This window comes from Gopherus evgoodei, chromosome 7, assembly GCF_007399415.2.
Source record: "Gopherus evgoodei ecotype Sinaloan lineage chromosome 7, rGopEvg1_v1.p, whole genome shotgun sequence".
Lineage (NCBI taxonomy): Eukaryota > Metazoa > Chordata > Testudines > Testudinidae > Gopherus > Gopherus evgoodei.
The window spans coordinates 1,202,882-1,339,340 of record NC_044328.1 but is presented as its reverse complement, the minus strand read 5'-3'; the positions used below and the strand labels follow the sequence as shown (position 1 = coordinate 1,339,340).

The 136,459-nt window shown below is 61.7% G+C and overlaps 4 protein-coding genes across 10 annotated transcripts; 2 read left to right on the top strand and 2 right to left on the bottom strand.

The window, feature by feature from the left end:
• The first annotated feature begins 8,589 nt into the window (after positions 1 to 8,589).
• Positions 8,590 to 29,191, top strand: ZFYVE27 (zinc finger FYVE-type containing 27). Of its 7 annotated transcripts, XM_030569814.1 has the most exons (14): positions 8,590 to 8,690; positions 10,202 to 10,399; positions 10,477 to 10,547; positions 11,748 to 11,934; positions 12,201 to 12,296; positions 12,751 to 12,863; positions 14,155 to 14,300; positions 14,457 to 14,528; positions 14,885 to 14,911; positions 15,122 to 15,266; positions 15,965 to 16,011; positions 17,087 to 17,168; positions 18,274 to 18,334; positions 28,999 to 29,189. In XM_030569814.1, the coding sequence occupies exons 2-14, from the start codon at positions 10,203 to 10,205 to the stop codon at positions 29,006 to 29,008; spliced, it is 1,254 nt and encodes a 417-aa protein (XP_030425674.1). In that variant the 5' UTR covers positions 8,590 to 8,690; position 10,202; the 3' UTR covers positions 29,009 to 29,189. The 7 variants fall into 7 exon arrangements, with proteins under 7 accessions (XP_030425674.1, XP_030425678.1, XP_030425680.1 ...); XM_030569818.1 differs by lacking the exon at positions 12,201 to 12,296 and having other exon boundaries at positions 28,999 to 29,191; XM_030569820.1 differs by lacking the exon at positions 15,122 to 15,266 and having other exon boundaries at positions 28,999 to 29,190.
• Positions 29,192 to 33,233: 4,042 nt separating this feature from the next.
• On the bottom strand, positions 33,234 to 37,884 carry SFRP5 (secreted frizzled related protein 5). Its single transcript, XM_030568819.1, is given in 7 exon segments — positions 33,234 to 33,497; positions 33,499 to 33,617; positions 35,382 to 35,537; positions 37,401 to 37,490; positions 37,493 to 37,519; positions 37,522 to 37,575; positions 37,578 to 37,884. Coding segments are annotated over 7 exon segments (1,017 nt in total).
• A 36,737-nt stretch (positions 37,885 to 74,621) lies between these two features.
• Positions 74,622 to 90,248, top strand: GOLGA7B (golgin A7 family member B). Its single transcript, XM_030570857.1, has 5 exons — positions 74,622 to 74,701; positions 78,064 to 78,189; positions 81,022 to 81,174; positions 89,734 to 89,835; positions 90,136 to 90,248. Exons 1-5 carry the CDS (start codon positions 74,690 to 74,692, stop codon positions 90,220 to 90,222), a joined length of 480 nt encoding a protein of 159 aa, XP_030426717.1. The 5' UTR covers positions 74,622 to 74,689; the 3' UTR covers positions 90,223 to 90,248.
• Positions 90,249 to 94,462: 4,214 nt separating this feature from the next.
• On the bottom strand, positions 94,463 to 134,723 carry CRTAC1 (cartilage acidic protein 1). The gene is made up of 15 exons (XM_030570855.1): positions 134,693 to 134,723; positions 123,771 to 123,970; positions 118,434 to 118,630; positions 114,091 to 114,221; positions 110,080 to 110,236; positions 107,746 to 107,880; positions 106,555 to 106,700; positions 104,353 to 104,489; positions 101,822 to 101,904; positions 100,799 to 100,899; positions 97,136 to 97,304; positions 96,280 to 96,425; positions 95,702 to 95,744; positions 95,133 to 95,276; positions 94,463 to 94,869 (listed from the first exon to the last, which is right to left on the bottom strand). The coding sequence occupies exons 2-15, from the start codon at positions 123,959 to 123,961 to the stop codon at positions 94,751 to 94,753; spliced, it is 1,899 nt and encodes a 632-aa protein (XP_030426715.1). The 5' UTR covers positions 123,962 to 123,970; positions 134,693 to 134,723; the 3' UTR covers positions 94,463 to 94,750.
• Between the last annotated feature and the right edge of the window lie 1,736 nt (positions 134,724 to 136,459).

The window sequence follows — 136,459 nt, the reverse complement described above, 5'->3', positions numbered from 1 at the left end:
GGAGGGGGGGAAGCTGGCCAAAGTCAGTGGCTGGAGTGCAAGGTCCCAGGGCCCACCATGTGCATGCATGTGTGTGTTCACACGTGTGTGTGTGGGGGGGTGATGCCTGCCAGGAGGTTGTTACAGGGGCAGCAATTTGCCCAGCCCCCCATCTGTTCTGGGGGTCAGGGTGATGGCAGTGCCCACCTAGAGCTGGGATTGCAGAGAAGTCCAGGTCCCGGGCAGGGACTGACCCGTGTGGCCTGGATGGTCGCCTGTCCTCTCACTGCAGAACCAGCTGCCTGTCACTCAAATCTCTCTGTGCCCAGACAAAACTACACAGGATCTTTTCAGGGGGCAAGACAAAGATGCCACATTTATTATGATAATTTGATTTATGACCAATAACTAATATCTTAATCCTTATACACATACATTATACCTAATACCTACACACACATTCACACACACATCCATCAGATGTTCTGCAGCTGCTGCATAGTTACCAGTCCTGGACATAGCTTGAGTTTGTGGCTTGAGTTTGCAGCTTGGGTTCGTAGCTTGTGGCGGTAACTGGCCAGGAAAGCTGGGCACAAGGACCAGCTGGGCTCTGTTGGGCCTGCCCCGATGCCCTTCCATGTTGGCAGCAGAATGTTACCCTCCAAAGTCTCCCATCTCACCCATCCTTTTTGTAGGTTTTAGTTTGAATCCAGAGTCTACAGGTCTTGCTGTGTCACGCTGCCTCTGAGTTTGGTGAGTCATCACCCGTCAATTGCAGGCCTGACTTTCAGCCTCTGTCCTAGCTTTGATCTTCCTTCTATTGTTCCTTTTCTGTTTAGGGTGGACTCTGCTTACTTTGTTAGGGTTCTTGTCTGCATCTTCAGCCGGTGGGGTTTGAAGTTTATTTCATCAGGACAGGCTGGGGCTGGAGGTTGATTCCATCATACATACATACCTCAGTCACACAGCTAAACTGAACTAATAAGAGTACAGCAGGGTTTGCAAAAATGAAGGTTGGAGGAAGCTTTTACAAAATGGAGTGAGTGTTTTAAAATGGGGTTTGGATTATAATATGGCAAAGAGTGAACAGAAGTTACAATATAGACAAGTGTAGTGGATGGCAACCAGTGAACAGATGTTACAATGTAGGCAAGTGTAGTGAATGGTGAACAGAAGTTACATGAATAAAGTGAACAATTAAAAACAATTTCATTTATCAGTTCTACACATGTCCTGGGGGTGCCTCCAGGGCCCCTGGGTGACGATCCTGCACTAGCTGTCTGAATGCCCATGTGCACAGAGGGAGCTGGGTGCAGGGTGGAGCATCCCCTGGCCACTGGGCTTCCCCTTCAGCTTGGCAGCTCCCTGCCCAGCACAGGGGCCTGCTCGAACAGCTTCCCTCCTGCAGTGGGGCTGGCAGGAGCCCAGCTCAGAGGCTCTCTTAGGAATCTGTTCTCGCTGGGGGTGGAGGAGTGATTAGAGCTGTAGACACACAAAGCCTTCCTGGGAAGAGGACTGGCCATGTGTGGCACAGTGCTGCTCACCCAGGGGGGAGGGCAGCTGGGCCTGGGCACAGGGCCTGGCTCTCCCCCAGCACCTCATGGAGCTGTTTCAGCTGTTCATGGTGGCTGTGAAATGCTCCCCCCAGGTGCTTAAGAGCCTTTGGTGAGGAACCTTATCAAAGGCTTTCTGAAAGTCCAAGTACACAATATCCACTGGGTCATCCTTCACATGCTTGTTGATCCCCTCAAAGAATTCTAGTAGACTGGTGAGGCATGATTTCCATTTACAAAAAACATGTTGACTCTAGGGCTGTCGATTAATCATAGTTAACTCAAAAAAATTAATTGTGATTAAAAAAATAATCACTATTAATCACACTGTTAAACAATAGAATACAAATTGAAATTTATTATATATTTTTGGATGTTTTTCTACATTTTCAAATATATTGATTTCTATTACAACACAGAATACAAAGTGTACAGTGCTCACACTATTATTTTTTATTAATATTTTCATGGTAAAAATTATAAACAAAAGAAATAGTATTTTTCAATTTACCTCATACAAGTACTGTAGTGCAATGTCTTTATGGTGAAAGTGTAACTTACAAATATAGATTTTTTTTACATAACTGATCTCAAAACCAAAACAATGTAAAACTTTAGGGCCTACAAGTCCACTCAGTCCTACTTCTTGTTCAGCCAATTGCTAAGATAAACAACTTTGTTCACATTCACAGGAAATAATGCTGCCTGCTTCTAATTTACCATGTCACCTGAAAGTGAGAACAGGCGTTCGCACAGCACTTTTGTAGCCTGCGTTGCAAGGTATTTATGTGCCAGATGTGCTAAACATTCATATGCCTCTTCATGCTTTGGCCACCATTGCAGAGGATACGCTTCCATGCTGATCACGCTCGTTAAAAACAATGTGTTAATGAAATTTATGACTGAATTCCTTGGAGGAGAATTGTATGTCTCCTGCTCTGTTTTACCTGCATTCTGCCATATATTTCATGTTATAGCAGTCTCGGATGATGACCCACTACATGTTCATTTTAAGAACAATTTCACTGCAGGTTTGACAAAACGCAAATAAGGTATCAATGTGAGATTTTGAAAGATAGCTATAGCACTTGATCCAAGATTTAAGAATCTGAAGTGCTGTCCAAAATCTGAGAGGGACGAGGTGTGGGGCACGCTTTCAGAAGTCTTAAAAGACCAGTACTCTGATATGGAAACTACAGAACCTGAACCACTAAAAAAAAAATTAAAAAAAAAATCAACCTTCTGCTGGTGGCATCTGACTCAGATGATGAAAATGAATATGTGTCGGTCCACCTGGCTTTGGATTGTTATCGAGCAGAACCCGTCATCAGCATGGACGCATGTTCCCTGGAATGGTGGTTGAAACATGAAGGGACATATGAATCTTCAGCCCATCTGGAGCCATGTGAATGCCTGTTCTCACTTTCAGGTGACAATGTAAAGAAGAAGCAGGTCCCATTATCTCCTGCCAATTGTAACCACACTTGTTTGTCTGAGTGACTGGCTGAAGCAGGACTGAGTGGACTCGTTGGCTCTAAAGTTTTACATTGTTTTATTTTTGAATTCACTTATTTGTTTGTGCATAATTTGACATTTGCAAGTTAAAGTTTCACGATAAAGAGATTGCACTAAAGTACTTGTATGAGGTGAATTGAAAAATACTATTTCTATTGTATTTTACAGTGCAAATATTTGTATTAAAAATAAATATAAAGTGAGCACATCCAAAAATATTTAAATAAGTGGTATTTATTATTAACAGTGCGATTAATCGCGATTAATTTTTTTAATCGCTTGACAGCCCTAGTTTCAGCCAGTTTGCCTGGTACTGAAGTCAGGCTCACTGGCCTGTAACTGCTGGGATCACCTCTGGAGACTTTCTGAAAAATTGGCATCACGTTAGCTATCTGCCAGGCACCTGGTACAGAGGCTGATTTAAGCAATAGGTTACAAACCAGTTAATAGTTCTGCAATTTCACATCTGAGTTGCTTCAGATCTCTTGGGTGATACCATCTGGTCCTGGTGGCTTATTACTGTTTAGTTTATCAATTTGTTCCAACTTCCAAAATCTCCTCTAATGAAACCTCAGTCTGGGACAGTTCCTCATGTCACCTAAACAGAATGGCTCAGGTGTGGGAATCTCCCTCACATCCTCCGCCGTGAAGACCAAAGGAAAGAATTCATTTAGTTTCTCCACAATGGCCTTGTCTTCCTAGAGTGCTCCTTTAGCATCTCGATCGTCCAGTGGTTCTTTGTCAGGCTTCTGGCTTCTGAAGTACTTAATGTTTTTTTGAGTCTTTTGCTAGTTGCTCTTCAAACTCTGTCGCCTGCCATATTCTACTTTTAAAACTATCATTAGATGTCTGGAACACCGCTAGAAAGTCCTTGCTTAGCACAGAACCCAGAAAGTTACAGCATTAATGGCCCATTCTGGTGTCTACCCTTGGCTCCTGCTCAGTCACTCTGTGTTCAAATTCCTGGCCTGTCCTATCTGGCCCCTCCTCAGCCCTTTGTCCAGCTGGTCACACCTGGCTGGCTTCCTGCAGGGGGGGCGCTCCATGGTCCATAGCTGCTAGGTACCAAATGTTCCCCAGTGATTGGATTTGCCATTGTTTTCATCAGGGGTCGGCAAACTTTCAGAAGTGCTGTGCCAAGTCTCCATTTATTCACTCTAATTTAAGGTTTCGCGTGTTGGTAATACATCGTAATGTTTTTAGAAGGTCTCTCTCTACAAGTCTATATATTATATAACTAAACTAGTGTTGTATTGTAAAATAAACAAGGTTTCAAAATGTTTAAGAAGCTTCATTTAAAATTAAATTAAAATGTTGATCTTACGCTGCTGGCCCGCTCAGCCTGCTGCTGGTCTGGGGTTCTGTTCACCTAGGCCGGCAGCGGGCTGAGTGGGGCCTGTGGCCAGGACCCTGGCTGGCAAGGCTCTGGCAGCCAGAACCCAAGAACGGCAGCGGGTTGTGCTGGGCTGGCGGCTGGGACCCCAGACCGGCAGTGGGCTGAGCAGCTGAGCCTACTGCCGCTCAGGGGTTCCATCCGCCAGCTCCTGCCAGCCGGGATCCCGGCTGCCAGATCAGCTCACCCCACTCTTGGTCTGGGGTCCTGGCCCTGTGTCATAGAGTCCCCGGGCGATGCTCTGGAACTGCTCCTCACAAAGCCAGACAGGACTCTGGGGAGCCTCCTCTCCCTTGGAGCAGACTGTCTGCAGGGCAAGAAGCTCACACGGCTTCACCTCCTGGGTCTCTCCTTGGAGCATTCAGCATCCTCTGCCCCTCCATGCGCTTCCCACAGCAAGGCCGCCCCGGCGGGGTCCTGGGGAAGCCACAGGGTCCTGCACCCCCACTTTGCAGTCAGACGTGACTCTCAGCCAGCCAGTAACACAGAGGTTTAGTTAGATGACAGGAACATGGTCCAAAACAGGTCTTGCCGGTACAGACAATGGGACCTTTTTAGTTAGGTCCATCTGGGGCCCCAGGGAGGCCACTGCCCCACTGGCAGGCCTGAGCCTTCTCAGGGCTCCCCTCCATTTTCCAGCTGGGTCCCAAAACTACCAAGCCCCCTTCAGCCCCTCCTCTCTGAGCTGTGTCTCTTTCCCAGGCCAGGAGGTCACCTGATCTCTCTGTCTCCAACACCTTCAGCATCCCCTTGCAGGAGGGAAGGGCCTGCCCATTAGCTGCCAGGCGACAGAGGGTCAGCCAGAAACTGAGGCCCCCCACAGTATTCAGAGGGACCATTAAAACCAGTCCCGCTTTGTCACACCCTGCCCACAGACAGTGGGTACCTAGCTTCTCCCTGGTTCTGGCCATTTTCCTCTTCTCTCCGCACTGAGCCAGGGCTGGGGGTGACGGGTCTGCCCAGGAGCTAGAATGCGGGAGGGGGCTCAGGGTTGGGGCAGGAGGTTTGGGTGTGGGGCACTTACCTGGGCAGCTCCCATTTGATGCGAGAGGTGCAGGTGGGAATGTGAGGAGGGGTGCAGGAGCTCCCGTTTGGTGCTGGGGGGGGATGTGGCGGTGCATGGGGTGTGGGGTGGGTGGGCATGTCAGGGGGTGCAAGAGTCAGGGCAGAGGGCTGGGGGCATGTGAGCGGGGTGCAGCTGTCAGGGCGGGGGAGGCTGGATATGTGTGGGGGTGCCAAAGTCAGGGCTAGGGTTGTGGGGGTGTGTGTGAAGTAGTCAAGCAGAGGGCAGGGTGTGTATGAGGGAGGTACACGGCTCAGGGCAGGGGCCTGGAGGGGGTGCAGGGAGGGGGGTCAGGGCTCAGGGCAGAGGGCTGGGTGACTGCCCTCCTAAGAATTGCCAACTCCCTCACTCCTTGTCCCCTGATTACCCCTTCCTGGGACTCCTGCCCCCCAGGACTCCACCTCCTATCTAAGCCTCCCTGCTCCTTGTCCCCTGACTGGACCCTACCCCTACCTGTCCCCTGACTGCCTCGATCCTTATCCACAACCCTGACCCCAGACAGACCCCCGAGACTCCATGCCTATCCAACCACTCCCCGCCCCGACAGGACCCCCAGAACTCCCAACGCATTCAACCCCCCCAGCTCCTTGTCCCCTGACCACCCCCTCTGGAGACCCCCACCCTAACTGCCTCCCCAGGACCCTCCTTGCTCCCTGTCCTCTATCCACCCCCCGCCCCCTGACATACTCCAGGACTCCCATGCCCCATCCAACCCCCCCGCTCTCTGACTGCCCCCTCCAAAGCCTCCCCACCACTAATCACCACCACCCTGGGATCTCAGCCCCCCATCCAACCCACCCTGCCCTCTGTCCCCTGACTGCCCGACCCCTTATCCAACCCCCCCAGCCTCGGACCCCTTACCATGAGGCTCCAAGCAGAGCCAGATACGCTGCCGGGTGGGAGCGTGCAGCCCCACCCCCCAGAGCGCTGTGTGTGCAGTGGCAGGCCTCTAGGGGAGGGGGCCGGCAGCTTGCTGAGGTCAGCTGGGTGCTCCAGCCTGGGAGTGCGGATCCCGCGGCTTGCTGCGCCGGGACAGTGGGGCCATTTGCCCACCCCATGCGTATGGCTATGCTTCTGCTCCCTGCCCCCGTGGGGGGAGCGGAGGGCAGAGGAGACTGGGCCAGGATGGATTTTTAATGGCACACTGGAGTCCTGGCAGGCAGCAGCGTGTCATTAAAAATGGGCTCTCATGCCGTCTTTGGCACGCGTGCCATAGATTGCCAACCCCTGGTCTTCATGGATCCTCCATTGACCTGGGCCCCCAAACCAGAGACAGCCAGGTGGCATTCCCACCTCTGTTGTAGCCTGCCTGGCAGCCTGAGACTAAATTGCCTCTTTCCACCACCTAGTGATCCATGCAGCAACTAGGGGAAACTGAGGCACACCCAATTTTCCTACAGAATAATACAGAAAATTTCCGCTCCATCACAACAACATAATAATTTGCTATTATATAATAATTAAATAATTATAATAAATAATTTGTCACCACTTAGTTATCTGCCTGCATGTGAGGTAATTGAACAGGACTCTTTCTACCTTGACTTTATCAACTTACATCCTCTCTTCACTGGGATATAGAGAATCCCCATGATTAGATCTCTCCTAAGGGATGTCTCTTTCCGGACTGTGCGCTCCTCCATGCCTGTTGGCTTTCCCCAGGCCTTAGTTTAAAAACTGCTCTATGACCTTTTCATTTTTACATGCCAGCAATCTGACTGTTTTGGTTTTGGTGGAGCCCGTTCTTCCTGCATAGGGTCGTCTTTTCCCAAAAGGTTTCCCTATTCCTAATAAACCTAAATCCCTCCTCCCCAAACCATCATCTGATCCCCCCACTGAGACCCTGCAGCTCTGCCTGGCTGGCTCGCCCTACATGTGGAACTGGACAAAGGGAAAATGAGAGATCTCTGGGCCTGCCTGAGGGCCCCTCCCTTTGGGGGGCCAGCCCTAGCCCCCTTCCCCACAGGCACCTGGAACGGTGGACCAGCCTGAGGACCCCCCATCACTCAGGGCTGGGCTGAGCCCCCTTCCAACTGCCCACAATCCCACTCCCCACTGTGGCCTCCTCCCCCGCCTGGTGGTTCGAGCCCCAACTCTGCCTGCCCACTCATGGAGCTGCCTGAGGCGGCCCCCGCAACGCTGGGCTGCCATTGTCACTCATGTCCCCTGCATGTTCCTCTGCGCCCCGCTCGGGGTCCCAACCCACTTTTTTAGCAAAACTGGGCATTTGTCCCATTTGTTCTTGCCAACCGATCATCAGTTGGCAAGAACAAATGGGACAAATGCCCAGTTTGTCAAAAGAGTCGGGATGGCTGGGACAGGGCCTAAAAGAGGGATTGTCCCGGCCAAAACGGGACGTGTGGTCACCCTAAGCATTCAGAGAATGGTGCCATGGGTATCCTGGCCTTTCGCCTCCCTTCAAAGGCTCCAGGATCCAAGGGCGTAATGGCCCCAGCCCCTGAGCTCCCCTCGAGGTGGGGAGCTGCAGAGGCGCCAGTCGCTGGGCTGTAACTGGCATGAATGGCCTGTGCAGCTCCTGGCGCAGCTGCTGACGGGCAGCGCCATGGGTAAGGGCAGCAGAGGGCTCAGCAAGGGGTCCCATGTCCTGCCCCCAAGCCAGCGTCAGGGGCTCCCAGCGATGACCTCACACGTCTGCGGAGCAGCCCCATCTCCCGCAGACACGGCCTGGGCATCCCGCCGGATGCTGCTTGGTCCCTGGGAGCAGCACGGAGCCAGGGCCCGTCTACCACCCTGCCAGGGCCTCATGCCCTCCCAGCATCCTGACCCTGAGCTGTGGGTGCCCCCAAGCCGGCCCCACAACCCAGCTGGGTGTGGGGGGCTGGGGGCGGGGCCTGACTGGGCAGTGGGCGGGGCCTGGCCGCTCGGGGGGGGGGGGGCCGGGCTGGGACCGGACGGTGGGGGCGGGGCCGGATAGGGGGCGGGGCCAGTTAATAGAGGCGGGGCCTGGCTGGGCATTTGGGGGCGGGGCCGGGCGCTAGGGTCCGGCCGGGGCCTTCAGCGCCGCAGCCATGGGCGGGGCCTCCTGCCAAGACCCGCCCCCGCACTCCCGATTGGCTGTCGCGGGAAATGGGCCAGTCCTGGGATCACGTGCGGAGGAAGCGGCGCAGCCAGTGCGGGCCCCGGCCCGGAAGCGGACGCTGTGGGCCCGGCAGGGGGGCTGAGCCAGGTGGGAGCCCCCCCCCCCGCGTCCGGGAGCCCAGGGCCGGGCTGGGGGGGCTGCGGGTCGGGAGTGAGGGGCACCGGCAGGGCTGGGCTGGCGGGGGCTGCGGGGCGGGAGTGAGGGGCACCGGCAGAGCGGGCGGGGGCCCAGGGCCGGGCTGGCAGGGGCTGCGGGTCGGGAGTGAGGGGCACCGGCAGGGCTGGGGGGGGCAGGGGCTGCGGGTCGGGAGTGAGGGGCACCGGCAGAGCGGGGGGGGCAGGGGGGGCTGCGGGTCGGGAGTGAGGGGCACTGGCAGGGCGGGGGGGGCAGGGGCTGCGGGTCGGGAGTGAGGGGCACCGGCAGGGCGGGGGGGCTGCGGGGCGGGAGTGAGGGGCACCGGCAGGGCGGGGGGGGGCAGGGGCTGCGGGGCGGGAGTGAGGGGCACCGGCAGGGCGGGGGGGGGGGCAGGGGCTGCGGGGCGGGAGTGAGGGGCACCGGCAGGGCGGGGGGCTGCGGGGCGGGAGTGAGGGGCACCGGCAGGGCTGGGGGGGGGCGGGGGCTGCGGGTCGGGAGTGAGGGGCACCGGCAGGGCTGGGGGGGCCGGGTCGGGCTGGCGGGGGCTGCGGGTCGGGAGTGAGGGGCACCGGCAGAGCGGGGGGGGCCGGGCCGGGCCGGCGGGGGCTGCGGGTCGGGAGTGAGGGGCACCGGCAGAGCGGGGGGGGCCGGACCGGGCCGGCGGGGGCTGCGGGTCGGGAGTGAGGGGCACCGGCAGAGCGGGGGGGGCCGGACCGGGCCGGCGGGGGCTGCGGGTCGGGAGTGAGGGGCACCGGCAGAGCGGGGGGGCAGGGGGGGCTGCGGGTCGGGAGTGAGGGGCACCGGCAGAGCGGGGGGGGCAGGGGGGGGCTGCGGGTCGGGAGTGAGGGGCACCGGCAGGGCTCTGGCATGTTGGGTGCCGGGGGGTTGTCCCATGGCGGGGGTGACGCGATGTGGGACCCTGGGCCCCCGAGGCGCGGAGGGCGCCGGCACCTGCTCTCGTCTCCAGCCCGCGGAGCAGCGCCCGCTCGGGCGCGGGGCTCGGCCATGGCGGGGGGGCTCACGGGAAGGGGCTGCCAGGAGCCCGGGCCCCTCTGCCCCTCAGCCCGGTGGGGCGAGCTGGCTGCCACGGCCTCCTCTGGAGGGGGCTCCTCCCGTGGGGGGCCGGTGGGGGACCCGTCCTGCCCCAGAGCCCCCCGACCCCTGAGCGGTGCCCCCCCCCGCCCCGCAGGGCAGCGTCTCCCCCGCCCCGGCCCCTGAGCGCCCCCCACCCGCAGGGCAGCGCCTCGGCCCCTGAGCGCCCCCGCCACCCCACAGGGCAGCGCCTCGGCCCCTGAGCGCCCCCCCCCCGCCCCGCAGGGCAGCGCCTCCCCCTGGCCCCTGAGCGCCCCCCCCACCCCACAGGGCAGCGGTGCCCCCCCTCGGCCCCTGAGCGCCCCCCCCCGCAGGGCAGCGGTGCCCCCCGGCCGTGGGGCCGGCAGGAAGGGTCTGACTCCTGTGTGCAGCATGCAGGTGACGGAGCGAGAGGCTGCGGGGCAGGGACTGGAGGGGGGCCCGAGCCTGCCGGACGCCCAGATGGAATCACCTGCCCCCCCCAAGCCCCCGGCCTTCGACCTCTTCAGTCTGGTCCTGTCCTCCAAGCGGCTGGAGCTGTACCTGGAGCCGCTGCAGGATGCCTGGGAGGGGATCCGCTTCCTGCTAAGGTAGGTGCCAGGCTCGCCCGCGGGGGTGGGGGGACCCAGCAGGGTTCACAGCCACTAACCTGAGCTCTGCCCTGCAGGTGGGAGATGCCCCTGTGCTCGCTGCTCACCTGCCTGGGCCTCAACTTCCTTCTGCTCACCCTGACTGAAGGTGAGGGGCTGCTGGGGACTGGGGGGGCAGGGGCCCAGAGCCCGAGGTGACTGGCGGATGGGGGATGGCGAGCAGGCAGGTGGGGGGGATGTGGTGGCAGGCTGGCAGGATGGGGGATGTGGTGGCAGGCTGGCAGGATGGGGGATGGGGAGCGGGTGGGGGATGGGGAGCAGGCAGGTGGGGTGGGGGGACGTGGCAGGCGGGGGGACGTGGTGGCAGGCTGGTGGGATGGGGGATGGAGAGCGGGTGGGGGATGGGGAGCAGGCAGGTGGGGCGGGGGGACGTGGCAGGCGGGGGGACGTGGTGGCAGGCTGGTGGGATGGGGGATGGAGAGCGGGTGGGGGATGGGGAGCAGGCAGGTGGGGCGGGGGGACGTGGCAGGTGGGGGGACGTGGTGGCAGGCTGGCGGGACGGGGGATGGAGAGCGGGTGGGGGATGGGGAGCAGGCTGGCGGGATGGGGAGTGGGCAGATAGGGCGGGGGACATGGTGGCAGGCTGGCGAGATGGGGTATGGGGAGAGGGTGGGGGATGGGGAGCAGGCAGGCAGGGGGGATATGGTGGCAGGCTGGCGGGATGGGGTATGGGGAGCGGCTGGGGGATGGGGAGCAGGCAGGTGGGGCCGGGGACATGGTGGCAGGCAGGGGGGATGTGATGGCAGGCTGGCGGGACGGGGGATGGGGAGTGGGTGGGGGATGGGGAGCAGGCAGGTGGGGCGGGGGACATGGTGGCAGGCAGGGGGGATGTGATGGCAGGCTGGCGGGACAGGGTATGGGGAGTGGGTGGGGGATGGGGAGCAGGCAGGTGGGGCGGGGGACATGGTGGCAGGCAGGGGGGATGTGATGGCAGGCTGGCGGGATGGGGGATGGGGAGTGGGTGGGGGATGGGGAGCAGGCAGGTGGGGCGGGGGATATGGTGGCAGGCGGGGGGGATGTGGTGGCAGGCTGGCGGGACGGGGGATGGGGAGTGGGTGGGGGTTGGGGAGCAGGCTGGCGGGATGGGGATTGGGGAGCTGGTGGGGGATGGGGAGCAGGCTGGCGGGATGGGGGATGGAGAGCGGTTGGGCAGCTGGGGCAGATGGGCGTGGCAGAGGCAAGGGCCCGCTAGCGCGGAGCTGGAACTGGCCCATACCCCTGAGCATGGCCAGGGGTGGCGCTGGTTTTGCTCCGGGCTGGGTGACCTGACGTGACCTGGTTCTTCCAGCTGCCTGGTTCTCGCTATTTGCCCTGCTGGTCCTGCTGCCTGCCCTGCTGGGCTACCTGCAGGAGACATGCCGGACCCACCGGCTGGCACCGGAACTGGTGCGCCAGAGGTACCACAGCGTGCGGCGCGAGGACGTGCAACAGGTGCGGCTGGCGCGGCACGAAGCCGTCGCTGAGGTGAAGAGATTGTAAGTGCTGGGACCCGTCCAGCTGCCAAGGCCCTAGGGGACGGGGCGCGACCGGGCTGGGCTCTTGGGGGCTCCCTCCCGGACATGGGGACTCCAGCTTGGGGGTGAGACCCCCTCCCTGCCAGGGCTCAGGCCTGTGGAGTGTGGGCAGGGACGGGCTATTCCATAACTGCCCACTAGGGACTGGGGTCCCCGCCAGACAGGCCCTGGGGGGCTGGGTACATGCCTGGGGTGGGCACCCCCTGACGGTCCCATTTCTTCCCCAGCCTGATCCAGCTGGAGGGCTTCCTGAGCTGGCTGTGCTGTGCCTGCGAGGGGGCGTACCGCGTGCTGCGCTGGGAGTCCCCGGCCCTGTCATCCCAGTGAGTCTGCCCCTTCCCCCCGGGCATGCCAGCTCCCCGTCCCTGCCCCCATGGGCCCAGGGGCTTTCTCCTCTGGCCCTCTCTGCTGCAGGGCCTGGCTGGGGACCCCCGGTGAGCTTGCAAACCCAGCCAGTGAGCTGGGCACCTGGTGCCCTGTGCCTGGGAGGAAGGGAGATGCCGAGCTTGGCACTGTGTTTCAGTGGGGGCGGGGTGTGGACTCTGGGCGTGCAGCTGTAGGGGGATGGGTGTGACAGCCTGTACGAGGGGGGGTACATGGCCTGGGGACACCGAGGGGGTGGCATGGGGGAGGCACATACACTTAGGGCGTGGCACGGTGGGGTAGGTGCTGAGGGGCTGTGTACATGTGGCGGGAGGTGCAGGATGGGGGCTGCGTATGCTGGGTGCGTGGCCAAGGCACTCCTGCTATTCTGAGCCCTGCACCCTCCTTGCCCAGGTTCTATGGGGCGCTGCTGGGCTCTTTCTGTGTCCTGTACCTGCTGCCCCTCTGCTGGGTCCTCGCCCTGCTTAACAGCACCCTCTTCCTGGGGAACGCCGAGTTCTACCGAGGTGAGCCCCCCCACGGGCACCCACGGGCTCTGGGGGCAGCAGTGGGTCTGACTAGCTGTCAGGGGACGAATGCCAGCTGGAGCCCCCCCAGCTGCTCCCCTCCCAGCTGGGCCCATGCAGGTTTGCCCTGGTCTGCCTCTCCCCGTAGCTAGAGCTGCCAGGTTCATCCCTGCTTCCTGTCCCCCGTCCCTCTGCTCTGGGGTCCCCTGTGCCCTCTGCTGTGCCAGACTGTCCCCTGCTGCCCCCTGGTCCAAGGATCCTGGCTCTGGCAGTAGCTGCTGCTCCTTCAGGGGGTGACGCGTCAGCCTGGCACCCAACTAGGCCGGTGAGAGGGCAGTGGCTGGCCCTGGGTTCAGACCGCCAGCTCTTGAGTTGCCGTCCTGTCCCCTCTGCGGAGCTAGGGACTCACTTGGCCCCTCACCGCAGAATCAGCCCCTGGGCTGCCCCGATACCGGCTGGATCCGTGGCCCAGAGAGACCGAGCACCTCCCTGGGTCACCTGCCCTGAGTCGGGGAGCTGGGGGCGGGAGGGAGTGCTAGCCATGACTCTGGGCGGGGAGGGCTGCCTGCATGCGGAACGGCAGGTCGGGAGGGGACTCTGCTGTCCCAGCCAGCTGCTGTGCAGTGCAAGGGTGTCACGGAGCGAGGGGATGTCCAGGCTCTGCACCCCAAATTCCTGCGATTCACCAGGACTCTCAGCCAGCCCGTAACACAGAAGGTTTATTAGACGACAGGACACAGGCCCAAGCAGGGCTTGTAGGTACAACCAGGACCCCTCAGCCAGGTCCCTCTCGGGGGCAGGGAGCTTAGACCCCAGACTTGGGGGCTCCCTGCTCTTCCCCAGCCAGCGCAAAACTGAAACCCCCTCCAGCCATCTCACCCAGCCTCCGCCCGCCCAGCCTTTTTCCAGTTTCCCAGCAAAGGTGTCACCTGGCCTCACCCCCCCTTCCTGGCTCAGGTACCGTCCCTCACCTAAATTCACCCCCTGCTCTCCCATCCCCCATGCAGACAGTGCCTGTAAAACCAGACGACATTCCCCATCAGTCCACCCTGCTCCCTACTGCGTCTCAGAGGGGCAGTGGCCCCTGCCCTGTGTTGCAGGTGCTGGGTACGTGGCTGCCCCATGGCACCATGGGAACTGCAGCTAGTGCCTGGGCCATGGCTGGGCAGGGCCCTATGGGGGGTAGTGATGGGGGCTGCCCATGGGGTGGGAGCTCTGGGCCCCGGGGGCGTGGGGGGGGGGAGGCTGCTGTGCTCAAGGTGTGTCCGCCACACAACCCCTCTCTCCCCAGTGCTGCTGGAGCTCAAGGCTACGGTAGAGCAGCGCCTTGGCCCCAAGCCTGTCGCCAGTGCCCCGGAGCCAGCGGAACTCTATGCAGCAGGAGAGGAGGGTGGTGGCACCCTGGTGGATCTGACTCCCACGCCCCCCAGCACCGAGGTGAGCCGGCTGGGCTGGAGGCTGCTGACTCGTGTGGCAGCTCGTGCTTCCCGGCCCCCAACCAGAGCCTGGTCCCTGCCCGTGGCCCTGGCTGCCCTGTGTCGCTCTGTGCCTGCGCGGGCGGGGCCGTAGTGACCAGGGCCTGTATCCTGGCAGGACCTCACACCCGGCAGCGTGGAGGAGGCAGAGGAGGCGGAGCCCGACGAGGAGTTTAAAGATGCTATCGAGGTGCGTACCCACTGGGAGGCGGGATGGGGGGCTCCCCACACACCTGGCTGGATGTGGGTATCTCGTCGAGCTGTCTACTCTCTTGGCGGTTGCTGGAGGGCACTGGTGTGCGGGAGCTGGACAGGGAATCCCACTTCCCCCTTAGAATGAGAGGGGCTCTGTGGGGGACCTGCCTCCGGCCCTTCCCCATGCCCTGGCGTGTGCTGCCCATGTGCCAGGCAGGCAGAGCCTCGTGCTGCCGTCTCTGCCTCGGGGAGAAGCTGGGGGACCAGGGCTGCCCCGGGGGGACACGGTGAGGGCCCTGCTGCCGTCTGTTCCATCGCTACTGCCTCTCCTCTCTTTTCTCCTCGCTGCAGGAGAAGGAGACCCAGGCGCTGGCCATGGTGAGTACCAGGTGGGGCTGGCGCAGTGGCGGGGCTGGGGGAGGCACAGGCCCTGGGCAGAGCTGGGCCCTTGTCCTTAGAGTGGCACCAGGCCGAGCGCCCCCCACCAGCTCCTGCCGCTTGGCCCCCGGGTGGCTCGGCCAGAGCAGAGCTCTGTGCCCAGTCGGGTCCCCAGGGAGCAGCCCCTGGCTGAGCTGGGCTCTCCGACAGGAGGATGATGACGTCTCCCAGTGCTCCGCGGAGTTTGACATCGGCCTCCCGGACAGCAGCATCATGAGCAAGAACGAGGTGATCCGCAACAAGGTGTCGCGGCTGACGGAGCGCCTGCGCAGGCACTACCCCAGCAACAACTTTGGTAGGGCTCGGGGGGCCAGGCTGCTGAACGCCAGCCTGCTGGGGCACCCCCTCCTCTGCCTGTGTCCATCCAGTGCTGGGCTGGGGGTGGCCCGGCTGCTGAACGCTTGGGGCGGGGGGGGAGGCAGGCTGCTGAACCCCAGCCTGCTGGGGCACCCCCCCACCCCGCCTGTCCATCCGGTGCTGGGCTGGGGGGGGGGCCGGGCTGCCGCTGCCTGGTGGAGCTGGGGACGGGCTGTCCGGGTTCCAGGTTGGTCCAGCCCTGAGCCATGCTGTGGGCAGTGCGGGGCTCCCCCATGGGTAACGGGGGCTCACAGCCCAGCCTGCCGGGGGATGCTTGGTGCCCGCTGCACAGCCTTGCTGGCTGGAGCCCCCGGAAATCCCCTGAGCCAGGGCTCCCGCTGGGCTGGACCCGGGGCTCCGAGCTGGGTCCCTGCTCTCCCGGGCAGCAGCGACAGGCACGTGGCCTTGGGAGCTCAGGACGCGAGCAGCTGCTGCTCACAGAGCTGGGGCAGTCCCAGGAGCGCCAAGCAGCCCCGGGGGAGAGAAGCTGGTCTCTGCGCTGAGGCTGCCTGGCCTCGTGCCAGGCAGGGGTATCGCCACGGTCCCTGGGGTGTAGGGATGGGAGCCAGGCTGAGCCTGCATGTCCCTGCCTGCTGCAGGCAGTGCCCAGCTGACCCCTCACTCCGTCTCCTCTAGGGAGCTGCACCGGCTGTGCAGCCACCTTCTCCGTGCTCAAGAAGAGGGTGAGTTCTGCCTGTTTCCCACCCGCTCCCATCTTGCCAGCTCTGCTGGGCCGGTAGCAGCGGGTCTCTGGGCCCTGGCCTGGCTGGCTCAGCTGGGGCGTAGTGGGGCTGGCTGGGGCCCCACGTGTCCTGTGCCATGGTCAGTGTCCCCTGGCTGCTGCGTGGTGCCTCCTGGGCTGATCCTGCATGGGGCGGGTCCTTGAACCTACCAGCGCTGGTCGCAGGCCTCACTCTCTGGACAGTCAGCAACAGGCACCCACCACCCCTTGAGTGTCCCGCTGCAGGACCCAGCCGCCATTCCCTGCCTGACTGCCCCTTGCCTGACCCCGCATGGTCTGGGCTGAGGCACATTTCGTGTCAGAGGGGAGATCCCAGCCATACCCTGGCACCAAAACCCCCCATGAGCTGCAGAGCCTGCACTTGGCTAGCCAGCCATTCCCTCAGCCCCGTCCAGCTGGCTGAGAGCCCCGCTCCAGCTGCTTGTCCTCACACACCCGGGGTTCAGCTGCACCCCAGACAGCGCAAAGGACAGGTCTACGCTGGGGAATTAGACGGCCCCAGCTGCATGTGAAATTCACCCCCCTACTGACCTAGACCCTGGTGTAGACAGTGTCTGGCTGCCACTTGGGACAGGGGGTTAACCTCCATGCTGGACTGTGTGTCTCTGCTGCGCCGCTGGCTCTGTCCCTGGCTCAGTCCTCATTGGGACGCCCCCCCGTCTCCCCTGCAGCCTGCCCCGCACTGTGCCAGACTGTGCCCGCTGGGCCAGCCCAGAGTGCACTTGCCAAGGGGAGCATCGCCCTGCCTGCCGCGGCTCTGCCCTAGGGTCAGCGGTTAGCGGGCAGGCAGCTCAGCCCTGTGGGAACTTGGTTGGCACTCGAAGTGCGTGCCAGAGCCAGGCGATCTCCGTAGCCCTTCTCCCCTCTGCTGGGTGCTGTCAGCAAGTCCTGGGGTCACAGTTCCCCCAGGGGACAATCTCCAGCAAACCCTGCCCTGCCCTCACCAGGCAATCCCCTGCCTTCCCCTGGGGCCGGGCTCTGCTGTTGCACACTCTGACCTGCGCGTCTCTCCCCAGCGGAGCTGCAGTAACTGCGGCAACAGCTTCTGCTCCCGCTGCTGCTCCTACAAAGTCCCCAAATCCTCCATGGGAGCTACAGGTGAGTGGGTGCATGTGGGGTGACCTCTCTCGCTCCTGGCCTCGCCCAGCAGGGGGCGCTGTGGGGGGCTTTCGGCGACGCCGGCCCTGGCCTCGCCCAGCAGGGGGCGCTGTGGGGGGCTTTCGGCTGCGCCGGCCCTGGCCTCGCCCAGCAGGGGGCGCTGTGGGGGGGCTTTCGGCTACGCCAGCCCTGGCCTCGCCCAGCAGGGGGCGCTGTGGGGGGCTTTCAGCTACGCTGGACCTGGCCTCGCCCAGCAGGGGGCGCTATGGGGGGCTTTCGGCTGCGCCAGCCCTGGCCTCGCCCAGCAGGGGGCAGCAGCAGGGCTACCAATTTCCTAACTGCACAAAGCTGAGCACCCTGGCCCCACCCCTGCCCTGCCCCTTCCACGTGGCCCCGCCCCACTCCAGGCCCCTTCCCACCCTCACTCACTTTCACCGGGCTGGAGCTGCAGGCTCTGGGGTGGGGCTGGGGATGAGAGGTTTGGGGTGCAGGAGGGGGCTCCGGGCTGGGGCAGGGGGTTGAGGTGGGGCAGGGGCTGCAGGCTTCGGCTCTGGCCAAGGGGTTTGGAGTGCAGGATGGGTTTCCAACCTGGGGCAGGGGGTCTGGGGTGCAGCTCCCAGTCAGCGACAAGCCGGCCGCTTCCGGGAGCTGTGCGGAGCCGGGGCCGGCAGGGAGCCTCCCTTAGCCCTGCTGTGCCGCTGACCAGACTTTTAATGGCCCGGTCGGCTGCCACGGGCCCTTTTCGACAAAACCGGACACCTGGCAACTCTAGCACTCGGGAGCGAGCAGCGGCCATTGCCAGCTCTCCTCCCTTTGTGTGGTGGGCGGGGGGCTCTGCTGGGGGCCATGATGCAGCCGATCGCTGGCAGGTCTCTGCCAGCTGGGAATGATGGGGAGGGTCTTGGGGTGGTGATGGGGATGGTCTTGGGGTGGTGGGGGAGTGATGGGGGGCAGGTTTCCTGGAGGGGTTGGATGGTGATGAGGTGGGTCTCTAGGGGGTGGTGATGAGGGGTCTCATTGAGGGGCACGGTGTGGAGGATAGTGGTTGGGGGGCTGGTTTCTGGGGAGCAATGGGGTGGATCTCTGACAGCTCCTTTCCTTCCAGCCCCGGACGCCCAGAGGGAGACTGTGTTCGTCTGTGCGTCGTGTAACCAGGCTCTCGTGAAGTGAGTGGAGCCCCTGCCGGGCGCGTCGCTGGCTGCCTGTCCCGGCCGCACGGGACAGGAGAGCACCAGGATCGTGTGTCTACGAGTCCCCCGCCTGCCCTGGCGCTGGGTGGCTGCAGGGGCCCCTCTGCTCTGTTCCCTGGAGCTCTGCTGTGGGCTCCTGGCCGGCCTGGGGCAGGGGGCTGGGGGGGAGATGTTAACTCCTGGCTGCCTGGAGTGGGGCTGGCAAGGGCCTGAGGCTGGCCACCCCTCCTCTCTGCTGGGGGGCTGGGAGGTGTGGCAGGCTATGGGCCCAACTCCCATGTGCCAGGCACAGCTGAAGCCAGATGAGAGCTGGTGGGGGGGCAGAGGGGCTAGGCTGGGGCAGCTGCTGCTGCTGTTTTGTCCTAGCCCAAGTGGGGGTGGCCGTGCCAGCGGGGGTTGTGTGTCCCCCCTGTCTGCCCTGAGCTGCTCAGGAAGGCTCTCAGGGGCAGGGTGTCCATGGCTGGGTCCCACGGGGCATGGGGCGGGAAAGCTGTCAGTGTCTCTCTATAGCTTCTGCCTATTCCCCCTACCCCTGTCCTTAAGGACTCATGGGGGTCGGGGGATATAGTCCAGCCTTCCCCCCCCCCCCCGCTTTGTGCACCGCTTAGGCCCGGTGTCTAACTCTCCAGTTTGGGTTTATTACCGTCTGGTTTTAGCTGGTACCAGGGTGAGTTCTGGGGGGTGGTGAACGTGGCTCCTCTGGTGCCCGACTGCAGCTTTCCCCTCTGCTTTGCTTGCGCCGGCTGGTAAAGGATGTGACCCACTTGCCCTGGCTGAGGTGGCCCCAGTGAGAAACCCCCTGTCCCAGCATGTGGGGCAAGTCCCTGCTCAGTGCCGCCGGCCCCCCCTCCAGCGTGGCTAATGCTGCTGCTCTGGGCAAAACGGGGAGCTCTGCTGAGAATGTGCTGGTAGTACCAGGGGTCCTAGTTTTCTGTGACGAACTCCCCCCAATAAAGGTGACTCTGCATTTCTTTGCCGTTACACTGGCCTGCTGTGTGTGTGTCCCTGGCCCTGCGTGTGGCGCAGCCAGAGCCGGCCGGCTCGCATACAGGGGGTGCTGCACTGTTTTTATGCTCACAAAAGGTGAAAATGCCACATTCTCTGCACCCCCATGTCTGTGTTTTCTGGGCCCCAGGGGTTGCTTGGACCCCTGGTTTTTAGTTGAGGCTGGGCTGGCGTCTCCTCGCACAGCATGGGGGCTTGTGCAGAGCTGAGTGGCACTGGTCCCTGCCTGCCTCGGCCTGGAAGCGACCAGCACCCGGGTGCCATCGGGGTGGCTCTTCCCCTGGCACCCATGGCTGTGGCTGCAGGGCGAGAGCTGGGTGCTGGGATGGGGGAGGGGGCTGTGCAAGGTCTGCAGGAGAGGTGCTCCTGCCAACCTGAATCCTGCGGTCCCTGCCCTGCCCTGCTCCCCCACCCCCATCCCAGCAGCAGCACCAGGCCGCTGCCCTGCCCCATGGCTCCCGTGCAGCCCTGGCTCCCCACACGAGCCCTCGCCTGAGCCAAAGAGGGGGCAGCTCTCAGGGCGGCTGGAAGGATCCCAGACAGGGCAGGAGCTGGGTTTGAATGTGTTGTCCCAGCTCCTGGGCTCAGGGCAGGGTAGCTCCTTGGGCCCTAGGTCCCTGCTCCAGGCTGATGGGCCTGTCATGAGCTCAAGGTAGAGTGGCCCCCCTGCCAGTGACATGCCCAGGCCCCAGACACCCCAGGTCAGTCACACCTGGCTCTCTGCAAAGAGCAAACAGTCTGTCCCCACACCTAGATACCCATGCAGCATGTAGGGTAAACTGAGGCGCACACTATTCCTGCAAAACATAAAAAAAATTCCCACCCTGTCACCCTCCCAAATGGGGGCACTAATTAGCCTTGTTCTGTGCCCTGCTGCCGCCCATCCTGGCCTGCCCTTGGCCCTGGCTCATGTGCTTGGCTCTAGCTCCAGCACAGGCCAATCTCGGGCCCAGCCAGTGTCCCTCCCACCTCGCCAGCCCCCACCTTGCTGCTTCCTGTGATCTGCGGGAGCCACGCTCCCTCCCCGGGGCAGCTGGCATGCAGCAAAGCACCCAGCTCCGCGCAGAACGTAACCCCTGGAGCTGGGGTTGGGGAAGGCTGCTCCTGCCGGGTGCCTGGAGAATGTGCTGCTGGAGTCCTGCCCAGAGCGGCTGATGCTGTGGGACAAAGGGGGCAGCTCAGGCTGTGGGGCCTTGGCCCGGTCCCTGGTAGGGGTGTCTGTGCCATGGGGACCTGTGAAGGCCCTGGCATAGGCTAGCAGATGCCGATGGTGCCAGCATCTCAGGGGGCACGTAGCCCTAGCGCCAAGCAGTAGCGGAGTTCTAGGCTGGGCCTGCAGCCCCCACCTGCCTTGTTCCTTGGAGCCAACGGCATGTGTGATGGAGCCAGGGCTTGGCTGGGTGGATCAGCTCCTGCCACAGTCCCCCTGAGCCTGTAGCCCCTGCACTGGGGCTTGGGCCTTGTCCGGCAGCATCTCCTCCCCGTGGTGGCATCCCTGGACTCAGCCAGTGTTTCCTGGCCTGGTGTGAGGCATCTGCCCCTTCCCCCCACTATGCCTGCCTGGGATGCTAGGCCTGGCTGCGTGCTAGCCGGTCAGCTTTGGCCCCGTGTGCTGGGGCAGCCGGGCTGCACTATGGCCAGACCACAGTTGCTGTGTGATGCTGGGTGTTGGCAGGATCCTTGGGTGCGCCCGGCCTGGGCCTTGCTGGAGAGCACAGAGATGTGCCCCCACCCTGCCAGCAGCCAGGTCCCTAGTGGAGGAGCTGCTGTGCCAACAGCCTCTGCCCATGTCCCTTGTGCTCTGGCCTGTGGCATCTCTCCACTGGAGGGGGGCAGGGCCATTGGTCAGCAGATGGCCACACAGCAGGGAGCTGAGTGGGGGGCCCAGGGGTGAGGGGGCCCTGTGCTTGGAGTGGCTCGCTGCCGCTCTGGCTGCCCAGGCCTTGTGCCCTTCCATAGCCATGGGGCCTTGCTGGGGAATGGGGCCAACTCTGTGGGTGCTCAGGGGCTCAGCACCCATGAAGAAGAAATAAGGGGAGCTCAGCACCCATGGGGCTGGCTGGGACTGTTGCTCCGGTGGCCCTGGGGCTGGCCGCCAATCAGCTGCTGAGTGGGAGGGGGCAGACAGGAGCAGGGGGTGGGGGTGGGAGTGTAATACAATATCTGATTGGAAGGTGACAGGCCAGAAGGAGTTAATGAGCTCGTCCCAGACTGCCCTGCCCCATACAGAATGGGAAGAGACTGTCTAGGAAGGAGTATGGCAGAAAGAGATCTAGGGGTCATAGTGGACCACAAGCTTAATATGAGTCAATAGTGTGATACTGTTTCAAAAAAAGCAAACGTGATTCTGGGATGCATTAACAGGTGTGTTTTAAACAAGACACGAGAAGTCATTCTGCTGCTTTACTCTGCGCTGGTTAGGCCTCAACTTGAGTATTGTGTCCAGTTCTGGGCACCGCATTTCAAGAAAGATGTGGAGAAATTGGAGAGGGTCCAGAGAAGAGCAACAAGAATGATTAAAGGTCTTGAGAACATGACCTATGAAGGAAGGCTGAAGGAATTGGGTTTGTTTAGTTTGGAAAAGAGAAGACTGAGAGGGGACATGATAGCAGTTTTAAAGTATCTAAAAGGGTGTCATCAGGAGGAGGGAGAAAACTTGTTCACCTTAGCCTCCAAGGATAGAACAAGAAGCAATGGGCTTAAACTGCAGCAAGGGAGATTTAGGTTGGACATTAGGAAAAAGTTCCTAACTGTCATGGTAGTTAAACACTGGAATAGATTGCCTAGGGAAGTTGTGGAATCTCCATCTCTGGAGATATTTAAGAGTAGGTTAGATAAATGTCTATTAGGGATGGTCTAGACAGTAACTGGTCCTGCCATGAGGGCAGGGGACTGGACTCGATGACCTCTCGAGGTCCCTTCCTGTCCTAGAGTCTATGAGTCTATGGCAAACCAGAGCCTGGCTGGGAGATCTGTACAGGAGCCGGGGGTCACGACTAAAACTAACCACTCATTTCCCCTCCTGTTCCTCCACCTTGTCAACTGTCGGAAATGAGCCACCCTCATTCCCACGGCAAAAGTGATTCTTCCCCCTGTTGAGAATAGCCCAGGTTCCTTAGCACTGACCCCCCGACCACCTGAGCAACTCCCAGCTTTTCACATGGTGTGGACTGATACCTGCGTCTGTATGTTCCACTCCACGCATCCCATGAAGTGGGCTGTAGCCCATGGAAGCTTATGCCCAAATAAACATGTTAGTCTCTAAGGTGCCACAAGGACTAACAGGGCTGCCACTTTGAAACCTGTAAATGAACAGAGCTTTGAAATGCAGTTGGCATTATTAGAGGTAGAAGGGGAAGTGTTTGCTCAGGGCTAGGGATGTCAGCAAACAAGTCTTGTCTATTGCTAGAGCTTTGATTCAAGATCAAAAAAGGAATATTAACATTTAGGAAGATACTTGAGTGAAATAGTATTATTCTTTGAGTGATTGCTCACATCCATTCCAGTTAGGTGTGTGCGCCACGCGTGCACATTTGCCGGAAACTTTTTACCCTAGCAACTCCAGTGGGCCGGCAGGTCGCCCCCTAGAGTGGCGCCGCCATGGCACCCGATATATACCCCTGCCGGCCCGCCCGCTCCTCAGTTCCTTCTTACCGCCGTGTCGGTCGTTGGAACTGTGGAGTGCAGCTTGCTGTCCTCCACGTTCCTAGCTCTCCGTCGTTACTGTCAATAGTTGTAGTTGTAAATAGTTTAATAATGCAGTTAGAGTTGTAGAGTAATTAGTAGTTTAGTTTATAGAACTTATTCGCGGGTTGGGCCGTTGCCCTTCCTGGCGCCCGGCACCGGGCCCATGCCTGGTTCGCCGGGCTTCAAGCAGTGCTTGGCCTGCAAGAGGCCGATGCCAACTAGCGATCCCCATGACGCGTGCCTGAAGTGCCTCGGGGAATCGCATATCGCCGAGAAGTGTCGCATCTGCAAGGCCTTTAAGCTTCGAACAAAGAAAGAGAGAGATCAAAGACTGCGGACTCTCTTTATGGAAGCCGCACTGAATCCGGTACCGTCAATGCAGCCGGCCACCTCTACACCGGCACCGGACCGCGCCGGCACCAGAAAGACGCCCCGGCACCGGGATCTGATCAAAGACCCTCGACGTCTGCGACATCGTCTCAGCAGGCTCGAGTGGAGCGCCCGGTACCTATCTCTGCCGCGGCACCGTCTGCAGGGTTGCCGTCGACTCCGGGCCCGGAAGGTCCGTCGAGTCCGGCCCCTCCAGGCTCCCCCTTAAGATCTGGGGTCGATCCATTAGTCCCGTCCACGCCGGAGACCTTCGCTTCGGCGCGGGACTTGATAGCTCTGACTGAGCCATCCCAGCCTCAACCCCCGGTACTCCCGGTGCGGGTCATTTCCAGAGGCAAGCCGACATTGAGAGCGCCGTCTCCGGAATCCAGGCATTGATCGCCTTCGAGGCCCCGACGACGTGGACGCTCGCGCTCTCAGCGCCGCTCGCAGTCCCAGCACCGCTCTCCTAGGTGGTACCGGTCGCACTCGCGGCGCAAGGCGACATCGGTATGGTCCCGGTCTGGCTCTTCTCCATACCGGCACCGGGACTCTAGGAGCCATTCACGTCGGCGATCAACTCCTCGGTCGACCTCCCGGCACCGAGCCGGTGGCAGGTCCCGATCCCGGTCGACCTCCCGGCACCGCGTTGGTGGTAGGTCCCGGTCCCCAGCGCCATCCCGGCACCGCATCAGACATAGATCGCGGTCCGGATCCCGGCACCGAGCTGGAGGCAGGTCCCGGTCCGGATCCCGGCACCGAGTACCAGACCGGTCCCGGCACCGATATGGCTCCCGGTACCGATCCTCAGCACCGAGAGGATCGTCGGTGTCGGGACTGAGGGAGGCCTATCAGCCGAGTTCGGCACCTCCATGGCCTTCGAGACAGCCATCGGTCTCCTCTCAGGTGGACAGCGTTTATACGCTGGGCCCGGACAGACACGCGGCCCTTTTCCAGGACCTCCGCCTCAAGACCAAGGGCCACAGCAGTGGGGGTTTTGGACTCCCTGGGCGTACCATCAAGCCCAGGGTCCGCAACATACTTCTCCCCGGCCTGCGGCGGACCGAAGACCACCAGAGTCGACGCTGTCTCGCCCCCCTCCCTCTCCGGAAGGCAACGACAGGTCCAGCCACCAGGATCCAGAGCTCCCTCCGCAGCCAGAGGGCCGGGTCCAGACGGAACCCCCCGTGGATGCTCTGCTGCCAGGGTTCTCCTTGTCGTCTTCCCTTGGCGAGGCAGTGGCAGGCACCTCGTCCTCCAGCCCTCCCCCTCTTGACCTCAGGGCACATCAGGACCTCCTCAGGCGCATGGCGCAAAACTTAAATTTACAAGTGGAGGAGGTCGCTGAGATCGAGGATCTGGTGGTCAGCATCCTCTCTGCGGATGCTCCCACCAGGGTTTCCCTGCCTTTCATTAGGACCATTCAGGCCAACGCCACCACTATCTGGCAGTCACCGGCCTCCATCCCTCCTACTGCACGAGGCGTGGAGAGAAAGTACATGGCCCCCTCTAAGGGCTATGAATTCCTGCACGTCCACCCGACACCGTGCTCCCTCGTGGTGCAGTCGGTGAACGAGAGGGAGCGCCATGGACAAGAGGCCCCAGTGCCCAAATCTAAGGAGGTGAGGCGGATGGACCTCCTAGGCCGTAAAGTCTATTCGGTGGGGGCGCTACAGCTCAGGGTCTCCAATCAACAGGCCCTCCTTAGCCGCTACTCGTTTAACTCCTGGGTAGCGGTGGACAAGTTTAAAGAGCTGTTGCCGCAGGAGGCATGTCAAGAATTTGCGATGATTCTTGACGAGGGCAAGAAGGTCGCAAGGACTTTGCTGCAGGCCTCACTGGACGCTGCAGACTCGGCCGCTCGGACCCTTGCCTCAGGGCTTACGATGCGCCGCATATCCTGGCTTCAGGTCTCTGGCCTTCCACTGGAGCTCCAGTATACCATCCAGGACCTCCCCTTCGAAGGCCAGGGCCAGTTTTCAGACAAGACAGACCCCAGGCTAAAGAGCCTTAAAGACAATCGCGTCATCATGCGCTCTTTGGGGATGCATGCGCCTGTGACGCAGCGCAGACCCTTCCGGCCGCAGAACCAGCAGCAACAACGCCGACCGTATCCCCAGTTCCGCCCACGGCAGGACCTTAATAGGCGCCGGTGCAGGAACAGTAGGCGCAGACAGTCAGGTGGCCAAGGGGGGCAGAATCAAGGCTTCTCCAAGGCCCCACCCGGACCCAAGCCTTCACTTTGAAGGTGCGCCTGAGGGCGCAGTACCAGTTTCCCCTTCGGATCCTTCTCCACAGTTTTCCAACCGTCTTTCGTTTTTCCTCCAGGCGTGGACCCGAATAACATCAGACCGCTGGGTCTTACGCACTGTACAGGCCGGTTACCGCCTGCAGTTTTCATCGCTCCCCCCCCCCAACGCCCCACCCTCGTCTCTCTTCAGGGACCCCTCTCGCGAGCAATTCCTCCGTCAGGAGGTACAGACGCTCCTCGACAAGGGAGCCATAGAGGAGGTTCCAGAGAGCGAGAAGGGCAAGGGGTTTTATTCCTAATACTTTCTGATCCCCAAGGCCAAGGGAGGCCTCAGGCCTATCCTCGACCTGTGAGAGCTTCAACAAGCATATGGTGAAGTTGAAGTTCCGCGTGGTATCCCTGGGGACCATCATCCCATCGCTGGATCTTGGAGACTGGTAGGCCGCCCTCGACATGCAGGACGCTTACTTTCATATCGCCATATTTCCACAGCACAGGCGTTTCCTTCGCTTCATGGTCGACCGCCAGCATTATCAATTTGTGGTCCTCCCATTTGGCCTTTCTACGGCCCTGAGGATATTCACGAAATGCATGGCAGTCGTCGTCGCACATCTTCAACCTACCTCGATGACTGGTTGGTCTGAGGCATATCAGAGCTGCAGGTCCGCGACCACGTCCGCAGGATCAGCAACCTCTTTGCTGCCCTAGGCCTCATTGTCAACGTGGACAAGTCCACTCTGCTTCCCACGCAGAGGATAGAGTTCATAGGGGCTGTTCTGGATTACACCTTGGCCAGGGCCTTGCTACCACTGCCCAGGTTCCAGTCGCTATCGGCCATCATTCTGCGCTTGCAGGCGGCCCCCCTGACCTCCATAATAACATGTCTGACCCTCCTGGGCCATATGGCGGCCTGTACGTTCGTGACAGCGTATGCTCGACTCCGCATGAGGCCTCTTCAATCTTGGCTCATCGCGCAGTACCGGCCGGCCAGACATTCGTTAGACACAGTTGTCACCATCCCCCAGGGGGTACTGGACTCCCTCCGGTGGTGGCTAGACCAGTCCATTGTGTGTGCAGGGCTCCCGTTCCATCCGCCCCAACCCTCGGCATCCCTGACGACGGACGCCTCAGATCTGGACTAGGGGGCGCACAGTGGAACCCTGAGGACTCAGGGCCTGTGGTCCCCCCAGGAACTGGACCTCCACATCAACATACGGGAGTTGAGAGCAGTCCGTCTTGCTTGTCAAGCGTTCGTCCATCACCTTCAAGGTCACTGTGTTGTGGTGTTCACTGACAACACGACAACCATGTACTATATCAACAAGCAGGGCGGCACCAGATCCTCTCCCCTATGTCAGGAGGCGACGCGGCTCTGGGAATTTTATATAGCCCGTGCCATTCACCTCACGGCCTCCTACCTACCTGGAATACGAAACACACTGGCGGATTGCATGAGCAGATCCTTCCGCTCACACGAGTGGTCCCTTCGCCTGGACGTCGCCCTCTCACTCTTCCAGAGGTGGGGTCGTCCCCGGATGGACCTCTTCGCGTCCAGGGAGAACAGGAAATGCCAGGCATTCTGCTCCTTTCAGGGTTGGGAGCCCAGGTCATTAGCGGACGCCTTCCTTATCCCATGGGCGACCCATTTGTTTTATGCATTCCCTCCGTTTCCGCTGGTCCACAAGGTCCTCCTCAAGGTGTGCAGGGACAGGGCTTGCGTGATTCTGATAGCCCTGGTGTGGGCCAGGCAACATTGGTACCCCATGTTGCTGGACCTCTCAATAACCAACCCAGTTCCCCTGCCCCTTCACCTGGATCTGATCACCCAGGACCACGGCTGGCTCTGTCACCCGGACCTTCGGTCTCTGCATCTCACGGCATAGCTCCTGCGTGGCTGACCAGCTCTGAGTTACGCTGCTCTACCCCGGTTCGGGAGGTTCTCCTGGGCAGTAGGAAGCCTTCCACTAGAGCTATGTATTCAGCCCCGTGGAAGCGTTTTTCCTGCTGGTGCTCGGAGAAGGGTTTTCTCCCTATGGAGGTTTCCATCGCCAATATTCTGAACTACATCTGGTCCCTCAAGGTCCAGGGTCTGGCGATATCGTCCCTTCGGGTTCACCTAGCGGCCATCTCCACCTTTCATCCGGGAGGAGATGGCCGTTCTGTCTTCTCCCACCCTATGGTGGCAAGATTCCTGAAGGGGCTGGAACGTCTCTACCCACAAGTCCGTCCCCCTGCCCCTTCATGGGATCTCAACCTCGTTCTGGCTTGGCTCATGGGCCCTCCATTTGAGCCGTTAGCGACTTGCTCCCTGCTCTACCTCTCCTGGAAGACCGCCTTTCTAGTGGCCATCACCTCAGCTAGACAGGTGTTGGAACTCCGGGCTCTCATGGTAGACCCCCGTATACGGTCTTCCATAAGGACAAAGTGCAGCTGAGACCGCACCCTGCCTTTCTCCCTAAGGTGGTCTCAGCCTTTCACATTAACCAGGAGCTCTTCCTTCCCGTCTTTTTCCCGAAGCCCCATTCGTCCCGAAGGGAGCAACAACTCCACTCGCTGGATGTCCGTCGGGCACTAGCGTTTTATGTGGAGAGGACCAAACCGTTCCGCAAGTCCCCCCAACTCTTCGTGGCGATAGGGGACCGTGTCAAGGGCCTTCCTGTTTCCTCGCAGAGGTTATCCTCGTGGGTAACGTCTGTATCAGGACCTGTTATGACTTGGCCCACGTCCCTACGGGCCGTGTGACTGCACACTCTACCAGGGCGCAGGCGTCATCGCTGGCTTTCCTTGCCCGAGTGCCGATCCAAGAGATGTGTCGGGCAGCGACCTGGTCATCGGTCCACACCTTCGCTTCCCACTACGCCCTGGTCCAGGAGTCCAGAGAGGATGCGGCCTTTGGCTCGGCAGTGCTCCATGCCGCGACTTCTCACTCCGACCCCACCGCCTAGGTAAGGCTTGGGATTCACCTAACTGGAATGGATCTGAGCAAGCACTCGAAGAAGAAAAGATGGTTACTCACCTTTGTAACTGTTGTTCTTCGAGATGTGTTGCTCATATCCATTCCAAACCCGCCCTCCTTCCCCTCTGTCGGAGTAGCCGGCAAGAAGGAACTGAGGGGCGGATGGGCCGGCAGGGGTATATATCCGGTGCCATGGCGGTGCCACTCCAGGGGGCGACCTGCCGGCCCACCGAGTGTTGCTAGGGTAAAGATTTCCGATGAACGTGCACACGGCGCGCGCAAACCTACCTGGAATGGATATGAGCAACACATCTCGAAGAACAACAGTTACAAAGGTGAGTAACCGTCTTTTGTCTATGTGTCTCTTTGAAGGTTGTGGTAACCTGTATCTGAACTGGTTAATGGGTAAATTACCCTCTGCTAACTGCCAGGATGTTTGGGAGACAGCAGAGTAAGAACAGTACTTGTGAAGATTAAGCTGATTCTCTCAGGCCAAGAGGCTGCTGGAAATGTATAAAAACCCTGGGACACGATCCTGCTTCATCTCAGATCTGCTTTGGGTTTCAAGAGGGGGAAACCTTAAAGCTATAAGGATTGAGATCCCCAGTTGCTGAATGGAGCCACCCTGAATATGGACATTGGACTGTAACCTCTGGACTATTTCTAAAAGGACTTTTGGCAACTACAAGCTCATCTCTGCTGTGTACCTGAACCTCAAGAATTGAATTCAGGTCTGTCTGTGTATTGATCTTTTAACCAACTCTCTCTCTCTTTTCTTTTTTAATAAATTTTAGCTTAGTTAATAAGAATTGGCTAATAGTGTGTATTGGGGGAAGATCTAAGTTGTAATTGGACCTGGGTGTGTGGCTGATCCTTTGGGGGTGGAAGAACCTTTTCTTTTGTATGATGAGAGAAGATTTTCAGTGACCATCATCATGTCTGACAGGTGTGTCTGGTCGGAGGCCTGAGGCTGGGCACGTGAACGGAACTGCTTTGTTTGGATTCTGAGTAACCAGTGAGCTGTTCTGTGCTGGTTGGTAAATCTCAGCACTGGAAGATCCGCCAGCTTCTGGGGTTTGTCTGCCCCGTTCTGTTTGCAGTTCACCCTGACTGAGTGACCTCAGCTGGCTCCCACGGGCAGCATCTTCACAGGGCGGGAGCCTGAATTCCCCACTCCTCCCTAGAGATCCCCCTGGCCCCGCCACTGAGCAGGAGGGACCTGGCACCTGGGTTAACCTGCCTGACACACTGTAACTCACAGGCTGGAGAATGGGCTGGGACGGGGGCTGCCTGCCTGGGGTTTGCCACCCGCTGGGCACAGCACAAACGTGTAGTGCCCCTCAGTGCTGCCTGGCCCCACAGAGCAGAGGGCAGGGAGATGGGGGGGTGGGGTCTCCAGCAGGGAGGTGGGAGTTCTGGCGGTCCCAGGGGTGCTCAGCAGAGGCGGTTCCTGGGGTGCCTAGCGGAGGGGTTATGGGGGTGCCTGGCAGGCGGGGGGCAGGAGTCCCAGGGGTGCCTCAAAGAGGGGTTATGGGGGAGCCCGGCAGGCGGGGGGCAGGAGTCTCGGGGTGCCTAGCAGAGGGGCTATGGGGGTGCCCAGCAGGCGGGGGCAGGAGTCACAGGGGTGCCTAGCAGAGGGGTTATGGGGGTGCCCGGCCGGCGGGGGGCAGGAGTCCCAGGGGTGCCTAGCAGAGGGGTTATGGGGGAGCCCGGCAGGCGGGGGGCAGGAGTCTCAGGGGTGCCTAGCAGAGGGGCTATGGGGGTGCCCAGCAGGCGGGGGCAGGAGTCCCAGGGGTGCCTAGCAGAGGGGTTATGGGGGTGCCCGGCCAGCAGGGGGCAGGAGTCCCAGGGGTGCCTAGCAGAGGGGTTATGGGGGTGCCCGGCCAGCGGGGGGCAGGAGTCCCAGGGGTGCCTAGCAGAGGGGTTATGGGGGTGCCCGGTAGGTGGGGGGCAGGAGTCCCAGGGGTGCCTAGAAGAAGGATTATGGGGGTGCCCGGCAGGTGGGGGGCAGGAGTCCCAGGGGTGCCTAGAAGAAGGGTTATGGAGGTGCCTGGCAGGCGGAGGGAGGAGTCCCATGGGTGCCTAGCAGAGGGGTTATGGGGGTGCCCGGCAGGCGGGGGGCAGGAGTCCCACGGGTGCCTAGAAGAGGGGTTATGGGGGTGCCCGGCAGGCGGGGGGAGGAGTCCCAGGGGTGCCTAGCAGAGGGGATATGGGGGTGCCCGGCAGGCAGGGGGCAGGAGTCCCAGGGGTGCCTAGAAGTGGGGCTATGGGGGCACTCAGCAGGCGGGGGGATGAGTCCCAGGGATGCCCAGCAGGCGGGGGGCAGGAGTCCCAAGGGTGCCTAGCAGAGGGGTTATAGGGATGCCCGGTAGGCGGGGGGCAGGAGTCCCAGGGGTGCTTAGCAGAGCGGTTATGGGGGTGCCCGGCAGACTGGTGGCAGGGGCCCCAGGAGTGCCTAGCAGAGGGGTTATGGGGGTGCCCTGCAGGCAGGGGCAGGGGTCCCAGAGATGCCTAGCAGAGAGGTTATGGGGGTGCCCGGCAGGCGGGGGCAGTAGTCCCAGGGGTGCCTAGCAGAGTGGTTCCAGGGGGTGCCTAGCAGGTGGGGGGGCAGGAGTCCCAGAAGTGCCTAGCAGAGGAGTTATTGGGGGTGCCCGGCAGGTGGGGGGCAAAAGTCCCAAGTGTGCCTAGGAGGGGGTTTATGGGGGTGCCCGGCAGGCGGGGGACGGAGTTCCAGGGGTGCCTTGCAGGGGGGCTATGAGGGTGCCCTGCAGGCAGGGGCAGGAGTCCCAGAAGTGCCTAGCAGAGGAGTTATTGGGGGTGCCCGGCAGGCGGGGGCAGTAGTCCCAGGGGTGCCTAGCAGGGTGGTTCCTGGGAGTGCCTGGCAGGTGGGGGGCAAAAGTCCCAGAGGTGCCTAGCCGAGGGTTTATGGGGGTGTCCGGCAGGCAGGGGGCAAAAGTCCCAAGTGGCCTAGGAGGGGGTTTATGGGGGTGCCCGGAAGGCGGGGGACGGAGTTCCAGGGGTGCCTTGCAGGGGGGCTATGGGGGTGCCCGGCAGGCAGGCAGGGGGCAGGAGTCCCAGGGGTGCCTAGCAGAGGGGTTAGGGGGGTGCCCAGCAGGTGGGGGGGAGGAGTCCCAGGGGTGCCTAGCAGAGGGGTTATGGGGGTGCCCGGCAGGCGGGGGGCAGGAGTCCCAAGGGTGCCTAGCAGAGGGGTTATGGGGGTACCCGGGAGGTGGGGGGGCAGGAGTCCCAGGGGTGCCTAGCAGAGAGGTTATGGGGATACCCGGCAGGCTGGGGGAGGAGTCCCAGGGGTGCCTAGCAGAGGGGTTATGGGGGTGCCCGGCAGGCGGGGGGGAGGAGTCCCGGGGTACCTAGTGGGGAAGGGTAGGAGGGTGCCCAGTAGGTGAGGGGAGGAGCGGGGGGAGTCCCAGGGGTGCCTAGCAGGGTGGTTCCTGGGGGTGCCCGGCAGGCGGGGGCAGGAGTCCCAAGGGTGCCTAGCAGAGTGGTTATAGGGGTGCCCGGCAGGTGGGGGCAGGAGTCCCAAGGGTGCCTAGCAGAGGGGTTATGGGGTGCCCGGCAGCCGGGGTGGCGGAGTCCCAGAGGTGCATCGCAGAGGGGTTATGGTGGTGCCTGGCAGGTGGGGGGCAGGAGTCCCAGGGGTGCCTAGCAGAGGGGTTATGGGGGTGCCCGGCAGGCAGGGGAGAAGAGTCCCAGGGGTGTCTAGCAGAGGGGTTATGGGGGTGCTCGGCAGGCAGGCGGAGGAGTCCTGGGGGTGCCCGGCAGGCAGGAGTCCCAGGGGTGCCTAGCAGAGGGGTTATGGGGCTGCCCGGTAGTTGGCAGGCAGGTGTCCCAAGGATGCCTAGCAGAGGGGTTATGGGGGTGCCGGGCAGGCGGGGGGCAGGAGTCCCAGGGGTGCCTAGAAGAAGGGTTATGGGGGTGCCCGGCAGGCTGGGGTAGGAGTCCCAGGGGTGCCTAGCAGAGGGGTTATGGGGGTGCCTGACAGGCAGGGGGCAGGAGTCCCAGGGGTGCCTAGCAGGGGGTTTATGGGGATGCCTGGCAGGCGGGGGGCAGGAGTCCCAGGGGTGCCTAGCAGAGGGGTTATGGGGATGCCTGGCAGGCGGGGGGCAGGAGTCCCAGGGGGGCCTAGCAGAGGGGTTATGGGGGTGCCCTGCAGGCTGGGGTAGGAGTCCCAGGGGTGCCTAGCAGAGGGGTTATGGGGGTGCCTGACAGGCAGGGGGCAGGAGTCCCAGGGGTGCCTAGCAGGGGGTTTATGGGGATGCCTGGCAGGCGGGGGGCAGGAGTCCCAAGGGTGCCTCGCAGGGGAGTTATGGGGGTGCCCGGCAGGCGGGGGTAGGAGTCCCAGAAGTGCCTAGCAGATGGGTTATGGGGGTGCCCGACAGGCGGGGCGCAGGAGTCCCAGGGGTGCCTAGCAGGGGGTTTATGGGGATGCCTGGCAGGCGGGGGGCAGGAGTCCCAAGGGTGCCTCGCAGGGGAGTTATGGGGGTGCCAGGCAGGCGGGGGTAGGAGTCCCAGAGGTGCCTAGCAGGGTGGTTCCTGGGGGTACCCAGCAGGTGGGGGGGCAGGAGTCCCAAGGGTGCCTAGCAGGGGGTTTATGGGGGTGCCCGGCAGGCAGGGGAAGGAGTCCCAGGGGTGCCTAGCAGAGTGGTTATGGGGGTGCCCGGCAGGCGGGGGTAGGAGTCCCAGAGGTGCCTAGCCGGGGGGTTCCTGGGGGTGCCCGGCAGGCGGGGGCCCCTAGGGCTGCTCGGCCCCGGGGAGCGGGGCATAGCGCAGGGGCAGGGGTAGGAGAACATGAACTTGAGGGCGAAGCGCGTCTCCCAGTTGCCCCGCTCCCGGCGGTACAGAGCCCCCCGCAGCCGCCCGCCCGCCCGCCTTGCGGCCCAGCACCAGGCAGAGGCGGCGCAGCTCGGCCAGCTGCGGGCAGGGGCAGGGGGCCTCCTTCCGCATGTGCAGCACCAGGCGCCGGGTGTCGGGCGCTGCAGGGGACCCCGCTTCAGCGGCTTTTTCTTCGGCACTCGCTGCCCTCCGCCTGCAGCTCCGAGAGCCGTGTCTTCAGCACCGCGGGGGGAGCGCGGCCGGCTGGGGAGCTGCCTTGGGACTGCACGGGGCCTCCCCTGGCCGCTGCCCCCAGCCACTGCCCAGCCCCGCTCCCCCCAGCCATTGCCCAGCCCCTCGAGTCCTCCCCAGAATTACTGCCCAGACCCCCCCAAGGTCTGACCCACACCCCAGCCCAGCTCCCTCTTATCCACTCCCCAATCCCCCCAGCCCGCTCCCCTCAGCCACTGCCCAGCCCCCCCCCCAGAATCACTGCCCAGACCCCCCCAAGGCCTGACCCACTCCTCAGCCCAGCTCCCTCTTATCCACTCCCTAATCCCCACCAGCCCGCTCCCCCACCCCACTGCCCAGACCCCTCCGGCCCCGCTCCCACGACCCACTCCCCAATCCCCCCCAGCCTGCTCCCCTGACCCACTGCCCAGCTCCCCCCTGGCCCCGCTCCCCCAACCCACTGCCTAGCACCCCCCAGTGCTCCCCAGAATCACTGCCCAGCCCCCCCCAAGGCCTGACCCACTGCCCAGCCCCCCTACTCACTCCCCAGTCCCCCCCTGGTCCGGCTCCCCCCAACCCACTGCCCAGTCCCCTCCAAAGCTTGACTCACTCCCCAGTCCCCCCGGACCAGCCCCCCCCCAGTATCCCCGACCCACTCCCAGGTTCCCCCCAGTCCTCCCCAGAATCACTGCCCAGACCACCCCAAGGCCTGACCCACTCCCCAGTCCAGCTCCCTGCGATCCACTCCCCAGCCCCCCTACCCACTCCCCAGTCCCCCCCGGTCCTGCTCCCCCCAACCCACTGCCCAGTCCCCTCCAAAGCTTGACTCACTCCCCAGCCCCCCAGACCAGTGCTCCCCAGTATCACCGACTCACTCCCCAGTCCTCCCCAGAATCACTGCCCAGACCACCCCAAGGCCTGACCCACTCCCCCGCCCAGCTCCTGCTGATCCACTCCCCAACTCCCCAGGCCCCCCCGGTCCTGCTCCCCCCAACCCACTGCCCAGTCCCCTCTAAAGCTTGACTCACTCCCCAGCCCCCCCAGACTCTAGCGCTCCCCAGTATCACAGACTCACTCCCCAGTCCGCCCGGACCAGCCCCCCCCCCCAGTACCCCCGACCCACTCCCAGGCCCCCCCCAGTCCTCCCCAGAATCACTGCCCAGACCACCCCAAGGCCTGACCCACTCCCCAGCCCAGCTCCCTGCGATCCACTCCCCAGCCCCCCTACGCACTCCCCAGTCCCCCCCGGTCCTGCTCCCCCCAACCCACTGCCCAGTCCCCTCCAAAGCTTGACTCACTCCCCAGCCCCCCAGACCAGCGCTCCCCAGTATCACCGACTCACTCCCCAGTCCCCCCGGACCAGCCCCCCCAGTATCCCCGACCCACTCCCAGGCCCCCCCCAGTCCTCCCCAGAATCACTGCCCAGACCACCCCAAGGCCTGACCCACTCCCCAGCCCAGCTCCCTGCGATCCACTCCCCAATCCTCCCCAGCCCGCTCCCCAGTCCCCCCCGGTCCTGCTCCCCCCAACCCACTGCCCAGTCCCCTCCAAAGCTTGACTCATTCCGCAGCCCCCCCAGACCAGCGCTCCCCAGTATCACCGACTCACTCCCAGCCCCCCCGGACCAGCCCCCCCAGTATCACCGACTCACTCCCAGCCCCCCCGGACCAGCCCCCCCAGTATCACCGACTCACTCCCAGGCCCCCCCGGACAAGGCCAGCCCAGGCCGATCTGGAGGGAGGGGACGCTCCGGGAACCCCCCTTCTCCCCACCCCACTCACTAGCACACATCTGCTCCATCCTGCCCTCTGCCTTCTGCTCCGTCTCGCACCGTGGGCAGATCCTGGAGGCTGTGGGGAGTGGGGGAGGTGAGAGGCTGCCTGGCACAGGCCCCCCACCCCCGTTCCCCGGCGGCAGGGTGCTCTGTCCCCCCCGTTCCCTGGCAGCGGGGTGACCTGCTCCCCTGTTACCTGGTGGCGGGAGGGTGTCACGGAGTGTGGGGGAGTCCGGGTCCTGCACCCCACTTCCTGCAATTCACCGGGACTCTCAGCCAGCCCGTAACACAGAAGGTTTATTAGACGACAGGACACAGTCCCAAGCAGGGCTTGTAGGAACAGCCAGGACCCCTCAGCCAGGTCTCTCTGGGGGGGCAGGGAGCTTAGACCCCAGACTTGGGGTTCCTGCCTCTTCCCAGCCAGCCTCAAACTGACACCAAAACCATCCAGCAGGCTCTCCCCCTCCTTCTCTCCCCCTCCTCCTTTGTCCAGTTTCCCAGCAAAGGTGTCACCTTCCCACCCCCCTTCCTGGCTCAGGTTACAGGCTCAGGTACCGTCCCTCACCTAAAGTGACCCCCTGCTCTCCCCTCCCCCATGCAGACAGTGCCTGTAAAACCAGACGACATTCCCCGTCAGTCCACCCCCCTCCCCACTGCGTCACACGGGGTGACCTGTCCCCTCCGCCATTCCCTGGCAGCAGGGAGACCTGCCTCCGTTACCTGGCGGCGGGGTGGCCTGATCCACACCCCCGTTACCTGGGGCAGGGTGGTCTGTCCCCCCCGTTACCTGGTGGTGGGGTGGCCTGATCCACACCCCCGTTACCTGGGGCAGGGTGGTCTGTCCCCCCCGTTACCTGGTGGTGGGGTGGCCTGATCCACACCCCCGTTACCTGGGGCAGGGTGGTCTGTCCCCCCGTTACCTGGTGGTGGGGTGGCCTGATCCACACCCCCGTTACCTGGCGGCGGGGTGGTCTGTCCCCCGTTACCTGGTGGTGGGGTGGCCTGATCCACACCCCTGTTACCTGGGGCAGGGTGGTCTGTCCCCCCCTCCCCGTTACCTGGCGGCAGGGTGGTCTGGCCCCCCCGTTACCTGGTGGTGGGGTGGCCTGATCCACACCCCCATTACCTGGCGGCGAGGTGGTTTGTCCCCCCGTTACCTGGTGGTGGGGTGGCCTGATCCACACCCCCGTTACCTGGCGGCAGGGTGGTCTGGCCCCCCCGTTACCTGGCGGGGTGGTCTGTCCCCCCCGTTACCTGGTGGCGGGGTGGCCTGATCCACACCCCCGTTACCTGGCAGCGAGGTGACCTGCCCCCCCGTTACCTGGCGGGGTGGTCTGGCCCCCCTGTTACCTGGGGCAGGGTGGTCTGGCCCCCCCCGTTACCTGGCAGCGGGGTGGTTTGTCCCCCCCATTACCTGGTGGTGGGGTGGCCTGATCCACACCCCCGTTCCCTGGCAGCAAGGTGACCTGCCCCCCCATTACCTGGCGGGGTGGTCTGGCCCCCCTGTTACCTGGCGGGGTGGTCTGGCCCCCCTGTTACCTGGGGCAGGGTGGTCTGTCCCCCCCCGTTACCTGGCAGCAGGGTGGTCTGTCCCCTCCGTTACCTGGCGGGGTGGTCTGGCCCCCCTGTTACCTGGGACAGGGTGGTCTGTCCCCCCCTCCCCGTTACCTGGCGGCGGGGTGGCCTGCCCCCCTGTTACCTGGCGGGGTGGTCTGGCCCCCCTGTTACCTGGGACAGGGTGGTCTGTCCCCCCCCATTACCTGGCAGCAGGGTGGTCTGTCCCCCCCGTTACCTGGCGGGGTGGTCTGGCCCCCCTGTTACCTGGGACAGGGTGGTCTGTCCCCCCCTCCCCGTTACCTGGCGGCGGGGTGGTCTGTCCCCCCCTCCCCGTTACCTGGCGGCGGGGTGGTCTGTCCCCCCCTCCCCGTTACCTGGCGGCGGGGTGGCCTGGCTGCTCCAAACTGCACGGCGATGCCGAGCGGGTTGTCGGGGGGGAAGCGGGTGCAGCGCAGCATGTGGGGCCAGGGAAGCCGAAGGCCTCCATGAGGGGGGCGCAGGAGCCCGCACCACCTGGCAGAGCGAGCGGCAGGGGTAGATAGGCTGGTCCAGGCAGACGGTGCAAAGAGCGAGCAGAGGAGGAGCTGGGTGTCGCCGTGGCACCGCTTGGCGAGCAGGGGCACCCAGGCGCCCGCCTGCTGCTTCACCTGGGCCAGGGAGTCGTGCTCCAGCAGCTTGGGCAGCCATATGCGCTTGTAGCCCACGTCGTGGCAGAGCGGCAGGTCGGGCGGGATGTCCACGCACTGTGGCTGCTTGCCATAGCCACGCCCGCTCGGGGGCTGCTCCGGCCGCCAGCTGGGGGAGTCATAGTCCTGCCCCACGGCCAGCAGTGCTGCCAGGGCCAGCAGCACGGTGCCCCCCGGCATGGCATGGCTTCCCACGGGCACTCGCTGCTCCAGGGCTCGGCCTCTGGGGGGGGGGCAGCGGAGCCGAGCAGCCCAGGAGCCTGCGTGGCCCTGGGTGTGTGTGTATGTCCAGCACCAGGCAGGGAGCGGGACTGGAGTCAGTGACGGTCTCTGCGCCCTGCCCTGCCCACTCCAGCCCTTAGCACCTCCCTCTCCACAGGCTGCACAGCTGCCAACCTGTGCTGGGCAGGCCAGGCGAGGTGGGAGCCAGGGCCAGCCACCAGGCCACCCCCGCAGCTCAGCCCCAGCCCCAGCCCCAGGGCAGGGAGCTGCCTTCCAACCCTGCTTTGGCACTCAGATTCCCTGGAGCTCTGCTCCTGGCCATCCCTACACAACTGTGGGCTGGGATCAGCGCGGGGCCCATGGGCTCCCTGAACACAGCCGTAGGTGACTCCCAATGGCAGGGCCTCGTGCCCTAGAACCACCTGTATCTCCCACCCACTGCATCTCCCCACTCCTCACCCCCCATTTCCCTACCCCCATACTGCCCACTTCCCTTCTCCTCACCTCCATACACCCCACTCCTCCTTTCCCCTTCACCCTCATACATCCCCCAATCCCCCATGTCCCCCCACTTCCCTACTCCTCACCCCCATAAACCCCCACTCCTCCTTTCCCCTTCACCCCATACACCACCAATCCCCACCCCCATACCCCCACTTCCCTACTCCTCACCCCCATACACCCCACTCCTCCTTTCCCCTTCACCCTCATACATCCCCCAATCCCCCATGTCCCTCCACTTCCCTACTCCTCACCCCCATAAACCCCCACTCCTCCTTTCCCCTTCACCCCATACACCACCAATCCCCACCCCCATACACCCACTTCCCTTCTCCTCACCTCCATACACCCCACTCCTCCTTTCCCCTTCACCCTCATACATCCTCCAATCCCCCATGTCCCCCCACTTCCCTACTCCTCATCCCCATAACCCCCCACTCCTCCTTTCCCCTTCACCCCATACACCCCCAGTCCCCACCCCCATACCCCCACTTCCCTACTCCTCACCCCATACACCCACACTCCTCCTTTCCCCTTCACCCCCATACACCCCCAGTCCCCACCCCATACCCCCACTTCCCTACTCCTCACCCTATACACCTCCACTCCTCCTTTCCCCTTCACCCCCATATACCCCTAATCCCCCACCCCAGAGAGTGCAGACGCCGGCCCAGGGGCCCATTGAGCCAGTGTGCTAGGCGCTGCACAGATAGAACAGGGAGCTGGCCCCGATGCGGGGAGCTGGCAATCGAGTCTGAGGCCCGGCCGCGGCTGGAGGGGGGCATCCAAGGGCCAGCAAATTGTGGCTGCAGCACAGCGCGTTCGGCCAGGGGAGTTCTAGGGGGATCAGAAGGAGGCCAAGGCAGAGGCTTCGTGGGGAGCGCCGCCCTGGGGGGGTCCTGGGAGGAAGGAGGAAGAGGAGTGTTGACAATGCCACGTGTGGACTATGGAGGCTGGCTTGGGATGAGCGGGGGGCGACTTTCCAGCAGCAGGGGAGCGGGCGGAGGCCATGGGTGCAGACAGGCTGACGGGTGCTGATGGGCTACACGAGGGGCCAGCACAGAGCTGGGTGACGTGGTCAAAGTGCCAAGCTAGGAGTAAGGCCGGGCATGGGGCCAGGCTGCATTCGCTGAAGCCAGAGGGACCCAGACGAGAGTCACTGAGTGGGGCTGAGATCCCAGGAAAGTAGGGCGGGGGCTGCATGGGTTGAATGGACGAGGCTATGGAAGCTGGAGGGCTGCGTGTGTTGTACAGACAAAACTACACAGGATCTTTTCAGGGGGCAAGACAAAGATGCCACATTTATTATGATAACAATTTGATTTATGACCAATAATTAATATCTTAATCCTTATACACACACATTTTACCTAATATCTACACACACATTCACACACCCCATCAGATATTCTGCAGCTGCTGCATAGTTACCAGTCCTGGACATAGCTTGAGTTCGTGGCTTGAGTTTGCAGCTTGGGTTCGTAGCTTGTGGCGGTAACTGGCCAGGAAAGCCGGGCACAAGGACCAGCTGGGCTCTGTTGGGCCTGCCCTGATGCCCTTCCATGTTGGCAGCAGAATGTTACCCTCCAAAGTCTCCCATCTCACCCATCCTTTTTATAGGCTTTAGTTTGAATCCAGAGTCTATAGGTCTTGCTGTGTCACGCTGCCTCTGGGTTTGGTGAGTCATCACCCGTCAATTGCACGAGCCTTGGACCTGGCTTTGATCTTCCTTCTGTTGCACCTTTTCTGTTTAGGGTGGACTCTTCTTACTTTGTTAGGGCTCTTGTCTACATCTTCAGCCGGTGGGGTTTGAACTTTATTTCATCAGGACAGGCTGGGGCTGGAGGTTGATTCCATCATCTATGCATACCTCAGTCACACATCTAACCTAAACTAATAAGATTACAGCAGGGTTTGCAAAAATGAAGGTTGGAGGAAGCTTTTACAAAATGGAGTGAGTGTTTTAAAATGGGGTTTGGATTATAATATGGCAAAGAGTGAACAGAAGTTACAATATAGACAAGTGTAGTGGATGGCAACCAGTGAACAGATGTTACAATGTAGGCAAGTGTAGTGGATGGTGAACAGAAGTTACATGAATAAAGTGAACAATTAAAAACAATTTCATTTATCAGTTCTATACATGAGGCAGTGGGGCGGGGCTGCATGGGGTAGAGGGGCAGGGCTGCGTGTTCGGATGGAGGAGCCTATGGAGCTGGGTGGGGGCTTGCCATAAACAGATAGATAAGGGTTAATGTCTCTTTTACCTGTAAAGGGTTAAGAAGCTCAGTAAACCTGGCTGACACCTGACCAGAGGACCAATTGGGGGACAAGATACTTTCAGAGCTTGGTGGAGGGAAGTCTTTGTTTGTGCTCTTTGTTTTGGGAGTTGTTCTCTCCTGGGACTGAGAGGGACGGGACATCAATCCAGGCTCTCCAAATCTTTCTGAATCAGTCTCTCATGTTTCAAACTTGTAAGTAATTAGCCAGGCAAGGCGTGTTAGTCTTATGTTTGTTTCCTCAACTTGTAAATGTTTCTTTTTGCTGGAAGGATTTTACCTCTGTTTGCTGTAACTTTGAACCTAAAGCTAGGGGGGCCCTCTTCCATCCTGATTTTACAGAGATAATTTTTACCTTTTCTTTCTTTAATTAAAAGCTTTCTTTTTAAGAACCTGATTGACTTTTCCTTGTTTTAAGATCCAAGGGGTTTGGATCTGTGTTCACCAGGGAATTGGTGAAGTCTCTCAAGGCAACCCAGGGAGGGGACGAAGTTTTGGGAGGACAGAAAGTGCCCCAGACATTGAAATTCTGGGTGGTGGCAGTGTTACAAGATCTAAGCTAGTAATTAGGCTTAGAAGTGTCCATGCAGGTCCCCACATTTGTACCCATAAGTTCAGAGTGGGGAAAGAAACCTTGACAGGGCTGCATGGGTCGGATGGACGAGGCTGCATGGGTCAGATGGACGAGGCTATGGAGCTGGGTGAGGGCTGGGTGGGGCAGTGGGTCAGGGCTGCATGGTCAGATTGACGAGGCTATGGAGCTGAGTGAGGGCTATGTGGGGCAGAGGGGCAGGGCTGGTGGTGCAGAGGGGCTGGGCTATGGAGCTGGGTGAGGGCTATGTGGGGCAGAGGGGCGGGGCTGCATGTTCGGACGGATGAGGCTTTGGAGCTGGGTGAGGGCTGAGTGGGGCGAGGCTGCGTGGTCAGATGGATGAGGCTATGGAGCTGGGTGAGGGCTATGTGGGGCAGAGGGGCGGGGCTGGGTGGGGCTGCATGGGGCAGAGGGGCAAGGCTGCATGTTCGGATGGATGAGGCTGTGGGGCAGAGGGGCAGGACTGAGGAGCTGCCTAAGCGTTGTGCTGCTGCGCACTGGCCCAGTCTCCCCTTGTGGCTTTGTGCAGATGCTGACGGGTGTAGAGAGGGCTGGGGGTGGGGGTCCCTGGGGCAGGGATCCCCAGATATAGGTGCTGGAGCTGGAGGAGCCAGTGCCCAGCACACGTGTCGGGAGTCAGGCTCCCTGGGTCACAGCAGAGCATACTGAGCTCCCTGGAGCACGGTCCTGGTTTCACACCAGCCTGTGAGTGACATGGGCTGCACAGCCGGGCGTGCTCTGCCCCTGGTGCCACCCTCCATCCCCAGAGCCAGCAGCCCAGCAAGTCCCTCCCCGTGGGGCCAGAGAACCAAGCAGCAGGTCAGGAGTATCCCAATCTGCCACTGCCGAAGTCCCCACAGCATCCTGCCCGGGACACAGGGCTCAGGTCCTTCTGTTTGGCGCCGCAAGCCTGGGAGGGAGCGAAGCAGAGCGGGGCGGTGTGCTCAGGAGAGGAGGTGTGGCAGGGGTGAGCTTGGGTGGGGAGCGGTTCCCCTGCATGCTGCCCCCCCAGTTGCTGCAGGCAGCCCTCCCCGTGCCCCCCTGCCCCAGCTCCCTTTGCCTAAATGCCGCCGTCGACTGGGGTGGCTGAAGATCCGGCCACCGCGGTCGCCGCTGAAGGACCCGAAATGCCGCCCCCCAAATGCCAGCGCCGCAGGGCCATGGGAGGGAGCTCTCTGCTGCCTTCTAGTGGTGATGCAGGAGAAGAGACCAAGTGAGCCAGGCCTCGGTTTGTACGTTTCTTGTTCCAGTGTGACTGTGACCAGTCTGGGTGTTTGGGTTAAAATCCATCTGCGTTGTGGCTGCAGGGAGACTGGAAAGGTGCCAGTTGTGCAGGATGACCAGCAGGCCTGGAGCGGGGCTGAGCGTGCCCAGAGAGAGGGGTCACCCTGACCACCACTCGCTCTGCTGGGTGGTGGAGCAGGAGGTGGCTGGTTCCTGGGACTGGGGTTTATATACTAGAAAATTGTGTTTGCTGAAGGGTTCGTGTCCAGGGGCATTGCTGAAGCTGTGCAGAGCATCCACCAGAGCCAGCTGAGAGCTTTTCTGCCCAGCCCTGGCAAAGCTGAAGTCCCTAGAGCCAGCTTGGTGGTGGGGTCTGAGACCTGGACCAGCAAGCGCTTCCTTGAGGGCTGCAGATGGACTGGACCTGTGCGAATGCTCTCCTGGGACTTTGCTAGCCACTGATGCCAACCTGTAAGTGGGGTACAGCAGAGTGGGAAGTGACCACTGTCCGCTGCCTGAGATCCCCTGAGGGCAGGGGATTACGTATCCCTATCTCATTGATTTATTGGTGCTGTTTCCCAAGTTGATGCAGTGTCTCCTGTTCCCTCACTAAGGTCTTTCTTGTCTCAGACAGTGACTCAGTGCTCGGCGGAGGGGAAGGGTTGCCTGTCCTCCGGGGAGGGGTGTAATTCTTCCTAGGTTTCTGAAAGGGTGCTCACGCAGGTGTGTTTCTAATTTTTAAGAGGACCCCTGGATATTGAACCTGGCCATTGTTTCTGATGATGACACCTGGCAGTAGTGTCACCTTGTCATCTCATCAAAAGACACAAAGTTAGTTTGGCAGGATTTATTTTCCATAAATCTATCTAAGACTAATTGAAAGTCAACATTAAAGGTCCAGTGAGCTCCTCAGCCAAATCTTTTAAAAATTCTTGGATGCAAGTTATCTGGATCTCCTCGTTTTAAGAAGTCGAACATTAGTAGCGGCTGCTGAACTTCTTAGTTACTGTTGGAATGGGAAATCTTTTATCATCAGAGGAGAATATCTTCTGTCTTTTCCCCAAATACAGAACAGCCATATTTACTGTACCATTCTCCCTTTGCTGAATTGTTGTTGATAATTCTACCATGGACCAATGGCATTGTTCGGATTCCATTTGTTCCTGATATACTTTTGTGAGTAGATCCCTGGAGTGCAACCTGGGACTGTGGGACCGCTGTGCTCCCTTAACTCGCTAATCTGGGTTGTTGCCTTACTGGTGACAAGCAGCAAACCTCTCCAGGTGCTGTGATCACTCAGCCATCAGCATGTGGAGCCCCACACCCAGCTGGATTGCAAGAATGCTCCCTGAGTCACTCATGAATCATACAGAAAAAGGCACCAGCCAAATCTCCCCTCAGCTCCTAGCCTTGTCCCTCAGGAACACACCATCTTGCACTGCTCACGACCCTTTCACGAGCAATGCAAGTTTATGAATTGGTTCGCCACTTCATCAATGGAAAGTGGATTTACACCAGCCTTTGGAACCTGAGCAGATTTACCAAGAACTTCAGGCAAACTCACTGATAAAGATAAACACTAGAATAAGTTTATTGATTAGAAAAGATGGATTTTAAGTGATTATAAGTGACAGGCATAAGTCAGAGTAGTTACCAAAAGAAAAGAGAAGCTCGCAGTCTGAATTCTCAACCTTCTTAGGCTGGGCAATCTCTGGTCCAAGCAGTTTTTCTCCCTGCAGTGGATACTGCAACTTGGTTACAGTCTTTCATATGCAGCTGTAACCCACAGACCTCCTGGGTGCAGTGCTCTGTCCCCTCCCGTGGCACCAAGACCGCTTCGAGATTCATGAGTCTGCTATCATCTCAGCTAAGGGCCACCTGGCTTTTAGCTCATGCAGTAGAGGCTCGTGCAGTAAGCTACAGAGGTCCCAGGTTCAATCCTGCCCACCAGCAATCAGGATCTGTCAGTGTTACACAGATTCTTCCTGATAGCAGGGGACCAGCCCCTCAGCTCCAGGGTCCTTACTGCCTTCAGCGTAGGTGGGGGCAGAGAAAGGACAAACATGGGGCCTCTGTCCACTATTTTATACCCTCATCCGTGTGCTTGGAGAACACAAGTCCAGGCATATCTGGGGGGCATTGCTGAGTCTCCAGGCAAGGCTGAGCAATTCCCCTGTTATGGTCTTGTGCAAGTGAGTCATTGAATTCTAACTCCCTTGCTGGACAATGGCTGTTGATGGTTATTTGACACCTGCCTGGGGTTGGCTACTTTCCTTGTGTTGTCTGTGGGGAGCTAATACCCGGGCTATTCCCCAACTCACAGCAGGTTTCAGTGACAAGCACACAACACAATCTCATAACTTCATATCACTAGTGATCTATGTACACAGATAGAACACAGCAAATCGTGACCTTTCGCGTGATACCTTACATGTCATGCTTTATATGAAACACCACAATTATATACAACACACAACACAATCTCATAACTTCATATCACTAGTGATATATGTACACAGATAGAACACAGCAAATCGTGACCTTTCGCGTGATACCGTACATGTCATGCTTTATATGAAACACCACAATTATATACAAATGATGAATATGGGGATTACAGGGTGTGACGAAGTGGGGGATTTTCTTGGTTTTTCTGTGTTGTCCAGTGGGTTGCATGCAGAGGGGGTGGGACTCAGTGTCCCCGGGTGTTACTGGTTTAACGAGGTGAAGTGAGACGGGGGTTGTTGGCACACAGGACCGGAGAGGGAACTCAGGACCCCGTCCGATGGCCTGGAGGATGGAGACCCCAGCGCCCGGTGACCTGGAGACCCAGCTCAGGAGTTGCTGCCGGTTCTGGCCAGTGGGAGGACAATGGGCTGTGGGGAGAGGACCCTGGTGACCTGACCAGCCGGTTCCAGCCAGAGGGGCCAGAGGAAGGCTGAGAGGAGAGGGGACCAGGCCATCCTCTTAACAACCCTGTTTCCCGGGAGAGAAGATGATGGACAGAGGAGGCTTGGGGCCAGGGATATTGGAGGCCCAGCTGGGAAGCAGGGGGGCTCTAGACTGGAGAGGGGAAGCAGGCAGAGCCCACCTGGCTGCAGGGAGATTGGGATGTGCTGGGTTCAATGCTCAATAAACCCTCCTGTGTTACGCTGGCAGAGAGTCACTTCGGGCTAGAGAACAGGGCAGGTTGGGGGGTCGAGGCCGGGGAGCTCCAGAGCGAGGGGACTCCCTGAGGGGGCCCATGGCAGACAGATGTGCTAAGACTCAGAGAGGTGTGGCTCCAGGAAGTGGAGGGGCCTGACCCTGGGAGAGAGTGGACCCCCAAGAGGGGCTGTTGCACTGAAAGGGGCACCCCCCCGGACCACACAGGGCCACGAGTGGGCGCGTTCTGTGAGTCCGTGACACACGATGCTCCTCCAAGGTATTTAGTGTCACAGCTTTAAAAATCCCTCCTTCCGACCCTCTGAGCCAGGTTGTTTTTTAAAGCTGTGCGACCTTTCTTGATTGTGGATTTTTGGACATCTAGCAAAATGGTCTTAAACTGTTCCCAACTGTCATTTAGATTTTCCTGTTTAAATTCTTTCTCCCAGATGATTTAGTTCAGAATTGTTTTCAGCTTTGTTAAATTGGCCCCTTTAAAGTACCAAGTCCACATACTGCTGATTGGGGCTTTACTCTGTTCATGCGTCAGAAAGGTAATCAAATCTGGCACTTAACCCACCACTGACTTTCAGTCCCTGGGATCAGTTCCCAGCTGAGCTCTCATACAACCTTCCCCGGTGTTGTCTGGCTGCAGCGCCTCCTGTGTCAGGAAGTGGCCGTCTGCAACTCTTCAAAGTGTCCAAGACACTAGTATTGCTGGGGAGGGGCAAGGGCAGGGGGTAGTTTCTTCCCACTCTGGAGACAGCGAGCCCAGGGACTGGATGCGCCCTGGGGCATTGGGGTCAGCCCAGACTGCAGGGAGAGCGCCCCCTACTGAGCCCCCATCCCAGCCCCTGCAGCACAGGCCCCCCAGCGCCACACTGGGGCATTGGGGTCAGCCCAGACTGCAGGGAGAGCGCCCCCTACTGAGCCCCCATCCCAGCCCCTGCAGCACAGGCCCCCCAGCGCCACACTGGGGCATTGGGGTCAGCCCAGACTGCAGGGAGAGCGCCCCCTACTGAGCCCCCCTCCCAGCCCCTGCAGCACAGGCCCCCCAGCGCCACACTGGGGCATGGGGGTCAGCCCAGACTGCAGGGAGCGCGCCCCCTACTGAGCCCCCATCCCAGCCCCTGCAGCACAGGCCTCCCAGCGCCACACTGGGGCATTGGGGTCAGCCCAGACTGCAGGGAGAGCGCCCCCTACTGAGCCCCCATCCCAGCCCCTGCAGCACAGGCCCCCCCGCGCCACACTGGGGCATTGGGGTCAGCCCAGACTGCAGGGAGAGCGCCCCCTACTGAGCCCCCATCCCAGCCCCTGCAGCACAGGCCCCCCAGCGCCACACTGGGGCATTGGGGTCAGCCCAGACTGCAGGGAGAGCGCCCCCTACTGAGCCCCCATCCCACCCCCTGCAACACAGGCCTGTTCTTTTACCTGTAAAGGGTTAACACAGGGAACCAAACACCTGACCAGAGGACCAATCAGGAAACAAGACTTTTTCAAATCTGGGTGGAGGGAAGTTTTGGGTGTGAGTTCTTTGTTCTTTGTCTTGGTTTGGTGACCCTCTCGGCTCTGAGAGTGATTTTTCTATCTCCAGGCTTTCTAATCTTCTGTTTCCAAGTTGTAAGTACAAGGATAGTAAGACAATAGGTTTATATTGTTTTTTTTTTTTGTATTTACATGTGTGTAGTTGCTGGAATGTGTTAAATTATATTCTTTTTGGATAAGGCTGTTTATTCATTTTTTCCTTTAAGCAATTGACCCTGTATATTGTTACCTTGATACAGAGACCATTTTATGTCCTTTTTCTTTCTTTTTATATAAAGCTTTCTTTTTAAGACCTGTTTGAGTGTTTTTCACTGGTTAAGGCTAAGAAACGAAGGGAGGGGAAAAATCTCTTTGTGTTAGATTTACTAAGCCTGACTTTGCATACCCTCTGGGTGAGTGGGGAGAGAGAGATTAAATCTCTCCGTACTTGTGTTTCAAGGACTTGAAGCAGGGAATCTCCCAGAGTACCCAGGGCGGGGAAATCTGGGAGGAGGTAAAGAGGGTGGAATCCCTTTGTTTGGATTCACGAACCTTGAATCTGTATATCTCTCCAGGAACCCAGGGAGGGAACACCTGGAGGGGAAGAGGGAGAAGGGAAGTGAGTTATTTCCCTTTGTGGTGAGACTTAGGGCACTGAGTCTTGGGGGTTCCCCAGGGAAGGTTTTGGGGAGACCAGAGTGAGCCAGACACTGGAATTTTGGCTGGTGGCAGCGATATCAGATCCAAGTTGGTAATTAAGTTTGGAGGTTTCATGCTGTCTTCTCATGTTCTGAACTCTAAGGTTCAGATCTGAGTAGGAGTTATGACAGCCCCCTACTGAGCCCCTATCCCACCCCCTGCAACACAGGCCCCCCGCGCTGCGCTGGGGCATTGGGATCAGCCCAGACTGCAGGGGGAGAGCGCCCCCTACTGAGCCCCTATCCCACCCCCTGCAACACAGGCCCCCCGCGCTGCGCTGGGGCATTGGGATCAGCCCAGACTGCAGGGGGAGAGTGCCCCCTACTGAGCCCCTATCCCACCCCCTGCAGCACAGGCCCCCTGCGCTGCGCTGGGGCATTGGGATCAGCCCAGACTGCAGGGGGAGAGCGCCCCCTACTGAGCCCCTATCCCACCCCCTGCAACACAGGCCCCCCGCGCTGCGCTGGGGCATTGGGATCAGCCCAGACTGCAGGGGGAGAGTGCCCCCTACTGAGCCCCTATCCCACCCCCTGCAGCACAGGCCCCCCGCGCTGCGCTGGGGCATTGGGATCAGCCCAGACTGCAGGGGGAGAGCGCCCCCTACTGAGCCCCTATCCCACCGCTTGCAGCACAGGCCCCCCGCGCTGCGCTGGGGCATTGGGGTCAGCCCAGACTGCAGGGGGAGAGCGCCCCCTACTGAGCCCCTATCCCACCCCCTGCAACACAGGCCCCCCAGCGCCATGCTGGGGCATTGGGGTCAGCCCAGACTGCAGGGGGAGAGCGCCCCCTACTGAGCCCCTATCCCACCCCCTGCAGCACAGGCCCCCCAGCGCCATGCTGGGGCACTGGAGTCAGCCCAGACTGCAGGGGGAGAGCGCCCCCTACTGAGCCCCTGTCCCACCCCCTGCAGCACAGGCCCCGCAGCGCCGTGCTGGGGCATGTTGGTCACACTGACCCCTGGGGAGAGCGCCCCCTGCTGAGTTAACCGTAGCAGTGGGTTTCCATGGTAGTGCACCGGGCAGCTCCGTGCGCTGTGCTGGGACCACAGCCCGAGGCACAGATCTGGCTACTCGGTTAGGGATGGTCCGGTCTGAACTAGGGGGGCGGGAGCAGGGGGTGTTGTCCAGGGAGCTCTGGGATGGGCTCCTGGCCAAGGTGCGAGTGGGATTCCACCCCCCTGCAGGGCCAAGGGGTCCCCAACCCCCCGTGCGCCCCTCCCCGCCCCAAGCCCCGGACAGGAGATGAAAGGCTCTGTGAGCGGAGGACTCCCTGCCAGCTGGCCTGTGCCTCCCATCTGTCATCACTCCTCCATTACAGCCACTGAGTCACCGCCTGGCAGGGGCGGCTGGCGGCTGGGGGGCAGGGCACAGCCAGCATCCCGCACCCGGCAGGGCTGCCCCCTGGGTCCCCTAGCTGCCCCCACTCCACACACAGCCCTGCACTCGGAGCTAGGGTGACCAGACAGCAAGTGTGAGAATCGGGCCGGGGCGGGGGTAATAGGAGCCTAGATAAGAAAAAGACCCAATAATCAGGACTGTCCCTATAAAATTGGGGCATCTGGTCACCCTAGCCCCATGGGGGGGGGGGTGCTGCTGTCCCTGGCCCAGGAGGCAGGTGGGCTGGAAGGGACAGGAGGGCAAGAGAGCCGGCGGGGGGGGGAGGGGATATCCTCAGCAGTCCCCCCCATCCTGGGACAGGAGTGCACCTGTGCCTGTCACTCGGCTGCGTGAGGCCGGCCAGCCCATGGAGACAGGAGTGGGGCCTGCCCCCGAGCGGGGGCGCTGGCGATGGGGGCTGCCACTTCTGCTGCTGGTGCCACAGGACCCTCACCAGGTACTGCCGGCTCCCCTCCCCCTCAGGCACGTCCCAACACGCGGCACGGCCCAGTCCCCCGCCTGGCACAGCGTTCTGGTACCCAGCCCCGGCTCAGCTCCTCGCCCCTGCCCTGAATATCGCAGCCCCTGCCCTGCTGCCAACCCCCCCGGCATAACCTGCAGCCCAGCTGGGAGGATGGGCTCCAGCTCTGGCTGGGTTGGGGGGAGGGGAATGCACTCTCCTGGGGGTAGGGTCACCAGACAGCAAATACGAAAAATTGGGATGGGGGGGGGAATAGGAGCCTGGATAAGAAAAAGACCCGAAAATCGGGACTGTTCCTATAAAATCGGGACGTCTGGTCACGCTGTGTGCGGGCTGTGTTGGAATCGGGGGGTTTGCACACTCTGGCCCCGGCCATGTCGAGAGGGGCGTGCTCTGCCTGTGTTGGGGTGGGGGGGGCGGTGAAGCTGTGTCAGGGGGATGGGACGTGCTCTGCCTGTGTTGAGGTGGGGGGGACGCACTCTCATGTGGACAGTGTTGGAGTGGGGGGGGGGGTTGCCCACAGTGGCCCTGGCTGCGTTGGGAGGGACGTGCTCTGGCTGTGTTGTGGGGGGGACGGTGAAGCTGTGTCGGGGGGACGTGCTCTGGCTGTGTTGTGGGGGGGGACGGTGAAGGTGTGTTGGGGGGACGTGCTCTGGCTGTGTTGTGAGGGGGGGACGGTGAAGCTGTGTCGGGGGGGACATGCTCTGGCTGTATTGTGCGGGGGACGGTGAAGCTGTGTCGGGGATGGGACGTGCTCTGGCTGTGTCGGGGGGGACGTGCTCTGGCTGTCTTGTGGGGGGGACGGTGAAGCTGTGTCAGGGGGATGGGACGTGCTCTGGCTGTGTCGGGGGGGACGTGCTCTGGCTGTCTTGTGGGGGGGACGGTGAAGCTGTGTCAGGGGGATGGGACGTGCTCTGGCTGTGTTGTGGGGGGGGACGGTGAAGCTGTGTTGGGGGGACGTGCTCTGGCTGTGTTGTGGGGGGGACGGTGAAGCTGTGTCGGGGGGGACGTGCTCTGGCTGTGTCGGGGGGGGACGGTGAAGCTGTGTTGGGGGGGGGACATGCTCTGGCTGTGTTGTGGGGGGGGACGGTGAAGCTGTGTCAGGGGGATGGGACGTGCTCTGGCTGTGTCGGGGGGGACGGTGAAGCTGTGTTGGGGGGGACATGCTCTGGCTGTGTCGGGGGGGTGGTGAAGCTGTGTCAGGGGGATGGGATGTGCTCTGGCTGTGTCGGGGGGGACGGTGAAGCTGTGTTGGGGGGGACATGCTCTGGCTGTGTCGGGGGGTGGTGGAGCTGTGTCAAGGGGATGGGACGTGCTCTGGCTGTGTCGGGGGGGTGGTGAAGCTGTGTCAGGGGGATGGGACGTGCTCTGGCTGTGTCGGGGGGGACGGTGAAGCTGTGTTGGGGGGGACATGCTCTGGCTGTGTCGGGGGGGGGTGAAGCTGTGTCAAGGGGATGGGACGTGCTCTGGCTGTGTCGGGGGGGACGTGCTCTGGCTGTGTTGTGTGTTGGGGACGGTGAAGCTGTGTTGGGGGGACGTGCTCTGGCTGTGTTGTGGGGGGGACGGTGAAGCTGTGTTGGGGGGACGTGCTCTGGCTGTGTTGTGGGGGCGGACGGTGAAGCTGTGTCAGGGGGATGGGACGTGCTCTGGCTGTGTCGGGGGGGACGTGCTCTGGCTGTGTTGTGAGGGGGGGACGGTGAAGCTGTGTTGGGGAGACATGCTCTGGCTGTGTCGGGGGGGTGGTGAAGATGTGTTGGGGGACGTGCTCTGGCTGTGTTGTGGGGGGGGACGTGCTCTGGCTGTGTCGGGGGGGACGTGCTCTGGCTGTGTTGTGGGGGGGGACATGCTCTGGCTGTGTTGTGGGGGGGACGGTGAAGCTGTGTCGGGGATGGGACTTGCTCTGGCTGTGTTGTGGGGGGGGACGGTGAAGCTGTGTCGGGGATGGGACTTGCTCTGGCTGTCTTGTGGGGGGGACGGTGAAGCTGTGTCAGGGGGATGGGACGTGCTCTGGCTGTGTCGGGGGGGACGGTGAAGCTGTGTCAGGGGGATGGGACGTGCTCTGGCTGTGTCGGGGGGGACGTGCTCTGGCTGTGTTGTGAGGGGGGACGGTGAAGCTGTGTTGGGGGGACATGCTCCGGCTGTGTCGGGGGGGTGGTGAAGCTGTGTTGGGGGACGTGCTCTGGCTGTGTTGTGGGGGGGGACGGTGAAGCTGTGTCAGGGGGATGGGACGTTCTCTGGCTGTGTTGTGGGGGGGACGGTGAAGCTGTGTCAGGGGGATGGGATGTGCTCTGGCTGTGTTGTGAGGGGGGGACGGTGAAGCTGTGTTGGGGGGGACATGCTCTGGCTGTATCGGGGGGGGGTGAAGCTGTGTCGGGGGCATGGGGCGAGCCCCACGCTGCTCTGGGACAGGGTTCCCTGGAGCCGCTCCCTCAGTGCACTGTGCTCATTGCCAACCCCTGGGGTGGCACGTCCGGGTTGGGGGCCTCCTGCCCCACTCGCTAGCTGGGTTCCCTCGCTGTGTCTTGCCCCTTTACCCGCGCCCGCTGGGGGTGGGGAGCTGGCCCCAGAACTGGCCCCTCCTGGCTGTGCCGGCCGCAGCCCTCGCCAGGGGAGAGGGGGCGGCTCCATCCCAGCTCTGGTGCCTGGGCTGGGCTCTCCGCCCAGACATGCTGCTTGTGTGACCCCGGCAAAGCGCGTGTGCTGGGCTGGGGGGAAGGGCTGCTACGGCTGCCCCCTCTCGGGCTTCCTCCCTGGGCTGATGGGCACTGTCCTGGCCGCAGCGAGGGTGCTGTTCCTGGCAAGACTTGCTCCCCTGTGGTGCAGAGGGGTTAGGCTGCGTCTGGGGCAGAGCCGCAGACTCGAACTGTGGGGTCATGTAGCTGCCCGGGGGAGGGAGTGCCAGGGTCATTAACCGGGGCTGGAACCGACCCTGGAAGGAAGGATCCAGGAAGACAGTGGGAGAGCCAAGCTCTGAGCAATTGACACCCAGCCTGGCTCTGCAGGCTGAGAGGTGATCCCAGGGGCTCTGGGGGAGACTCAGCTGCTCTCACCTGGGGCTGACAGAGGGAGGGGGCCAGAAATGGCTCCAGGGCAGCTTGGCCAGGGTGGGCTATGCCGTAACCTTTGCTTCCCTGTGCTAACCCAAAGACTTCCCGCTGCTGTGTCCCGGTGACCAATAGACTCCGCTCTGCTTGGATGAGGCTGCCGGGAATTACCCCAAGCCCTGGCGGGTGCCTGGGTCCCCGCCGAGCAGACGTGCCTCTCCTGAGGGTCTGTCTTGGCTGGACTTGCAGCAGGGCAGAGCTCACAGGGTGAAGCTGGAGGCTGGGGCCCAGAGGGTCCGTTGGAGGCAGGGAGGCCGGGGTCTGCCCTAAAGGAAGCGTGGGACCCCTGGGGGGCTGCCCGCTGACGGGCTCCTCCAGGGGACTGTTTAAAAGCTGGGGGTAGCCCCGACCCTGTGGATCTGTGACAGCTGGGTGGGTCCACACCCTGCCAATGGCCTATGCGGGTTGTTCCCCAGATAATAGCATCTGGCTGTCAGGCTCTGGCCTTCTGTGACGATGCGCTTCTGGTGGGACCCAACTGAGAGTGCCAATTCAAGACCAATTGCTCAAACAGGGCAGTCACAGCCCGAGGCTGGGGTTTTTCCACCTCTAAGGCAAACCAAACCAGCCAGACAAAAAGGACTTCGGTTTCACCCCACTGGCTAACCACAAATCACACAAGCAATTTCCTTAGACACTCCAGTCTCCCAGTATCACCACCAGTGCCACCCGTCCAGGGGATGAATGGTTATGAAAACCAACACCCCAGTAAAAGAAAAAGGTTCTCTCGATCCCAAAGGACCAAGCTCCAGACCCAGGTCAATATACGCATCAGATCTTACCCACAAATCACGCTGTTGCCAATCCTCTAGAATCTAAAATCTAAAGGTTTATTTATAAAGGGAAAAAGATAGAGATGAGAGCTAGAATTGGTTAAATGGAATCAATTACATACAGTGATGGCAAAGTTCTTAGTTCAGGCTTGTAGCAGTGATGGAATAAACTGCAGGTTCGAATCAAGTCTCTGGAGAACATCCCCCGCTGGGATGGATCATCAGTCCCTTGTGTAGAGCTTCAGTTTGTAGCAAAGTCCCTCCAGAGGTAAGAAGCAGGATTGAAGACAAGATGGAGATGAGGCATCAGCCTTATATAGGCACTTCCAGGTGTAAGAACACTTCTTTGTTCTTACTGTGGAAAATTACAGCAAAATGGAGTTTGGAGTCACATGGGCCAGTCCCTGCACACCCTGCTGAGTCACAAGGCGTATCTGCCTCCTCTCAATGGGTCAGTTGTGTAGCTGATGGTCCTTAATGGGCCATCAAGCAGGCTAAGCAGAGCTAACACCAACTTGTCTGGGATCTTTCCCAGTAATACAGCACAAGTTTGAAATACAGACAGTATAGAGCCAATACTTATAACTTCAACTACATAATGATGCAGACATACAGACAGCATAATCATAACCAGCAACCCATAACCTGGTCTTAGACACCTTATATGACCCCCTTTACCTAGGATTTGGTGCCACTACAGGACCTTGGTTGCAAACCACGTTCTATATGGTCCCACTTTATATCAATAACGTCACACTTTCCTCTGGGAGCCCTGTGCCCACGTGGGGGCTCATAGCCAGCACTGCAAGGTGAGGCAGGGCCCAGCTCCCCGTGGGGACCAGGTGTGGGGCCAGGTAACATGCTGGGAACTCTGACTTTCCAAGGTGTCTTCTCTGCACGAAGCCAGCGATAGAACCAGGCCCCCCTGCCCTGCACCTGGCATCTCCTGCCTGGGACAGGTGAGCTGCTTTATCTGCACGTCCCTTCCAAATGTCACTGCGTCACCCAGCCCGGGAAAGCGCCTCGCTCCCCGCCCCCTTCATTAGCCATGGCCCCCCACCCCCAGCCGCCTCCCTATTCCTGCCTTTGAAGAGGAATCTACTCAGGGAGCTGATGACAGCCCAGCCCCACCTGCTCCAGTGAGTCATGGCAGCAGCTGTGGGGAGGGCGAGGGGGTGGGGGGTCTTTGTGCATCTGCCTCCTCCTCCCTGGGCAGAAGCCGGGCCAGGGCCCACCCTTCGAGTGCCACAGCCTGGAGGGACCGGCCCAGGGGTAGGGCTGAGCCTCGCTGCCAGGCAGGGCGGCAGAGGGGGCAGGGAAGAGCCAGGAGAATGGTAAATGCCATATGGGGGGCCCAGGGAGCTCAGGCCGGGGGGCGTCACCCAGCCTGTGAGGAGCGACATGGGGAATGGGCATTTCCTGGTGGCTACTGCCGTCTAGCCAAGGAAGGTCTAACGCAAGCCAGGGGTTGGAAGCTGACGCGAGACAGGGTCAGGCTGGAAATGAGGCATTCGGGATGGGGGGGTTTAACCCCCAGAGCTGTGTCTCGGGGCGGGTGGAGCCCCCGGCACTGACCATGTGACATGAAGATGGGGCGTTTTTCTCAGCTAGGAACTATCTACGGGCAGGTGTCTGGCCTGCTCGGACGGGAGTCAGCCGAGTGGATCACAATGGGCCTTTCTGGCCGAGGGGTCTCTGACTCTGTGGTCACAAGGACAAGCCGTGTTTGACTCAGACACCGAGGGAAGGGAGGATCCCATGGGTGGGACTCGCCTGCCTGGGCTGTTTGGCAGCTTTGGGCCACTCCCCTTGCCAGTCCTGCCCAGAGCAGCCTGGGGGCCCAGGTGGCTGGGAGTAACTGGGGTGTGGGGACACCCTGCCCCTCCCCTCTCCTCCCTGCACCAGGGCTCCCCTGGGGGTGGATGTGGGGCCGGGGGCAGGTTGTACAGATGGGAGGGTCTCTTTGTAGGGGAATTGTGCGGGTGCCGCTCTTACCAGCTCTGGGACATTTTGCACCAGCCATGGGGGAACTGGAAACCTCCTTGCTGGGGTATCAGGGCAGAGCCTGGCATGCCCGGTCACTGATGGCTGGACCCTCACTCCTGGAGCAGGGCGGGATTATCACCACGTGACAGGGGAATTGCACCACTGTCCCGGGGTCGGACAGGGAGGCAGTGCCAGGGAAGGGATTGGCTCCTCACTCCTGGGTCCCAGCCCAGTGCACTAACCCACCCTGCCTAGCCACAGTGGGCCCCAGGAGCTCCGCTGCCCAGGCCTCGGTGCCAGGGGACTCAAACACACCCAACCTGCTGTGATCTGAGGTGCAGTATCTGAGCCCACAGAGGCTGGGGGTGGTGCTGAGTACCCCCTGGGGAGCACTGGTGGGCCAGCTCCCAAGCCCCACACTTGGCCTGTGGGAAGCAGGGGGTGCTGCCCAGCCAGGCAGCGCTGGGGCCTGCTGGAGCTCCCTGGCCCCTGGGGGAAGGGCTCAGGTTGTGTCCCATGACTGGAGCACTGGTTCTGGGGGGCTGGAGGGAGCCCAGGGCTGCTTGCCCTGCTGGAGGGGCCTTTTCCTCCAGCCCAGGGGTCCGGGACTGCTGGCTCAGTGGGCCCCACTGCAGCCTCTGATGGTCAAAAGCCATAACTGCAGGTAAATGCCCTGCTGCCTTCCTGCAGCCCATTGGGCCAGGGCCAGGCCAGCTGGGCTACGGGCACGTGTGGCTCTCAGCCTGGGCAGCCCTGCTCCTCTGGGGCTCGCTCAGTAGCAGTCTGGGCTTGTAACAAGCGGGACTGTTCTTAATGTTTCCTCTGAATACTGTGTGGGACACTCTGTCTCCTGGCAACAAATGGCTGGGGCCCTTCCCCCTGCAAGGGAATAGCTAAAGGTGAACAAAGAGATCAGGTGACCCTCTGGCCCGGGGAAGAGACACAGCCCAGAAAGGAGGGGCTGGAGGGGGTTTCAGTGGGGAGCTGGCTGGGGACGGGAAGTGAGGGCAGACGTGGGGGTCTGGCTCACTGCCCCCCAGAATGGACCTGGCCGAGGGGTCCGGTTCGCTGTATCTACAAGCTCTGTTTTAGACCCTGTTCCTGTCATCGAATAAACCTCTGTGTTACTGGCTGGCTGAGAGTCACGTCTGACTGCAAAGTGGGGGTGCAGGACCCTCTGGCTTCCCCAGGACCGCGACTGGGCAGACTCGCTGTGGGAAGCGCACGGAGGGGCAGAGGATGCTGAATGCTCCAAGGAGAGACCCAGGAGGTGAAGCCGTGTGAGCTTCTTGCCCTGGAGACACTCTGCTCCAAGGGAGAGGAGGCTCCCCAAAGTCCTGCCTAGCTTTGTGGGGAGCAGGCCCAGAGCATCGCCCAGGGACTCCATGACAGGGCTGCATTGCTGTCTGGTGTGTGACTGTGCCGAGGGTGGTGACAGGCATCTGGTTCTTGCCCGTGGATGCTGGAGTTGATACTTGCAGAGTTCCCATAAGACCTGCAGCTGCTAAGTTAATTTCACAGCTTGGGCAGCAGCCTTTGGCTGAGCAGAACCGTGTGGGCAGCACGGCTGTGAGCACATGGCAGGCACAGGTAAGGAGTGGAGAGGTGAGACAGCCTCACAGTACCTAACAGGGCTGCTGCTGGTGATGCTAAAGCAGGTTCTCAGCTGTCTGAGTGGCCGGAACGGATCATTACAAAGGACTGGCCAAGGCTGGCTCAGCTGGATGGAAAATCCAAGAAGACAATGAAAAGCTCCAGTCGCCAGGACACCTAGCAGCCAACTGGAGGGAGGAGGGAGCTGAGCAGACCCCAGGGAACAAAAGATGGTGAGGTTGGGGGTTGGGTGAGAGAAGGCGCCTGGCCTCTCACCTGGGAACTGCCTAAGTATCAGCCCGAGAGTCACTGAGCCAGATGTGGGCTGCCTTCACCTAGCTACCAAAGGGTTCCCGTGCTGTCCCAGCCGGAGACTAATAACCCGCCTGCTCTGAAAGCGCTGCTGAGTCGCTGCACATCCTGGGAGAGGGGCCTCGCTCCCTGCAGACTGGGCAAGTCTCTGCGGGAGCCTCCCGGGGCTAAGCAGTTTGCTAGTCTGTAAATGGCTGCTACAAAGAGGAAGGTGAGACATTGCTCTCCTGAGGCCAGGACGAGAAGCAATGGGCTTAAACTGCAGCAAGGGAGATTTAGGTCGGACTTTAGGAAAAACATCCTGTCAGGGTGTTAAGCACTGGGATAAATTGCCCAGGGAGGCTGTGGAATCTCCGTCATTGGGGATATTTAAGAGCAGGTTGGGCACACACCTGCTAGGCCCAGGGCTGGCCTAGGTAATACTGAGTCCTGCTCCTGCCTTGGTGCAGGGGCTGGAGTAGCCGACCTCACGAGGTCCCTTCCAGCCCCAGGCGTCTGTGATTCCTGAAGGGTCAATCTCAGGAAGGGGTGGGTTGTGTGGTCCACGCTGGAGGAAGAGTGAGGTCCCTGGGCATCTGGCCCACTGAAGGGTCTTCCGGAGGCTGGTGCAAAGCCAGGGCCCAGCTCCACTCCTGTGGGTCTGTGACACAGCCCTGAGAATCCTGTGTGAAGAGCCAGTTTATAAATTGGCTACTGGGGAGTCCCTCACCTGCTGTGAAGGAGGCTGGCAGGCTGGGGAGAGCTGGGGCTCCAATTAGAGTCATAAATGTGGGAGCAGAAATTGGAGTTTCCTTAAAGGGATCAGCTGTTAATTCCCAGCCAGGGGTGACGGATTCTTCCTAAAAGTGTGGGGGGGGGGCAGGAGGCCCTGTCTCTTCCCCCAAAGCCCCTCCTCTGGCCAAGCCAGGAGCTGGGCTGGGGAGTCCGAGCCCCTCCATCTGCCCGGGGTGTCCCCACCCTCTGGTGTCCCGCCCAGGGCAGGTGGAGGGTTCGTGGCCATGGACCCCAGGGGAGGGGGGTGGACAAAGGCCAGGGGCTGGTCTTGGGTCTCCCCACCCCCTCAGCTGCCTGGGCTCCGTGGGCCGCTCTTACTCAGGCCAGGCCTCGGGGGCAAGAGGAGGGGTTGGGAGCCAGGGCCCGTGGTGAAAAGGGGGAGGGCCACGGCCCTTGGCTCCCAGTTCCAGCACCCCTGTTCCCAGCCCCAGGGCAACTCCTTCATACCCGAGGCAGCACTTCAAGGAACGATTGCTAATGAAGTGGCTAAAAAATTGGAGGAGGCCCAAATGCCAGCTATTCTGCTGCATCCCGTGGGTCAGATGAGAGGGGCTGTTCCCGAGTGGGTCCCAGCCCAGCTGACTTTTGCAGGTTGTCATGGAGTCCCCGGTCAATGCTCTGTAACTGCTCCCCACAAAGCCAGGCAGGATTTGGGGAGCCTCCTCTCCCTCAGAGCAGACTGTCTCCAGGGCAAGAAGTTCTCACGGCTTCACCTCCTGGGTCTCTCCTTGGAGCATTCAGCATCCTCTGTCCCTCCATGCGCTTCCCACAGCGAGCCCTCCCCAGCGGGGTCCTGGGGGGGCCAGAGGGTCCTGCACGCCCACTTCGCAGTCAGACGTGACTCTTAGCCAGCCAGTAAAGCAGAAGGTTTATTTAGACGACAGGAACACAGTCCAAAACAGGTCTTGCTGGTGCAGACAAGAGGACCCCATTTAGTTAGGTCCATCTGGGGCCCCAGGGAGGCCTCAGCCCTTTGGGAAGCCCAAGCCCCATTGGGGCCCCTCTCCATTTCCCAGCCAGTTTCCAAAACTGAAACTCCCTCCAGCCTCTCACTCAGCCTCCCCTGGGCTCCTCCTCCAGCCTGTGTGTCCTTTGTTCAGTGTCCTGGGCAGAGGTGTCACCTGGCCTCCAACCCCCTCCTGGGTTCTCGGGTTACATGCTCAGGTCTCCTCCCTTCCCCAAGGCAGCCAGTCCCAGCACAACTCCCCTGCAACTTTCCCAGGTCAATGCTCCCCACTCAGCATTCACAGAACACGGCCAGAACATTCCCACTTTGTCACACAGGTAATGTGGAGGCAAAGGCCACTGGAGATAGAATTGGCCAAGCAGAGGGAAGCCGTGCCAGGGAAACTAGAAGCTGTTGATTCAGTAGGGCCAACCATCAGCAACTATCAGACCGGCCCATGTGAAGAGCTGCTGAGCATAGAGTCATAGAATATCATAGCTGGAAGATAGGGCCAGCTCTAGCCATATTGCCGCCCCAAGCATGGCGGCACGCTGTGGGGGGCGCTCTGCTGCTCGCTAGTTCTGCGGCTCTGGTGGACCTCCCGCAGGCGTGCTTGCGAATCCTCCACCGGAGCAGCGGGACCGGCGGACCCTCCGCAGGGACGCCTGCGGGAGGTCCACTGGAGCCACCTGCCGCCCTCACGGCAACCGGCAGAGCGCCCCCTGCGGCACGCCGCCCCCAAGCACGCGCTTGGCGCGCTCAGGCCTGGAGCCGGCCCTGTTGGAAGAGACCTCAGGAGGTGTCTAGTCCAACCCCCTGCTCAAAGCAGGACCAATTCCCAACTAAATCATCCCCGCCAGGGCTTTGTCAAGCTGGGCCTTAAAAACCTCTAAGGAAGGAGATTCCACCACGTCCCTAGGGAACCCATTCCAGTGCTTCACTATCCTTCTAGTGAAATATTGTGATGAAGTGGGAATGCTCTTAGTGTTTTCTCTGAATTCTGTGTGCGTGCCTCAGTCTCCCCTATGCAGTTCTTAGGTATCTAGGTGGAGGGATCAGGGTGTGTGATTGTTGCAGAGTCCAAGAGGGCGCCTGTGATACTGTCTGCACAGAGAATGGCCGACACTCTGTCTCCTGGCAACTAATGACCTGGGCCTCTCCTCTGCAAAGGTGCCAACTGAAGGTGTTGGAGAACAAAGAGATCAGGTGACCTCCTAGCCCAGGAAAGGGACAAAGGCAGAGGAGGGGCTGGAGAGTTTCAGTCTGGAGCTGGCTGGGGAAATGGAGGGGGCCAGATGTGCTCTAGTCTCCCTGCCTCCCCAAGATGGACCTGACTGAGGGGTCCTGGTCTCTGTACCTACAAGCTCTGTTTTAAACCATGTTCCTGTCATCTAATAAACCTTCTGTGTTACTGGCTGGCTGAGAGTCATGTCTGACTGTGAAGTTGGGGGGCAGGACCCTCTGGCTTCCCCAGGACCCTGCCTGTGCGGACGCGCTGCGGGAAGTGCACGGTATGAGAAGCGGATGCTGAATACTCTGAGGCCAGACCCAGGAAGCCCGAAGCTGTGGAAGCTTCTTGCCTGGAGACAGCAGCTCTCAGAGAGGAGGCTCCCCCAGAGTCCCGTCTGGCTTCATAGGGAGCAGTTCCAGAGCATCGCCGGGGACTCCATGACAAATACTTTTTCTTAATAGCCAACCTCGACCTCCCCCACTGCAACTTGAGACCATTGCTCCTTGTTCTGTCATCTGCTACCACTGAGACCAGCCGAGCTCCATCCTCTTTAGAACCCCCTTTCAGGTAGTTGAAAGCAGCTATCAAATCCCCCCTCATCCTTCTCTTCTGCAGAATAGACAAGCCCAGTTCCCTCAGCCTCTCCTCATACGTCATGGAGTCAGTCTTGGTGCTCTGGAACTGCTCTGAACAGGGGTGGCCGCTGCGGCAGGGGAAGCTTCCCCTTGGGGAGGCTAGCCCCCTGCCCCATCTTCCCACCAAGGCCACGGCCCCACTCGCTGCTGTCAGCCCCTCCCCTGTAGCCATGGCGAGGGAGAGAGGGGTTATTTAAATACACTGCAAGTGAGAGAAAGACAAAGGAAAGTCTAGGTCCTCTACTCAGTGGGAAAGGAGAGTTAATGCTGTTGAGACAGAACATGTGTTTAATGCCCCTTGAGCTTCAGTCTTCATTTCAAATGTTACTGGTGACTCACCACAATTAACATTAACAACCCGGGGAAGGAACACAAGCCAAAATAGGGGACCTTGGAGCATTGCTAAAGAATATTTCAGTGTATTCGAGGTCATGCCAAACCTACCTGATTTCCTTAGCTGACAAGATTGCTGTCCTGCTGCAAAGGGGGAAGCGGCAGACGTGGTAAACCTTGATTTTAGTCGGGCTTTTGACGAATTCCCACGTGACACTCACACAAGCAAACTAGGGAAGTGGGGTCTAATGAAATGACTATAAAGTACCCTGTGTGAAAGCCTGTACTCAGAGTAGTTATCAGTGGTTCACTGTCAAGCTGGGGGGGGACATATCTGATGGGGTCAGGCAGGGTCAGTCCTGGGTCTGATACTGTGCAATATTTTCATCAATGACTTGGATAATGGAGAGGAGCGGATGCTTCTAAAATTTGCGGATGACACCGAGCTGGGAGGGGTCACAGGCACTTTGGAGGACAGGATTAGAATTCAAAATGGCCTTGACAAATTGGAGAGTTGACCTCAAGTCAACAAGGTGACATTCCATAAAGACAAGTGCAAAGTGCTTCACGTGGGAAGTTAAAATCAGATCCCATGTACACACTGGAGAATAGCTGGCTGCGTAGCCACAGTGCTGACGAGCTGGGGTCAGAGTGAATCACAAACTGAACATGAGTCAACAATGTGACGCAGTTGCAAAAAAGTCTAATCTCATCGTGGGCTGTGTTAACCAGTGTTGTATGTGAGACACGGGAGGTGATTATCCCTTTCTGCTCAGCACTGGAGAGGCCTCAGGGGGTCCGGTTCTGGGTCCCACATGTTAGGGAAGACGTGGACAAATGGGGGAGACTCCAGAGGAGAACTACAGCAATGCTCCAAGGTTTAGAAATGCTGCTCTGTGAAAAGGCTAAAACCTGGGGCCTGATTAGTCTTGAGAAAAGACGGCAGAGGGGGACATGTGAAGAGTCTGCCCTGCGTGTGAGGGGAGCACAGGGCTGGTACTGCAGCCCCCTGCACGGCCCAGAGCTGCCTCCTTTGTGGGCAGTACGTGCTGGGTGTGAGTGTCTGTGGGCCGATGGGCCGGGCAGGGGCTCATGGGGGGTGGGGGTGTCTGTTGGCTGAGCAGGTTTGGTCCCAGCTCACTGCTGAGGGAAGGGACCCAGCTGGGAGAGTAATTAGAGCTCCTGCCGGCGCGCTGGGAAACGTGCCGCCTCCGCTTCCAGGCAGGTTAAAAATAGCAGCTCTCGGCTGCTGCAGTTGGAGCGGAAGGACCCAAGCCCCTAGCGCGGTGGCACCTTGCCGCCCATACCAAGGAGCTGTAGCAAAGCGAGATGCCAGCCTGGGCTCTGAGTGCCATGTCAGAGCATCAGTGACGTCAATGGCAGAGCTTTGGGGGTTTCAGTGAGCGTGCTCCTGCCTGCCCCGCAGCCCAGCATGCTGCCCACCTGGCGCAGTGTGGGGCAGACCCAGGGGTTTTATGGGGGCTCTGGGTGCTGGGGTGGGGTGGACCCAGGGGTTCTATGGGGGCTCTGGGTGCTGGACTGGGGCAGACTCAGGGGTTCTATAGGGGGCTCTGGGCCCTGGGGTGGGGCAGACCTGGGGGTCTGCACCGTGGTTGCCTTTGCAGACTCAGTCCCTGGTTTGCTTCGCACTTCTCAGGTGGGGACTCTAGCATGGTGCCAGAGGTGAAGGTTTTCTCACCCCCTGGCGTTCCTACCCAGGCACCAGCCATTCGCTGTGCCACAGCTCCAAGCTTTGTGTGCGTAGCAGAGGGGGCAGCTCGCCCACAGCCAGCCTGAGACGGGACTTCGTGTTGGAAGCGGCCGCAGGTGGGAGAGAGGAAATCGACGTGTCACCCGTGAATGTACCAGTCTCGCTCCCAGCCCTGGGCCCCGGGCTGATGTTCCTCCCTGGCACCCGCCCAGCCTGGTGTGATTGCGAGGCGCACTCTGCAGTGCCCAGCGGCTGTGCGGCTGTTTGAGGGGGTCTGTGCTGGCTCTGGCTGGGGGACGCCCGGCTGCGCTGCCTCAGCCCTTGTCCATTAATGCGGCATGGCTGGCTGCGGGCTCAGCCGTGCCCACGGGGCACATGCCTGGTTCTGGGGATGCTGCAGCTTGTGTGGGTGCTGCCAGGCAGGCGGGGTGCCCTTCCGCAGGGTGCAGCCCACGCTCCCAGGCCTGCGGGTTGGGGTGCCGTCCCCCGGCCGGTTTGAGGTGGTGCTAAGCTCAAGCAGCGGGGGAGGGGTGGGTTCTTTGTGCCAGGGCTGAACCTGGCCACAAACCAGGCACCCCTCCCCCCATCCCCAAACACTTCAGGGCCCTGTGGGAGGCTGCCAGGGCCTAGGGGCCACACTGGGCTGCCCTGGACAGGCAGCGCCCGCAGCCCCAGGCTGCTGCTTTTCCCAGCCTAGTAACAAGCCACCTCCCCTGCCCCGGGGGGCCGAGCCCTGGGGGGCTGGAGGCAGCTGAGCTCCCTGGCTCCCACAAAGGGGGGGTGGGCTTTATTCATACAGTCAAAGGCAGCATCGCTATGGCAACACATCCCGTCCTACCAGGCGGGGGAGGCTGCTGCCGTGGCGATGACAGGATGAGTGGCAGGAGCTGGGGCTGAGGGGTGCTGGGTCTGTCAGTCCCCTGGGCTGCTGGGGCATGAGTGTGGGGTCTGGGGGCTCCTCCCCCACTGCAAGCCCCTTCTGGGACTCGGGGCCCAGTGCTCCCGGGGCGCCCATCTGGGCACTGGGAGTTGGGTCCGGCCCTGGCTCCGGGCGAGTGGCAGCACGGTGCACAGAGAGCGTGGGGTGGCTGCAGGGCCGGCCTTAGGATTTATGGTGCCCTAGGCGAGATTATTAAACTGGTGCCCCTGTGCCTGATCTGCTCTTAGCAACACAAACATAAGCTTACAGTATTGGAAAACTTGCCACATTCACGTTATTAAAACCAGTTTAACTTAATTAAGCACACTGTAATGCTGATGGACTAGCACTAAAGAAGCAGCACTATAGAAAAAATTCTGATGACAGAATGATGCAATTTTTTTTTTAATTTATCAAAATTTTATTGGAAATTTATATGAAGAGGTATTGAAACAAAGATTTGTTTTTAATTAAAAGCAATCTTTCTGGCTTTTTTGGCTGCAAAATCAGTAATAATGTCTTCGTATGACAAAGACAAAGTCGTGTCTTGTTCGATCGCAAGAATAGCAAGACCAGTTAAGCGTTCCTGACTCATTGTAGAGCGGAGATAGTTTTTAATGAGCTTTAGTTCTGAGAAACTCCGTTCTCCTGATGCTACTGTTACAGGAATTGTCAGTAGAATACGAGTGGCAATGTACACGTTGGGATATATGTCAACAAGTTTGCGGGTATGAATAAACTGTACAATGCCCATCACCGATTTTGCATGTGGCAACATTGATGACAGTGTACTCAATTCTTCGTACAGTTCAAGTCCATTTAAATCAAAACTATCACCGTGCTTCACGAGGCTCTCTAGGTTCTTGCACTTTGTCATTAGTTGCTCTTGTTTTCCTATTTCGTTGAATTTAGTTATGTCATACAAAAATCCAAACTGTTCATGGTGTACTTGCAAGGTATTAAACCTTTCATCTGTCCGTTACAGCTATTCCCCTATTCCATTTTGTTTCCCCAGACTCCATTTTGTTTTCTGTTCTCCTGTGGCCGCCCTTCCCTGGCTGTTAAGTTGTTTACCAGGGCCACTGCCCTTCTCAAAGGGAGGGCCCCTTAAGTTGTTTAACAAGAGCCATTGCCCTTCTCAAAGGGATGGCCACTTGTGCTGCATGCTAAATGGGACCACTGCCCTTTTCAAAGGGTTAGTCCTGTTATCACCTCGTTGAACCTGGGCTTGGTGTAGGGTAGGCAATGTCCAGAGCTGCAAGGCCTATTGTGGTTTTAAGATCCTGGGCATGAGTCATAGTCTCATGTGCTCTTGAGTCACCTATTGCACAGTACTATGTCCAGGCATGTCTCTGGGCTTACCTTCAGTTTTTCCCCTGTGCCCCCTCCCCTGTGACAGAGGGAGCCTATCAGGATTACTGGTGGGAAACTGCCCAAGTTTGCCTTTAAAACCAGACATTTTTGAAACACACCTCAGAAAGGTTCCTGCATTGCTGCCTGGTCTGATCAGCCAGGGGTTCTGGGGGGTCCTTTCTCCGCTCTCGTTTTATTTTTGAGCGTACCCTCGTTTTTGAAACCCCCCCCCCACGAAGAACGAATTGCTACCTGAGAGATCTCCTGATTATTGAGACTGTACCGAACCCTCCTTGCCTCTTCTGATGTTGCTGCTGCTTCTGCCTTTGCTGCTGCCTTGGGGACTGGTAAGAATCCCTCTGTAAAACTTTCTATACTTTTATTTTATTATTTTAGCTGCTGGCTCTGTTTCCCCAGCACACAGACTCAAGCTAAACCTTGGTCTGTGTCTTAAAACCTCTCTTAAACTACAGGGCTCTTTGCCACTGCTAAGCTCTGCTACTGTGGGCTTTGCCTTGGGGCTCTCTGCTTTCAGCTGTATCCACCGCTGTAGCCACCATCCCTTGGCTTCCTTGGGAGCTGGGTCCTGGATACATACCACTCTGCCCTCTGTAACCTCCCCATAGCATAAGGTGCACCATAGGTCTTGTTTTTTTTAATAAGTTATAGTTTGTTAAGATTGTAGAGCTTGTAAGTTTCTGTGAGATTTGTTGTGTTGCCTAATTGTTGGTTAAGATAAGTTTAGAAAATCATTGCCTGGTTGTATTCTGTAGCTGCTTGTCATTTTATATAAGTTTGATTAAGTTAGGGGATAGATAAGGTTTTTACTATTTGAATTTGTCTTCCCACTGCCCCAATCCCCCCCCCCCCAAGCTCCCCAGTCACTCATTGCAGTCTCTCTGCTGTTTAAACTTGCAGCCTGTCTGCTCTCTGTGTCTCCCTGAGTTTAAATCTCCCTCTGTAGCGCCTCTATCTTTGGTTTCTGCTCCACCACGTGCTCCCCTTCCCCCATCCCCTTCCCCCATCCCCTAACCTCATTCCTCTACCACTGCCTTTCTCTCTCTCTCTCTCTCTCTTTTAATCCCTTCCCCCACGTGTTCACCCTGCTCCTACTGCTGCCAAACCTCAATTGTATTACTGAAGTCTAGCATAAAACCCCATTGGTTACCCTTTTTCTCTCTCACACACCTCACATTTTATATTTACACCACTGTGACACATTTTTACCTAGAGTTGTTGGTTATTTAACACATTTTACCCATAACTGTTAGTTGGTTATATGCTGCTGTGACACACCCTTTACCTAGAAATTGTTAGCTACCTGTTACATTTATACTTCAGTGTTAGTTGGTTACCAACTGTATTGTACCCCACTGTATTGTACCCCACTATTGAAACCCCCTATACTATACTAAAAGAACTCCCTCCCCAATTGCCTACCTTAACAAACCCCATACCCCTCACTATTAAATTTTCCCTGTTTTTGCATTTTCTTAATAAAGTTTATTTTGCACCCCACCTGTGTGGTAATTGCTCCCCAAGATCCCATATACCTGCAGGCAGGGACATCATCAGCAGCAGATACTGCTTCATCCATCACAACATTAAAAAATTCAACCTCAAATTTCTTTTCTGGATCATCTATGGGCATGATTTGCTGTACAGATTCTTCACAAAGAAGTGTCCCTGGCCTTTTTTAACTCATATTAACTATGTATTTACTTTATGAAAGTTGGAGAAAACATTGTGAAAACGTAAAACATTGGCTGCCCAACTTCTGGGCTGGCAAAAGTTATACTGACTCACAGGGAAAAAAAAAAGCAGGAGAATCTTAGTACAACATATGGTCACTCTATACCAGGGGTCGGCAACCTTTCAGAAGTGGTGTGCCAAGTTCACTGTAATTTAAGGTTTCTCGTGCCAGTAATACATTTTAATGTTTGTAGAAGGTTTCTCTCTATGTCTATATTATATAAATAAACTATTGTTATTATCTGAGGTCTTGGCCACCGGTCCTGCTCAGGCCACTGCCAGCTGAGTAAATGAAACCCCAAACCGGCAGCGAGCTGGTGGCTGGAACCCTAGACAAGGATCCCAGGCCCTGCTCAGTCCGCTGCTGGTCTGGGGTTCTGACCACCAACTCCTGCCAGCCAGGATCCCAGCCGCCAACCCCCCCTCAGCCCGCTACCAGCCTGGGATTCTGCTCACCCAGGCTAGCAGGAGGCAGAGTGGGGCTGGCGGCTGAGCTCCTGACTGGCAAGGGACTGGCAGCCGGAAGTAGCTGGAGTAGCAGTAGGCTGAGTGCTGCTGGCTGCTGGCACCCCAGACTGGCAGCAGACTGAGCCACTCAAACCCCCACCGGCCCTGCTCAGCCCACCACCAGCCCACTCAGCCCGCTGCCGGCTGAGTGAATGGAACCCCAGGCTGACAGCAGGTTGAGTGGTTCAGCTGGCCTGCTCAGCCCACTGCCAGCCTGGGGTTCCTTGGGGGTCCCCAGGCCAGCAGCAGGTGCTGAGCGGGGACGATGGCTGGTATCCCAGCTGGCAATAGGGCAGCAGCCGGAACCCCAGAGCAGTGGCTGGCTGAGCCGCTCAGCCTGCTGCTGCATACCATCAAAAATCAGCTCACCTGCCACCTTTGACACGTGTGCCGTAGGTTGCCGACCCCTGCTTTATACACTAGTAAGGAGATGAGCATATTACAGTTGTTGGAGGGCTCTTATCAGGAGTAACAGGCTATAGGAAAGTCAGTCAACATTTTTTGTTTCTCTGATGAAAACTGGCCCACTCCCTGCCTCAAACCAAACCTGTCACTAATAATTGTCAACAACTTAATTTTCTGTTTTTGGCTAAGACATTGATTTTTTTTTAAATAATATTGAAATTGGATTCAGGATTGTTAGCAAGAATTTTTGGCAAACAAAGTTGTTAAATGACAATCTAAATGGCAACACAGTACTGCTTTCATGCTTGGCTCACCCCCTAACCTGCTGGTCCAACAGCTGCAGTAGAGGAGGAGATAGGTGGAAAACTGCAGGACCCCAAAATCCACCTCTTGGGGTGCAGAGTGGTAACAGCAGCAGCAAACGCTCAGGTCCAATCACACGCCAATGGGCACCACCACCAGCCTTATGGACCATGGTGAAGTTAGCACAGCATCTGATCTCAGGGACAGGGCACCCATGGAGCCACAGCAGCTCATCCTGCCCTGTGCAGCTCCCCCCGGATGAGATGGATCGCTGGCAGCTGCCAGCCCAGGGGAGAGGCACTCCCCAGCTAGGGTGGCCAGATCCAGATGTCCTGATTTTATAGGGCCAGTCCCGATATTTGGGGCTTTGTCTTATATAGGCACCAATTACCCCCACCTAGAGTGACCAGACAGAAAGTGTGTAAAATCAGGACAGGGATGGGGGAGGGGGGTAAAAGGAGCTTATATAAGAAAAAGACCCCAAAATTGGGACTGTCCCTATAAAATAGGGATATCTGCTCACCCTACCCCAATCCCGATTTGCCACACATCTGGCTAACCCCAGCCAAACCCTGTGTGACATTCCAATTCTGGCTGCCTGCCCAGGAAGTGAGTTACTTTCACTTTCATTCCTCAGCCAGCAGCCAGCCAGCCTCTCCTCCCCCCACCTACCCCCAGCACCTCACCCAGCCCTGACGGAGGGGAGGGAGGGGAGAGAGAGAGGTGCTCCTGGGGAGGAGGGAGAAAGGGAGGGGGCTCCGTGGGGCAGGGGGGAGAAGAATGGATGTTATGGGGGGGAACAAAGGATACTGGTTCCAGAGCCACAGAGCCTGCCTCACCTGACCTCAGCCGGGGGAAAGAGTCACACTCACAGGTGAGCTCCTTTCCCAACCCCCACCCCCTCCCCTTCCCAGGGACCCCAGCAGCCAGTCCCGTCCCTCAGCCTGTGCTGCATTGGGCTCTCTCTGGGACCCAGCAGCCCTGCTTCTCCACTGCCTGGGCTGCCTGCAGCGTGGTGCCCCCAGGCAGGGTGAGGCCCTACGCGGCTGCCTATTCTGCCTGTGCCTAAGGACGGCCCTGGGGGCTGAAACCTGGCTGCAGCACCTTGATATGGACAGGAACCGGACCCCTGCCCGCACAAACTGCCCGCCTGCAGCGATGGCCAAGGCACAGCGCCATGGGGGCGTTCACAGAGAGCCTTGACCCCACCCAGGGCGGGCAGCTTGTGTGGCCTTGTGTGCAGGCCGGTGGGCTGGGGACTCCGCTGGGCTCCCTGGGTGACACGAGGGGAACCCTGTCAGGTGCTCTGACACCGTAGGGCTGTGTGTGTCTATGGGGGTAGGTTGGAGAGCTCTGTGCTGGGGGGCCCTGTGAGCCCCTGTCTCTCCCAGCAGCTGCCCCTCCCTGATGTTACCTCAGTGTCTTTGGGTGGGAGGGGCTAATGCTCCCCAGGGGGTTGTTCCCCCACCGAGCCTTTGGGGGGCCACCCGTGAAGGGCTGCTGCCCTGCCAGACCTCCCGCTCCTCCGCTTGCTGGGTTCTAGTCATGCACCAGGCTTGGGCCTGCCCAGGCCCGTCTGAAAGCTGCAGCCTCGGGGGTTGGCAGCCCCTGTTGCAAAGCCGGGACAGCCTCCCCCCCGCTGGGGGGGGGGGATGCTCTGTCCATGCTGGTCGCCCTGGCTTGCTCTATCTGCGGGGAGCTCAGCTGAGTGGTCTCGGCCCTCGCTTGTTCTGAGGGCACCAACTGGTGTCACTCGCTCGTAGCAGGAGACCTGAGCGGGGCTAGGCCAGCGTTACCCCATTGACTGCACGGAGCTGCTTTGGATTGATCAGACCCAGGCCATGAACGCCATGAAAGCCCCGTGACACGCAGCTCTGTGCCAGCCCGGGGCAGAGCACACCCTCCATGGGGGGAGCAGACAACCGCCTGGAGCCAGTGGGACAGGTCTGCTCCTGCCACCGTGGACAGAGCAGGGGCTCTGCCTCCTCACCCCACAGACCTAAGGATCTGTAGGGTCCTGGCTTTGCAGCCCTGGCAGAGGGGGCGGCCAGGGCAGCGATGTGGTACCCTTGGTGAGTGGTGGGAGGAGGCGTGGGCCAGGCCCTGGCATGGGTTTTGCTCAGCTCTGCGGCAGCCCCTGGCACTTCGAGGAGCCTCAGGCCTGCAGCGCACTGGAGCCCTCGGGCAGCCAGCAGCCGTGAGCCTGCAGTGACCGATGGGCTGGCGAGCCCATTTGGGGCCGCAGTGAGGGCCGAGGCTCCTGCTGACCTGGAGTGCTGCTGTCAGCTCTAGCATGTCCACAGGTCCCGGTGCAGCTCACAGCCTCAAGGGGACGCCTGTCACTGGAGCTAAGCCTGTTTGTGAGCTCTGGGGCTGGGTTGGTCAGTGTCCACAGCTGGGGGAGCTTTGCTGGGCACGTCTCAAAGCCTGGCTGCAGAATTAGGTGCCGGACGGGGACCCGGCTCCCTTGCAGTGCTGGGCGTGGTTCCTGTGGCTCCCAGGCTGGTCAATGAGGAGATGTGGAGCAGGTGACACTGACCCGGGGTTCAGGTTCCCAGCCCAGGGGGCCCAGCTGCTGAACAATAGCAGGACAAGAAGCATGAGGCTGGTGCCTTCTCTCCAGGGTCCCTCTGAGGTTGGAGCCGAGGGCAGGGTTCTCCCAGCTCATCCAGTCACAGACTAGCATGGATGAGAGCTGGAGCTGTGAACCACCAGCTATGGGTGCCAGGAACCTGCTGCAGCCATAGGCACTGGGCTCCTGTGACGAAGCGGGACTGGTTTTAATGTTTCCTCCGAATACTGTGTGGGAGCCTCAGTTATGGCCGACCCTCTGTCTCCGTGGCAACTAATGGCCCTTCCCCTGCAAGGGGATGCTAAAGGTGTTGGAGACAAAGAGGTCAGGTGACCTCCTGGCCCCGGGGCTGGGGGAGACACAGCCCAGAGGAGGAGGGGCTGAAGGGGGTTTCAGTTTGGGGCTGGTTGGGGAGGAGGAGTGAGGGCAGATGTGGGGGTCTGGCTCACTGCCCCCCAGAATGGACCCGGCTGAAGGGTCCGGTTCTCTGTACCTACAAGCTCTGTTTTAGACCCTGTTCCTGTCATCGAATAAACCTCTGTGTTACTGGCTGGCTGAGAGTCACATCTGACCGCAAGGTGGGGGTGCAGGACCCTCTGGCTTCCCCAGGACCCTGCTGGGTGGGCTCGCTGTGGGAAGCGCACGGAGGGGCAGAGGATGCTGAATGCTCCAAGGAGAGACATAGGAGGTGAAGCCGTGTGAGCTTCTTGCCCTGGAGACAGTCTGCTCCAAGGGAGAGGAGGCTCCCCAAAGTCCTGCCTGGCTTTGTGAGGAGCAGTTCAAAAGCATCGCCCGGGGACTCCATGACAGCTTCCACAGCAGCTGCTGTATCCATTGGCACCAGGAGCCCTCATAGCCATAGGTGCCAGGAGCCGTCGGCTGTGGTGCCCATGGCAGCAGAGCACACTCTGACGTGCTTTGTCAAAGTTGGTGAGACTAGGCGGGTGAGGAACATCTGTTTTTGGCCAACCCCTGGTGCTGAGTGAGAGGGTTTCGCGCTTACCCAGAGCTCTTCTCTGGGTCTGTGCTGGGCGAGTAAAAGCTGGTAGCTCCCGTCACGGAGTCCCCAGGCGATGCTCTGGAACTGCTCCCTACGCAGCCAGTCAGGACTCTGGGGAGCCTCCTCTCCCTTGGAGCAGACTTGTTCAGGGCAAGAAGCTCACAGGGCTTCACCTCCTGGGTCTCTCCTTGGAGCATTCAGCATCCTCTGCCCCTCCGTGCGCTTCCCACAGCAAGGCCGCCCCGGCGGGGTCCTGGGGAAGCCACAGGGTCCTGCACCCCCATTTCGCAGCCTGACTTGATTGTCAGCCAGCTGGTAAAACAGGTTTATTCATTGACAGGACACAACGTAGGACAGAACTTGTTAATACAGAAATTAGTGACTTTCAGCCAAGTCCATCTTGGGGAGAGGGGAGCCCAGAGCCAGGGCTCTGCCCTACCCCTGCATCCCAAGCCAGCCAGACTGACTCGCTTCCAGCTGCCTGGCCCCTGCCCTGCCTGTTGCTCCTCTTCCAGCCTTTGTCCCACTTCCCGGGCCAAGAGTCACCTGGTCGCATCCCCCTCCGGGGTCTCAGGTTATGAAGGGAAGGGGCAGCCATAGCAGCTGTGCAGGCAGCTGGAGCAGCCCCAGTAAAAGTCAGACACCCTTAGTCCCACCATGTAGACACTGGTGCAATACACAGAGAAACTGAGGCACACCAGCATTCATGTAGAACAGTAAGGCTCGCATACAACATAACAAGGGAAAATCCCCACTACGTCACACTCCCGCACCGGGTCGTGTCAATAGCCTGGGCCGAACCCGACAGTGGCCACGTGCTCTGACGCAGAGATCACAGTACAGCCCGACAGCAGAGCGACACTAGGTAATTCCCTGGCATCTCGGCCCAGCTCCAGAGCCAAGTAGCCGTTCCCAGGCGAGATGATGGGACTGATGGGGATTTCGAGTGAGTGTTGGACAGGACCGGCGCTAGGGGTTTTAGTGCCTTAGGTGCACGACAATTTTGCCGCCCCGCGCCCTGGTCCCGCAGCTCCGGTGGAGCTACCGCAGTCGTGCCTGCGGGAGGTCCACCGGAGCCGCAGGAGCAGCCGACTGTCCGCAGGCACGACTGCGGCAGCTCCACCTGAGCTGCCTGCTGCCCCCTCCGGCAAAATGCCGCCCACCAATAATCCTGGCGCCCTAGGCGATTGCCTAGGCCCCCTAAATGGAAGCGCCGGCCCTGGTGCTGGAGAGGCCTGCGGGTGGCTTGAGGAAGGTGTATTTGGGCCAGGAAGAGAGGGGCTATTCTGGAGTCCAGGCCAGGGGCCTGGGGCAGAGGGGCCCACGGCAGGAGCTGGAGAGTGTGTGGAACCCGGTGAATACAAGGCCTATCAGCCACTGGTGGTGCGGGAGGCAGCACAGGCTTGGGCCCATGTTACTGGCTGGTCCATCTGCAGCAAAGCCACACAGGCCAGGCTCCCAGGGCCTCTGGTCAAACAGCAGCGGCTGTAAACAGCTCCTGGCACCAGGCAAGAGATGCCAGTGCCCATTCACGCCCAGGCACGCCAGTCCAGACCAAGACGTGGGCACCACACACTAGCCGAAGGACACAGCACCATGTGGAATGGTGCCAACCTGAGCTGGGGGCAGGCATGAGGGGGTGGGAGGGGGACACTGAGACATGCCAGTGATGGGGGCCATGCATGTACCTGGAGGGACAGATGGACAGGCAGGTGGGCACTGCACCTCTGCCATAGGTACCTGGGTGAGCAGCAGGCCCCAGCACAGGGAGCCCTCACAGACACCAGCTGTGACAAAGTGGGCATTGTTTGTTATATCTGGATGAAGCCTGTGCATGACTCAGTTTCCCCTATGCAGGGCTCCCTGGTGGGTAGAAAGGGGGTGTTCTCTGCAGCGGCTCAGAGCCACAGGGGTGACTGGCGCCCAGCTGTCTGGCCCTCAGGTCCCACACAGGGAACCTCTGAGAGGACAGTGGCCCCCACGCCAGCACCCGCCAGCCAGGCCATGCCAGAGGTTGTGTCCGGCTTGAGGGGAAGGCCGGTGATGGGCTCTGGGCACCACCACACCCCACCCCAGGGCCTGCAAGTCGGACCCTGGGCTAGGGCTGGGGGGCCAGAGTGCGAGGTGCTTCTTCCCCCCCGTGGGGTCTGTGCCCTTGGGGGGCAAGGCCCGGGCAGACACTGGGCTCTCCCTCCCCCTCAGGAGGCGCTTTCCCAGGGGCAGGGGGCTGCAGGGGCCCTGCCAGGGCGGGGCTTCCACCCCACCGCGCCAGCCGTGCACCAGGTGGACCGGGCGGCAGCTGGCGGGGGGGGGACGGCCCCCCCACGCAGCCACAGTCACTGAGCCGGGACCTGCGACGCTGGGCCCGGGAGTCCTGCGCCCCCCCCAGCATCGGGCTCCGAGCGCCCCCAGAGCCGCCCCCCCCCGCGCCGGGCTCCGAGCGCCCCCAGAGCCGCCCCCCCCGCGCCGTGATCCCCCCCGCGCCGGGCTCCGCCCCCCCCAGCATCGGGCTCCGAGCGCCCCGAGAGCCGCCCCCCCCGCGCCGTGATCCCCCCCGCGCCGGGCTCCGAGCGCCCCCTCTGCCCCCCCCCCGCGCCGGGCTCCGCCCGCCCAGTTCCCAGCATCCCGGCCGCGCAGCGCAGGCTCGGCCCCGGTTCTGCGCCTGGCTCCGGGCTCCGGGCTCCGGGCAGCGGCTTCAGCACCAGGGACAGAGCCCGCCGGAGCCGCGCCCGCCATGGCCAGCGAGGTGAGCGGGGCCGGGGGCGCAGCCGGGCGGGGACCCGGGGGGCGGACACGGGGCACCCGGCGGCTCCGAGGCACCGTCCGGCCCGTCCCCGAGCAAAGCGGCACCTGCGGGCGGGGAGCGGAGCTAGTCGAGAGGGGACGGTGCGGGGCCCCGCAGCTGGGGGGGGGGGTCCCAGGGTTGCCCGGAGCTGGGGGGTGTGTTTCGGAGGCTACCCCAAGCTGTGGGGGTCCCAGGGCTGCCTGGAGGTGGGGGGGTGGTCCCAGGGCTGCCCCAAGCTGGGGGGGGGGTTCCAGGGGCTTCCCGGAGCTGGGGGGGGGGTCCCAGAGGCTGCCAGGTGCTGGAGGGGGGGTCCTAGAGGCTGCCCAAGATGGGGTGACATGGAGTCAGCACAGCCCCCCCATGGGCTGCTCTCTTTGGCCCCACTTGCTCCCTGCCCAGTTCTAGCTGTTGTCCTGCGCCCATCCCCAGGGCGTCCTGCCTTCCACAGAGAATCCACAGCAAGAGCCAAATCCCAGTGGGCTCCCTGCCTCTCTGGGTCACAGCTCAGCTGGGGGGTGGGGGGGTGGTCAGTGGAGGCAGTGTCTGGGCTGGGGCAGTGTTGGGGTAGGGGGCCTGAGGCAAGGCCGGGGCAGTGAGGGGAAGCGGGGAGCAGGGTTCAGAGGGATAAATGCACCTCACGCAGCAGCTGCAGTGACGCTCGCCCAGCGCTGTGAGAACGGGCGGGTTGACCCCAGAGCACGGAGAGCAGCGTCTGGTGCAGCCAGCCCAGTCCCCCAGCTGAGCCGGGTGAGCTCCAGTCCCAGATGCTGTCTGCCGGCCTTCAGCAGGCCCAGCAGAGAACCCTGCCTCTCCCAGAGCCCCCCCCCCCCGTTATTCCCTGCTGCCCCCCTCCGGGCAGGGCCACCTGAGGGTGCAGGCTCCTCGCTCCGGGCTCTGGGCTGGGGGGTGGCGGCGTTCTGCCCATTGGCGTTTCCAAGGTCCCCTCACATTTTCCACTCATGGATCGGCCACAACCAGGCCATTCAGTGACCCACTGTCTGGGCACACCAACTGCTATCGACTGCCCTGGGAGGGAACGGAACCCATTCCCCCATGGGAGCCATGCACAGCGTGGAGGGAAACTGAGGCACATAGGCTATTAAATAGTACAGAAAAGGCCCACTTTGTCGCAGATGGGCTGTCCTTGCTCTGGCTCGCAGAGCGAGTGTTTCCCCCTTGCTGGTCCCAGGCCTGGCCATGCAGCTGGGAGGTCTCCTTCAGGAGTAGGTGCAGCCTCCAGGCTTCCTCCCCGTGATGCTGACCCCTTAGCCAGGAGACAGGAGCACCCCAAAGACACCCTGCAAGGTCCTTCCCCTCCCCAAGCTGGGGCTAGGGCCAATGCAGGGCGGTGGCTGCAAGAGGCAGCAGAGGATGGAGGGGAGCTGGAACTGGGGGGGCACCGAGCCCCTGAGTGCTGCTCGCTCCCTGTACGGTGGAGGTTGGAGGTCCGGCTGGGAGGGGAGGAGTGGTCTCTGCTCACTCTGGGCTGGAGGAAAGGCCTGTGCACTGGAATTGGGGAAGGAGCCCCTGAGCCCCTCCCCGAGTGCCGTGCTGAGGCCGGCCTGTGAGCCATGGTGGGGCACAGGGGCAGCACATTGATCACAGAGCCACAGGACTGGTGCTACAGCCCCAGCTTTGGAACAGTCTCTGGGAACCCATCAGTGGGCCAGGCCTCGGGGTCCCACTCTTCCTTCCCCGAGGGTGGGCCCCTCGGCTTCCCTGTCTACTTGGCTGGACACTGGGCCTTCAGGCCCCTGCTGCACCCCGTGAGCGCCAGGCAGCGTGTTCAGCTGGGACAGACCCCAAGGGAGACGTGCGGAGGCTTAGGGAGCCAGCGGCTGCAGGGACACTCAGCCGGCGCGGCCTACGGCCGGGTTTATTAGTTGACTGGACACGGCACAGGAAGTCCTTGATTAGCCCAGAGAAAAGGAAGTGACAGCCTAGTCCAACCTGCTCAGCACAGAGCCCAACCCCCATCCCTCTGACCTCTCTTTGTCCCAGTTCAGGTGCCCCGACTGCTTTCCATAGTCACCACTTAACTCCCACCTCACCCCAGGCCTTTGTTCCCCAGCCGGGGGGATGCAGCTCAGCCCCCCTTGGAGAGGCAGGACGTCCGTGTCTCTAGGGGGTCCGTGTCTAGGTGATTGGATTTGTCATTGTCTTCTCCAGGGCTCCTGATCTTTACCTAAAGCCCCGAGAGCTGACACTAGCCACACCCGTGTCTCTGAGCCTCTGCAGAGTGCAAACAACCCTCTCTACCCCGGGTAACCCTGCAGCATGCAGGGAAACTGAGGCATACATTGCCATCAGAAAACATTCCCATTTTGTCACCAGGAGGTATAGGGTGGGGGGAATTCGTGGGGGGCCAGCGGGGGAGGGGGATTGACAGCACCCACAGATTCACTGTCTACACATCAGTGTAATAAATTTGTTAGTCTTTAAGGTGCCACAAGTATGCCTGTTCTTTTTGTACAAAATGTGCCTTGTGAGGGGTCATTTTAAAATGAATAACTCGCTAGCAGCCTGGGGAAAGGTGCATACACCATTACCTGGCCTGTCAGGAATCCCCCGGAGTATATTGCTAGCACACGTTCAGACCTGGCCAGCCAACACGTCTGTCCTCAGCACAGGACTGTGGGTTACCTCCGGTTACATGGCAGCAGTACCCGGGGCCAGCAGGACAGGAGATGGCAGAAAAGCTGCAGTCCCTCCTCCCTGTTGGGCTACACGTAGCTTTGTGGAGTAACCGTCAGTGTCAAAGGCTCCCTGGCCTCTAAAAGCGACGGACAGAGAATGCCAAGTTCCCGCTTTCACTAAGGAGACAAAGGCCTGGCACCTTTGGGCTGCAGGGCACAGTCCTGCCCCAGGAGCGGGTCACTACCCCCACCTGGCCGTAGCTGTTTAGCTGTGAGTTTTCAGTGTTATCGGCTGGTCACCATCGCGCCAGTACTTTCACTGTTAATCTAACCCCGCAGTGCTGGGTTCCACCGGCCCTGTGCGGGGACGCCCATTAATACAGCACACTGGGTACCAGTGACTCTGTACAGGAGCAGGGACCCTTGAGCACTGAACTGGCCAGGGGCAGGCTGCAGTGTGTGTGTGGAGGGGGTACAGGGAGTGGGGGTGGAACGGGGTGTGCCGAGGGGGTACCGGAGGTGGGGGATGGGAATGTATGTGTCACCCAGTCTTTGCCCCCCAGGCCAGGGCTGCAGTCCTGAGCTCTGCTCAGTGTCAGGATCCTCCTTCCCTTCCCTTGAGTCCTGCGGCAGCCCCCTCACCCTGCCCGTGCCCCTGGGTAACCTGCTGCGCCCCTGTCTCCCCAGGCCCATGACCTGCAGGAGCTGCGGCGAAGCGCCTCGCTGGCCACCAAGGTCTTTGTGCAGCGGGACTACAGCGATGGGACCCTCTGCCAGTTCCAGACCAAGTTCCCCCTGGAGCTGGACAGCCGGGTAGGAAACACGGTGCCCTGCTGCGCTGGCAGGTGACCGGGGCTGGGAGGGGCAGAGCAAGGCCAGGCAGAGCCCCTGGAGTCCCGGGGGCACCAGGCTTAGGTTGCTCAATTAGGGCAAACTGCACAGGACGGGGCAGACAATCCCCGAACTGATGGTTATTCTACTACTTGGATTCACCAAGCCAGCAACTAAACAGCCTCTGTAACACCTCACTGATTACCTGGAAACCACCACCAAGCTCCCTTAGCAGCCCAGCCTTGGGCTCCCACCCGACACCCAACCAAATGCAATGCGTGTTACTGGAAATCTTCTTCATCACATAAAAAGTTCTACCAATCCCAGAGGATCGGACACATCACCCACCAGGTTAACGAACAGCTTAATGAACAGGTTAACCAAATACAGGCTGTCACAGAGTGGGGGGGAGACAGGGTCCTGCACCCCCGGCTTCCTGCGATTCACCGTGACTCTCAGCCAGCCCGGAAGACAGACGGTTTATTTAGAGGACAGGAACACAGTCCAAGACAGGTCTTGCTGCTACAGACAACAGGACCCCCTCGGTTAGGTCCATCTGGGGGGTGGGGGTGGGCAGGGAGGCCAGAGCCCCATCTGGGCTCCACTCCATTTCCCCAGGCAGCTCAAAACTGACTCACTCTCCAGCCCCTCCTTTCTGGCCTTTGTCCCTTTCCCGGGCCAGGAGGTCACCTTGCAGAGGGGAAGGGCCTCGGCCATTAATTGCCAGGAAACAGAGTGTCGGCCATTTATGTGCACTGGCCGTTTGCTCTGCAAGAATTACACCCCCTTATCGCAACACCTAGAGACAGGAAATGCATAGGGGAAACTGAGGCACCCACAGACTATTCAGAGGAAACATTAAGAACAGTCCCACTTTGTCACGCAGGCTGACAGCCAATGCTTATTAACGAGACTGAAATGTATTAAAGAAGAAAAGCGCGAGAGTGCTGGTTAAAGGCTCAGTAAACACCCAGCCATGTCCAAGCTTAGGGGGATCCAGAATGGAACTGAGGACCTCAGGCTTCCCCTGAAGATAACAAGACCAGGCCCCAGGAGTTCTCACTCAAGGTCTCTGGCAGGCTAAGACACCTCCTGGCAGCAGGTGTCCCTGGGGTGTCAAGTAGTGGCTCTGAAGTAGAATGACCTATTTCCTAGTGCACACAGGTAATTAGTTGCATTGATTAGCAGAAGGCGATCAACCATTCCAGCAGTTCAGAGGCAGTTTACCTAAGAGAACTAGAGACAGTAACATTATTGCATTCAGGTTTGAGCGAAATGTTCATACCCCCCTTTGATCTCTGGATCGATAGCTCTAGGGAGAGCCAGGAACCATGTGTTGACATGGGGCCACCTAGCAAGCTAGACAAACACACACAATTCCTAGCCTGGTAATTCCAACAATGGATTTGCATTTCCAGGCTCGGGGCTATTTACCAGGCTTTGTTAGCTGGTTATGGGGAAAGGCCCCTTAGTACCCTTGGGTCCTTCTCTAACTCACCTTTAAAGGTTGAATTTGGGTCATTTAGTCTACCAGTTGCTTAACCCTTTCTGGCCCTGTGTCACAGCTCCCCCTCTCGCCCCCGTTAGTCCTGGTGTCGGCCTGGGGCCCTGAGGCTCTGTGGACTTGTGATCCTGGGCACGTCCTGCCAGTGGCTACCTGGGAAGCCCCTCTCCCCAGCTGGCACAGATGCCATCACAGCCCTCAGATGGCGCCAGTCATGGACCCCTATCGTCAGTACTCAGCAACAGCCCCAGGGAGGCCCCCTTCAGGGAGCCAGACCCCCCCAGGGCTCGCTCTGTTGCTGGGGAAGTCCCTCAGCTTCACCCTCTTCTTGGACCAAGCCTTCAGCACCCCTGGCTCAGGCCGTGAGCTCCCTTCAGCGAGTCCGCCTGAGAGAGACTTGGGGGTCCAATGCACCCCCTCCCCCAGCACCTGCCGGGACACAGCCAGCACGGTTACAGCAGGGGGTTAGGAGGGTCTGGAACACAGCCAGGCAGGCCTTGGGGAGCACCCAGAGCAGGACCTTACAGCTTGGCCCATTCGGGTTCCCCAGAGCCCCAGCCAAGCAGTGTCCATCCTTGGCTCCCACTCTGTGTTCAAATTCCAGGCCAGCCCCAGCTGGCCTCTCCTCAGCCCTTTGTCTGGCTGGTCATACCTGGCTGGCTTCCTGGTGGTGGTGGGGCCCAGGGGATGGGTTGGCCATTGTCTTCATGGGCCCCCGAGTGACCTGGGCCCCAAACCTGAGCCAGCCAGGAGCCATTCCCATCTTTCCCCACCAGCTAGCTATCCATGCAGCACATAGGGGAAACTGAGGCACACACAGCATTCATACAAAATAGTTCAGAAAATTCCCACTCTGGCACCTTCCCCCACCAAGAGCTGCACCCACAGCCATGGGGTCTGGGCTGGTGGCAGCTGGGCCTGGCTGGGAGGCTCACACTGGTCCAGGTCCTGTATGTGCCCATACGTCTGTGTGCACAGTCCATGGCTCTGTGTGTGTGAGCAAACTCGCGGGGTGGGGAGGGTGCTTACCCAGGTGTCTGTCTGTGTGCATGTGTATGGGGGGCTCTCTATGGGGCACTGTGCTGGCTGTTCCGTGGGTTCTGCAGAGTGCCGGGGCATCCCTCATTCCTCCCAGCTGAGCTGGTCTGTCTGTGTTCGGGGGCCCTTCAGGCTCAGCTCATTGGGATGCTCACAATGCCCCGGCCCCTGCTGCAGGGTTTGGGCTGAGTGCGGCCCGGGCAGGGTTCCCAGTGCCGGCCGGCGGGGCCCTGTATGACCCCCACTGCCCTCACTCGGGTTTTCTGCCCCAGCTCGAGCGGCAGCTCTTTGAGGAGACAGTGAAGACCCTCAATGGCTTCTACGCCGAGGCTGAGAAGATCGGGGGCAGCTCCTACCTGGAGGGGTGCCTGGCGTGTGCCACGGCCTACTTCATCTTCCTCTGCATGGAGACCCACTACGAGAAGGTAGGGCCAGGCCGGCAGCTGGTGCTCAGCCAGGGCCTCCCTCTGCCACGGAGTCGGCCCGGCCGAAATGCAGGGACAAGTGAAGGCTGCAGCCCCCCCCCCGCCTGGGCTCCTCTGGGTCCCGCCACCTGCTCCACAGGGGGCAACAGCCGTATTCTCTGCGGTGACCCCCTCACTCCTACCTTCCTGGCAGGGTCCCCAGGCGGCTCGGAAGGGAAATTCTTCCCGGGTATCCCCTGTCACGAAGTGTGGGGGAGTCCAGGCCCTGCATCCCACTTCCTGCGATTCACCACGACTCTCAGCCAGCCAGTAACACAGAAGGTTTATGGACAACAGGAACGCAGGGTACACCAGAGATTTTAGGTACAACCAGGACCCCTCAGTCAAGACCTTCTGGGGGACAGGGAGCTTAGACCCCAGCCTGGGGGCTCCCTGCGTTCCACCACCCAGCACACAACAGAAACCAAAACCCCTCCAGCTGCTCTCTCCCCCCAGGGCCGGCACTTCCATTAGGCAACCCTAGGTGGTCGCCTAGGGCGCTAGGATTTGGGGGGGGGCGGCATTTTGTGCACTCCCCATGGGGTGCACGGGAGCTTCCAGTTCCGCTCCCGTTGCACCGACAAAGAAGGACCTTCTGCCGATGCACCGCGGAAAACAGCAGCAGGCAGTTGAGCAGCTCAATGACTCCCGCTGTCGCCTGCGGCATTTCGGCGGAGGGTCCTTCGGCAGTGCGACGGGAGCGGAACCGGAAGTGGGGCGCACAAAATGCCACCTCCCTGAATTCTACCTAGGGCGCCAGAAACTCTGGCGGTGCTCCTGCTCTCTCCTCCCCCTGCTCCTCCTCTCCTTTGTCCAGTCTCCCGGGAAGAAGGTGTCACTTCTCCCAACCCCCCTCCTGGCTCTGGCTCTCTGGGAGCCGGGACCCTGGGCACGGGGGGGTGGGAGCCGGGACCCTGGGCACGGGGGGCTGGGAGCTGGGACCCCGGGCGAGGGGCTGGCAGCTGGGACCCTAGATGAGGGGCTGGCAGCCAGGACCCCAGGTGAGGGGCTGGGAGCCGGGACCCCAGATGAGGGGCTGGGAACCAGGACTCCGGGCAGGGGGCTGGCAGCCGGGACCTCAGGCGAGGGGCTGGCAGCCAGGACCCCAGATGAGGGGCTGGCAGCTGGGACCTCAGGCGAGGGGCTGGGAGCCGGGACCCCAGATGAGGGGCTGGCAGCCGGGACCTCAAGCGAGGGGCTGGCAGCCGGGACCTCAGGCGAGGGGCTGGGAGCCGGGACCTCAGGCGAGGGGCTGGCAGCTGGGACCCCAGATGAGGGGCTGGCAGCCGGGACCTCAGGCGAGGGGCTGGGAGCCGGGACCTCAGGCGAGGGGCTGGCAGCCGGGACCCCAGATGAGTGGCTGGCAGCCGGGACCCCAGATGAGGGGCTGGGAGCCGGGACCTCAGGCGAGGGGCTGGGAGCCGGGACCCCAGATGAGGGACTGGCAGCTGGGACCCCAGATGAGGGGCTGGCAGCTGGGACCTCAGGCGAGGGGCTGGCAGCCGGGACCCCAGATGAGGGGCTGGGAGCCGGGACCCCAGATGAGGGATTGGCAGCCGGGACCCCAGATGAGGGGCTGGGAGCCGGGACCCCAGATGAGGGGCTGGCAGCCGGGACCTCAGGTGAGGGGCTGGCAGCCAGCCGGGACCCCAGATGAGGGGCTGGGAGCCAGGACCCTGCATACAGGGCCAGGAGTGGGGCCCTGCATAAAACTTGGGACGGCTGCACAATGTTCCCTCTGTTTCCATCCACGTGCGGAATGAATTCTGTTGTGTGCAGCCCCAATGTGGGGGTGATGCCGAGGTCTGGGGGCCTGTGTGACTCCATCGGGTTACGTGGGAAATCAGGGGAAAGCTGCCAGCTAAGCACAGATTAGTACAGTTAGTGCCGTGGTAAGAAAGGATCTGTCAGACTTGCACAAACTAATGAATGGGACAGAGGAGGTGAACCGGGGGCTCCTCTTCCCGTCTCAGTACAAGCGCAAGGTGACAGTCAATCAAAATGAAAAGCAACACGCCTGAAACTGGGAGGAGCCATTTTTAGCATCAGGAATCAGTGACTTGTGGAACTCACTCCCAGTAGCAACACCTGTGACGTGTGACAGTGACGTGTTCATATGACTAATACCCCGTCTCCTGAGCAAGCAATGCTCCGTGGAGAGACTCTGCTGCTGCCAGCTACGGCAGGTGGGAGACAAATAGTAACGATTCCTTCCCTTTCTGCAGCTCCCTCTGCCCGTCCCAGGACTCTTGTGCCCTCTCCTCCCTCGCCCGCCCTGCCCACTGCAGCTCCCTTCCCTTTGCCCCCATCTCCAGCCCAGCACAACCCACGGTGAGTGGCTGATTGCAGCTCAGCTCACTGCCGGGTCTGAGCCTGACACTAAGCACAGGAAACAGTGCAGAGCCGAGCCCTGAGCCGAACGCGCCAGCTCAGGGCCTCGCTCCTCAAGGAGAAAAGAAAAGGACCTTTGGACACCAGCCCCGTCTCTCAAATACTCTCTTCCCCCAGCATCAGAAAGACAGCCCAGCCCAGGGAGTGGGAGTAGGTGCCTTTCATAGGCCTGAGGGACAGTGTGTGTGAATGGATGTGTTGGTATGCAGGGAAGTGAGTGTGAGTGGATCTGTGAGTGTGTGGGGAAGTGAATGTGAGCAGATCTGTGGGTGTGCAGGGAAGTGCGTGTGAGCGGGATTGATGGGTGTGCAGGGAAGTGAGTGTGAGCAGATCTGTGGGTGTGTGGGGGTGAGTGTGAGCAGATCCGTGGGTGTGTAGAGGAGTGAATGTGAGCGGATCTATGGGTGTGCGGAGAAGTAAATGTGAGAGGATCTGTGAGTGTGCAGGGAAGCAAATATGAGTGGATCTGTGGGTGTGCAGGGAAGTGAGTGTGAGTAGATCTGTGGGTGTGCGGGGAGTGAATGTGAGCGGATGTGTGGATGTGCAGGGGAGTGAATATGAGCAGCTCTGTGGGGAAGTGAGTGTGAGCGGATTGATGGGTGTGCAGAGAAGTGACTGTGAGCAGCTCTGTGAGTGTGAGTGGATCTGTGGGTGTGCAGGGGAGTGAGTGTGAGCGGATTGATGGGTGTGCGGGGGAGTGAGTGTGAGCGGATCTGTGGGTATGCAGGGAAGCAAATATGAGTGGATCTGTGGGTGTGAAGGGAAGTGAGTGTGAGTAGATCTGTGGGTGTGCGGGGAGTGAATGTGAGCGGATGTGTGGATGTGCAGGGGAGTGAATGTGAGCAGATCTGTGGGGAAGTGAGTGTGAGCGGATTGATGGGTGTGCAGAGAAGTGACTGTGAGCAGCTCTGTGAGTGTGAGCAGATCTGTGGGTATGCAGGGGAGTGAATGTGAGCGGATCTGTGAGTATGCAGGGAAGTGAATGTGAGCGGATGTGTGGATGTGCAGGGGAGTAAATGTGAGCGGATCTATGGGTGTGCAGGGGAGTGAGTGTGAGCGGATCGATGGGTGTGCGGGGGAGTGAATGTGAGCGGATGTGTGGATGTGCAGGGGAGTGAATGTGAGCGGATCTATGGGTGTGCAGGGGAGTGAGTGTGAGCGGATCGATGGGTGTGTGGGGGAGTGAGTGTGAGCGGATCGATGGGTGTGCAGGGGAGTGAAGAGTGGATCTGTGGGTGTGTGGGGAAGTGAATGTGAGCGGATCGATGGGTGTGCAGGGGAGTGAGTGTGAGTGGATCTGTGGGTGTGCAGGGGGTGTGTGTGAGCGGATCGATGGAGGTGCGGGGGAGTGAGTGTGAGCGGATCTGTGAGTATGCGGGGGAGTGAATGTGAGCGGATCGATGGGTGAGCGGGGGGGTGACTGTGAGCGGATCGATATGTGTGCGGGGGAGTGAATGTGAGCGGATCTGTGGGTATATGGGGGAATGAATGTAAGCGGATCGATGGGTGTGCGGGGGTGTGTGAGCATATCTGTGGGTGTGCGGAGGAGTGAGTGTGAGCGGATCTATGGGTGTGCGGGCGTGAGTGTGAGCGGATCGATGGGTGTGCAGGGGAGTGAGTGTGAGTGGATCTGTGGCTGTGTGTGGGAGTGTGTGTGAGCGGATTGACGGGTGTGCTGGGGAGTGTATGTGAGCGGATCGATGGGTGTGCAGGGGAGTGAGTGTGAGTGGATCTGTGGGTGTGCGGGGGAGTGAGTGTGAGCAGATCGATGGGTGTGCGGGGGAGTGAGTGTGAGTGGATCTGTGAGTGTGCGGGGGAGTGAGTGTGAGCAGATCTGTGGGTGTGTGTGGGAATGAATGTGAGCGGATCGATGGGTGTGCCAGGGAGTGAGTTTGAGTGGATCTGTGGGTGTGCGGGGGAGTGAGTGTGAGCAGAACGATGGATGTGCGGGGAGTGAGTGTGAGTGGATCTGTGGGCGTGCAGGGGGAGTGAGTGTGAGCAGATCTGTGGGTGTACAGGGGAGTGAGTGTGAGCGGATCGATGGGTGTGCAGGGAAGTGAGTGTGAGCGGATCTGTGGGTGTGCAGGGGAGTGAGTGTGAGTGGATCAATGGGTGTGCAGGGAAGAGAGTGTGAGCGGATCGATGGGTGTGTGGGGGAGTTAGTGTGAGCGGATCGATGGATGTGCAGGGAAGTGAGTGTGAGTGTATCTGTGGGTGTGTGGGGGAGTGAGTGTGAGCGGATCGATGGAAGTGCAGGGAAGTGAGTATGAGTGTATCTGTGGGTGTGTGGGGGAGTGAGTGTGAGCGGATCGATGGATGTGCAGGGAAGTGAGTATGAGTGGATCTGTGGGTGTGCGGGGAGTGTGTGAGTGGATTGATGGGTGTGTAGGGGACTGAGTGTGAGTGGATCTGTGGGTGTGCAGGGGAGTGAGTGTGAGCGGATTGATGGATGTGCAGGGAAGTGAGTGTGAGTGGATCTGTGGGTGTGCGGGGGAGTGAGTGAATGGATCTGCGGGTGTGCAGGGGAGTGAGTGTGAGCGGATCGATGGGTGTGCAGGGGAGTGAGTGTGAGTGGATCTGTGGGTGTGCGGGGGAGTGAGTGTGAGCGGATTGATAGGTGTGCAGGGGGAGTGAGTGTGCATGGATCTGTGGGTGTGCAGGGGATTGAGTGTGAGCGGATCTGTCGGTGTGTGGGGAGTGAGTGTGAGCGGATCAATGGGTGTGCAGGGGAGTGAGTGTGAGTGGATCTGTGGGTGTGTGGGGAGTGAGTGTGAGCGGATTGATGAGTGTGCAGTGGAGTGAGTGTGAGTGGATCTGTGGGTGTGCAGGTGATTGAGTGTGAGTGGATCTGTGGGTGTGCAGGGGATTGAGTGTGAGTGGATCTGTGAGTATGCAGGGGAGTGAGTGTGAGCGGATCGATGCGTGTTCAGGGAAGTGAGTGTGAGTGTATCTGTGGGTGTGCAGGGGAGTGAGTGTGAGCGGATCGATGCGTGTGCAGGGAAGTGAGTGTGAGTGGATCTGTGGGTGTGCAGGGGAGTGAGTGTGAGCGGAGCGATGCGTGTTCAGGGAAGTGAGTGTGAGTGTATCTGTGGGTGTGCAGGGGAGTGAGTGTGAGCGGATCGATGCGTGTGCAGGGAAGTGAGTGTGAGTGTATCTGTGGGTGTGCAGGGAAGTGAGTGTGAGTGTATCTGTGGGTGTGCAGGGGAGTGAGTGTGAGCGGATCGATGCGTGTGCAGGGAAGTGAGTGAGTGTATCTGTGGGTGTGCAGGGGAGTGAGTGTGAGTGGATCTGTGGGTGTGCAGGGGAGTGAGTGTGAGCGGATCGCTGGGTTTGCACAAAGCAGGCATAACCTCAGCCCTTTGTCCAGCCGGCGGAGCTGCCCTAAGCTCCCGTCTCTCCCAGCGGTGTATGACGAAGGAGGCTGGTTCCCCAGTGACGGGCAGCGCCCAGAAGGGCGCACTGTGTTTCACGCAGCGTGTTGGTGATTTTCCATTTCCACTCAACTGTGGAGAGTCGGAAAGATCGAGGCCGGTTGTGGGGGCAGCAGCAGGTTTCCAAGCTGCTCACTGATGCCAGCACCACGTTGCCGTGAATGGCAATGGTGAATCTAGCGTGTGCAGGGAGCCCTCTCTCTGCACTGCAGCCCCAGGGCTGGCCAAGCTCCCGCAGCCCCCCCCTCACTGCCCCCCCACTCCCCCCACCCTACACATCCTCCTGGTGTGCAGCCCTTGACGGCCTCCTGGGGGGCCGTGCAGCTGTGCCCGTTGGCAGGACCCAGGTGCTGGGGCAGCGCCGTGCCTGCGTCCCCAGGAATCTGTCCCGGGGTGCTGACCGCCAGGGCCGGCTTTAGGAAGTGCGGGCCCAATTCGAACATTTTCGGTGGGGCCCTGGCAGGGATGACTAAAAAAAAAAAAAGCCTTTCATTTCTTCCATGTATTATTTACTTTCCATAACTATATAAATAATACAATTCTATATTATGTACATTGCATCATATATGCTGTTGATTGGTTATAAATGACCGCTGTTTCACATGTGTGGGTCCCTGCCACTCCCTGGGGGTGTGCACATGTGTGGGTCCCAGCTGCTTCCTGCCCCCCTCATTGAAGCAGGTGTGCAGGGTTTCTGCCCTGGGAACTGCAGGGCAGCAGTGGACATGGGGCTGGCTGGAGGCAGGGCAGGGGCTGATTGGAGGTAGGGTCTGGCTGCAGGCAGGGCCAGGGGTGTGGGGCTGGTTGGAGACGGGGGTGTGGGGCGGGCTGGCTTCAGGCAGGGGGGTGCAGCAGGGGTTGGCAGGGCTGGAGACAGGAGTATGGGACTGGCTGGCTTCAGGCAGGGGGGTGCAGCAGGGATTGGCTGGAGACAGGGCAGGGGTGCGGGGCTGGGTGGGCGCAGGGCGGGCAGGGGGTATGGGGCTGGGTGTGGGCAGGGCTGTGTGTGGGGCTGGCTGGCTTTGAGCAGGGCCACAGGGGTGTGTGGCAGGGGTTGGCTGGAGACAGGGCAGGGGGTTTGGCAGGGGCTGGCTGTGGGCACGGGGTGCAGAGCTGGCTGCAGGCGGGGGGGGCAGGGCTGGTGCGGGCAGGGCAGGGGATGCAGCAGAGGCAGCTGGAGCCCCCACCCTTTAAATAGCCCCCAAGGCTCCCACTATCCCAGGGCTCTGGGGGTTATTCAAAGGGCCTGGGGCTCCCCTGCTTCTACCCCCCCCCCCAGACCTTTTAAATAGCTGCGGGAGCCCTGGGGAATACATGGGGGTGGAGGGGCTCCAGTGGCTATTTAAAGGACGAGGTGGCGGAGGCAGCTGGAGCCCTGGCCCTTTAAATAGCCCCCAGAGCCCCTGCTATCCCAGGGCTTTGGGGGCTATTTAAAGGGCCCAGAGCGCCAGCTGGGAGCACAGGGCTGCAGGGTAGGTCTTGCACTCCGGCCGGGGCCTCAGGGCGGCTTGCCCCGCTCTGGCCGGGGCTCCAGCCAGGGTTGCGGGCCTTGCCCTGCTCCGGCCGGGGCTCCAGCTGGGAGAGCCGGGCTGTGGGGCAGCTGTGCTCCCGACGGCGCTTTGGTCAGGGGAGCGGGGCCATGGAAGACCCCGGAGCAGACCGCAGCCGGGGTAAGTAAAAAAACTTTAAAAGGCGCTTAAGGCGCGGGGCCCTCTTAGGTGCGGGCCCCGATTCCGGGGAATCGGCTGAATCGGCATAAAGCCGGCCCTGCTGACCGCACCCCACCAGGGAAAACGCTCCCCGCTGCCCCAGCCACCACTGACATGTGGCATCCTGGGGCCTGAGACTCGCGGGGGTGATACAGTCTCCAGCCCTTACCCCACCCGGAGGGCACAGAGCAGGGGTCTCCCAAGGGCGGTTACTCAGCAAGGGCCCCTTGGGCTCTGAGAAGGGCCCCCTCATCACACAGGCATCAGGTTGCTGCTGGGCCCGGCCCGGCCTGCCCTCCCCATAAGGGGCGCAGATTGCAATTGCCCCTGCCCCCATGCTCGGCCCTGCACCCCACAGGCGGCAGCCCCAGAGCAGCGGGGCTCGGGGTGACTAGTCTAGGCAGGCACCAGGGGATAGCTCTGCCCTGAGGATCTGAGGCAGCTGAGGGGTGTTGCTGGGGGGCCCCCCAGCTCTCGGCCTGTTTGAGCCCTGGGACTCACCCGCTGCTCTGCCCTTTCCAGAACCCCTAACTGGCTTCTCGCCCCCCCATCACCCTCGTGGCATCTCACTACTGGTCCAGACTCCAGTTTGCTCTGCTTCCTGGGTGGTCACCAGCCCCCCATTTCCCTCAGAAAGTGCCCCTCCTTGGAGTAGGCGGCTGGGAGCCAGTGCTCTTGCAGGGGAGTGGGCTCTAGTGGTTGGGGGGGTGGGGGCTGGGAGCCAGGACTCCTGGGTTCTAAGCCAGCTGTGCCCCTGACTGTGACCATGGGCCTGTTGTCCCCGCTCGCTGTTCCCAGGAGCTCCTCCTTTCCCAAGGGGACGACGTGCCCCCAGAGGCTGTTACCGTGGGGCAGGTGTGCTGGTTAGCCCCAGTGACAGGCAGCACAGCCAAAGGGCCCGATCCCCTGCCAGGGAAGGCGGCAGGTCAGGGAGGTGCTGGGTGCCCGGGACGGTGGGCCCTGACAGGCTGTCCCCTTTGCCCTCGCAGGTGCTGAAGAAGATCTCCAAGTACATCCAGGAGCAGAACGAGCAGGTGTATGCGCCCCGGGGCCTGCTGCTCACCGACCCCGTGGAACGAGGCATGCGGGTCGTATCCTCCTGGGCCGGACGGGAGGGTGGGCCCAGGGCAGGGAAGATGGGCATGGGTGAGCCTGGCGGGATGGGCAAGGGCATCGCCCTTACAGTGGTGCACACGGCCACAGCAAACAGGCCCCTCTCTGCAAAGCCAGCTCGCCCCGAGCCCACCACCGGCCCCTGGCACTCAGCTCCCCCCCACTGGGCACAGGGGGCTGGAGTCCCCGGCTGGCCCTGGGAACTGGGAGCAGATCCTGGCACATCCCTGCCTGCCCAGCAGTCCTTGTTCTGCTGTTGGTCCTTAGCCTGGGCCCAGATTGAGATCTCCATCTACGAGGACAGATGCAGCAGCGGCAGCACCAGCAGCGGCAGCACCAGCAGTGGGGGCGGGGGGGGCCGGTGACTGGCCGGGGGTCCCTGCAGGGACCTGCACTGCCGGGAGGAAGGCCTCGCCGAGCTCCGCCGGCTGCGGTACCAGAGCACCCGCTTCTGAGCGCCCCCGGGAGGGAGGGAGGGGCTGCGGGGCCGGAGGCTGCTAGGGAGACCCCAGTGTAGACCTGCTGCTGGAGTGGGGCGAAGGCGCCTCGGGCCGGGCCCCATGGGGCCCCTAGCCAGCCTTCCGGCCAGCCCCGAGCCAATGGCTCTGTCCCAGCCCGTGCCACCTGGGGCATCACCTTCCCCTAAAGCCAAGCACTGAAGGACCTGCAGAGGGGGCAGCGGGGGGATCCTGACCCGAGGGGCCGTCGGCCGCTGCTCCTGCTGCAGGGAGCGTAGTCCCGGCACACACGCATGCACGGCCCTGCGGTGGCTGGCAAAGCCCCAGGCACTGTCCTGCACGGGGTGCTGTGCCTCCCACCCCGGCCATGTCCTCCCCCCTCCGTGAGCCCCTCCCAGCGAGTGACTCCCACTCCCCATTCCCAGCTGCTTCGGGCCAGAGACTGGGCTTGGTGGAGCCCTGGGGCACCATCCGCCTCGGCTGGGTCACAGGCACCATTGCCCTGTCTGGGCACCTGCCCTGGCAGGAATGAGCTCCCAGGGGACACTGGTGGACGTGCGGGGGAGAGGGAGGGGTTGGGGATGACGGCACATCCCAGGGGGTCACGATCCCTCACCAAACTCATCCTCAGCCAAAGGGATTGGAGCCCCCGCGCCCAGGGGTGCGGCCAGCCCCACACCTGCTGCAGCCCCTATGTCCCAGCCCCGCCTCTCTGCCTGCTCCCCTCTGCAGGAGGGGTGTTTGCACCCTGGGGGCTGCATGGCCTGGCCCCGCCCTGCCTGCTTCCCCTGTGTCCCGTCCCTGCATAAGCCTGTTGCGTCCCCGCGGCATGACGCCCAGCCCCAGGCTCGTGTGGGGCTCATGGCCCCATTGCTGGGGCCGTGGTCTGGGGGGTTGTGCCCCTATCAAAGGTTAAAGTGCTGACCCTACCAATGGGGGAGGAGCGACCCGTCAGCCCCATCAGGGGGGCGCCCCCCAAAGGCAGTTTTTCTGGAAGGTGCCCCCCCGTCTCCTGCCTGGGCTGGGGGGGTGCCTGCGGCTCTCGGGCCGTGCAAGCTGGGTGCACATCCAGGGCCCAGCCCTGCAGGGAGTGAGCTGAGCCGGGCCAGCTCCAGGCGGGGCAGGGATGGGGCTAGAGAGGAGAGCCAGGCCCGGCCCTATGGGGTGGGGGCACTGCAGGGAATGGGGCAGAGGGCGACAGGTGAGGTTCCCTGGCTGGGATGATGCCGGAGGCCCAAGTGAACGGCCCCTGGATCTGGCGATACAAGTCTGCCCTACGCAGCAGGGGCGATGCAGGTGGGTAGGTGGGCGATGGGGCCAGGACTCGCGGGCAGGGCTGAGCAGATGTCGCTCTCAGAGGGCTCTGGGAGGGCAGGCTGGGGGCACAGAGCACTGAGAACGGCCCCTGCCCTCCCCATGGACACACAATAAACCTTGTGCTGCCAGCCCAGCTGCCTGCACCACTTCGTCCTGCGTCGAGGGAAGCTGGCAGCTGTGGGGCCCTGCTGGCTGGGACGGGGCCTCTCCTGCCTGGGGGCGGCAGCTGGGTAGCAGGGCTGGTCTCTGGAGCTACCACCACAATCGCAGGGCTGGGGAACCCGAGGGGGCTGGCCCAGAGCTAGGTACAGGGAAACCAGCCCCCCGTGAGGGTCTCTCCCCTGGCTCCCGTAACCCCCCTGCTTGGAGACGGGCCCTGCTCCATCCTGCTCCTCCCCAGAGCTAGCTCCCCTGACTCTGGGTCCTGGCCCCACCTGCTGGTAAAAGGCAGCACTGCAGCTGGGAGCATGCAGGGTGCTGTACAGCCCCCTGCTACTGGATCCCGTCGGCGCCTGCACCCCCAGCACACGCTGCGCTGCCTGGGGAGCCCCGGGGGGCGACAGAACAGACGGGGCCAGAGGAGGGCGTGGGGAAGGGGGGACACATTCAGGAGAGGGGGAAAGGGGCCTAGACGGGGGGGTGACAGCTGGGCCGGGCAGGTCGGGGCTGGCCGGGCGGCACCCAGACGGCCAAAGAACAAGGGGGAAGGAAATCACCTGGGAAAACAGGGATGGAGGGAAAATCAGTGCAGGGGAAGGGGAGCTTCAGCCTGGTGTGGGGCAGGGAGTGACCATCTGCGGGCAGGAGGTTCGGTCCAGGCCGGGGCTGGTGTCAGCTGGGAAATGCTTTATTCATCCAGCACCAGGCGTGAGCAGCCTCGGCTGGGCCAGAGCCCTGAGTCCAGCGGGCGGCTGAAGGGGAGGCCAGGCTGGAGGGGGAAGGAGCCAGGGTTGCACGGCCCCTGCAGCTGGGCACGTGTTCCCTCTGCGCCCCCAGGGGCTGCAGTGGGCCTGGGGGTGGCCCTGGGGGTGGGAGCTGCACTGGGTTGGGGAGCTGCCGTGGGCGTGGGGCTGCCGTGGGCGTGGGGCTGCCCTGGGCTGGGGGCTGCTGTGGATGTGGGGTTGCAGTGGGCTGGGGGCTGCCCTGGGCTGGGGGCTGCAGTGGGCTGGGGGCTGCCGTGGATGTGGGGCTGCAGTGGGCTGGGGGCTGCCGTGGATGTGGGGTTGCAGTGGGCTGGGGGCTGCCCTGGGCTGGGGGCTGCCGTGGATGTGGGGTTGCAGTGGGCTGGGGGCTGCCGTGGGCTGGGGGCTGCCGTGGATGTGGGGTTGCAGTGGATGTGGGGCGCAGGCAGCGGCACCAGCCTGGGCCCAGGGAGAAGCTGCTGCGGCACTGGCAGCAGAAGGAGCCCTGCTCGCTGTGGCAGACGTGGTGACAAACACAGCGCTCGTCCACGGCTGAAGAAGGGGAGGGCGTCACCCCGCAGGCCAGGTCCGGGGGCTGGGGGTGGGGATCAGGGTGCTGGTGGAGGGAGCTGGGCAGAGACAGCAGTGCCAGGCGGGGCCAGCGGATGCCCTGCCTGTGCCAGTCCTGGTCACCTAGTCCAGGTGGCACCAGCCTCAAAGGCCGAATTAACCCGTGTTGCTGTGTCCAGGCGGCTCTGCCCTTCAGCTGGGAGAATGGGGGCCCCTTCCCCGGGCCCAGCTGCCTGCTGCTATCCTGCTCCTGTGCCCCTGCCCCGGCCGGGGGCCCGGCTACTCACCCAGCTGCTGGCTGGCAGCCGGGGTGTTGGTGCAGAGCTGGCTGCAGGCATGTAGCCCCCGGGCACACTCCTCAATGTCTGGGGAGAGCAGGGGGGCAGTGGGCGGAGCTCCAGCAAGCCCCGCCCCCTGAGCCTCAGGCTGGCACCCCAGGTACCCGCAGGCTGCCGAACTGTGCCATTGGCCGAGACAAGCATGTGACTGCCCCTTCCAACCAATGGCCCTTCAAACCGGAGCTGCTCATTCATATCCATGGTTCAGGACAGCTGGGTGGGGGGTGTTAAATATGTCCTGTAGGGACCCCCTGATTGCCCCCCTGGTTGCCCCAGCCCCTGCCAGCAGCTGGCCCAGCAGGAGCTAATGGGGCCGCAGCCAGCCCATAGCCCCCAGCCCACCATGGGCACCGGCGCCTTGGGCACTCTGGGCAGCACGGCGGTGGCTGGCTCGTGTACAGCTGGGTCCAACACCCACCCGCCACTCCCCTCCCCACGACCCTCAGTCGCCCTCTCCGCACGCGCAGAGCTGGGGAGCAGCCCCCTCGGTGGCTGTGGGGGAGAAAGAGCCAGGCACCCACCCAAGCCCTGGGCCCTGCGTACCCATCCCATAGGCTGAGCAGCGAGGGGTCCTGCCAAGGCGAGAGGGGGTCCGACCCTCTCACGTTCCACCTGCACCCCCTTGGCCCAGCGTCACCCCAGTCACGGGCACCCAGGGAGCTGGTGCCACCTTGGAACCAGCGAGGCCCCCTGGTGTCACCCCCCAGCAACTCCTCAGGCAGGTGCAAATCGACAGCATGGAGTTTATTGGGTCGCTTCTCTGGGGCGGGGCTGGAAGACTGAGCCGGGTCCAGCTCTAGACAATGGGGTCAATACCCTAGAGACACAGCGGGGGGCGTCCCCCCCAGTGATGGGGGGGTCGCCCATTGCTGAGATGGGGGCAGGGGAAGCAAACTTTGTAAGCCAAACCAGCAGGCACATGATACGGAATCAATTCAACTGAGGAAGCAGCTACCCTGGAGCCACCATCTTTGTCAAGGGCCAAGCTCCCATGGGGGGGCACTGACGGGTGACGGGGAACCCCGGAGCCACCATCTTTGTCAAGGGCAAGCTCCCATGGGGGGCGCTGACGGGTCACGGGCGCTTCTCAGAAAACATGCAAGGGGGGATTGGCACACGGCTCTGCTGTGGCCCGGGTGGCTCCATGCCCTTCTCACAGATGGCCCCGGCCCAGCCAGCGCTTCGAGGCGCATTGGACAGGGTAGGGGAAAAGGGGCAGAGAGACAAGACAGAGAGGCGGAGTGGGGCCGGAGGGGCAGAGGGAGGCAGAGACAGTCCAGGATGGTTCTGGCTGGTCATTGGCAAAGGTTAAAGTGCATAGAAGTGAAGGCAGAGTCCGAGGCCCAGCGAGAGGAGGGAGCTTGGGGGGCGCCAGGCCCAGAGCCGGCTCCCTGCCGAGGGGTATCCACCGAAAAAGGCCACTTGCGCTGCACAGAGAAGGAGAGACAGAGAGGAGGGGAGGGAGGTCAGTGGCAGCCAGTCGGGGCAGAGGTGGGTCAGGGCCAGCCCTGCCCTGGGGCTGGGAGCTCTCTGCGCCGGGCTGGGACCAGCTCCAGGAGCATGGGCAGATCCACACAGCCAGTAACCAGGCCGGGCCTGCGGAGGGGCCAGGGCTCCCCAGGCTTCCAGAGCACCCTGGCTGGAGGCTGGCCTGGTTCTCCGTGCTGGGCAGCCCCCGTGCGGCACTCACCCACGCAGGCCGTGCCGTCCTCGCTGGGCTCGAAGCCCCGGCTGCAGCGCCTGCTGCTGTGGCACCGGTACCCGCCGTATGTGTTGCTGCAGAGCGGCTTTTCCCGGGGGCACACGAAGGGGAACTCGGCACACTCGTCCGTGTCTGAAACCGGACAGGGCACAGCGTGAGCCGAGCCGCAGCCTGGGCTCTGGGGCAGGTGCTACAGCTCCCCACCCGCCCAGACACGACAGCCACCACAGGAGCCCCAGTGCCCCCAGGCTGCAGCCCCCACCCACTCCAGCCAGGCTGCAACCACCCCCCTGCTCCAGCCAGGCTGCAACTTCCCCCCCACCCCCGCTCCAGCCTGGCTGCAACCCCACAGCAAATTTTGCCCTACAGACAAGCCACGCAACAGCCCCCCCGCCCCCCGGCAGGCTGCAGCCCCCCTGCCAAGTAGCCGGCCCAGAAATGCCCTGGCACACAGCCCCTCCCCCCAGCTACAGCCCGCCTGCCACCCAGCCAGAGCAATCCCATGGCTCTTGCCCGGCACAGCCCCTCCCGCGGGCGCATCACAAGCAGCAACTCACCAGCACAGCGTCCATTCTCATGCTGGGAGAATCCCTGGCCACACTGCATCAAGGGGAGAAGCACAGACCCGGGGGCTGGGATTAGTGTGGGGAGGGGCTGCCCCAGGCCCCCCAGCTCCCCCTGCCAGGCACTGATCAGAGAGGAGCAGGCTCAGGGCCTGCCCTGTGTGCAGCCAGGCAGGGGCACGGGGCACTGACTCCCCAGCGCTCCCGAGTCCACGTACCAGGGATAGCATCACACAGGGCAGCTGGCAGGGGTGGCTGGGCTTTGCCTGCCTGGGAGAGGCCAGAGGCACCCTGTCCCTGGCCTGTCTCGTCCAAGAAGGTGTCTGTCTGCGTCCTGTGCCATGTCTCCCTCCCTGCCTCTGGGAGCTGCCCCCAGCCTGGCCCTGCCCCACTCTGTGCCAGGTGCGCTGCATGGCACCTCCAGCAAGGTGGGCAGGAGCTGCCCCCAGCTCCGCCCCACTCTGTGCCAGGTGCACTGCATGGCACTCACCTCCAGCGAGGTGGGCGGGAGCTGCTCCTGGCCCAGCCCCACCTTGCCCCACTCTGTGCCAGGTGCGCTGCATGGCACTCACCTCCAGCGAGGTGGGCGGGAGCTGCCCCTCAGCACCCTGGGGGTAGGGGATCTCCAGCACCGAGTTGGTCTCGCCGCTGGCCACAGCCCGGGTCACGACCCTGCCATCCGGCCATGTCACCTCCAGGCTGCTGGCTTCGTCCCGGCCTGCAGAGGAGGAGCCATCAGAGCGGGCAGCCGGGGGGCCAGGCCCAGCCTGGGCAGGACTAGAGGGAGCAGATCTCAGCAAAGCAGGCCGCTGCCCGCTCAGGGGACTGTCCTCAGCAGCTTGGTGGGCAGTGAGGTGGGCAGGGCAAGGGCCTAGTGCCAAGACACCGTTCGGTCCAGTTCTGGGGCACCTGGCTGCCCTGCTCACCCCGCAGGCCTGGCTGGGCTGGGAACAGGGGACGGGGGGAGGTAGCGGGCTCATGGGGCAATGAGGCATGGAAGCGCCCACCTCTCTGCACAGCAGCAGCTGGGGAGGGCGGCAGGGGCTGCTCAGCTCCCCCTCCCGGCCCAGGCAGCAGGCACCTAGCTGCAACCAATGCTTTGAACCTCAACAATGAGACCCCCCCAGCCCGCCAATCTGTTAGCCACCAACTCTCCGGGCCAGAGAGCGTTAAAGGAACAGACCCCTCCACAGCAAAGTGGGGAGGGGGGAAACCAGGGTGGGGTTAGCAGATGTCTGCGAGTTGCGATTGAGGGGCACCAGCAGGGCTGTGTGGAGCCCAGGGCTGGATAAGCAAGGGCTGTAGTGCTGCCCTGACCCCATGTCACAGCTCCAGCCAGAAGCCGCAGACAGATGCCCAGGGCTTCCTGGGGGCCGTGGCCAGGGCCGGGCACCTCTCAGACCAGGGGCCAGGCTGCCGGTGACTCACCTAGGCCGAAATGCGCCACGGGCTCCATCTCGCACAGGTAGCCCGAGCCGCCGTCGATGATGCGCAGGTGCGCCCCGCTGTGCCGGGTGAACAGCACCACCCTGGCCCCCCGTGCAAAGGCCCCGAAGCGGGTGCGCGGGATGACACGGAGCCAGTTATTGCCAGCGCCCTGCAGGGGACAGATGGGTGAGACAAGCCGGGCAGGGGAGTGGGGATTTTCTGGGAAGTTTGTATGAATACTGTGTGTGCCTCAGTTTCCTCCATGCTGCTTTGTCACCTTGGGGTGGAGAAGGGCTGGATACTTTGCTGTGTGGACCAGGCTGTGAGGTCCTGCTCTGGGTGCTCCCCAAGGCCTGCCTGGCTGTGTTCCAGACCCTCCTACCCCCTGCTGTAACCGCGCCGGCTGGGTCCCGGCAGGTGCTGGAGAGGGGGTGCATTGCGCCCCCAAGTCTCTCTCAGGTGGACTCGCTGAAGGGGGCTCACGGCCTGAGCCAGGGGTGCTGAAGGCTCGGTCCAAGCAGACGGTGAAGCCGAGGGGCTTCCCCAGCGACAGAGCGAGCCCTGGGGGGGGTCTGGCTCCTCAAGGGGGCCTCCCTGGGGCTGCTGAAGAGCACCGGCCCTGTGGGTCTGTGGCAGGGTGTGACGTTATTGATATAAACTGGGACCATATAAAACATGGTTTGCAACCAAGGTCCTGTAGTGGCACCAAATCCTATGTAAAGGGGGTCATATAAGGTCTCTAAGACCAGGTTATGGGTTACTAGTTATGATTATGCTGTCTGTATGTCTGCATCATTTTGTAGTTGAAGTTATAAGTGCTGGCTCTATACTGTCTGTATTTCAAATTGGTGCTGCAGTTCTGCGAAACACCCCAGACAAGTTGGTGTTAGCTCTGCCTAGCCTGCTTGATGGCCCATTAAGGACCATCAGCTACACAATTGACCCATTGAGAGGAGGCAGATACGCCTTGTGACTCAGCAAAGTGTGCAGGGACTTGCCCATGTGACTCCAGACTCCATTTTGCTGTAATTTTCCACAGTAAGAACAAAGAAGTGTTCTTACACCTGGAAGAGCCTATATAAGGCTGATGCCTCATCTCCATTTTGTCTTCAATCCTGCTTCCTACCTCTGGAGGGACTTTGCTACAAACTGAAGCTTTACACAAGGGACTGATGACCCATCCCAGCGGGGGATGTTCTCCAGAGACTTGATTTGAACCTGTAGTTTACTCCATCACTGCTACAAGCCTGAACTAAGAACTTTGCCATTCCTGTATGTAATTGATTCCATTTAACCAATTCTAGCTCTCAGCTCTACCTTTTTCCCTTTATGAATAAACCTTTAGATTCTAAAGGATTGGCAACAGCGTGATTTGTGGGTGAGATCTAATGTGTATATTGACCTGGGTCTGGGGCTTGGTCCTTTGGGATCGAGAGAACCTTTTTCCTTTACTGGGGTGTTGGTTTTCATAACCATTTATCCCCAGCACGGGTGGCACTGGTGGTGATACTGGGAGACTGGAGTGTCTAAGGAAATTGCTTGTGTGACTCGTGGTTAGCCAGTGGGGTGAAACCGAAGTCCTTTTTGTCTGGCTGGTTTGGTTTGCCTTAGAGGTGGAAAAACCCCAGCCTAGGGCTGTGACTGCCCTGTTTGAGCAATTGGTCCTGAATTGGCACTCTCAGTTGGGTCCCGCCAGAACAGCATCGTCACACAGGGGAGCAGAGGCGGGCTGGGGAAGGCACCATGAGGATGGGGGCGGGGGGGGGGTCGCTGAACACACCAGAAGGATTTTGCTGTGAGTGACTGGCAGCAACAGGGACCAGCAGGAGAGCGGGGTGTGACCTGCCCCTCGGGGCATCGCCAGCCTGTGCTGGGAGGTGCGGGAGCGGGCAGCAGCTGGCACGGCTGGAGAAGGACGAAGCAGGTTCTAGGCGGGTCTGAGAGCACGAGAGGCAGCAGCAGGGCATCCATGCCTCCTGGGCTCCCCATCTTGCAGGGGGTGTCCTTGTGACATGGGTCGCCTGACAGATTGGAGGTGGGGGGAGCTGAGCAGAAAACATGGCTTGTGGACAGGAAGCCAAAGGATCTGCACGGCACAGGCAGAGCAGTTTGTGGGCAGCAGGGCCAGGCATGGAGAGACCTGGTGGGACTGGCCCAGGTCGAGGACCCAAAGAGAGGCCACCCAGGGGTGCCCGAGAAGCAGGACTCTGGTAAGCCCAAATCAGGGGTGACAGTGGATGAGGCCAAGGGACCTCAGAGATCTGTGATGTCATTTCTGTAGGCAAAACACGCCAGGGTTATGGAAGCAGCAGCCAAGCAGAACCCTAGACGGGTTAACTCGGGGTACTCCAGCTCCCCACGGGACAGCCTGTCTGGTGCTTTGGGAGGAAGCTCCAGCCCCACGTGGGGGCCAAGTCCCAGCTCCAGCACGATCAATGTGCAGGGTGCGCAGGGCACCCCACAGGAGCAGGCGTGTTGGTCCCAGGGAGGAAGTGCAGGTACTGGACATAGGCGCTGCGGTGACGCTGGCACGGCCCCGGGGTGGGCCCAGAACAGTTAGTGCCCCACAAATCTGGCACCCTGAGGGGGGTGTTTGGCCCCTCAGTGAAGAGCTACCTGAGACGAGGGCTAAGGAGGGGCCCACGAGGCAGGATCAGCGACCCGCAGAGGTGCTGATGGGGGATGATCTGGACGTGTGGCTGAAGCTAAAGCCTACACACATGCCCCAGCCTGGACCCGGGGTAGCAGACTGTCCCAGGGGCAGGAGCCTCCAGCTCGGGGAGACACATTCCCGGGGACCAGGCTGAATGGGGTAGAGCCAGAGACTTTGTCTGGGGGGAAGGGGGATGACACTGGGAATGTGCTTAATGTTTTCTCTGAATACTGGGTGTGCGCCTCAGTTTCCCCTGTGTGTTACTCAAGTATCTAGGGGGTGGGACAAAGGGCTGTGATTTTTGCTGAGACCCCAGTGGGCAGGTGAGGCTGCTCCTTACTGCCTGACACAGATAATGGCCGCAGGACTCCGTGACCCGGCAACGGATGGTTGGGGCTGTGCCAGGCTGGAGCAAGGAGAAGGCTGGAGATGAAGTGGCCCTTTTCCCTAGGAAAGAGACAAAGGATGGAGGAGGGGCAGCAGGAGTGTCTGAGGCTGGAAGCGAGTCAGTCTCCTGGTTTGGGGCTCCGGGGGGATTCCCCCAGATGGACTTTTGTGACCGTCCCCGATTTTTGTGCTCCTAAGCTCTGTTCTACGCTGTGCTCCCGAGCGATGACTAATAACCCATCTGTGTCCCACGCTGGCTGGGAGTCATTGCTGGCTGGGAATGGGAGGCAGGACCCTTTGGGGGTGGGTGGGGCTTCCCCAGGCGTCTGATCCAGGGGAACTCGTTGCCGGGAGCTCCCGGCATGGGGTGAACAGGGGGCTGAACACTCCGAGGTCAGACCCAGGAAGCACTGATACCCAGGAGGCTTCTTGCCCTGGTGAGCGTGTGCCCTGAGGGGAGCCCCACTGACCGGAGCCCTGCCTGACTTCATTTGGGGCAGTGCCTGGGCACCAAGACGGGGATTCTGTGATGGGGGAAACTGAGGCACACACAATATTCACACAGAGTCTTTACAGCAAAGCCCCACTGTAGCCCAGGGGGTGAGCACGGGGCCCCAACGCACCTGGGTGCCCCTGAAGACGGAGAGCGGCTGCGCCATGGACTCGCCGTGGGACAGGATCAGGTCCAGCAGCCCATCGCCATCGAAGTCAGTCACCGCACCCCCTGCAATGACAGCAGGGGCTGGACAACAGCCCCCCTCGCAGTCCCCCACCTCCCCGGCCCAGCTCCGCCTGGCTCTCATGGCAGCCCCGGCTCAGCCTGCCCCTGGGGAATGGCTCAGGTGACCACAGCCTTGCAGGGATGATCCACCCCCCGCCCCGGAGCCACGTTGGGCTGCAGGCAGCCCAGAGGGACAGCCAGCTGGCGCCAGCAGCCAGGGAGGCAACCCTGGCTACAAAGAGCCGTTTCTTGCCTAAGATGAAAGAGTCAGTGTCAGGGGTAGAACCCAGGAGTCCTGGCTCCCAGCCCCCTGTACCCTGACCCCCTAGACCCCACGCCCCTCCCAGAGCTGAAGATGGAACCCAGGAGTCCTGGCTCCCAGCCCCCTGCTCTGACCATTAGATCATGCTGCCTGTCGGTAGGTTCTTCAGCTTTCCCGACTGTCGCCCTGCAGCACGCACAGAGCCAGTCGCACGGTTTGGGTCCCCGGGGTGGGGTTCTTCCAGCAGCCACTGGCCTGTGCCAGGCTTGGCTCCTTGCACTGTGGGGGCAGCACCCAGAACCTGACCCCCAGGAACTGATGGAGTCACTGGGCAGATGAGGGCGTGGAGGGGCCAGGCCAGGGCCCTGCTGTTCGGGGGCAGAGACGGGAGATGACAATGGAGCCATCAATCCAGCTGCCCGCAAACCGGAGCCAACCCAGGATTCGCCTGCTCTCTCCCAGGCCCGCACAGAGGCTGCAGCTCCCCACCCAGCCCTGCTGGCCAGGGCTGACTCATGTGTCACCTCACTGACTCCCATAGCGCCCAGGGGTCCCCAGGCAGCACAACCTGGGGGCATCTCAGCACCTGGCCCTGCCGGGAGTGGCCCAGCCCCTGCGGGTTAGGGGAGCCCAGCAGCAGGGCTGCGGATGTGGGGGACTCACCAGTGCCCCGGCCCTCGGGCTCCATGGCATCTCCTGGGTTCAGCTCCTCGATCACGGGGTCCAAGTGCTCCCTGCGGATGATCCTGCAAGGCCAGGCAGGGGATGAGGGTGAAAGCCAGGCCCTGGGGCCCCCAACCCCACCGGTTGCCCGAGCCCCTCCATGTGGTATGCGGTGGATGTGGTATACTTAGACCTTAGTAAGGCATTTGATACTGGGTGCATAACTGGCTGGATATCTGTACTCAGAGAGTAGTTGTTAATGGCTCCCAATCCTGCTGGAAAGGTATAACAAGTGGGGTTCCGCAGGGGTCTGTTTTGGGACCAGCTCTGTTCAATATCTTCATCAACGATTTAGATGCTGGCATAGAAAGTACGCTTATTAAGTTTGCAAATGATACCAAACTGGGAGGGATTGCAACTGCTTTGAAGGACAGGGTCAAAATTCAAAATGATCTGGACAAATTGGAGAAATGGTCTGGGGTAACAGGATGACTTTAGCAAAGACAAATGCAAAGTGCTCCACTCAGGAAGGAACAATCAGTTTCACACATACAGAATGGGAAGACACTGTCTAGGAAGGAGTACGCAGAAAGGGATCTAGGGGTTATAGTGGACCACAAGCTAAATATGCAGGGGTGGCTCCAGGCCCCAGCACGCCAAGCGCATGCTTGGGGCGGCATGCCGCGGGGGGCGCTCTGCCGGTCGCCGGGAGGACGGCAGGCAGAGTACCTTCAGCGGCATGCCTGAGGAGGGTCCGCTGGTCCCACGGCTCCACTGAAGCCGCAGGACCAGCGGACCCTCTGCAGGCACACCTGCGGCAGGTCCACCAGAGCCACGGGACCAGAGGACCCTCTGCAGGCACACCTGCGGGAGGTCCACCGAAGCCGTGGGACCAGCGGACCCTCTGCAGGCACGCCTGCGGGAGGTCCACCAGAGCCACAGGACCAGAGGAGCCTCTGCAGGCACGCCTGCGGGAGGTCCACCAGAGCCACGGGACCAGAGGAGCCTCTGCAGGCACGCCTGCGGGAGGTCCACCAGAGCCACGGGACCAGAGGACCCTCTGCAGGCACGCCTGCGGCAGGTCCACCAGAGCCACGGGACCAGAGGAGCCTCTGCAGGCACGCCTGCGGGAGGTCCACCAGAGCTGCGGGACCAGTGAGCGGCAGAGTGCCCCCCGTGGCATGATGCCGTGCTTGGGGCGGCGAAACATCTAGAGCCGCCCATGTAAATATGAGTCAACAGTGTGATGCTGTAGCAAAAAAAGCAAACATGATTCTGGGATGCATTAAGAGGTGTGTTGCGAGCAAGACACGAGAAGTCATTCTTCCACTCTACTCTGCGCTGGTTAGGCCTCAACTGGAGTGTTGTGTCCAGTTCTGGGCACCGCATTTCAAGAAAGATGTGGAGAAACTGGAGAGGGTCCAGAGAAGAGCAACAAGAATGAGTAAAGGTCTTGAGAACATGACCTATGAAGGAAGGCTGAAAGAACTGGGTTTGTTTAGTTTGGAAAAGAGAAGACAGAGGGGACATGATAGCAGTTTTCAGGTATCTAAAAGGGTGTCATAAGGAGGAGGGAGAAAACTTGTTCACCTTAGCCTCCAAGGAAAGAGCAAGAAGCAATGGGCTTAAACTGCAGCAAGGGAGGTGTAGGTTGGACATTAGGAAAAAGTTCCTAACTGTTAAGAGTGGTTAAACACTGGAATTAATTGTGTAGGGAGGTTGTGGAATCTCCATCGCTGGAGATATTTAAGAGTAGGTTAGATAATTGTCTATCAGGGATGGTCTAGACAGTATATGGTCCTGCCATGAGGGCAGGGGGCTGGACTCAACCTCTTGAGGTCCCTTCTAGTCCTAGAGTCTATGAATCTATGTCTGCCTCTGGCTCCAGGCAGGGTCTGTGGGCTGCAAGGGGCAGGGTTGGCAGAGGGTGCAGCTGTTGGGCGAGAGTCTAGGCCAGTGCTGCATCCCAGCGGGGAGCCCTGCCTGGCGCACACAGCATCGTCTTCCTTCGGCACCAGGCAGGGACAGGCTGCGGCCGCGGGGCTCGGAGCCCCTGCTGGAGAGACTGCCAGGATCCCGCAGAGCCAGGTGGGCCTTCGTGCAGGCCAACGGCTGGGGCCGGAGAGTGGCCATGGGGCTGGCCGTGAGGGGACTTGGCACAATGGGCCCGGGACAAATGAGCAGTTTGGTGCTAATGAGTTATCGATGCCCACAATTAACGAGGGGCTGCTGCACAGAACCCAGACTAGTAGCGCTGGGAGCGAAGGGCTAAGAACGACTTAGTCACAACGGCTGGTGCCCGTGGGCTCTCGTGGGCACACCTGCTCCTGGGCACGGAGCACAGCTCCATGCCAGGTGCTCTGGAATCCAGTCCACCCTCCCGCCCACCCGGCCCACCTCCTGGGCACGCAGCTGTGGCCCCCGGCTCTCCTGGGCATGTGGCCCATCTCCTGGGTGGGCAGATGAGCCATTCCCTGCCCCCGCCAGGTAGGCAGCCTGCCCTCTGACCCTGCCCCAGCGGGCAGCCCTACCGGAAGAGGCGGTTGGCAGAGGAACCCCGGTACGCGATGTTGTTGAAGAACACCTCCAGCTCCTGGTTGTTGTCAAAGTCGGCTGCAAGGACGGTGCGGACGGGGGAGGGCATGGAGAACTTGGGTGTGGCGATGTCCTGCAGGAGAGACAGTCAGGGTGTAGTTCTAGCATTTGTTTGTATTTTGTATAATTTAGAGTGAAGGATTGTGACGTTATTGATATAAACTGGGACCATATAGAACATGGGTTGCAACCAAGGTCCTGTAGTGGCACCAAATCTTATGTAAAGGGGGTCATATAAGGTGTCTAAGACCAAGTTATGAGTTACTGATTATGATTATGCTGTCTGTATGTCTGTATCATTTTGGTAGTTGAAGTTATGAATATTGGCTGTATGCTGTCTATATTTCAAACTTGTGCTGTGTTACTGGGAAAGATCCCAGACAAGTTGGTGTCAGCTCTGTTTAGCCTGCTTGATGGCCCATTAAGGACCATCACCTACACAATTGTCCCATCGAGAGAAGGTAGTTACGCCCTGTGACTCAGCAGGGTGTGCAGAAACTGGCCCATGTGACTGCAAACTCCATTTTGCTGTAACTTTCCACAGCAGGAACAAAGAAGTGTTCTTACACCTGGAAAAGCCTATATAAGGCGGAGGCCTCATCTCCATTTTGTGTTCAATCCTGCTTCTTACCTCTGGAGGGACTTTGCTACGAACAGAAGCTCTGCACAAAGGACTGAATGACCCATCCCAGCGGGGGATGTTCTCCAGAGACTTGATTTGAACCTGCAGTTTACTCCATCACTGCTACAAGCCTGAACTAAGAACTTTGCCATGACTGTATGTAATTTATTCCATTTAACCAATTCTAGCTCTCATCTCTATCTTTTTCACTTTATGAATAAACCTTCAGATTTTAGATTCTAGAGGATTGGCAACAGTGTGATTTGTGGGTAAGATCTGAAGTGTATATTGACCTGGGTCTGGGGCTTGGTCCTTTGGGATCGAGAGAACCTTTTTCTTTTACTGGAGTGTTGGTTTTCATAACCATTCATCCCCAGGACGGGTGGCACTGGTGGTGACACTGGGAGACTGGAGTGTCTAAGGAAATTGCTTGTGTGACTTGTGGTCAGCCAGTGGGGTAAAACCGAAGTCCTTTTTGTCTGGCTGGTTTGGTTTGCCTTAGAGGTGGAAAAACCCCAGCCTAGGGCTGTAACTGCCCTGTTTGAGCAATTGGTCCTGAATTGGCACTCTCAGTTGGGTCCCGCCGGAACCACAACGTCACAAGGATAAAGAATAATAAGATAATAATGTAGCTGTGATTGGTTTTCTTCTGCATTGCAACTTGATGCTCCTGTTCAAAACGTTCTGTGGAAATGAATTGTGGTTTGTGTGTGAATGAGGAATGGGTGTGTTAAGAGACAAGTGTGAAGGCCATCGCTGAACCAGATGTTCTAGGGAGAAAGGGCGCCAGGAGACTGCAACACGCTCCTGTTGGAATGTCAGAGGAGGGCAGATTGACGACTCTAAAGAGGAGACAGGCACCTATCAGTGGAGACGAGAGAGCATCTCCAATAAGCACGGACTGCTGCCTTTTCCCTTGAAAAAGATCCCGTGTGCTTCTTAACAAGCATAAGAAGGGCCATGGAGCGACGGGGGCTGGGCAGCACAGTGGGCAGTGCCAAGGGATATCTTTATGAGTGTGGTATGCCTCAGTTTCTCCTGCGCTGTTCCCCCGTGGGTGGGACAGGACTGCTTGCTCTCAAGACAGGCGGAGACAAGGGTGGTGTCACCTGGCTGGCCTGGCCTGGCCCCAGATCAGTGGAGATTTGAGACGTCGATGGCAAATCCAGTCCCCAGGACGCTGACACCCAGCGTCCCAGGGGACAGAGATCTTCTTGCCTCTGCACAGGGAGGCTGAGCCACCCCCTACCACCGCCAGCTGGAGATCAAAGGGCTGGGAGGGAGATGGGGGGCTCAGAGGGGGCTGCTGGAAGGAGTTGGGGCTCTCACCGGGAGTAGGACCAAGGAGGTCCCAGCCCGACAGAGCTGGAGCCCAGCGGCTCCCCAGAATGGGCTGTGAGTGACCCCCCACAGGGAGAGTTGGGACAGCAAGCCCCCCAGGGAGGATGTGGAAGGCTGGGGGAACTGGGGGCCCTGGTCCAGGTGCCCCTTGGCAGCATGTGCGTCCCACTCTCACCCGGAAGTGGACCCGCCCGCTGGTGTTCATCTGCAGGTAGAGGCGGTGGGGCCCATTCCAATTGCCGTAGACGATGTCCACTTTGCCATCGCGGTTGAAGTCGGCCAGGGCCACGCCACGGCCGTGCTGGTAGGGGTCATCCAGGCCTGCAGGGCAGCAGAGGAGACTGTTTGGGAGCGGGGCTTTGAGGACCTGGGAATGTTCTTAATGTTTGCTCTGAATACTGTGTTGGTGCCTCAGTGTCCCCTGTGCAGTTCTTAATATCTAGGTGGTGGGATAAGGGTGTGTGATTGCTGCAGAGGAAGGGGCCAGTGCACCTAAATGCCTGGCACTCTGTCTCCTAGCAACTGGTGGTCTGGGCCCCTCCTCTGCAAAGGTGCCAGCTGAAGGTGTTGGAGACAAAGGGATCAGGAGACCCCCTGGCCTGGGAATGGGGCTGAGCAGAGAGGAGGGGCTGGGGGGGGTTGTAAGTCTGGAGCTGGCTGGGGACGAGGAGTGAAGTGCAGATGTGGGGGTCTGGCTCACTGCCCCCCAGAATGGACCTGGCCGAGGGGTCCGGTTCTCTGTATCTACAAGCTCTGTTTTAGACCCTGTTCCTATCATTGAATAAACCTCTGTGTTACTGGCTGGCTGAGAGTCACGTCTGACTGCAAAGTGGGGGTGCAGGACCCTGTGGCTGCCCCAGGACCCCACTGGGACGGGCTCGCTGTGGGAAGCGCACAGAGGGGCAGAGGATGCTGAATGCTCCAAGGAGAGACCCAGGAGGTGAAGCCGTGGGAGCTTCTTGCCCTGCAGACAGTCTGCTCCAAGGGAGAGGTGGCTCCCCAAAGTCCTGACTGGCTTGGTGGGGAGCAGTTCCAGAGCATCGCCTGGTGACTCTGTGACAGGGGCCAAGGACAGTGACACCCCCAACCCCACAGCAGAGGAAGCCCCATCTCTCCTGGGCTGGGGCTGGGGCCAGCTCAGCTGCCCTGTTCCCCCAACCCCAGTCCCATTCTGTTATTGCCGCTGGGCTCCCTGAGAGACCCACGCTCGGGGTCCCCAGCTCAGCCTCCCACAGGCCCTGTGGGTATCGCTTGGGCGCTCTGGCCCCTGTAACACCAGGGCTGGCTCCAGGCCTGGCCCCCAGCCATGCCACCGCCCCCCACCCCCCGCCAGCTGCAGGTCCCTCACCCGCCTGCGCTCACTCACCGGCGCTGGCAGCCACGTCGACGAAGCTGCCGTCCCCCTGGTTGTGGAAGAGGAAGTTGGGCCCATTCTCGTTATCGCAGAATATGTCCGAGGCGCTGGCACTCACGATGGGGCCCACGGCCACCCCCCGGCCACCTGGGGACAGCAGGGCACGGGTCAGGCCCCAGAACTTGCTAGCACAGAAATCAGTTACTTTCAGCCAAGTCCATCTTGGGGAGTCTTGGGCCAGACGGCCTGGACTCCCCCTCTTCCAGTCCCCCCAAGCAGACTGCCAGCTTTCAGTGACCTGACCTCCAACACCCCCACCACCCTGTTTCTCCTTCTCCTTGTCTTTGTCTTGCTTCCTGGGCAGAGAGTCACCTGGTCCTCACCTGGCTGCACCCCCCTGGGTCTCAGGTTACGAAGGGCACTGACCATAGCCTATGTGCAGGCAGCTGGAGCAGCTTCACCTGCCCCAGAGGTCTCAGTCAAAGTCACACACTCCTATTCCCACCATGGAGGTATTGATGCAGCACACAGGGATACTGAGGCACACACAGTATTCACGCAAAACAGTAAAACTCACAAAGGCTCACCAGTAAGACTTACATACACCAGAACAAGGGAAAATCTCCGCTTTGTCACACTCCCCCATCATCAAGCTGAAAGCTTGACCCGCGCACAAGAGCATTGCAAATGGCAAACTCAAACACGGCATCGCAAGGCCCCCTGTTCACTGCATTCCTTGATCTCCAGGGAGCAGAGACCTACGTGTGAACTCACCCTGTCCGCTTGGGTTCTGGGCCGGAGGGGCTACATATCCCTGACAAGGGGGAACTGAGCCTCTTTCCCGCTGTCTGGACCCTGAGGGGCAAAGATCCCAGCCCGGCTAGGCGTGGGTCAGCCCCGCAAGCCACTCGGCACGGAGATTACTGCAGCTCCGCCACCTCTGGGGTCAGACAAACTCCTCGGAGTGGCGGAGTGGCTGTTTGCCTGTTGATAACTGTCTTTGGCTCCTTGCTGGAGTCAGCTCCAGGACCGGCTCCCACACTGTCCCTGGGTGAGATCGGAGGGACAAGCCAAGCTGGGGGAAGCAGCCGCTCTCTTGGGACTGGAAGTGGCTTGAACTTTGTGATTTTGAGGGTACGTTATGAGGCCATGTGGCTGGCCGGGGGTGCGCTAGGCTGGAGAGCCCAGGGGAACCATCTGGGACTCCACAAGACTATTGTAGGACTTTGAAAGTCCACATTTGTTACTGGCCTGGTGAAAGCTAATTATAGATCCCACCACTGGTCTGGGGCGTCTGCCCCTCCAGACAGCGACACCCTGTTCTAACCCTCAGCACTTGCTATCAACCCTGGGGACCCCCCACACTCACGGCCCTTCCCGCCGGCTCCCCAGGGCAGGCTTAGCCCTTGGGCAGGGCCAGGGGGATACGGGAGGTCGGAGCGGCTGTGAACCAGGCTCTGGCAGGTCTGGTGCAAGGGACAGCCAACCCCAGCTCGGGGGGGCCCAGCCCCTGGCCCTTGCTCTCAGGACCGGCGCTAGGGGTTTGAGCGCCCTAGGCGCACGGTCATTTTGCCACCCCACGCGCTGGTCCCGCAGCTCTGGTGGACCTGCCACAGTCGTGCCTGCGGGAGGTCCACCGGAGCCGCGGGAGCAGGGGACCCTCAGCAGGCACGACTGCGGCAGGTCCACCGGAGCCGTCTGCCACCCCCCCCGGCAAAATGCCACCCCCCAATAATCCTGGTGCCCTAGGTGATTGCCTAGGCTCCCTAAATGGAAGCGCCGGCCCTGCTTGCCCCTCTCCAACTGGATAGGAAAGGTCGAGAGGGGGACCCTGCCCTTGGTTGCTCCCCCAGGAGCCAGGCCTTCCCGGGTACCCAGGGCCAGGTTGGGAGAGGCAGTGAGTGCAGGGGCCGGCCATGGTCAAATCCACCCAGACGCTGTGCCCAATACCCACGGAGCAGCCATGGCAGCTGCCCGCATGGCGCCACCCTTGCGAACCAGCTGCCCATGTGATTTGCTGATGAGACCAGGCACTTCCGGGGCAAGGGCTGGAGATGGAGCAAGACAGCCCGGGGGAGACCTTGGAGCCCAGACTCCTTAATGGGGTGGAAGGGGGGGGGGGGCTGGCTCCAGGCCCCGGGCTCTGGGGATTGTCCTCATGCAGCCCCCTTCCTGGGCAGGGGTCACAGATGGTGCTGTCACCCAGCCCAGAGAAAGCCCCAGCACCACGTGTGCCAGGCGTGGCACTTGTTTTATGGGCAGCCTCGCACCATGCCTCCCCACGGGCCCCTCCCACAGCACCCCTTCCCCTCCCCGCAGGCCTCAGCCCCGGAGGCTGCCCAGGACCTGTGTATTTGTTAACCCCGGCCTCGGCGGCGACGTCGGTCAGCACCACGATGCCACGGGCAGGGTCGCTGGCGGCCACGTCCATCTCCAGCAGCACGTGGGGGCCCAGGTTGCTGTTGGCATAGTTGGCGATGTAGATGGCGTATCGGCCGGAGCCCTGTGGGCAAGGGGCAGGTGGGTGAGGGCAGAGTCAGGCCCCTCCCCAGCTCGCCAGCCTGCAGCTGGCTGTGACATCCTGGCTGGGGCAGCAGCAGGCCTAGGAAGGGGCTTCCCCTGCTGCTCTGGGATGGAGACACCTAGGCTGGGGGCAGGGTCCTGGGGGCGTCCCCCTCCCCAGTGGTGGCACTGCAGCCTGTGGGCTCTGGCCAGACTCGTGGGGAGCGGATGAGAGCCCCGCAGCATGGCTGGGGGTGGCTGCAGCCAGGTCAGGGCCCCGGGCCCCACGCTCGGCTGCTGTTCCCTGGGGATCCGCGCTGCTCTCGCTGCCCCCAGCCCTGCAGGGACAGCCACTCGAGGGCTGAGCCTGGGGCAGGGGACCTAATTGAGGCCCGGACCTGCCAAGATTCAGTGTCTGTCCGGCCCCCCCCGCATGCTGGGAATGCTCATCCTGTGTCCCCCCCACCGCCCGGCTCCCACTCTGCGCCACGGCTCTACTCTGCTGCCCCCCACTTAACCTGCTCCCCCGCATCTCAGTCCTGCTCCCCTCCTCCTGCCCCCAGCTCCACCCCATGGCTTAGCCCCACTCCCCAACTGCCTTCCTCCCCAGTCCTCCCCCCAGGGTACAGCCCCACTTCCCCTTACCTGACCCCCAAGCCTCCCACTCCACAGTCCTACTACCCCCCCCGCCTCTTAGCCTCATTCCCCCACACCTCACAGCCCAGCTCTGCACCCCACCCTGCCCCCCGGGTAGGCCCCGCTCCCCTACACTTCACAGCCCGGCTCCGCACCCCACCCCACCCGCCCCGTGGGCAGGTCCCACTGCCCCACACCTCACAGCCTGGCTCTGCACCCCGTCCCGCCCCCCGGGTAGGCCCCGCTGCCCCACACCTCACAGCCTGGTTCTGCACCCCACTCCCTGGGTAGGCCCCGCTGCCCCACACCTCACAGCCCGGCTCCGCACCCCACCCTGTCCCGCCCCCCGGGCAGGGCCAGCTTTAGGAAGTGCGGGGCCCAATTCGAAAATTTTCGGTGGGGCCCTGGCAGGGATGACTAAAAAAAAAAAAGCCTTTCATTTCTTCCATGTATTATTTACTTTCCATAAGTATATAAATAATAAAATTATATATTATGTACATTGCATCATATATGCTGTTGATTGGTTATTAATGACTGCCGTGTCACATGTGTGGGTCCCAGCTGCTTCCTGCCCCCCTCAATGAGGCAGGTGTGCAGGGTTATTGCCCTGGGAACTGCAGGGCACAAGTGGACATGGGGCTGGCTGGAGGCAGGGCAAGGGGTGCGGGGCTGGTTGGAGATAGGGAGTGTGGGGGGCAGGCTAGCTTCAGGCAGGGCTGCGGGGGGATGCAGCAGGGGCTGGCAGGGCTGGAGACAGAGGAGTGTGAGACTGGCTGGCTTCAGGCAGGGGGGTGCAGCAGGGGTTGGCTGGAGACAGGGCAGGGTGTGCAGGGCTGGTGCAGGCAGCAGTGTGTGTGGGGCTGGCTGGCTCTGGGCAGGGCCACAGGGGTGTGTGGCAGGGGTTGATTAGAGACAGGGCAGGGGGTTTGACAGGGACTGGCTGTGGGCACGGGGTGCAGAGCTGGCTGCAGGCAGGGGGAGTGGGGCTGGTGTGGGCAGGGGGTGCAGCAGAGGCAGTTGGAGCCCCAGCCCCTTAAATAGCCCCCAAGCTCCCTGCTATCCCAGGGCTTTGGGGGCTATTTAAAGGGCCCGGGGCTCCTCAGCTTCTACCCCGCCCTGGACCTTTTAAATAGCCACGGGAGCCCTGGGGAATGCATGGGGGTGGCGGGTCTCTGGCTGCTATTTAAAGGACCGGGGTGGCAGAGGCAGCTGGAGCCCTGGCCCTTTAAATAGCCCCCGGAGCCCCTCACTACCCCAGGGCTCTGGAGGCTATTTAAAGGCCCAGAGCTCCAGCTGGGAGAGCGGGGCCACAGGGCTTGTCACGCTCTGGCTGGGGCTCCAGCCAGGAGAGCGGGGCGGCGGGGCTTGCCGCGCTCCGGCCAGAGCTCCAGCCAGGAGAGCAGGGCCACAGGGCTTGCCGCGCTCCGGCCAGAGCTCCAGCCAGGAGAGCGGGGCCACGGGGCTTGTCGTGCTCCGGCCGGGGCTCCAGCCAGGAGAGCGGGGCCGCGAGGCTTGTCGTGCTCCGGCTGGGGCTCCAGCCAGGAGAGCGGGGCCGCGGGGCTTGTCGTGCTCCGGCCGGGGCTCCAGCCAGGAGAGCGGGGCCGCGGGGCTTGTCGTGCTCCGGCCGGGGCTCCAGCCAGGAGAGCGGGGCCGCGAGGCTTGTCGTGCTCCGGCCGGGGCTCCAGCCAGGAGAGCGGGGCCGCGGGGCTTGTCGCACTCCGGCCGGGGCTCCAGCCAGGAGAGCGGGGCCGCGGGGCTTGTCGCACTCCGGCCGGGGCTCCAGCCAGGAGAGCGGGACCACGGGGCTTGTCGCGCTCCGGCCGGGGCTCCAGCCAGGAGAGCGGGGCCGCGGGGCTTGTCGCGCTCCGGCCGGGGCTCCAGCCAGGAGAGCGGGGCCGCGGGGCTTGTCGCGCTCCGGCCGGGGCTCCAGTCGGGAGAGCGGGGCCGCAGGGCTTGCCATGCTCCGGCCAGGGCTCCAGCCAGGAGAGCGGGGCCGCAGGACTTGCTGCGCTCCGGCCAGAGCTCCAGCCAGGAGAGCGGGGCCGCAGGACTTGCTGCGCTCCGGCCAGAGCTCCAGCCAGGAGAGCGGGACCACGGGGCTTGCAGCGCTCCGGACGGGGCTCCAGCCAGGAGAGCGGGGCCGCGGGGCTTGCTGCGCTCCGGCTGGGGCTCCAGCTGGGGCTGCGGGGCTTGCCGGGCTCCAGCCTGCGCTTCGCTCAAGGGAGCAGGACCACTCGGAAGACCCCGGAGCAGATCGCAGCCAGGGACCCGGGTAAGTTTAAAAAAAAAAGTATCTAAGGCGCGGGGCCCTCTTAGGCATGGGGCCCGATTCCTGGGAATCGGGCATATCGGCCTAAAGCCGGCCCTGCCCCCGGGGAGGCCCCACTGCCCACACCTCACAGCCCGGCTCCGCACCCCGTCCCGCCCCCCAGGTAGGCCCCACTGCCCCACACCTCACAGCCCAGCTCCGCCCCCCGTCCTGCCCCGGCCCCCCGGGGAGGCCCCGCTGCCCCACACCTCACAGCCCGGCTCTGCCCCCCATCCCGCCCCACCCCCCCGGGGAGGCCCCGCTGCCCCACACCTCACAGCCCGGCTCTGCCCCCCATCCCGCCCCCCGGGTAGGCCCCACTGCCCCACACCTCACAGCCCGGCTCTGCCCCCCATCCCGCCCCCCGGGTAGGCCCCACTGCCCCACACCTCACAGCCCAGCTCCGCCCCCCGTCCTGTCCCGGCCCCCCGGGGAGGCCCCACTGCCTCACACCTCACAGCCCGGCTCTGCCCCCCGGGGAGGCCCTGCTGCCCCACACCTCACAGCCCGGCTCCGCCCCCCATTGTTCCCTGATTTAGTGATAATCGTTGGGATACAAACAGCGGGAGGAGGAGGAAGAGCAGGTGACAGGAGCATAAATCACCCCCAGGCTCTTTCTCAGCAAGGGGCAAGGGCGGGGGAGGCTCCAGGGCCCTGAGCCCTCGACGGGGGGTGGGGGGGACCTAGCGCCCTGACACCCTGACGGGGGGGGGGCACTTAGGGGGCAGAGGGCTCGGGACGGGATGGGGGAGGCCCCGAAGTGCCACCTCGTCTCCGTACACCCAGTGACAGCCTAGGGGACGGGAGGAGTTTGGGGAGCAGAGACTGACCCCTCCCCCCATGACTGACCCTGTTGCACCCACGTCCCCAGCCCCGAGGGCCAGCAGCCGGGCTCGCTGCCCACTCACCGCCCTGTCCACGCAGGCCACCGAGCGCCCGGCGAAGCGGCTGGCCACTGCCCGGTTCACCTCGTCGCTCAGGAGGTCCTCCCAGCGCCCGGCCCGCAATTTGAACAGCTTGTCTGTGTAGGTGGCCAGGCCTGGGGGAGAGAGGGGTCAGGGAGGGGCCAGGCCCCACAAGTGTGCAGGGACAGGAGCAGGGGACGGGCTGGCTCGGCGTGGATCTGCCCGGGCAGAGGGGCTGCCACCCCTTGCAGAACGCCCACTGCACTGCCCTGGGGAGATCACAGCACCCAGGCCCTGCTCTCGAGCCCCCCAGCCCTGCTGGGGCCCCTCAATCCCGGCCCGCAGCCCCCACTCGCAGTCCGGGGGCAGGCGCCCTGTGGTGCGGGGCAGGGGCTGCTCTGCAGCGAAGGGCGGCCGGCAGAATGAACTCGTTAAGGTGAGCTGTGCAGAGCCTGTAGATCACACAGGGGAGGGGGAAATCGATGGCAGGGCCCGCGGCCGCACGGCCAGCGACAGGAGTAATGGGGCTCCTTGATTTAGGGACAGGCAACGCGCTGGCAGCTGCAAGCTAGGTAATTAGGTGTGTCAGGAAGACAGATCCATGGTGATAGCCACATGGCCTCCGCTCGGCAGGGCCCCGCTGCTAGGAAAAACAAGGGGGGAGCCCCACTGACAGGGGCCTGTGCCCTTCCCAAGGAGCCTGGGGGACCCGATTTCAGTTGTTAGTGGCTCCGAGAGCAGCACCAAAGCCAGGCCAGGAGGGTCACTGCACCGGGGCCCAGCACCCCAAGGGCAGAGGTGGAGGCACCCGGCAAGGCCAGGGGCCTGGCAGAGCATGAGGGGGCCCAACCCAGAGACCACCTGTGACCAGAGCTGGGTGCCCTGCAGGGACGGGCAGCCGGAGGTCCAGCTGCAGTGGCAGGACAGGCTGGCGCTGCCCAGCTTGCTGGTGACCTGTCTCCAAAGGGAGACACCGAGGCCAGGTGTTCGGAGGAGATTCCGGCGCACAATGGCCCCTGCCTGGGAGCCACGCCATTAGTGGGGCAGGAAGGGCTGCCAGGCCCTCGGGGGCCGTTGGACCTGCCAGTCTCCTTGGTGACGTGCCCACACACAGTGGAGGACACTGCCAGGCCCCCGTGACTCTGGCACCGCTCCCACCACGGCAGCAACTCGGCACCGCCGCACCCCTCCCCTCTCCCTGGCAACGGCCCCTCGCCGTCCCTGGTCACTGCAGGGGGCAGGCCACGGCCAGGGGCCCGAGGAGCATTGGGCAGACTCCTGCAGTGCTGGGGGGGCGGGGGGGGCATGGCCTGCAGGGAAGGACTGCCTGCTGGAGATGGAAGGCAGGGAATAAGGGGCAACTGCCCTGGCCTGTGCTAGGGTGTGAGCCTCAAATGCTGTGGCAGATGGGGCACACGAGGGGTTAAGGGACAGCCCCTATCACTACCCTGGGGATGGGGAATGGGAGCTAGTCAGCCCATCCCCAGCCTGGAGAGCTGGGGCACGGGATGGGGGGGGGGGGGGCCATGCCCCAGGGTGCCAGACTGAGGCACGGTCAGGGGATGGGGGGCGGTGCCACGCCCCAGGGTGCCAAGCTGGGGCACGGCCAGGAGACGGGGAGCAACATCACACCCCGGGGTGCCAGGATGGGGCACGGCCAGGGGATGGAGGGCGGCGCCACACTCCGGGGTGCTAGGCTGGGGCACGACCAGGGGATGGGACAGCACCACGCCAGTGCCACGCCCCTGGGTACCAGGCTGGGGCATGGCCAGGGGATGAGGGGCAGCGCCATGCCCCTGGGTGCCAGGCTGTGCACGGCCAGGAGACGGGGGGCAGTGCCATGCCCCAGGGTGCCAGGGTGAGCACGGCCAGGGGACGAGACAGCACCATGCCAGCGCCATGCCCCGGGGTGCCAGGCTGTGCACGGCCAAGAGACGGGGGGTGGCACCATGGCCCGGGGCGCCAGGCTGGGGCACGGCCAGGGGGTGGGGGGTGGCACCATGCCCCAGGGTGCCAGGCTGGGGCACGGCCAGGGGATGGGGGGTGGTGCCACTCCCCGGGGCGCCAGGCTGGGCACGGCCAGGGGACGAGGGGCAGCAGCATGCCCCAGGGCGCCAGGCTGGGGCACGGTCAGGGGACGGGGGGCGGCACCCAGCAGCGCCCCTATTGCCAGGCTGGGGGTATTGGGACATGCACCTGCTTGTGAATACAGCAGGTTCCTCCCTACCCCCCTTCTCTTTGGCTGCAGCTTAACCCTAGTGCTGTGGCTTTGGGGAGAGGGCCCTGCGCTGGGTAGGGGACCCCATCTCAGCAGGGCCTCGGGCTGCCTGGCCGTGGGCCTGCAGCGCGGCGAGAGGGCTGGGGGCTGCGGGCGCTGCTGACTCAGCTGGCTCCGCGTCCCGGCCATGAATCAATGGAGTCACTCGACTGAGAAATTAACTCCAGGCTGCAGCCATCTCTCATGCGCCGAAGGTCACGGCAGTGCCACACGGCAGGCCCAGGGCCAGGCAATCCCCACGCCCCCAGGGACTTGCCCCCAGCACCTCCCCACGAATTCCCAGTCCAGAGCTGTGGTTGCACCCTCCCGAGGACCCCCAGGCCTCTGATTGGCTCTGTGGGGAGGGGGGTGGCTGCAGGGGCCATGGGTTGGGAGGTGGGATGTGCAGGGGGCAGGGGAAATGGGCCATGGGCTCTGTGGTGGGGGGTGCAAGGGGCAGGGTGCCATGGGGGTTCGGGGGATGACCCATGGACTCCGTGCCAGGGGGTGCAGGGGGCGGGGTGCTGTGGGGGTGTTGTGGGATGATCCATGGGCTCCGTGCCAGGGGGGTGCAGGGGGTGGGGTGCCCTGGGGGTGCAGGGGGATGACCCATGGGCTCTGTGGTGGGGCGGAAGGGGGCGGGGTGCCGTGGGGGTGCGGGGGGATGACCCACGGGCTCTGTGGCGGGGGGGCAGGGGGATGACCCACGGGCTCCGTGGCGGGGGGTGCAGAGGGATGACCCACAGGCTCTGTGGCGGGGGGTGCAGAGGGCGGGGTGCAGGGGGATGACCCACAGGCTCTGTGGTGGGGGGTGCAGGGGGCCGTGGGCCGTGGGGGTGCAGGGGGATGACCCACGGGCTCCGTGGTGGGGGGTGCAGGGTGCCCTGGGGGTGCAGGGGGATGACCCACAGGCTCTGTGGTGGGGGGTGCAGGGGGCCGAGTGCCGTGGGGGTGCAGGGGGATGACCCACGGGCTCCGTGGTGGGGGGTGCAGGGTGCCCTGGGGGTGCAGGGGGATGACCCACGGGCTCTGTGGTGGGGGGTGCAGGGGGCGGGGTGCTGTGGGGGTGCAGGGAGATGACCCACGGGCTCTGTGGCGGGGGGGCAGGGGGCGGGGTGCCGTGGGGGTGCAGGGGGATGACCCACGGGCTCCGTGGCGGGGGGGCAGGGGGATGACCCACAGGCTCTGTGGTGGGGGATGCAGGGTGCCCTGGGGGTGTAGGGGGATGACCCAAGGGCTCTGTGGCGGGGGGTGCAGAGGGCGGGGTGCAGGGGGATAACCCACAGGCTCTGTGGTGGGGGGTGAAGGGGGCGGGGTGCCGTGGGGGTGCAGGGGGATGACCCACAGGCTCTGTGGTGGGGGGTGAAGGGGGCGGGGTGCCGTGGGGTGCAGGGGGATGACCCACGGGCTCTGTGGCGGGGGGGCAGGGGGCGGGGTGCCGTGGGGGTGCAGGGGGATGACCCACGGGCTCTGTGGTGGGGGGTGCAGGGGGCGGGGTGCCGTGGGGGTGCAGGGGGATGACCCACGGGCTCTGTGGCGGGGGGGCAGGGGGATGACCCACAGGCTCTGTGGTGGGGGGTGCAGGGGGCGGGGTGCCGTGGGGGTGCAGGGGGATGACCCACGGGCTCTGTGGCGGGGGGTGCAGAGGGTGGGGTGCAGGGGGATGACCCACGGGCTCCGTGGCGGGGGGTGCAGGGGGATGACCCACGGGCTCCGTGGCTGGGGGGTGCAGGGGGCGGGGTGCAGGGGGGTGCAGGGGGATGACCCACAGGCTCTGTGGTGGGGGGTGCAGGGAGCGAGGTGCCCTGGGGGTGCAGGGGGATGACCCACGGGCTCCGTGGCTGGGGGGTGCAGGGGGTGCAGGGGGATGACCCACAGACTCTGTGGTGGGGGGTGCAGGGGGCGAGGTGCCCTGGGGGTGCAGGGGGATGACCCACGGGCTCTGTGGCTGGGGGTGCAGGGGGCGGGGTGCAGGGGGCTGCAGGGGGATGACCCACAGGCTCTGTGGTGGGGGGTGCAGGGGGCGAGGTGCCCTGGGGGTGCAGGGGGATGACCCACGGGCTCTGTGCCGGGGGCCGATGCAGCTCACCCGAGAAGGCGTTGTTGGTGTTCAGGAAGTAGATCTCCTCGCGCCCGTCCCCGTCGATGTCGCAGGCCGTCACCCCGATGGCGTTGCCCTGGCGATCCCGCAGCGCGTAGTACGGGGAGCTGCGCTCGTCCCGCGCCAGGTTCACCAGCCGCTGCCGCGCCCGGTCATACTTCAGCACCAGGTTGGGCCCATTGTACCTGGGGGGCAAGCGTGAGCGCTGGGGCAGGCACGAGGGACCCACCCCGGGCCGCTCGTGTGCCTTGGGCAGGGCCGGCTCTAGCCATTTTGCTGCCCAAGCATGGCAGCACGCGGGGGGGGGGAGCTCTGCCGCTCGCCGGTCCCACGGCTCCGGTGGACCTCCCGCAGGGACGCCTGCGGGAGATCCACCGGAGCCACGGGACCAGCGGACCCTCCGTAGGGACGTCTGCGGGAGATCCACCGGAGCCACGGGACCAGCGGACCCTCCGTAGGGACGCCTGCGGGAGATCCACCGGAGCCACGGGACCAGCGGACCCTCCGCAGGGAGGCCTGCGGGAGATCCACCGGAGCCACGGGACCAGCGGACCCTCCGCAGGGAGGCCTGCGGGAGATCCACCGGAGCCACGGGACCAGCGGACCCTCCGCAGGGACGCCTGCGGGAGATCCACCGGAGCCACGGGACCAGCGGACCCTCCGCAGGGAGGCCTGCGGGAGATCCACCGGAGCCACAGGACCAGCGGACCCTCCGCAGGGACGCCTGCGGGAGATCCACCGGAGCCACGGGACCAGCGGACCCTCCGCAGGGAGGCCTGCGGGAGATCCACCGGAGCCACGGGACTAGCGGACCCTCCGCAGGGACGCCTGCGGGAGGTCCACCGGAGCCGCCTGCCGCCCTCCCGGCAACCAGCAGAGCCCCCCGCGGCACGCCGCCCCAAACGCGCTGGGACCTGGAGCTGGCCCTGGCCTTGGGGCAGGCGGACATGGTTGGGCCGGGGCCCCCAGAGGGTTTGTGGCAACCCCAAGGCTCTTTCCTTGAAGCCCCCACTTCAGCCCTGCCATGGGGAGGGGTGGCACCGCCCGCCTGGTGCCAGTGTGGTGGGCTGCAGCTCAGATGCCCGGCAGTCAGTGGGGGCGCAGGGAAGAACGTCCCGTCCCCTGCCCTGGGGCTTGGGGCAGTCTCAGGGCTCTGGCTACATGATCCTGCTGGCCCAGCTGGCCCTGGAATCTAGAAATCAGCAGGGGAGCCCTGGAGCCCGAGGGCTGGGCAGGATCAGGCTGTGCCCAGTACGGCGCCCAGCCCCATGGGGAGATGGATGCCCTCTCTGACGGCCCCCCAGAGCAAGCACTGGCTGGCAGGAGCCTGTTCCCTGCACCCCCAGAGGCAGGAGGGGCAGTGGTGGGGCAGGGACGAACGAGCGGGTTGCTGCTGGTTGGGGGGGAATCCTTGAACAAGCTGGGGGTGTGGGGGGTGAGATGCTGCCCCTAACGGAGTGCCTGGCAGCACTGGGACCGGCCCCGCGTCCGCCTGCAGAGCCATACAGCAGTGACAGGGCACGAGGTACCAGCCGGGCCGCAGGGAGAGCTGCGGGCATGGCTGGGGCAGACACCCCATAGCCCCCCCATCTCCTGCCAGGCCCTGGGAGGCACGTGGCCAGTTACCATGTGTCCTTGCTGCAGGATCAGTCCCATCATGTGGCCCCTAATGGTGGAGGATCACTGCCCCCTCCTCTGCCAGGCCATGAATGTGGTGGGTACTGCCCAGGCCACCCAAGTGGCTGCTCAGGGACGCTGCTCAGCTCCCTGGCACGAGTGGGGTGACTGGCCTCACGTGGCCCCTGCCCTCATAGATCAGGGTTGGAAGGGACCTCAGGGGTCATCTAGTCCCCAGCTAAATCACCCCAGCCAGGGCTTTGTCAAGCCGGGCCTTAAACACCTCTAAGGAAGGAGATTCCACCCCCTCCCTAGGGAACCCATTCCAGTGCTTCACCACCCTCCTAGTGAAAGAGTGTTTCCTAATATCCAACCTAAACCTCCCCCACTGCAACTTGAGACCATTGCGCCTTGTTCCGTCAGGCCGACAGGCTCCAGCAGGCAGTGGCCTGGCCCCCCATGAACCCCCTGGCAGCACGCATGGAAACAGCAGGGCACAGCAGCAGGGCTGGCCCCTCTGCTCACCACCCCAGACATGGCTGCCTCAGGCAAGGCTCAGAGGGGCTGGACCCCCCAGCTGAGGGAGGAGCAAGACTGAACCTTGCTGCACCATGGTCTCAGGGCAGGGCACAGCATGGGGCCAGCGACCCAGGCTGCTGCCACGGACAGAGAGGAGCCTCTCTGGGCCCTGCTGCACCGGAGGAAGCCTGGGCACTTGGAGAGGGGGTGGCTGCGTGCTGCACCGGCCAGCCCAGGGCACGGCTGTGGACATGTCAGGGTGCTGCCCTGCTGGGGCCCCTGCAGCACAGTCTGGGGGAAGGATGTGGCCCAGTGCCAGGAGCTGAGTGTTTGCCCCTCTGCAGGCTCCGTGCCCTGCCTCCTCCAGCCATGGGGCAGCTCTAGAGCAGGGCTTGGGAGCCATGGCAGCCAGCAGGGCAAGGCCCCTCCAGAGGGCCCCAGCACAGGAGGCTTGGGGAGGCCTGGAACAAGTCAGACCCCCGCTGAGCTCTGCCCCCTGCCCTGAGCTCCAGTAAACACGTTACACAACTGGCACCAGGGCTGCTTACACAACCCTCCTTCCAGCTGCTGCTCTGCTCCACGTGGCATGGGAGGAGAGCAGGCCCAGCTCCCGGGGGGAGCGGGGAGCAGCAGGCTGCACTCCCAGCCCAGCCGCACTGCCCCCCTCACCAGGATGCCCCCAGGAATGCAGACTACCCCACCTGCAACATGCCTGCCCCACGCAGGGAGAGCCGAGGCCTTGGTGCCCCAGCCCCTGCTGGGGATCCCTACAAGCAGCCCGTTCATGGCTGGGGGGGCAGTGGAGGGGGCACCTCCCAGGGTGCTGCTTGGGCCTCCTTGTTCCGGGGATACAGGCCTCAGGGAGGGTGCTCCAGCCCCACCTCCACTCTAGGAGAGGGACCCAGGTGTCAGGGGCAGGCCAGCAGCTCTGTCCATGGCAGCACAGCCCATGCTCCCCTACACCAGACCATGGCACAGGGCACTGTCCGTGCGGGAGCAGTTGAGCCCCCCTGCCCAGCTGGGCCCATGCGCTGCTGCTTTCCTTCTGCTCGGCCCGCTCAGTCACCATCTCACAGCACTGCGGGGAGCAGCTGCTGCTGTGCCCGGGGGTGGGTGCACAGCCCCCCACGCTGCCCTCACCTGGAGACACCCACCCAGGTGTGCTGCAGGCAGCCACGACCTGCCCTTTGTGAGATAATCTGACTTGGGCACAGCAAGGGCTGGAGGAAAATAGGGGGCAGCCCTAGGCTGGGTGTGGAGGGGCATTTACAGGGGCAGGTTTTACCCAGCCAGGCCTCAGGCAACGGCAGCAGAGCCAGAACCCCTGAGACAGCCCACCCCAGCAGGCCAGGCCATTAGCCACCCAGCTGGGTCCCCCAGGGCAGGGACTAGGGTGACTAGATGTCCTGATTTTATAGGGACAGTCCCGATTTTTGCATCTTTTTCTTATACAGGCTCTGATTACCCCCCACCCTCGTCCCAATTTTTCACATTTGGTGTCCGGTCACTCTAGCAGGGACAGAGCCATCCCCAGCTGCCCCCGCTTGGGGGAAGGGCACAGCTGGAAACCAGAGCCTGGCACACAGAGACCACGGCAGAGATGGAAACTCCCTGCTCGGATGCCTCCAGCCCAACTGTCTGATGGGGCCTTCGCCAGCCAGGCCACCAGCCAGATCCATGGGCCGGGGGTAGCCTGCAGGTGTGCTGCAGCAGGGCCCAGAACCCGCCTCTAAGCACCTGCAGGGCCCAAACGAGCCCCCACAGGTGAGTGTGTGTGGAGGGATAGCTCAGCGGTTTGAGCATTGGCCTGCTAAACCCAGGGTTGTGAGTTCAATCCCTGAGGGGGCCACCTAGGGATCTGGGGCAAAAACCGGTCAGGGACAGTACTGGGTCCTGCTGTGAAGGCAGGGGACTGGACTGGACCTTGAAAGGTCCCTTCCAGCTCTATGAGATATAATGGGGGGAGGGGAGGCTTTACACACAGAGCCCGGGTGTGACTCTGCCTCCCCTACCTGCCATTAGCCCCCCGCAAGCCTCCTTCAGCTCCTGGAGGATGGGGGGCACCCTGAGGATGGCGGGCACCCTAAGCTGGGCTCTGGCCTGGGGCAGCAAGGTTCTTGGAGGGTTGCTGGCTTCCCTTCTCCCCTGTGCAGGAGGCAACAGCAGCCAGGGTGCTCTGGGGCAGTGCGGGGCCTGTAGGCAGGGCCATGGCATGGGTCTGGGTGTGAGATCCAGCTCTGGAGCTGCTGTGGGCAGCAGGAGCTATCCCCAGGAGAGCGCTATGCAGGGTTAGGGGCCCAGGCAGCCATGTCCTGCACCCAGAGGACCAGCCCAGCCGCTGGAGAGGGGCTGGCTTGCACGGGCATCTATGGGGATAGGCCAACAGCCACGAGCTCCAGCTGCCTAGCTCATTACACATGCAGACACCCCTGGGCACGCACCCCCCCCACATGTAGGTGCCCTCCCTCCTGCACCGCTGCCAGCTCCAGTGGGTGCTGCAGAGGCCGGGGCGTGCCAAGAGGGCCCCAGTAAAGGGCTATACAAAACCTCCAGGCCATTAGCAGCATCACAGGTGAGTGGGGCCTCAGCCCCTCAGGGATGAGCTGGTAGCACCCTGCAGAAGGGATCTGGAGGCTGGGACACCCTGCCCCCCTTCCTGAGCCACCGACATCTTCCATTCAGGGTCAAGCAGGCCATGGGCATAGCTGAGGCCTCAAGCACCGGGCCTCTCTTGATGGATGGGAGCCCCACAGGGCCAGGCTGGGGAGAAGGGCAGCCCAGGGTGCCATGGAAAGTCCATCAGGGAGACTGGGATGGGAGCTGGCAGCCAGCACTGCTTTTTCAGAAGAGTGAAATGCAAGAACAGGCTCCCTGTGCCACTTCCCCAGGGCACTGGCTGTCAGTGGCTTTTCCCTGGCCGGGGGCACTGCTGCTGGCCCAGAGCACCTCCTCCAGCCAGAGGCAGCAGCCGGGAGCCAGGCAGCGTGCAGGTGCCAGGGCCCAACAGTCAGCACGGCCTGCAAGCCCACCAATGTGGGAGCTCAGCTGCAGCTCAACCCTCTCAAGGGCTGGGCACGTGACACCCCGACCAGCCGAGGGGCAGGGGCCTCGGGGCCCTGCTCACCCCCAGAGCAGGGGGAAGGGTGGGACTGGGAGCACCAGGGACCCTGCTCCTGCCCTGCTACCCACCCTGCCACCACGATCTCCAAGTCCCCGTCGGTGTCCACGTCGGTGACGGCCACGCCATAGTTGAGCTGCGTGGGGTTGCTGTCGTAGTCGGGCGGGAGGACATGGCTGGTGACGGCTGTGAACATCGGTTCACCGCGCTGGGAGCCCTCACCGGGCCATGCCAGCGGCAGCAACCACAGCAGCAGCAGCATCCTTGGCACCTGGAACCAGACCGACATGGGCTCAGCCTGGGGAACACCTGAGCGTCTGCCCCACTGCCCGGGGTGCTGGGTGCTGCCTCCCCACTCATTAACCCCAACACCAGCCACAGAGCACTGCTGCTCGAGCCTCCATGCTCACCCATTGCCCCCCAGCTACCATCACATTGCTGCCCCCAGACCCAACCGCTCCAGGTTCAGCCCTTAAAGGCGCCCATGCTGCCACACTGAGGTGAGGTAACTGCTGCAGATGGCACCTATGGCTGGGCCATGGCCCCAGCTGTCCGCCCACATTTGGTCTGTGCCCTGTGAATGGCGGGCCCAGGGCTGCACCTGCTGACAGCTTAGCCACATGAACAGAGGGCGCAGCAGGCTCTGCGGAGGCCTGTGCTGCGTGGCACCTAGGTGGCTGCACTGTGCCATGGGTTCCCGTTTTCTAGTGCAGACGAGGGCCTGGGGACCAGGCAGGGGAGATGGCCATACGCTGCACAGGGCAACCAGACAGTGAGGTCTGGGCAGGAGAGGGGCATACCTAGCTGTGACAAAGCGGGGTCGTGAGTTCAATCCTTGAGGGGGGCCACTTAGGGATCTGGGGCAAAAATTGGTCCTGCTAGCGAAGGCAGGGGGCTGGACTCAATGACCTTTCAAGGTCCCTTCCAGTTCTAGGAGATTGGCATATCTCCAATTATTACCTTCTTGGTTTTGTAGGGGGTTGCATGCAGAGGGGGTGGGACTCAGTGTCCCCAGGTGTTACTGGTTTAACGAGGGGAGGGGAGAGGGGGTTTGTTGGCACACAGGACCGGAGAGGGAACTCAGGACCCCAGCCGATGGCCTGGAGGATGGAGACCCCAGCGCCCGGTGACCTGGAGGCCCAGCTCAGGAGTCCCAGATGGTTCTGGCCAGTGGGAGGACAATGGGCTGCAGGGAGAGGACCCTGGTGACCTGACCAGCCGGTTCCAGCCAGAGGGGCCATAGGAGGCGGAGAGGAGGCCCAGGTGACCCTGTTTCCCTGGAGAGAAGACAATGGACAGAGGGGGCTTGGGGCCAGGGATATCAGCTGCCCAGCAGGGAGGCTCTGGGCTGGAGAGGGGGAGCAGGCAGAGCCCCCCTGGCTGCAGGGAGACTGGGATGTGCTGGGCTAAGGGAGGCCAGGCCTGAGTCCCTGAGAGTTTCCTGTGCTGAGTTCAACTCTCAATAAACCCTCCTGTTTTACAGTGGCTGAGAGTCGCTCCAGTCTAGAGAACCGGGTGGGGGGTGCATTATTCCCTCCGGAGGGCAGAGGGCCCAGGTGCCCAGAGCGAGAGGACTCCCTGGGGGGGCCCACAGCACAGACAGACGTGCTGAGGCTCAGAGAGGTACGGCTCCAGGAGGTAGAGGGGCCTGGTTCCGAGAGAGAGTGCCCCCCCCCCCGAGAAGGGCTGTCACACTGAAGAGGTTTCCCCCAGGGACCGCACGGGCCAAGTGTGGCCACAACTTGTGAGTCCGTAACAACAGCCCAGCACAGTGACTGTGGCACGAGAAGCCAGTCCCTGGCCCTCACAGCCCCATGAGCTGGGCGCTGCACCGGGACCGGGGCTGAGACTGCCCCAGCCTGAGAGCATCCAACCCATGGTCTGTGCAGCTTCCCAGCCTCAGAGCTGGGCAGCAGGAGTCAGGAGGCGGCTTGGCTGGGCCTGGGCCCTGTCCCTCCCCTGCAGCTCCTCCAGGCGCCAGGGCTCAAGCAGTTCCTGGCAGATGCTGCCCAGGGAGCGGCGCTGTTCTTACGGCAGAAGGCAAATAGCAGGGCTACGAGGCTGGCCAAGGGCCCATGCTGTCTAGCCGGCTGGGCTGAGTGGGGACAAGGTGACCCAGGTCAGGTGGGAAGAGTGTCCCAGATCTAGCACTGCCGGGGGTCTGGGCATCAGCAACACCTGCCAGGGTTTGCATTAGCTCTCGCCCAGCGGAGGGCATGGGCACCACCGGGGCAGCTCCGCAGAGCCCTGGCACTGTGCACAGCCGTGGGGCTGGAGCAGAGGCAGAAGGTGCTGCTGAAAGTAGCTCCATGCTGCTCTGTAAGGAAGACATTGTCACAGAGTGTGGGGGAGTCCAGCCCTGCACCCCTCTTCCTGGGACCCACAGTGACTCTCGGCCAGCCAGTAAAAGAGAAGGTTTATTGGACAACAGGAACGCAGGTTACAGCAGAGCTTGCAGGCACAGCCAGGACCCCTCAATTAAGTCCTGCTGGGGTCCACACCATGGCCAGGCATTCCTTCCCATGTCTGAGGCGTCAGTGAACACCATAAAGGGCTTGTCAAAATTTGGGTTTGCCAGAACTGGGCCACTAACCAGAGCCTCCTCCAGCGCCGGGAGAGCCTGCTGGCACTGCTCAGTCCAGATCACCGTATCTGGCTTCCCCTTTTTGCACAGTTCAGTGATGGGGCCGGCTATGGCACTAAAGTGGGGCACGAACCTTCGATAGTACCCCACCATCCCAATAAAGGCCTGGACCTGCTTTTTGGTTTGGGAAGCAGGCCAATCTCTGATCACCTCCACCTTGGCTGGTTCCGGGTTTAGGCAGCCGCTCCCCACTCGATGGCCCAGGTAAGATACTTCAGCCATCCCCACCTTGCACTTCTCAGCCTTTACGGTTAACCCAGCCTCCCGGAGTCGGTCCAACACTTGTTTAACCTGGGACACGTGATCCTCCCAGGTCTGGCTGAAGACGCAGATGTCGTCAATATACGCCACAGCAAAACTCTCCATCCCCCTCAGTAGCTGATCCACCAGGCGCTGGAAGGTGGCCGGCGCTCCCTTGAGGCCGAAGGGCAGGGTCAGGAACTCGTAGAGCCCCAAAGGGGTGATAAAGGCCGATTTCAGCCTGGCATCTGCGCCCAGCGGCACTTGCCAGTAGCCTTTGGTAAGATCCATAGTGGTGAGGTACCGAGCACCTCCCAGCTTGTCTAGGAGCTCGTCAGGCCTGGGCATGGGGTAGGCATCAGATACGGTGATGGCATTGAGCTTTCGATAGTCCACACAGAACCAGATTGACCCATCCTTCTTGGGGACCAGCACCACTGGCGAGGCCCAAGGGCTGGAAGACGGCTGGATCACCCCCAAAGCCAGCATGTCCCTGACCTCTCTTTCAAGATCCTGGGCAGTTTTACCAGTGACCCGAAAAGGGGAGCATCTTATAGGGGGATGTGACCCGGTCTCCACGTGGTGGACAGTCAAATTAGTGCGTCCAGGCTGGCTGGAAAACAGCTGTCGGTACAGCTGCAGCACCTCTCTGATCTCAGCGTGCTGGACCAGGGTCAGCTGATCAGAGAGGGGAATCGCCTCCAGGGAGGAACCAGCTTTTGTCCCAGGGAATAGATCCACTAAAGGGTCAATCTCCCTGCTCCTCCCAATGTCCACACACGGCCAACACCACATTCCCCGTCATAGTATGGCTTCATCATATTCACATGGTACACCCGGCAGTGATGAGCCCGGTTAGACAGCTCCACCACATAGTTTACCTCATTGAGTTGCTTGACAACCTTGAAGGGCCCTTCCCAGGCAGCTTGGAGTTTGTTTTTCCTCACGGGGATGAGAACCATCACTTGATCCCCGGTGGCGAAGGCACGGGCCCGTGCCGTGCGGTCATACCAGACCTTCTGCCTCCTCTGGGCTCGGGCCAGATTCTCCCTGGCCAGGCCCATGAGCTAGGCAAGTCTTTCCCAGAAGGTCAGGACAAACTCCACCACTGACTCTCCATCAGGAGTGGCCTTCCCCTCCCATTCGTCTCTCATCAGGTCTAGGGGCCCCCTTACCCGCCTTCCATACAACAGTTCGAAAGGCAAAAACCCGGTAGATTCCTGGGGTACCTCCCTGTACGCGAACAGCAGGTGGGGTAAGTACTTGTCCCAGTCCTGCGGGTGCTGGTTCATAAATGTTTTTAGCATCATCTTCAGCGTCCCGTTGAACCTTTCCACCAGCCCGTTGGACTCGGGGTGATACGCTGAGGCCCAGTTGTGCTGGACCCCACATTTTTCCCACAAGCACCGGAGCAGGGCTGACATGAAGTTGGACCCCTGGTCCATTAAGACTTCCTTGGGGAACCCCACCTGCCTGAAAATTGTCAGCAGCGCATCTGCCATGGTGTCTGCTTCGATAGAGGACAAGGCCACCGCCTCGGGGTAGCGAGTGGCAAAATCCACCACCACCAGGATGTATTTCTTCCCCGACCGGGTCATCTTGCTGAGAGGTCCCACTATGTCCATGGCCACCTTCTGGAAAGGTTCTTCTATGATGGGTAAAGGCCTCAAAGCCGCTTTCCCCTTGTCCCGGGCCTTCCCCACCTCTGGCAGGGGTCACAGGATGCCCCTTGGCGGCAACAGTAGGGTATTTCCCAGGGATAGGCTGGCTGCAGCACAGTGCCCAGGGTAACTCTGGGAGGATGTTTGGGGCTGCAGACACCAGCCAGTCCCCACGATGGCCCAGAAAGCCATAGGGTGAAAGGTCACCCTAGCCATGGGAGCTGCCTGGCTGAGAAGGGCATGTGAACAGCAGAGCAAGGCGTCCATCCCCCAGACTCCATGGATTCAAGCCCCCAGGCACTCTGATTCAGGGCTTGTGGCAGAGCTGACTGCCTCCTGAGCACCCCCTTGTGGCCTAGGGTGGTGCTGCAGTGCCTTGCCTCAGTTTCCCCATGTTTCAGGCTCTCTTAAACAGCTCTTTTCTAGGTCACCAGCACCCCTTCCCAGGCTGGATTTATTCCCAAGAAAGTTCTCACCTGCCTCATGCCCGTACTCCCAGTCTTTCCCGCTGGGGCCCCCAGGCCTTCTCTGCCTGGAGCCTTCCCCATGAAGGCACAGAGTTCCTGGCCCCTCCATCCAGCTTCACTCTGGTTGTGTCCCCCTGAGCGCCTCCCCTTCACTGCAGCTCTTCCCAGGGGAACCGGCTCCTCTGCATCCCAGGAGAGGCAGCAGGGTTGAGACAGGGCTGGCACTCCACCTCCAGGGTCCCGGGAGTCCCTGAGATGAACCCACAGACACCCAGGCCCTCACTTCTGGGAACGGGCAGAGCTGGGACCCTCCTGTGCTGCTAGGGGAGCCCAAGCCTGTAGCAGCCAGCGTGGGGCCAACACTCTCCCCAGGACACAGAGTGAGCCTGGGTGGGGATAGCACTTGGAGCCCCTGGGGGCAAACTGCCAGCCTGGAGTGCCAGGTGAGAGCTGCCCTCAGCCTCCACCAGCCCTGGCCCAGAGACACTGAGGGCAGCTCAGGCACCGCTCAGCACTCACTGACTGGGAAGCCAGCAGCCCTTCGCTAGGCACCACCCATCAGCCCAGCTGCTGGCTTCCCCCCTCCACTCAGCCAGGGCCAGCGTCCTCCCAGCCCCTGAGCTTCAGGCCCAGGGCACCTCACTGAAGTCAAAGGGCTTTGCCGGAGAGGCTCCAGCTCTCAGTGTCTGGCGTGCTCAGGAGGGCTGGCTGGCAGCTCCTGCTCACCCGTGCCAGGCCGACTCCAGAATCCCAGTCCCAGCGTGGGAGAAGGGTGTGGGCAGCACGGCTTGGAGCAAACTGGCTGCATATGATGGTAGGGTCAAGGCTCCAGCTGGGATTGGGCTGTGGTGTCAGGCGCTGCACAGACAGGGCAGAGCTGGTCTCGAGGAGTTCCCAGGCCCGGGACCAGGGATTCCTGGACAGCCACTATATCACTGCAGCCAGGGTGGGGTTTGTAGTAGAAAATTCACCAGGCAATTCCTAGAGGGAGAAGCCAGAGCCCCCGGGCGGAAACTGGTCAGTCCTCACCAGACAGCACAGGGCTTCTGGTAACAGGTCAGGGCGAGGGCAACATTCTGTACCTCGGGAGACACCCAGCACCCCATGTCCATCCTTAGACTATGACTGTGTGGTGTCCAATGCAAAGATTCTCATGTCAGGTGTCTTCGGAAGGCTCGTGATGCCCTGAACATTGTTATTACGGTGAGGTTATAGGTTATAATTTCATGTGTATAATTATGAGGCTGAAAATGTGTCCTCATGGCTTAAAACAAGCCCAGGCAAAAACTCTCCAAGAGCAGTTCACACCTCATCAGGCAGGAATGGGACAAACTCAGCCCAGCCTCACAGGAACAAAGGACACTGGCCCAGGCAACAACAAAGGATCTGTTGGACTCTGAGGTGAGTCACCCCCCCTCCCTTGGTCAGTTTGGGTCGGTGATGAGGGAATGTTCACCTGACCCTGAAGGGCAGCGGGGAAGAGAAAGAGACAATGTCAAGAGGGAAGAAAGATCAAAGGGAGAGACATTTGCCAGGCTCTTCTCTCTTCCACCTCCATCTACAGACACCACCACCATGCGACTGAAGCACTGATCAAAGGGGAGAGCCAGGCTGAAGGGCAACCAGGCGGCCTATGGTTAGAAACATCTGTTTGTAAGGGCACTGAAAGGGTTACGAGCAGCTTAGAATGTGTTCTGCTTTTATTTCATTTGACAAAGTTAGACTTGTTATGCTTTGACTTATAATCACTTACAATCTCTCTTTGTAGTTAATAAATCTGTTGGTTTGTTCTACCTGGAGCAGTGCGTTTGGTTTGAAGTGTGTCAGAGACTCCCCTTGGGATAACAAGCCTGGTGCATATGAATTTCTTTATTAAACTGATGAACTCATATAGGCTTGCAGCCTCCAGCGGGCACAACTGGACACTGCAAGATGGAGGTTCCTAGGGTTGTGTCTGGGACCAGAGATATTGGCTAGTGTCATTCAGTTGCACAATCCAAGGAGCAGTTTACATGCCAGAGGTTGTGTGTGACCAGCCCAGGAGTGGGGGCAGGGCCAGCACTACCATTTAGGCAGCCTAGGCAATCGCCTAGGGCACCAGAATAATTGGTGGGCGCCGTTTTGCCGGAGGGAGCGGCAGGCAGCTCTGGTGGAGCTGTCGCAGTGGTGCCTGCGGATGGTCGCTCCTCACGCGGCTCCGGTGGAGCTGCTGCAGGCATCACTGCAGCAGCTCCACCGGAGCCACGGGACCAGCACGCGGGGCGGCGAAATTGCTGTCCGCCTAGGGCGCTCAACCCCCTAGCGCCAGCCCTGAGTGGGGATTCTCCCAGCAGAGCAGGGTCAGGCTGGCTCCCAGAGTCAAGGGTTGGAGTGACCTAGGAGATCATCCGTCTGGATAACACCAGGGAACATCACACCGAGCCATTCCCATGGTGCAGCAGCAGCTCCTCTGGAGCTATAACGCTTGGATCCCAGCCAGAGGGGCGCTGAGCAGAGCTTTGTGCCCCTTGGCCTTTTGCCACCAGCTCCAATTCCCTTGGGGCCAGCAAGGCCGTCACTGGAGGACCTGGCTCTTAGCCCGGAGCGGGGCAGCCCCAGAGGCAGGGCTTTGGAGCAGAGCCCAGAGCAGGAGCACGGACTAGTAGGTTTTTGCCTGGATCTGGAGCAGAGCAATTCAAAAATCTGATTGCTCCAAATCCCTGCCCACAGGTGGGCCAGTATGAGCTCAGGCTGCTGTGGGGCAGCAATGGAGTCAGAGCCCCAGCTGGACTGACCCCCCACCCCCACCCCGGGAGACCAGGGCTGGGTACACAGAGTGATTTAGGCAGTAGCCTGTGACCCTGGGGGTCAATTCCCGGCTCTGCGGCAGATCCTGTGCGAGCTTGGCCAGTCTGTCCCTCTGGCCGTGGGGCGCCCGGCACTGGCACACAGAGTGAGGGTAAACACAGTACTGGTGTGAGATGCCCCACACTACAGCCCTGGAGGCTGGAAAAACCTCCCTTGTGAGATCCTGGGGAGAGATGGGAACAGCGGGATCACCCCAGGTGAGAAGGGCACTTGGGGGCGGTTCACAGCTCCCCTCGACCACACTGTTGGGGCCATTAACAACAGGACTCAGTATGCATCACAGCAGGCTGCCACTGGCAGGCCCCAGGGGCAGCTCGGCCTGAGACCAGCCTGTCATTACTTGAGAAGGAGGATGTGATCAGCACCACACGTGGGGCCAGCTCATTGTGCACCTGGCGTGTGCAGTGCTTGGATTTGGCTAATTAAACTAATACATCAGAGGGCCCCTTGGCGAGATTGGGAGGGGAAAAACCCATTAACTAGCAAAACCTGCCTCGCTAGGCACACCTCCACCTCTACACCAGCACCTCTCACCCACCCCTGCCCTGGCGAGGTGGCTGATGAAGGAGGCAGAGTCTGCATGAGCAGGTGGCAGGGCAGAGTGTGGCCCTTGCAGGTGCCCCTGGGCAGGGGAGTGCTGGCACTCCCTCGCTCCCTGCAGCTCTTGCTCTCTCCAGGTTGGCCCACCCCCCACTCAGCTGCAGGCAAAATCCTCCAGGGCTGATGGAGCCTTTCCAGGAGGGAACAATGTCCCTGATTGGGGACAACAGGCCTCCCCAGGGATCCGTTCCTTAGCAGCACCCAGGGGGGTGTCAGCGTGGCCTGGAGCCAGCTCCCCACTGGGGACTGTGCAGGGCCCTGGGCTGGGAGCAGGGAGAAGCCCAGCACATGTCCCATGGCTCCTAGGGGCAGTCAGGTCTGGCTGTGTGGAGGTGGAGGGTGCTCTGCCCGGGCCCCGCGCTGCACAGACCCACGGTGGGCTCGCCTCACAAGCGCATCTCCCCACGGCCTCTCAAAAGGTGCCTCACGCAGCCATGGGGTGGGGCCAGGGACGTCCCGCAGCAGTGCTCTGCGCAGCACAGCAGCAAGGTCACAGCACGGAAGGACAGGGACAGCCACCCCCCATGGCACCATTATGGCACCGCCTCGCTCAGCAGCGCCTAGACCAGTGACTTGGCACCAGGTGCTTGGCAGAAGTGTCTGTCCATCCACCCCAAGCCCAGCTGGGACCTGGCAGGGCTGGGGGTCAAGCTAGCTGAAAACAGCCCCTGAGCCCCAGGCCAGCAGACCCCTTGGGGCTGCCCCTGCCCTGATCCCCACAGTCAGCCCAGCAGCTAGCAGAAGCATCCCCCAGCTGGGCCCAGAGCTGCAGCAGCCCCTTGGGCCCAGGCAGGGAGACCTCACTCCTCCATGGGATAAACCCAGAGCCAGAAAAGGAGGGAGGGATGGGGAGGATGTGGGGCAGCCAGGGACTCAGGCCAAAAGAGCCCCCCTGACCGCTCCCCTGCAGCGGGACTTGGTCAGTGAGCAAGGGGGTGCCCCTTGCCAAGGACAATACCCCCAGGCTCCCACCTCAGCTCTCCATTAAACTTCCAAGGCAGGGAATGAAGCACCAGGTTTAAGCACCCTCCCCCCAGCATGGGGCAGACCCACAGGGCCAGATCTGGGGCTCAGAGCTCCTGGGCAGCCTTCAGGGCCGGGAGGGGCATGGGGCTTCACCCTCAGGCCTTAGGCAGAGGTGAGTCAGTTCTTGGCCCTGGCTCCAGAGCTCAGGGGCAGCCATGGGGCCAGGCCACAGAGCAGCAGGACACCTGGCACTGAGCCAGGGTTCACCTCTGCCAGAAGCTGGGGCCGGAAGACGGGGACAGATCACTCCACCATGCCCTGGTCCCTTCACTCCCTCGCAAGCACCTGACACCGGGTGCCTGACTCATGGCTCTCTCCTCTGGGCAGTCCAGGTCCCACAGCCCCCCCAGGTAGCCCCAAGCTCTCCCACCCCCTCCAGAAGCTGTGCCCGCAGGATGGGTCTCTGCAGCCTTCCAGTGTCACGGCAGGGGACCCTCTCAGTGTACAGGTACCCCACCCAGGCTGGGCCTGGTCACTTCCCAGCCATGGTGACAGCCAAGCACCCTCACAGCATCCTGGTGATGTCATGACTCCCCATGCCCCCACCTTGGCCCAGTGAATGACATCAGAGCGCCGCATGACCACATGCCATGACCTCACAACACCCCCGTGAGGTTACAGCACCCCCTGCTGGCAGCTCTGGGACAGCACCGGGAGGGGTTGGGTGGCATCACTACCAGCTACGCTGGGCTCCCCCCTGACCCAGCCACCCAAAGCTCTCCTGCTGCTGCACCAGGGCTGGTAAGTTCCAGGCACCAACTGGTACCAGAGCCCAGCAAACCTCCAGGTACCCAGGCTGTGAGTTCCCCCAGGAAACCCACCAGGACCAGCCCAGAGCCTGCAGATCCAGCCAAGGGCAGCAAGCAGCAGGTCACTCCTGTACCACAGCTGGGGGAATCCAGCCAAGCACCAACCGCACCAATGCCTCCAGGGCAGTGCTCCAGTCCCAGGGGGCTCTGACCCCCAGAGGTGCTGGAACTGGGGGGCTGCTGCACCCCCTGGTTTGAAGTGGTTTCCATCATATCCAGGGGTTCCAGCCTGGTTCAGTAGCTCTCAGCCCTGCTGACCCCAGCGTGGTCCCATCGCAGCACTGGAGGACTCTGATGGGCCATACTGGCTCTCAGCCCCACCTCCCCATCCAGCCTGGTGCCACCCAGTTCCCTCAGCCCTCCCGGGGGCCAGAGCCCTGGGGCGCAGCCAGCTGCTAGTGCAGCGTGGCGCTGAGCAGTCACCTGAGCATCCGAGCGCCAGCGCGACAGGACCGTGGCTCCTCCGAGGGGAGCCGCCACCTCCACCTGCCCCCGCCCGCCCGCCGGCCCCCTTCGCCGGGGGTGGGGATTCCGCAGCCAGAGACCCCCGAGCCCACCCGTCGGTACCACAGCCTGGCCCCCTCCCCGGCCCCACAACCCTCGTGCCGCCCCAATACCCCCCCAGCAGCCCTCGGGGAGAAGAGAACTTTGCCCCAAGTGCTGCCAAACCCCCCGCGGAACCCGCCCGCGGCTACTCACGGGGCCCGCTCGCTCGCTGCTCCCCGCTGCCCGCCCGGCTCCCGCGGCTGCAGCCCGCCCAGCCCCGCGGACCCCTTATGGGGAGTCGGCCGCGGCCCGGCGGCCAATGGGCTCCGGAGCGGCGCCGGCGGCGGCCAATGGGGAGCGGGGGGCGGGGCCGGCGGCGCTGATTTACTACCAGGCGCTCTCGGGGTGCGGGCGCTGACGGGCGGCGGGGAGCGGGGTCCGGTCCGGTCCTCCCCTCCCCTCCCCTCCCCGTCCCGGTGCTGCGCTCGGGGGATGGTAGCACGTGGCCCGGCAGCTCCCGGCCCCAGGCCCCCAGCGCCCCCCTGCACGCAGCCCTGGCTGGGGGCTGCAGGGGCTCGGGGCAGGAGAGGGGGGAGCCCGGGGTGGGGAGGGGCGGTTGCTCCCGGGTTGGGCCCGGCTGGGGGCTGCAGGGGCAGGAGAGGCCCGGCCCGGTGGGGGGAGCCCGGGGTGGGGAGGGGCGGTTGCTCCCGGGTTGGGCCAGGCTGGGGGCTGCAGGGGCTCGGGGCAGGAGAGGGGGGGAGCCCGCGGTGGGGAGGGGCGGTTGGGCCCGGCTGGGGGCTGCAGGGGCTCGGGGCAGGAGAGGAGGGGAGCCCGCGGTGGGGAGGGGCAGTTGGGCCCGGCTGGGGGCTGCAGGGGCTCGGGGCAGGAGAGGGGGGAGCCCGGGGTGGGGAGGGGCGGTTGGGCCCGGCTGGGGGCTGCAGGGGCTCGGGGCAGGAGAGGGGGGGAGCCCGCGGTGGGGAGGGGCGGTTGGGCCCGGCTGGGGGCTGCAGGGGCTCGGGGCAGGAGAGGGGGGAGCCCGGGGTGGGGAGGGGCGGTTGCTCCCGGGTTGGGCCTGGCTGGGGGCTGCAGGGGCAGGAGAGGCCCGGCCCGGTGGGGGGAGCCCGCGGTGGGGAGGGGCGGTTGCTCCCGGGTTGGGCCCGGCTGGGGGCTGCAGGGGCTCGGGGCAGGAGAGGGGGGGAGCCCGGGGTGGGGAGGGGCGGTTGGGCCCGGCTGGGGGCTGCAGGGGCTCGGGGCAGGAGAGGGGGGAGCCCGGGGTGGGGAGGGGCGGTTGCTCCCAGGTTGGGCCCGGCTGGGGGCTGCTCGGAGAGCTGGAGGCTCCTGCCATGGGTAGCCAGAGCACAGGGGCTCCCACCCTGGTTCTGAGCCTGCAGCCAGCGGCTCCGTCCTGGCTGGAGGCGATGGAAGATGCTGGGATCCCACCAGGCGCTGGGCCCCACGGGCCCAAGCCAGCCCCCAGCAGGCCCAGCGCAGAGACCAGCCGCGTGGAGCCACGGCCCCCCCTGCTAGGCTGACACAGGTGGGGCCCTCGGGTGAGGCTCACTGGCTTGGAGTGGGTGTGGTGGTGGGTGAGGAGCTGGTACCGTGTCAGTCCCACTGGGCTGACAGCCCCAGCCTGCCCTGCCCTGCCCCGCGCCGCGCCGGGAGCCGGCCATTCGCTGGGCTGCCATCTCCATCCCCAGCAAATGGAAACGAGACGTGCGGGAGCTGCACCCTTTGCAGCCTGCGCCCTGGCTCTGCACCCCATGCCGGTCGCAGAGCGTGACAAGCCGATAGCAGCACTGCAGTGGTGCCCGATGTGGCACAGACCCTACGGCGTGATCTTTCCTGCATTGGCGTGCATGCAGCCTAGCCAGACGGAGGTGGGAGGAGGGCAGGACTGTCACCCCCATGCTGTACGGGACGCGGTGGCTCAGAGAGAAGCCAGGAGCTGCCCAAGGTTGACGGAGTTGGTGCCAGAGC

What these genes read in the sequence shown, in the direction of transcription:
- ZFYVE27 (XM_030569814.1), top strand. Translation starts at nt 10,203, where the DNA reads ATGCAGGTGACGGAGCGAGAGGCTGCGGGGCAGGGACTGGAGGGGGGC. An exon ending in CCACGCCCCCCAGCACCGAG is followed by an intron (nt 14,301 to 14,456) that starts GTGAGCCGGCTG and finishes GTATCCTGGCAG; the next exon opens with GACCTCACACCCGGCAGCGT. An exon ending in ATCCTCCATGGGAGCTACAG is followed by an intron (nt 17,169 to 18,273) that starts GTGAGTGGGTGC and finishes CTTTCCTTCCAG; the next exon opens with CCCCGGACGCCCAGAGGGAG.
- CRTAC1 (XM_030570855.1), bottom strand. Translation starts at nt 123,961, where the DNA reads ATGCTGCTGCTGCTGTGGTTGCTGCCGCTGGCATGGCCCGGTGAGGGC. An exon ending in TCTGCCAACCGCCTCTTCCG is followed by an intron (nt 101,905 to 104,352) that starts GTAGGGCTGCCC and finishes CTGGCCTTGCAG; the next exon opens with GATCATCCGCAGGGAGCACT. An exon ending in CGTGGCGCATTTCGGCCTAG is followed by an intron (nt 96,426 to 97,135) that starts GTGAGTCACCGG and finishes CCTCCTCTGCAG; the next exon opens with GCCGGGACGAAGCCAGCAGC.
- GOLGA7B (XM_030570857.1), top strand. An exon ending in CCCTGGAGCTGGACAGCCGG is followed by an intron (nt 78,190 to 81,021) that starts GTAGGAAACACG and finishes TTTCTGCCCCAG; the next exon opens with CTCGAGCGGCAGCTCTTTGA. An exon ending in TGGAGACCCACTACGAGAAG is followed by an intron (nt 81,175 to 89,733) that starts GTAGGGCCAGGC and finishes TTGCCCTCGCAG; the next exon opens with GTGCTGAAGAAGATCTCCAA.